Here is a 123,735-nt window from a genome sequence, read left to right as displayed (position 1 = left end):
AACTGCCATCTGAAGGATGGGCTTGAAAGCCTCCAGAAATCAAGATTTTAGTCACTGTGTATCTTAAAGGAGCTTTTACAAAGCTCAATTTTGGCTTGTGTATAAAACATTGGGGGGTGGTATAGAACTGTTTAACTGTGGATGAATTACTTGGGCTGCTATACAATGCTATTATCTCTAACTTATCTGCAATATAGTGTTAAGTCTGTTTGCCACTTAAAGTAGTGCTATATTTGTTAGTGAAGTTCTTTACATAAAGTGTATATACGCTACAAGTGACAAGCATGTGTGTAGTTATGCTTTGTCCAAACACTGACCCCTGCTGGAAACTCTTAATATGCATTTGAACAATTAGTTATTTCTAGACAATTTGTCAATTCTAAACATGTTTTGATTTAACAAATCACTGTTAATGTTTGGAAGTGACATGTATGACATTTAAAGAATCTTAATTTGTCTACGTTTTGTAAATAAGGTTAACTAGTCAGAGGAAACAATAGCTAATACTAATTTACTGCTTTTCTTAATAGTGCATCTAGCAATAGGCTGTGGGTCACAGATGTCCAATGGTGGGTCCCTTGGAATATACTTTAAAATGTCCTCATCTCTTGATTCTTTTCTAGAAAGTCTCATAGTTTTATGTGGTCTTTCAGTTTTAATTTACTTTGATGTTCTGTTGTGATCCCTGTGTTAATCACAATCGAGCAAAGTTGGTGCTTAGCCTGGGATTTGTGAATGCAGTCACATTAGTCAACATAATCAGAGTGTGAGGTGATGAGTTTTCATACCCATAGAGAGCATAACTGCTCCACCAAAACCAGAAACGTCAGACAGCCTGTCTGAGTGTTAGGAAGATAAAGAAACCATCATGCAGAAAGAGGAGAGTCAACAGAAAAGAAAGTGTGATGAATGCTATAGAGTTCTTAACTATATTGTAAGTGGTGTGAACAGTGAAGCCACCTCTGACTCCAATAAATGATTCAAGCTACTGGGAGTTCTGAGAAATATTCCCTTGTAAGATTATCAAAATAACTTAGCACCAAGGCCTCCTCTACATTCCCTGTACCTAACAATCATTTATGCCACAAAGTGCTAGATAGCTTCCCCTCTTCCTTAGGCAATATAATACCCCTTCTGTTATCAGTGTCAGCAAACTTCCTCTTGAATTCTCAGTTGATGTCCCAGGAAGCTGTCACAGACTAACTTTTTTTCTGCAGAAGGGCAACTGGTGAAGGTAAAGAAGAGCTTAACTGTTATCAACCCTTATACCTGCAGAAACCCCTCCTCATGTACAGCTTGGCATAGCCTCCTTGTAAAATTCTCCATGTTATTGAGCATTGCTAAATACGGCATTGTTAATCTTTGACTTCTGTCCCCTCATGGGAGGAAAAGGGCATGCTTAGCTGGGCATCAATGGCAAGACAGATCATGACTGAGTGGTGCTGCTAAGTCAAAGGCTGGCTCCATGTACTGATGGCCCAAGATGTGTGTGGCTGGAACCAGATTTCCTAGGTACAAGCCTATGGGTATTCTGAGTGTCCCCTGAGGAAAGAATGAGTTTAAGTGCAGATTTTTGCCTCCAAATGGCTCTGGGATAGACCGTTACCATGACAGAAAGCTTTCTTGGAAATAATGGGTTAGCTCTAGTTACTAAGGAAACTTACTCCCTTTTTACTAATGAATGAAAGGCTTACTTTTCAAATCATGAAATACGAACTTATTTGAACAGCCTTAAACACACAGGGCAAAAACTCCTTAATAAATAGCTAATGCTTTGGCCCTAACTTCTATATAATAAAAGTAAAATCAGACAGTTACAAATCAGTGGTAACTCAACACACGATATTGCAGAGTTTTCCTTCATCTTCCTACTATACCGCTGTCTCCAGACAGCCCTTTCCAGATTTCCTTCCTCCCCAGTTACTGATCCTAGAAGTTGTGCCAGGGTGGATTTGCTTTCCCAGCTGCTTAGAAAAAGGCTGCATACACAGTAACAGTTTGGCTACTTAAACAGTCTGGTCATGTAAATGTACAAGTCAGCTGTGAAATGTTATTTGGCAAGTAACAGCTCAACCACTGCCCACATTTAACTTTGCACTGTTAAGAAGCTGGCATGGCTTGCAATGTGCTCTGAAGCATTGCTGACAAGGGTAATAGTCTAAGCTGAATCAGAACTGTAAGTTCTTTAAATATAGTCAACATTCTATCATGATTTCCAACCAACCAGTCTTAGCAAGAGTCCCTGCCAGAGTAGTGGTAGTAACTTGAAGTTACAAATCCTTTAGAAGCAATTTGTGCTAGGAGCTAAACCTCACTCTGCTATACCAAGATCTAACAGAAGCCACGCCAGCCCCTAAATACACACAGGTGTACAGAGCTGCAGTGTGGGGACGTAGGCCACAGACACTGAGTTTGCATTAAGATATTTGGAGAATGAGTATTCCTGGTGGACCTAGTGTGTGGCTGGTCTTGGCTGTTGGGTTTAAGGCCAGTGGCAGTGACAAAATGGCTGAGACACCAAGCATGGGGGTCACTGAAGCAGTTGCGTGTGAGGCAGGAGTTGAGGGAAGTCAAGATGAACGTGCAGTACAAGCAGTTAGCTTTTTCCAATAATAGTTGGTGGTGCTGGCAAGAGCAGAGATAGTTACAGAGCGTGTCTGAGGCGTGACAAGGGATTTGGGGGAGAGGAGAAAAAAAAAGTGAGAAGAGGATAAAAGTGCAAAGCCTACCAATGGCTCAACAGATGCTCATGAGAACAAAGCGGGGGTGGGGGGAGAGACTGCCAATGGTAGAAAAGCGAGTCAGTGGTAGCGTGCGCTAAGCACACATGGAGGTTAGCAGCATAGGCCAAGTGAGAGCCAGCTCTGTGCATCTGCATCAGCGTGCTGCTAGAGCCCGTAATAAAATGGTGACACAGGATAGATGAGGCTCTGGTGGCAGGAGCCAGGGTGAAAACAGTCTCAAAGGCTGGCAGAACTGAACCAAGAAGTGTCGAGTGCCAAAGAGAAGCTGGGCAAATGACAGCACCAAGGGAGGGGGAGGTGGAGGGGTGAGTAGAGGAAAAGGGGTGCAAGGGCTATAAGAAAGGAGCTGGGTAGTACAGGGCACAACATGGGCCTCTTCTGAAGGCAAAGGGGGCTATGAAGGCATTTGTGAAGAAAAAGGCCAGATTGGAGAGGGCTGGATCTTAATGAGTCATAACAGAGCACAATGGGTAAGGCAGGCACATGCAAGATTGCTCCCCCACCCCCTAATCTCCTACCTACAGCCCTCTCCCAAACCCGGGAATTTAGGTAGGGCGAATGGAGAAGGAGATGCTGGCCAGATCCTGCACAGGAACAGTCCTCTTACCAAAAAGTCCCATGAACTCGTTACTCATCAGGAAGGGGTTAAGCTGTTAGTATTAATTTCGTTCAGTGGATCACACCTCTAGTCACATAAGCTGGAGTGTAATTCAGTGCTGGTGTCTTAAAGGAATTATTGCCCACGGCGGGGACCCCACCACTATGCTGGCCTGCATCTAGGTTTTCTGCCGACGACGCCCATTTCAGTACTGGCTGGGCATGAGGGTGCTTAGATTAGCCATTTGTAAGAGCTGGCAGATGCCAAAGCAAGCCTCACATTTTACTGCACTGGCTGTTTGTACTTTTCCATTCAGTTAGCACTGTTGGGAAGGGGATCTAGGGCTCTTCGCGTCTCGGTGACCACTTCAAATGAGTCATTACCCTCTGGTGGCAGTGGTAGGCCCCCAGAGGAGAGGCAGCTATGGCATTGCTATGGGCACGCCTGGCTGTAGCTGGCTCAGAAAAAACAAATGGGCAAGGAGGCTGACCCACCCTGTCTCACCCCTGGGCTCTGCTTGCTCTAGAGTGCAGCCCTCTGACCCGTCTGTCACGGCAGGGGCCAGCCCTCACTTCAGTCCCACGTTGTCTATGATTCACACACATTTGGTGCCCCCTCCACTGTACAGCTGAAAATCATTATAGAAAGTTATTTACAGTAATGGGGCAAATCCCACAGCATGTCACATTTCCTGCATCAATGACTATTTTGGATCCAACACATTGGGTCCCATATCTGGGCACTGGCAGGGGGAGAGGCTTGTGGCTAAGGTGAAATCCAAGCAAAATATATTTAGAAGGGGGTTGCTGGGGGTGGGGAAGGGAGGTGAGCCTTCTGCTTCATTTCCCCCATGCCCAGAGTGCTCAGGCAGATTATGTACAGGATGGGAACAGAGTGCTACTGCATGAAGCCCTGCCAACAGGCTCTTCCACAACCAACAATAAATTTCAACAACAGACGTTCAATCAGCTCTGGAACTAATTAGATTAAATATTTGCCAGACGCCAATTCCAAATGTCCCTGCACTGAAACCTAGGAAGCCAAAACCCATCATTTTATACTGACTGCTTAAAGCCCAAACGGAAACAGGGTGGCAGAAGCGAAGGAGCCTTGCAGCTCAACAGCCTTTGTGGCACTTTAAGGTGCTGCTGCACCTGTGTCTCCCTGATTGCATTGCTTTGTATTAAACTAGTGCCACCCTCCGGTGCAATGTGGTTTCTGTTTGTCTTCAGGCCCAGGTGGCTTTCCAAAGAGTCGCAGCCCGCAGCCGACTTCAATCTACACAGCATGAAACAATTACTCAGTGCAGTATGCAAGGGCGAGGCACCAACAAACATTTCAGACCAGGAGTGAGTGGCAAAAGTTGAATTCAGCACCATTGAATTCTCCACCCACAGGCAACATCTAACAGAAGAGTTCTAGTGCCTTAGCGCCTAAATTAATACCCCCTGCTGTGACAGGGAGGCCTGATGTGCCAGGAAACTTGGGGCAGAGATTTTGTTTCATTACCAGCTCCACTGATTAGAGCATGGGCTTAGAGTGCATGATGTACTGGCATGGGCCAGGTCTTTTCCTCCTCCAGCTCTTTTCCAATTTCACTTCATTTTAACAAGATCCTATTTCTGCCCGTGGGGAGGGAAAGGAGCCCACTGGGAGCCTGGTGACACTGGATCTGGAGGCGGGTGAGACTGGGCCTGGGACTTGGGAAGGGGAGAGTGGTACTGGCTCAGCAAGGAACTTGGACTTCGGGAGAGAGTGGGAGACCAGGACTGGGAGCCAGATGGTTGTGGGGGATGGGGGAGACGTGTTGGGAGGAAAACCAGTGAGATTGGATGAGGAGCTTTTGGGGGAGCGGGAGGAGGCTTTGCACTGGCTGGCCAAGGAGACTGGGACTAGGAAACAGTGGGGGAGAGGGGAGAACAGGGAGGGAGGAGAGAGCTGACAAAGAGATGGGGTATGACTGGGACTGGTCGTGCAAAGAGCCTGGGATGAGAAGTCAGGGAGCTGATGAGGCAGAGACTGAGCCTGGATGAGGAGCCTTGGGATGGAGGCGCAGGCTGGGTGCCAGCTTGAGGAAAGTGGGGACGATCTACAGATCGGATGAGGAACCAGGAGGAGGAGGAGCTGAGACTGGCACTGGCTGGGCAAGGAGACTGGGTGGGAGGGAAAACTGGCGGTGGCTGGACCAAGAGTTTGGGACTGGCTGAGGGGTTGGGGGAGAGCCTGAGCGTTGGGGGCGGAGAGGCCTAGAGGGGGAGACAAGGACTACATAAGAAAACTGGCTGCGAAGCATGGGATGGAGAACAGCCTGTGCTGGGACCAGGCTGCAGGAAATGGGCAGGAGAGTCTGTGTCCATGAGAGCACATTGCCCACCAAAGCCTGGGATGGAATCCAAGATTCCCACATCTCACCCTTCCTCTGCTGTCAGCGCACAGACTACGGCGATGCCACAGGTTGTATTAGTCACTGTTACGTGCTAGTCACTTTGTAGTACAATTCACACAAGGCCTGTGAATTGCATGCACAGATCTGAAGCTCGAGTGTTATTCCCCCCAACCCTTCCCCCACACCCCAGGAGTGGGACAGAGGCACTAGTTCAGTATGAGAGGAGAGAGGCCATATTCCTTTGAAAGCTCCATAAAAACCTCCCGCTAGAGATTGTGAAGAGGCACATGACTGGAATATGGTGCGTGACAGAGTTACCTGTTAGTTCTTCTCTTCCATAAATCACTGTGGCAGCTTGTGGCCCAGAGCAAAGAGGAATCCAGACCGTCCTTCTTTTTTAAAGGGTTTCCTCCCCCCCCATTTATTCTAGTTCATTTTGTTAGAGGAACTAGCACTAAGCTGCCTGGGAAAGGGGCCGGTCCAGTCGCTTTCCATTCACCAAGGGAGGTGAGCTGCAACCAGACACTTCCTGCAAACCACAGTCTTGAGCAGAGGCTGGAATTAATTGAGTCACAGGTGGACTGTTAGCAGCTATCAGGAAAGAAGTTGCCTGAGCAGTGACAAAGCTGGCTCAGGCTTTGGGAGTCCTGAAGGGAGAAGAGGCACAAGCTGTGGTATAAGCTAACCTAACAGTGCCTGGGGCTGTACATTCTTAGCTGCAGTCTGGAGAGATTTTGCTCTTTGTCATTTTATTTTAGTTCCCCTTCTTTTGAAGCTCTGTGTTGTGCATTTGCCTGGCTGAGCCCTGGTCATTAGCCGCACGTCATTGCTGGATGCTAAAAGAGATGCCAGCCAAAAGCCCCAGGAAGTGAAGTGCATGCTGTGGCCTTAGGCCAGGGTTACAGACGCAGGGCCCTTCAGCTTCTGTACAAAAAAATAGTGACCATTGGAGACAGGAGGAGGTAAATCTGGCCTAACGCACACAGAAACTGCACTGGGCTGTGTCCCCAGCAGCCGCCGGTTTGTCCCTTCTGCCTGGCTGGCTCCTGCATCTCTCTCGGCATTCTGGCCCTTTCCTCACTGAACCTTGTGCTGAGCCCTAACATTGCCCCCATCCCCCAGCGCATTTGCCCCAAGCCCCTCCCCAAAATGTAGCCTTTTCTTGTTGGTGACACATACAGAACCTAACAACAATAAAGGCAGAGGAAAAGCTAACCTCTCTGGGACCAGGCACACCCCTGTCTGAGCTAAAACAGGCTGTTCTTTTTGTAACCACATCCTTTCTCCTTCCCCACCCTTCAACCTGTTTGTGTCACCCATGTCTTGTCTTTTGGATTCTGCGATCTTTGGGGCAAGGTCATTTCCTATGTTTGTACAGCCCCTAGCACAATGAGGCACTAAATGATAGCAAGTTATTTCGGCTCATGTTTGGCTGAGCCTCCAGCTGTAAATGGTTCCTTCCACTTCCTTTGCAACCTTATGCTTGTAACTTTCACTAAGGTAGACATTCCAGACTACTAGGATTGCCACATGGATCCGTGCTAGGGGACCAAGAAGCAGAGAAAGGAAGGACTCATTTACTCCTGGTTAAACACAACATAGAACAAACAGAGTACAGGGAGCTCCACTGATGATGAGCACAGAACTGCCTGTATACAGCTCTGAAAAATTACTTGAACCCCATGTAGCAGGGTTGCCCCAGGGACACCCCCCCCTCCAGTATTTTCCTTCCCAAACAAAATCAACCTCAGTTCTGGGTAGGTGGGAGAATTCAAAACATGGTCTCTGGAAAACAAATCTTTAGTAGAGCTGGCTGGCTCGATGTTCTTGGGGACTGCTCCAATACCCCTTGTCAGCCACGGGACTTAGATCAGGACCAAACGTGCACCCTGAGAGAGGAAGAGCTTGGGTCTGGCCTCCCCTTGAACAGCCTCATACCTTCATGAGCCACACGACCAGAACATTACACAATGCTGCTTGCTGTTGGAACCACTAGCATTGATGCTGCACAGATATCAGCAAGTCCAGCAAAAATAGGTTTGGGATGTGGATGGCCAGATGTCACAGAGGCAGCTGAGGCCTTGCTTTTCCCAATGATTCTTTTCTGCATCTGCAATGCAGTTAATAACAATGTTGATTTGAACTTCAAATTGGCAGCCTCTGCTTAAGGCCCCCCCCCCCCCCCCGCAATGGAATATCAGGTATGTTTTAAGTCATGCCTGAGGTGTCCTGGTAAGGCAGAATGGGGAATCTTGGGCGCTCTCTGCATTGGGTGTGGCTTTCACTATTAATCCCCAACTTTTATAAACATTAAATACATTCCAAAATTCTTAAGCTACAAAGTGCTGGTGTGCTCGTGCATTTGAGAAGCCAAACGAAGGTAAAGTAGGGGGTGTTCTGAGAATAACCCCCCTGCTTTACAAATCCTAGGAGTAATCGTAGCAACAAACTGGGTACTTGCCTTTATTACCTGCAGTCTGGGAGCTGCAACCAATTCACATAAGGAGGAGCTGACTTCGGAGAGCTTTCATATGGTTTGTTGCTGTGAGAAACAGCTCCCTTGGTACCCAAGCATTCCACATGTCTCTTCCATGTAGTTTCTGACTTGCAAGGCAGTACGATCGCATTGTGGAGTGGCGGGGGTGGGGGGAGTGGGAATCACAAAAATACATATATACTGCAACAACAGTAAGGACATGAATTCATTTGTCAGCTGCAAATTCTGCCTCCTTACTTGGTCCATAGCCTCTCTACAATGGATGTGCATTGCAGCGCATAATGTAGAACAGATAAGATCATATTCTCTTCTCAGATGTGGCCAATATCAAATCACAACTGTGTGAATTAACACCTGGACTGCTATACAGTGTGACTAGCACATCTCAGGAGCATGATCTCTAATACAGTTACGCCCCAATGACTAGAACTATTAACACTGTTCCTCTGGTTTGTAGATATTGTTACATGTGATTGCTTTCCTTGGGTTGTCTTGGGGGCGGGGCAGCATCCCTTATATAATTACATGCAGGGAAAAGGCAGAAGACCTGTGGGGGGGGGGGAGAGAGAGAGAGAGAGAGAGAGAGAGAGTGAGAGTGTGTGTGTGTGTGTGTGTGTGTGTGTGTGTGTGTGTCTCTCTCTCTCTCTCTCAGAGAGAGAGAGGGCACAGAGAATGAGACTCTCCTTGGCTGATCCCAGACGATGAACACATCTGTCTGTCAGCGAGTAACTTAAAAACAAAGGATCCAGGTCATGAGAACAAAATAATTTGACCAAAATGCTTAAAATAAAACAAAAAATCCTTTGTGTAACAGGCCAGGTAATATAGGTCCAAATGCAAGAATGAGGAAGCTGTTTTCAAGTAACAGCAGCTTTCGGCGGTGACGGAGGGTTTACCATTATCATGAGCTCTCAAGCCAAATGAGTTGAGCTCTTGGTTTTTTAATTCAATTTCTGTGGCTCATGAAGATATACAAACAGCTTTTGTGGCCCAGCTAATTTTCTGAGGTGTTGGTGGGTGACGGGCAGATGGAGACCTGCGAGCTGATGCTGCCTGCCCTATTGCCTTAGCAGTTAGGCTGCAAGAAGCAGGGGTTAGTTAGTTTCAAGTAATATTGGAACTTGAGCTTGCTTTATGATGTGCTTTATGACTCCCACAGCCCGCTGCTCTTTAGTTTACACAACAGCCTCTGAGGGATCCTGATAATGGGCACTGAGGAAAAAGGAGGAAATAACCCCAAATGATTTTATTCTGCCCCCACGGGCTGTGATACCGTAACATTTAACGTGACCAAGCTCTGCGTGTTGTATGTAAGAATGGGCAGCCATTTTTAGTGCTGTACGCTGAAGAGAAGTTTACCGTAGTGGATATAGCCTTCTACTACCCCGAAGCTCGATTCGCTCATTAAATTATGATATTGAAAACTTAAACCTCATCTCTTTCAATTATACCCACATTAAATCAAGATCTGGTGAGAGGTCAGCTGGCTTGTTAGTATCACTTCTTTTCCCTCCATGCTTTCTCCCAGCCTTTTCCCTTTGTGGCAGGACAGAAAATGAGTACAGATTACTATTAGTATTGTCATTTCAACATATCACACTTACCTTGCAAGGTACACACTGACCTTCCTAAACTTATTTCATGCAGTGGCGGCCAGTGTTCCCTCTAATTTTTCCCATTTATGTATGGAATGAATTTTGTTATGTGCACCCACATGGAGGTGATGTGTGACAAATCACCTCCATATTGGTGCACATAACAAAATTAATGGGGGGGGGGCAAAGGGTTCTGAGTGTGGGAGGAGGCTCAGGGCTAGGGCAGAGGTTGGGATGCGGGTTGGGGTGAGGGCTCTGGCTGGGGGTGTGGGCTCTGGGGTGGGGCCAGGGATGAGGGGCTCAGAGGGCTGGGGGTGCGGTGGGTGAGGGCTCCGGGGTGGGCTGGGAATGAGGGGTTCAGGGGGTGGTAGGGGACTCAAGGGCTGGGGCACAGCATTGAGGTGGGGGGGGTGAGGGCTCCAGCTGTGGGGTGCAGGCAGGCTGCCCTGGGGCCAGAGAACTCCCCCCAGCCCTCTCCTTGCCGGCAGCATGGAGCTCCGGGGAAGGGGCCCCTCTCTCCCTGCTGACAGCAGCGAGCAAGCTCCTGGAGCCAGGGGAGAGGCCCCCGGCAGCCCTGCACACCCCAATTTGCTCCCTTCACCAGTCCCTGCCCACCCCCTACCTCTCTCCTCTCCAGGCCCCTGCTGCTGCGGCCCTTTATAGCCTGCTGTGCAACTGAGCAGCTTAGAGGGAATTTAGCACTGGCCACTTATCTATGAAAATGACAACTACCCACAGTGTGCATGGATTACAGAAGTATGTTTTATGCACATTTGATTGTGTTACCATATGTCGCAATTTGATAAAAACGAATTCTTCAGTCCTGATCCTGCAAACACTCATGTGCTTAATTTTACTGCTGTTAGTAACAAATCTCTAGTACTACTCTCAGTAGTAAAGTTAAGCTCATGCATAAGTGTTTGCCTTGGCTTTTTAAAAACTAGTTACACAGCTGTACAGTACCAAATGTCAGCCAGGAACGTTGCATGCCTGGAAGGAGTCTGACAACATCAGTGTTTGACTGGATACTTTTTAAAAGCTGGGTGTGCCATCAGAAGGCAAAATGCTCCCATGTAAAGCAAAAAATCCATTGCTGATCTGTGGAAAAAGAATGATCAATGCAAAATTCCCTTCAGTCCCCAGGGACTTCCAAGCTTCTCCCAAGCACAGAACTAATGATCCCCTTCAATCTATCAAATTCCACACAGTCATCCAATTTTTGTTTAAAGATATTAGTACTTGACTTTACCACTTCACTTGGAAGCTCATTCCACCCACTCACCACAAGACTCAGCAAAATGCAAATGAATAAGCAGTTTATGTCCAAATATACAAATGAGGCATTTGTAGATTGATCCAGAGTAGAGCAACGTTGAAGGGGAACCTTATGGAAACTCATGCCTCTTTTTTTAACATTCCCTAGGGAAGCAGGTACAAGTTTGGGGAATTAAATGGTGGAGAAATGTATCAATTTAGCAAATAGTTGGACAATATGTGGCTTTTCATTAAAACCAGACATCACATACTTCAATTACAAACACAAAAAATCGCAGCTGACTGCCTTGCAAGCAAAAGGAAAGCAGTTGTGCCTTTTCTGTGGGGAGCTTTTTGACTGACCCAATTTATGGCCATTTTCAGAGGTACTTATCACCCAGCAGCTCTCATTCAGGTGCCTACAGAGCAGCTGTGCTCTTTTGAAAACCTGGTCCCAATTGTGAATGATGAGCACTCCTGAAAAACTGGCCTTTACTGTCCACTTAGTCTTGTGAGCAGAAACAGCTGCATTTTGTGAATTTGTTTTATAGAAAGCCATCTAACAAAAGAATAAGGGGGCACTCACTGAACTTAGGATGCAGCAAATTAAAACTAGAACACGGATATCACTTATAATGCAACTCCATGATGCAAAATATTATGAATACAAAAGTAAGTTTCATAAAAATTTCTATGACTAATAACAGCAGCAGCAGTTTTGCTAGCTGGGGAACATAGGCGGATCACTAGCTGAGGTCAGAAAGGCTCCTTCCTCTTCGTGGTACAGTGATACACAATTAGGTGCACTGTGCAGGTTTTACTCCTTCCTTTGAATCACCCAGCACTGGCAACTGGTGGAAACAGGCTATTGGACTGATGTACCATTGGTCTGACCTGCTAATGGCAGGTCCTATGTTCTTATCCCAACCTACAGCTGAAATACTTGCAAGTGCTCTAGTCTAGCAAGTAAGATATTAACCAATTGTTTCCTTTGATAATGCTCAATTTTCACATATGAGCAAGTCTTCTAGGGCCTGACTGTCCCTGATAGTGCATGGGTAACTTCCACTGACACCCTAGGAGCTGCATATTTGTTTTTGCCAAGACAGGTGGGCCCCTGATACTTGTAAAGGTGGATTTGATCACTATACCTTCCCATACAACCGGCACAGTATCTAAAAGGGACAGAAAAGCACATGGATTTTCACTGGATCTGTTCTGTAAATTGTAAATAATTCAACTATAAATAAATAGAAATAAACTCAATGCCCCATACTTTGAGCTGTACTGTGGTTGCTTTGGGTCGCACCACTGGCACAAATAAGTCTTAAATTTGGCATGCAAATAATAATAAACAACAACAGCTGGCCATGGAAGGATGACTCCACTGCAGGGGGATCTGCTAGTGGCATACAACTGGTGTACTGGCCCTTATGCCATCCCTCTCCCTGTGGCCTTTAGGCAGTATGCAGCTGGGGAAAAGAGGTCTGGCCTCCATATTGGGCGCTTGAGGCTATTAGCAGGCAGCACAAGTTACAGCAAGCAGGCTTCTGGCTCTCCTAACTTATCCCTGGGCATGAGCTGAGCACGTAGCTGACCATCTACCTTGGCATAAACTCCTGCATTGTATTGAGCACTCCTCACCCACAGCTGAGGATCTGGGCCAAAGGCATTACACCTACTGCTAGGTACTACCAGGTTAGAGGAGAACCTTAGCGTTACCTTTCAAATTGTCTTAAGTAGCTGAACTGTCTTAAAAGTTCTTGTGATTATAAAAAAAGTTTGTGTCCACTTTCAATAGTCACTGTACATTCACGTGAGTTCAATGAACTACTTCATTAAACTCTGAGTCAAATGTAAATGAGATTAAAATATTTTCCAAAATGGAAGATTTAAAGCCACAGTAATAATCTCATGAATCTAGCCTACCTCTAAATCTATTAATAAAAACACTGAATGAACATCTATTTTCTTTGTTTTTTTTAATTAAAATTGAATTTGCAAAATGTCCATTTTTCACTCGTGTTGACTTGGAAGTGAAAACGATATTTTCTTTTCCAAAATATTGTCTTTAAAGAGCTCATGCTAAAATAAAAACAGATCACACTTTCCCCCTTTAATCTGTATCACCCAAAGTGCTCCTTGAAAAAAGATTTTGGGTAGAACAAAAATAACTGCAGAATTTGTACAAAGGGGTTTACAGCTGTCGTCATGTACAAAGGGACAGTAAGAAATCGTAGAAGGAGAAGTTTACATCTGCATGTACCATACCCTGCTGAAGCTTGACCTGATAGAAGGCTGTTCAGAGTTCCATAAAAATTGTTGTATTTTTAAAAAAACCTCACAAAACCAAGATTAAGAATATGTACATCTTTGAGGTCATTATTTTGAAATACAGAATGTTTTCTCTTCATCCAGGGCTTGGCCTGTGGACCTCTGAAGCTAGAAATGTCATGGATTCATGTTGGCTCTCAGAACTCATGCATTTTATGAATATTCAATTCATTCAAACCACGCAAGGAGCAAGATATCCAGCCAGCAATTGTTCTGAGGGTGCCATTAAAGCTCTAGAATGTCTCATCTTTTCCTACCACTGTGGAGAACTATGAATCTGGGACCCTATTCATCTTTTGCTCTTTGGATTCCAAAGATTTGTACTTTTCATTGATCACTGAGGCAGTTTGCTGAAGGTGAATAACTGGCTTAATCTGGAGCACATCAAAGCTCTCTTGGTTCTTCTTGTTGTAAATGTTCACTCTATGTTCTAGCTCAGGACTGGCTTTGGCGGACCCTGCTGGACTAGGCAATTTAAGGTTGACTGGATCTAAGCCTTTTTGTGTCAAGCAAGAATCCTCTGACAATGATGATAACAGTTCCTGAACTACTGCATTGCTGACCCTATGCCTTGCAGAATCAATTTGATCATGTTTTGCATTCCCAGCCCTGTTTAAAGGGCCGTATTCAGAGGGTTCCTCCCGGGTGGTACTGCAGTCTGTGGAAGAGCCAAAGGTTTGGCTGCTGTCACTCTGGGCTCTGGTTACAGAGCTGTCTGTAGATCTGGAGGCACTGCCTGATGTGACACTAGCAGAAGTTCCATTACTTCCTATCTTCATGGGCACTTCCACTGTGAACAGGTCAGAAGATATGTTGGGGTGGTGCACGTCAATGGCTGTTGTGGTAATGACACAAATACCAGCTTCAGGAACTCCGTTGTCTGTAAGTAAAATAATAGAAATGTCAATTGAAAATGGCCTGCCTCTGAAATGTGTGACGATAGTCTCGACAGCACATTTTCACGTAAAATTGTTTGGTAAGTGGAGAGAGATTTCATTCATAGAAATGTAATTATTTTATTTGGATTTTCTGTAGTTCCTAGGAGCCCTAGTAATAAAACAGGACCCCATTGTGCTGGGTGGTGTATGAACACAGAACAAAAAAAGACAGCCCCTGCCCCAAAGAGCTTGCAGTTTAAATTTGCGTATCCGAAAAATGCTATATTTGCAAATGTCCCATAATGGAATCCGTGGTCACAAGGACACAGGAAGGCGTATATGGGGCTGATATACTTCTGATTATTTTTAAACACATTTGGGAGTACATTTTTTCAAGTGGAACATAAAAATGCCACATAAGCGGTGGTATTTTTGTTAACCAAATTTGCAGAGAGTCAAGTGAACTGCTTTGACTATTTGCTTTATTGCATACCTTTTAAAATCCAAGCTACTGGGTATTCGTGTATGAAAGCCGTTCAGTGCAGTGCAAAATGATATCTTATGACCCTTTAGTGGCTACAATTCAACTCAAAGTAAAGAAATCCATTTGAAGTATGATGCAGTGCTACTGCTCACAAGTCAATGTTGTCTGGCATTGAGTTTTCTTATCCTTCATTCATTCAGTTTAACCTTTCTAAAAGGTTCCCAGCAAGGGGTTTGTCTAAGTTAACTTCCAATTGATTTTCTATTCATTTATTTCCTCCCTAGGTTTCTTTTCCATGGCCATTTGAACCACTCTATTGACTGGATAACTTACTCTAGGAAAAATGCACACCTGGATTTTGAAACCATTATGGTTGACTTCAGTGGGAGCAAGATCAGGTCCCTTATCCTTTAGAGACTATCACCGTGATATAAACTTTAATGGAAAACACGATAGGTTTAGAGATTGGTTTAATTTCCCAGGTTGATCTACTTAATTGCTCAGTCTTGCTTGTTCTATGTCATTCAGTGCAATACAGCAGTTACACATGTCTGATACTCTGAAATTCAGTTTAAATCTAAATCTTTAAAGAAAACTCACCACTGCTGGGCTCATTGTAATATTGACTGATGTAGTTGTTCATATCATCCTTGACCATGACCTCTGGAAGAGTAAGAGGGAATGCTATTAGAAAGCCATTTATTTATTTTTTCTAATCCATTGATTGAAATACCATACTATGCAATACTCTCCTGCATCATTTACCTTAGCCCCATTCATCGTGTCTTTGATGACACACATTGTGAGGTTATGAACTGCTTTTAGATATGCAATGGTGTATTTGGAAGTAGTCTCACAACAAGCCTGATCTTGCAGCCCTGACTCGGGCACTAAAGGTAAATGGGAGTTTGGCCTGGATAAGGATTTTGGGTCCAGTTCCTCACTGAGCACTTTTAAAGTTTCTTTATAGAATAGCAAATGGAAGACTTCTAAGAAGGGGTTCTAAAAAGACAAAACACAAGTTTCCTGATCCAAATTCTAAAACTGTTATTCACCTAATTCAAGCCTTCTGATATGAAGAATGGCAACCCCATCATTTAAATGAGATAGATTGGGAAATTTCTCTCAGCACAAAGTAGAATTAATGCCACTCTTTGCAATCAATGGTAATTGATTTAAAGTGACAATCATGTTCAGTCGGGAGCTTAACTCTCCAGGGATACTAAGTTGTTTGGATGTTTAACTCTATAGGGTACAGTCCCTATTGTCTGTGTGCTGCTAATCATCTCCTTACATCCAAAGCCACTGTAATTAATCTGAAAATGTAAGCTATAAAATTGTGGTTTGCATGACACCTCTACCCCAATATAACGCTGTCCTCGGGAGCCAAAAAATCTTACTGCGTTATAGGTGAAACTGCGTTATATTGGGTAGGGAAGGCTCCTTGTTCCCTGACTGCCCCCTGAGACCCTCTGTCCCTTACCCAACCCCTCGGCTGCTCAGAGCAGTGTGTCGGAGCCATCTTTAGAGGGGTGCAGGGCCCGGGACAAATCAACCTCCCCACTAGTCTTCTCACCATCAGCCCAGCGCTCCCGACCGCTCGGCTGCTGCTCGCCTCCTCACCCCACCTACCCGCCCGCCTGCCCGCCGCTCTGCTAGTCTCCTCGCCATCTGTCCAGCGCGCCTCCCTGCGTCCGCCCGCCCACTGCTCTCCTGCTTGCTGTCTTCCTGCCTTTCTGCCTCCTCACCCCCCTCCTGCCTGCTGCTCACCTCCTCATTCGCCTCCTCACCCCACTTGCCCACCCACCTCCTGCCCGCCTCCCATCGTTAACACGCCGCTCAGAGCAGCATGTTGGAGCCCTTCACACTGACACGCTGATCTGCCGGAGTGCGCAGCCCCGCCCCCCAGAGCGCTGCTTTACCGCATTATATCCGAATTCGTGTTACATCGGGTTGCGTTATATTGGGGTAGAGGTGTACTATAGATTTGCATTCAAGGATCTCAAAGTGCATTACAAACAGCAACAAGCACAGCAGCACAGCACCCCTGAGGAATAGCTGCATATTATTATCCCCCATTTATAGACTGGAGAAACCAAGACAAGTTTGCCCAAGGTCACACAGGCAGCAGCAGGGGTAGAACACATATCTCCTGGCTCTGAGTCCTGTGTTTTAGAGACAAAAAGTCACCCTTCCCCATAAGATTAAACAAAAAATAAAACCTGTAGGTATTCTCCCAAGTCAGATGAAATGAACGCCACTAACACAGATTTATTACGGATAAAAGGAATAAAATGCCGCTTGTGTAGGGAAAGCCCCTGGTGGGCTGGTTTGTTTACCTGCCCCGTACGCAGGTTCGGCCGATTGCGGCTCCCACTGGACACGGATCACTGCTCCAGGCCAATGGGAGCTGCTGGAAGCGGCGGCCAGTATGTCCTTCGGCCCGCGCTGCTTCCAGCAGCTCCCATTGGCCTGGAGCAGCGAACCGTGGCCAGTGGGAGCCACGATCAGCTGGACCTGCGGATGCGGCAGGTAAACAAACCAGCCTGGCCCACCAGGGGCTTTCCCTACACAAGCGGCGTTCCAAGTTTGGGAAACACTGTGCTAGGGAACAGTTACTCCTGTGCATTGATATATGGCTGAAAAAGGAGTCAGTTAACGCAGCAAAATAAATCCAAGGAATTATGTATTATTAAGGGTGTTTCCTTTTTCTACAGTTTTGTCACATTACTGTTCAAAATGTCTAGACTATAGAGGCCTCATTCCTCTAGGGAGCAGCTCTGCTTACGTCAGTGCGGTTATACCAGGGATGAACGATGTAGCTTTGGGGTCAACATGCTCAAATTTGATTGTCTAAAGTTAGGCACCTAAATTTTCATTTAGCCACCTAAATAAACAACCTCATTTTCACAGGGGCTAGTCACCTGCAGCTCCTGAAATGGTAAGCAAGCCATATACTTACTGTGACACTGAAATGTAGCCACTTTTGGGGTAGAGGGCTGCACTCAGCTGACAGAACAAAAACAGGGGAAGAGGGTAAATTTTAACCACGGCAACTCCTTACTCCTATAAAACATGCCAGGGGATTTTTAATGTCCACGCAGAGCGGATAAGACTTGACCCACACACTCATACGATTCGCTTTAAAAGGACAAAAGTTTGTGTCAATTCTGCTGGCTTCTGAGCCTTTTATACCAAGGAATATAAATATTCTAAATCTGATGTCTGAAGTTACACTACCGAGCAATCTCCTTCCACCTGATTATTCTTTATAAAGAGGATGATTCGCTATGGTTTTGGAACAGCAGTGGTACTCTTGTCTTGTGTTGCTTCTCTATTAATCATGACCTCCCACTTATGAATCCATGCTGACCATTTCTTACCAATCTGCAGCCGTTCCCTTAATCTGTGAGTGAAAATACCTCTAGAAGCTTCTCTAGCATTGGGGATTTGACTTGAAAGTCTTAGCTCTGGCTTAGGGGTATTATTATTTAATTCAACCCCTTTCTCAGTATTCTGGGATGCTAACCAGGGTGGTTCTGGGGTTCTCTTTCTTTCACTTGTAATTTTTTTTTTAAACCTGTTCTGCTGTCACACTCCATGTTGGTGATTTTTCATCTTTCTCTCTGGAAGCTTCAGTCTGTTTCTGGCCTCTTTTCCCTCACTCTTGATGTTCAGCTTGTTGGCTCTGATACAGAGTTAACTAATAAAAATGCTAACCTGTACCCAGTAAGTTCCTATAAACAGAACAGGGAATTTAGGTGGGGGAAAGAAACTACACTATGCCACACTGATTCACTTGATAATCAAAAGAACATGAGACTGTTCCAGAATTTATCAAACCAATGGAAGTTATACCTCAAAACAGCACAATGCTTGAAACGCTTGGGATATCAAACAACAATCCCAAATGGTAAGGGTCGTTGGGCTAGATCCTGAGCTGGTGTCAATTCACAGTGCTCCATTAAGCCAATGGAGTGATGCTGATTTACACTAGCTGAAGATCTGGCCCCTTATTTCTGCAATGATAATTATTTTCAGAAGGAATTAAGGGCCAATCATCAGGGGGTGTAAGTTCTCTATTGACTTCAACTGAACTCTGATGACTGATGCCAGCAGAGGATCTGGCCATCGTATGTAACAACACATATGAAAGCTGCATCTGATTTTAGACTGAAAAATATGTAATGAGAGCACTAACAGAAAAACACCAGCTGTACTGTGCATTTTATAGTCACATAAGAGGTTCTGTTTTCTGTACAGTAGCTGACTGTCTATTGATTTTTTTTCCCTCCAAGAATTAATTCTCTTATGGTAAAACAATGAGAATTTTACAGTAACTGCAAAATATACACATATTTTGTCACAATTTTGAGCAGAACTGAACGATTACCATTATGAACATAACGAGAGCATCCAGTAAGAACTTCAAGCTTAAAAGCAATCTGATCTATCCAATTTGCGGTGTATCACATCCTTTAAAAGCATCCTCTCCTTTTAAGTGTTCCTTTTGATACCATGTTTCAGAAAATCATGCTCATCCCTATGAGCCAGATTTCCCACATCCCCTTGGGTCTCTGTGGCTACAGTCCTGCCTTTTCACAGCACATTGTGGTTTGCAGGTGAAAGAAACAGATGTTTTCTGTGGAACACTTTCTCCACACAACAAGACCCAAACCACTAAGCACTCTGTACCTGAAATAGCTGCACTCATAAGATGGCAATCTAACTTGACACTGAAAGGGAACATGGTTGTTTTCCTGGTTTCACTGGATCTTAAAAGCTTTTTTGGCCCCTGTTGATCTTTAAATGCCTGCAGTCAGAGGTGTGCTTTGTGCTAATGTCTGAGTTTAAAAAGAGGCCGCAGAGTAGCTCAAGGCAATGCTACTGAATTAGGAGTACATTGCATTGCTTTTCAGCTATCAGCTCTTAAAATACACTTCATTTCAATCATTCATAATTTATACTATAAATGCCACAACCTTCACAGCTAGTATATGTACACTTTATAGATCTAGCATGCATTTTTCAGGTGTATACATAACTTTCTGGGGCGAGCATCAGGGGGTGCAGATATTAGAGCCTTGATCAATTTAAAGATCTCACTAGATTTTCTTATGTTACAGAAATCTCTTGTGATCCTTGAACAACATATGACTCTAATTCAGAGATGACTTAAGAAATATTCTGGAAAGAGAAATGGAAAAGGCAACATAACCCACCCTGAAATAAAGTTGCTTGTCTGCTTTTGGTTCCATATGTCAAAACTCATATTGGACATCAGAACTCCTTCCAGATTTCATGTATGTGTCAATCTAAGAATTTGTATATCAATCAACATAACATTTATGATGTGTGAATGGATAATTTTCAAATAAATCAACATAAAATTTGCCATATAAACTTGGATACCACTAGTCCAACTAATCCAGCATCTTGACCTGGGCAGCGGCCAATATCTGATGTGCCAAAGGAAGCCTCCTATAATGCACTTAGCTAACTGTGCAGTGCTATATGTGGAGGGAAACATTCTTTATCCAACACAGCAGATAGCCTATACTGTGGAGTTTGAGATTGGCTTTATTATCTCCATTTACATTGCTAAAAATATTGTTAGTGAGCATAAAATTACCCAGCCTTTTAGCTTGTGCAACCTTTGCAATAAAATACTATAGCAGAGCAACATGAGCATATGCATATCAGGCACGAAGCAAGCATTGGATGATTATATTGAAGCCAACTGGCAATTAACAAACTGGGTTTTAATCATATGGGAATCTCAAATGCTTTAGAAGCAATAGGTTACAATAAACTAAAGTTATCCCAAGTGTTGTTATTCATTGTTAACTTCCATACCGTTGTACTCAAGGATTTAAAAAAAAATATTAAAGTTGGAAACCTCTGAATGTTATGTGTGTATAAAAGAAGTTACCTTGTGGAGTAATAATGGTTCTTCAAGATGTGTCCCCCTATGGGTGCTCCACTGTAGGTGACTCCCGAGCAGTACCCGCCTTGGAGGACTGGGACTTTGGGGGTTGGTTAGTCACAGATGACAGAGCTAAAGATGGCATCTGAGGCAGAGTCCCTGCTGATTGCATAATGTTCTGCAAAGGTGTGGACTGATGCCCATGTCACTGCTCTGCAGATCTCAGAGATGGGGACATCCTTGAGGAAGGCGACAGAGCAGGGGATGGATATAGTGGAATGTGTACGGACCAACTCCGGAGGGATCATGTTATGAATTTGGCAGCACTGTCTGATGCAATTAGAGACCCACTTGGAAAGTCTTTGGGCTGATATTGCTGAGCCCTTAGATCTTCCCGCCATAGAAAGAAATAGTCTAGTGGACTTCCTGAAGGCCTTTGTCCTATTGAGGTAGAATGCACGGGCTCTCCTGACATCAAGGATATGCAGTATGGCTTCCCTATTGTCTCAGTGAGGCTTGAGGGAGGAGGCGGGAAGGTGAATAGACTGATTCATGTGAAACGAGGTCACTTTAGGCATGAACCTTGGATGTGGCCTAAGTGTAAGCTTGTCAGAGAAGAATACTGTGTATGGGTGATGCACCATCAGAGCTGCTATTTCCCCTATTCTAGCTGAGGTAATTGCAACCAGAAAGACCGCTTTCATCGATCAGTGTGCTAGTGAACAGGTGGCGTAGGTTCGAAGGGGGGCCTAGTCAGCCCTTTCAACACTAGGTTTAGATCCCATGAGGGGATAGGAAGTCGAGGTTGAGGGAAGAGGTTTGTTATTCTCAACAAACCTTTTAGTGGTTGGGTGCAAGAGTACTGAGTACCCTTCTATGGTTTGGTGAAATGCTGTAATAGCTACTAGGTGGACCCTGAGAGAGCTCAGGGATAACCTCGATTTTTTAAGGGTCAGGGTATATTCCAGAACATATGGAAGAGTTGCTGATACTGGAGAGATCTGGTGGGATGCGCACCAAATCTGAAACTTGGACCATTTCTGCAGGTAAACATTGTGAGCTGCATCAGGTAAGGGTACCAGGCCTGTCTTGGCCCCATGGGAGCAATCAGAATTATGTGAGCGCTGTCCCTCTTTATCTTCAGCAGGACTTTCAGCAGAAGAGGAAACAGAACGAAGGAGTAAAGAACATCTTTGTCCCATGGGAGGAGGAGGGCATCACCCAGAGAGTGCTGACCGACCCCTGCCCTGGAATAATATCGTGGACACTTCTTGTTCTGGTAAGTGGTGAACAGATCTGTGGATGATGTTCCCCACTGTATGAATAAGTCGTGAAGTACTGATGGGTGCATCTCCCACTTGTGGTTGTGCAGGAACGTGTGACTGCGTTTGTCCGCTATCATGTTTTGTGTGTCCAGGAGGTAAGCCACGGATAAGGTAACATTGTGAGAGATGCACCAGTTACACAATTTCATTGCCTCAGTGCAAAGAGAGGGCGATCTGGCTTCCCCCTGATGGCTGATATAATACATGCAGGCTATGTTATTTGTTAGGATCTTTATATGTGATCCTGTTATCAGCGGGAGGAAATGGGCATAGGTGTTCCTGACTGCTCTCAACTCAAGGAGACTGATATGCAAGGATATCTCTGCAGGTGGCCATTTGCTTTGAGCTGCGAAGCTGTTTAAATGCGGGCCCCATCCTATGAGGGATGTGTTGGTGGTAAGGAGTGACGAAGGTGGTGCCTGAAAAAAGGGGATCCCTTTGTATGCATTGGCCGGGTTCTTCCACCAGTCCAGGGAGTTCCTGATCCTGGTGGGCAGTGACAGGGGTTTGTCCAGATTGTCCCTGTTCAGTCTGTAAACTGAGCTGAACCACATGTGAAGTCTGGCAGGTGGAATTACCGCCATGCCAGCTGCCATATGCCTCAGGAACTGGAGGCAGATTCTGGCTGGCACTTGAGGGCTGCATTGAGCAGTGTTTAGACGCGATATCAGGGATAGAAACCTGTCCTGATGTAGGAAGACTTTGGCCTGTAGCGTATCTAGGTTGGCCCCTATGAATTCCAGGCATTGAACTGGTGTGAGGGTCGACCTCTGCAGGCCCATGAACAAGTGTATCATGTTGTTGGTGGCTCAAAGAGCCTCCTGAAGTGACCGGGCTCTGAGGAGACAATCGTCCAGGTAAGGGTAGATCATTATCCCTTGTGATAGTAGATGGGTGGCCATCACTGAGAGAACTTTGGAAAATACTCTTGGGGCCAATGAAAGTCTCAAGGGAAGGACTCTGTATTGGTAATAATTGTGCCCCAGGGTGAATCCAAGGAGACATCTGTGAGCCAGTAGTATTGAAATGTGAAAGTAGGCATCTTGTAGGTTGAGGGTCAAAAACCAGTCTCTCTGTTTCAGTGACGGAATGATCGTTGATAAGGTGACCATCTGGAACTTCTGAGCTTTGACGAACTTGTTGAGAGCTCTGAGGTCCAGGATGGGTCTCCAACCTCCCTTCCTTTTGAATATTAGGAAGTAGCGAGAATAGGCCTTTCCTGGTAGATGTTGAGGTACAGGTTCTAAGGCTCTTATCCTCAGGAGGCGATCTATCTCCCGCTGTAGTAGAAGGGTCCCTGAAGAGGGATGGGGAAGGGTGTTTGGAGGGGGTAGAGTGGTGAAGTGGATGGAATAGTTGGATCTGAAGATCTCTAGAACCTATCTGTCTGAGGTTATTTGCTCCCAGACACTGTAGAACACAGGTCGCCAAATGGGTGCATGGTCACAGATAATAGTGGGGCGTGGTCTCATGGTGCCTCAACCTGCCCATCAAAAGTGGTGTTTAGGGGCAGGCATTTGGGTCGAGGACTGGGAGCCCAAAGGCTTTCGCTTTGAGAACTTTTCCTTTTTCCTCTGGGGCTCATAGTTCCGTTGTGATGGGAATTGGAACGAATAAGGCCTTTGTTGGTACTGATAGCTAAAATGTCTCTTTTGCCCCAATGTGTAGATTCCCAGTGACCTGAGAGTGGCCCTGGAATCCTTTGAGTGGAGAGAGGTGTCAGTCTTCTCGGCGACGAGGTTCACACCCTCAAAGGGGAAGTCCTCCACCATAGTCTGCATCTCCTTCAGGAATCCCAAGAGGTGGAGCTACGACGCCCATCTTATTACAATAGCTGTGGAATGGTTCTGGCTATCTGGCTAGCCTCATGGCGCAGCATGAGGAGAAACAGCACAGGTGCAGGCCCAACGGACACTGCTACCGAAGTTCTCTGATCAGCAGTGCAGGGATGCAGACACACCTACAGTGGAGCACCCATAGGGACACTACTAGAAGAAGAAAAAAAGCATATTATTTATGCAATATAATATAGCACCATAAAGGCAGATCATGTTGATTTAAAAATCAGATTAAAATGTCCCTGTCCTTTAGCACATTCAATTGAACTAAAACAACAGCTGATTGTAGGAAGGATGTCAGTGTATACAAGGAGGAGAGAACAGCTTTTGGGAGAGGGCGGATTTGTTTGTATAATCTAAAATACTATATAGTTCTCTTCTCTCAAATTCTATATTGATTCTCTTAAGTATCAATTCACCTTTCAGATTCATCCTCTGTCTCCTCTTCACAGGTGGAATTTTCTTTTGATTTCATTCCATGGAGAACTTACAATTCCCAGGATCCAGGAGATCATTTCATTCATTCATGCCTGTCACCCCAACCGGGGTATGGGCCGCCAACAGCAGATCTCCATAGTCTTCTATCCTGGGCCATTCGCTCTAGCTGGTTCCAGGTATAGCCCATTTTTTTTGCTATCAACCTGAAGGTCGCGTCGCCAGGTATTTCTTGGGCGGCCTCTTTTCCGCTTGCCTTGGGGGTTCCACTGCAGTGCCTGTCTGGTGATGTTGGTTGGCTGCTTGCGTAGTGTATGTCCTATCCAGCCCCACCTTCTCCTTCTAATTTCTTCCTCTGCTGGGAGTTGATGGGTCCTCTCCAAGAGGTGGATGTTACTGATGGTGTCTGGCCAGCGGATCTGGAGAATCCTTCTGAGGCAGCTATTAATGAAGGTCTGGATCTTCCTGGTGGTTGTTTTGGTTGTCCTCCAGGTTTCAGCTCCATACAGTAGGACTGATTTCACGTTGGAGTTGAACAGTCGAATCTTTATTGCCAAAGACAGCTCTCTGGAGCTCCAGATGTTCTTGAGCTGTAAGAAGGCTGCTCTTGCCTTACCAATCCTTACTTTGATGTCTGCGTCTGTGCCACCCTGCTGGTCGATGATGCTACCTAGGTAGGTGAAGGACTGCACTTCTTCCAGGGGGCTTCCATTCAGTGTGACTGGGTCGTTGCTGATGGAATTGATCCTAAGGATCTTGGTCTTGTCCTTGTGGATGTTGAGGCCAACCTGTGATGACGTGGCTGCCACTACGTTGGTCTTCTCTTGCATCTGCTGTTTACTGTGCGAAAGGAGTGCAAGGTCGTCGGCAAAGTCCAGGTCATCAAGCTGGGTCCACAATGACCATTGGATTCCATTCCTACGCTTGTAAGTGGATGTCTTCATAATCCAATCGATGACGAGAAGAAAGAGAAGTGGTGACAACAAGCATCCTTGTCTGACTCCGGTTCGCACCTGGAAGCTGTTTGTGAGCTGCCCTCCATGGATCACTCTACAGTGTATGCCGTCGTATGAATTCTTGATCAGGTTGACCACCTTTGCTGGGATGCCATAGTGCCGAAGGAGCTTCCAGAGGGTCTCTCGATCCACGCTATCGAATGCTTTCTCATAGTCAACAAAGTTGATGTACAACGAGGAGTTCCACTCCATAGACTGCTCGACTATGATGCGGAGCATTGCTATCTGGGATCCAGGAGATATAAGACTATTTTCTCTTTTCTTACAGATAGCTTGGATCTTTATGAGATACAATTATGTGGCCTCCACAGTCTCTTCCATAAAGCCAATCTCATTCTACAGCCTAAGCTGATGGATCGGAGAAGCAAGAAAAAATATAATTTTCCTCTCACACATTGGAGATGGTGACCTTGGAAACATGGTTACAGACACTGGACTCTAATAGTTATGCTTAGAGTGCCACTTTGCTCTCCTTTCTTGTTTGATATGCCTAGAAGAATCAAAACATTTCTACACAGGGATGGAGCTTGTTAAATTTTTAGATTTGGACTGCAAGCAACAGCGCTGTTAATAAAAACCATGGAATCAGGATCTCTCTTACCCATAGGAACCCCAATTTATCTGCACATTCAGGAAGGGAAGATGATTTCACATTTCTCAGTGGATTGGAAACTGTGGTGCATAGCAAGGAGAAGGACAGGCCCTGGAAAGAAGAAGGTAGGATAGACTGCTGTCTATAGCAAGACACTGCTCAATGAATTGGGGTGTAAATTAATGCTGACCCTGACAAAAATAGATACAAGGAATCACTTCACCTGCCAGTGAAATGTGGCCACTAGATGGAATGAGGCAGATGTGTAACAATACACAGCAGAACTGCACAATTCAGGACAGGAAGTGAAGACTAGTATTGAATCCAACTAAGGCCTGGTCTACACTACAACTTTAGGTCGAATTTAGCAGCATTACCTCGATTTAAGCCTGGACCCGTCCACACGACGAAGCCCTTTTTTTCGACTTAAAGGGCTCTTTAAATGGATTTCTTTACTCCACCTCCGACAAGGGGATTAGTGCTGAAATCGGCTTTGCCGGGTCGAATTGAGGTAGTGTGGATGCAATTTGACGGTATTGGCCTCCGGGAGCTATCCCAGAGTGCTCCATTGTGACCGCTCTGGACAGCGGTCTCAACTCAGATGCATTGGCCAGGTAGGCAGGAAAAGGCCCGCAAACTTTTGAATCTCATTTCCTGTTTGGCCAGCGTGGCAAGGTGCAGGTGAGTGCAGATCTCATCAGCAGAGGAAACCAGGATGGAGTCCCAGGATCGCAAAAGAGCTCCAGCATGGACTGAACGGGAGGTATAGGATCTGCTTGCCATATGGGGAGACGAATCCATGCTAGCTGAACTCCGTTCCAGTAAATGAAATGCCAAAACATTAGAAAAAGTCTCAAAAGGCATGAAGGACAGAGGCCATAACAGGGACACACAGCAATGCCGCGTGAAAATTAAGGAGCTAAGACAAGCCTACCACAAAACCAGAGAGGCAAATGGAAGGTCCGGGGCAGAGCCACAGACATGCCGCTTCTACGCTGAGCTGCACGTCATGCTAAGTGTTGCAGCCACCACTACCCCAACCCTGTGCTTTGACTCCGTCAATGGAGAATCATGCAACAAGGAAGCGGGTTTTGGGGACGAGGAGGATGATGACGAGATTGAAGATAGCTCATAGCAAGGAAGCGGAGAAACTGGTTTCCCCAACAGCCAAGATATGTTTCTCACCCTGGACCTGGAGCCAGTACCCCCCAAACCCACCCAAGGCATGCTCACGGACCCTGTAGGCGGAGAAGGGACCTCTGGTGAGTGTACCTTTGTAAATATTACACATGGCTTAAAGGCAAGTGTGTTTAATGATTAATCTGCCCTGGCATTCACAGCCAGTACAGCTACTGCAAAAGTCTGTTTACATATGGGGATGGAACGGAAATACTGGTGTTTTCTGGCATTCATACAACATCCATTCCTTATCTCTCTCTGTGTTATCCTCAGGAGAGTAATATCATTCATGGTCACCTGGTTGAAACAGGGTGCTTTTATTAAGGGGACATTCAGAGGTGCCCATTCCTGCTGGGCTGTTTGCCCGTGGCTGAACAGAAATGTTCCCTGCTGTTAGCCAAGCAGTGGGGGGAGGAGTGAAGTGATCATCCCAGAGAATAGTGTGGCGGGGGGGGGGGTATTTGGGTTAGTGGTGCACGCTAACCCGCAAACCGCAGCCCCTCCTTTTAAATTACAAACCCATTTTAAATGGCCAACCCAATGGCTGCTTGGTATGGGAAATGAGGGCGCTGCTGTTTGAAACCATTCCCACATGTTATGAAAGTTAAAGAAGCCAAAAGACTGTGGCTTACCATGGCTGCCTGCAAGCCGAATTCTGTTGCCTGGCCCTGCGTGAGTGATCTCTCACACCACACCAGCAGGCCCTCAATATAAGAGGCAAAATGCTACCTTGTAACGAAAGCACATGTGCTGTGTAATGTGAACAGCAAGGTTTAATGGAAAGAGTGATCCTATTGTTCTCTAAAATGTGTCTTTTTCACCACCAATCTCCCTTTTCCCCCAGCAGCTGCAAATGTTTCGCCTTCAAAGCGGCTAGCGAAGATTAGAAGGCAAAAAAAACACACTTGGGATGAGATGTTCTCAGAGCTACTGCTGTCCTCCCACACTGACAGAGCACATCAGAATGCGTGGAGGCAGACGATGTCAGAGTGCAGGAAAGCACAACAGGAACGCGAGGAGAGTTGGCAGGCTGAAGAGGATAGGTGGCATCAGCTTGCTGACAGAAGGCAAGAGTTGATGCTCTGACTGCTAGAACATCAAACTGATATGCTCCTGCGTATGGCTGAGCTGCAGGAAAGGCAGCAGGAGCACAGACCATCAGCCCCTGTGTAACCAACCGCCCTCCTTCCCAAGTTCCATAGCCTCCTCACCCAGACGCCCAAGAACGCGGTGGGGGGGCCTCCGGCCACCCAGCCACTCCACCCCAGAGGATCGCCCAAGCAACAGAAGGCTGGCATTCAATACGTTTTAAAGTTTTTAAGTTTAAGTTTTAAAGTGCAGTGTGGCCTTGTCCTTCCCTCCTCCCCCACCCCACCCGGTGCTTCTCTCCACCCCCACCCCTCCCGGGCTACCTTGGCAGTTATCCCATTTGTGTGATGAATTAATAAAGAATGTGAAGCAACAATGACTTTATTGCCTCTGCAAGCGGTGATCGAAGGGGGGAGGGGAGGGTGTTTTAGCTTACAGGGAAGTAGAATGAACCAAGGGTGGGTGTGTTCATCACAGTGAAACAAACAGAACTTTCACACTGTAGCCTGGCCAGTCATGAAACTGGTTTTCAAGGCTTCTCTGATGCACAGCGCGTCCTGCTGTGCTCTTCTAACTGCCCTGGTGTCTGGCTGCGCGTAATCAGTGGCCAGGAGATTTGCCTCAACCTCCCACTCCGCCATAAACGTCTCCCCCTTACTCCCACAGATATTGTGGAGTGCACAGCAAGCAGTAATAACAATGGGAATATTGGTTTTGCTGAGGTCTATCCGAGTCAGTAAACTGCGCCAGCACGCTTTTAAACGTCCAAATGCACATTCTACCACCATTCTGCACTTGCTCAGCCTATAGTTGAACAGCTCCTGACTACTGTCCAGGCTGCCTGTGTATGGCTTCATGAGCCATGGCATTAAGGGGTAGGCTGGGTCCCCAAGGATAACTATAGGCATTTGGACATCCCCAGTGGTTATTTTCTGGTCTGGGAAGAAAGTCCCTTCCTGCAGCTTTTGAAACAGACCAGAGTTCCTGAAGACGCGAGCGTCATGTACCTTTCCCGGCCATCCCACGTTGATGTTGGTGAAATGTCCCTTGTGATCCACCAGTGCTTGCAGCAGCATTGAAAAGTACCCCTTTCAGTTTATGTACTCGCTGGCTTGGTGCGCCGGTGCCAAGATAGGGATATGGGTTCCGTCTATCACCCCACCACAGTTAGGGAATCCCATTGCAGCAAAGCCATTGACTACGATCTGCACATTTCCCAGAGTCACTACCCTTGATATCAGCAGATCTTTTATTGCGTGGGCTACTTGGATCACAGCAGCCCCCACAGTAGATTTGCCCACTCCAAATTGATGCCCGACTGACCAGTAGCTGTCTGGCGTTGCAAGCTTCCACAGGGCTATCACCACTCGCTTCTCAACTGTGAGGACTGCTCATCTTGGTATTCTGGTGCTTCAGGGCAGGGGAAAGCAAGTCACAAAATTCCCTGAAAATGCCCTTACGCATGCAAAAGTTTCGCAGCCACTGGGAATCGTCCCAGACCTGCAACACTATGCGGTCTCACCAGTCTGTGCTTCTTTCCCGGGCCCAGAATCGGCGTTCCACAGCATGAGCCTGCTCCATTAACACCATGATGTGCACATTGCCGGGGCCCATACTTTGCGAGAAGTCTATGTCCATGTCTATGTCCTCATCAGTCTTGTCAGCACGCTGCCGTTGCCTCCTCGCCTGGTTTTGCTTTGGCAGGTTCTGGTTCTGCATATACTCCAGGATACTGCGTGTGGTGTTTACAGGGCTCATAATTGCCGCGGTGATCTCAGCAGGCTCCATGATCCCAGTGCTATGGCGTCTGGGCTGAAAAAAGGCGCGAAATGATTGTCTGCTCTGATGGAGGGAGGGGCGACCGACAACATGGCTTACAGGGAATTACAGTCCACAAAGGAGGTGGCTTTGCATCAAAGAGAAACGCAAACAACTGTCACAGAGAATGGCCCCCTCAAGGATCGAATTCAAAATCCTGGGTTTAGCAGGCCGTTGATTTCACGGAGGGCGGGAGGAAGCAAATGAATACAAAACAAATTGGGTCTATTTCTTGTTTTGATCCACTCCATCTATCTTTTACATCTTTAGGGTGGCAGCAGACAGTGCAGTTTGACTGCTAGCCATTGTCAGCTCCTGGGTGCTCAGCAGAAGATGCTGCATTACGACTGATAGCCATTGTCGTCTCCTGGGTGCTCGGCAGAAGGAGTCTGCCCAGGCGCCCATGACTGACCTCACCAAGATCGGTTAAAAGAGCACCCAGGAATATGACGATGACGGCTACCAGTCATAACGCACTGTCTGCTGCCAAAAGGCAAGGAGCTGCTGCTGTGTAGCAATGCAGTCCCACGTCTGGCATTTGCCCAGGCATTCCTCACCGAGGTCAGTTAAAAGAGCACCCAGGAATATGACGACGACGGCTACCAGTCGTAACGCACCGTCGGCTGCCAAAAGACAATGAACTGCTGCTGTGTAGCAATGCTGTCCCACATCTGCCAGCACCCAGGAGAGTTATGGTGATGGTCAGCTGTGCGGGTTCCATGCTTGCCGTGGTATGGCGTCTGCACAGGTAACACAGGAAAAAAGGCGCAAAATGATTGTCTGCCGTTGCTTTCACAGAGAGAGGGAAGGAGGGGGGGCCTGATGACATTTACCCAGAACCAGCCGCGACACTGTTTTTGCCACATCAGGCATTAGGATCTGAACCCAGAATCCCAATGGGCAGCGGAGACTGCGGGAACTGAGGGATAGCTACTCACAGTGCAACTCTCCGGAAGTCGACACTAGCCTCGGTACTGTGGACGCAGTCCGCCGACTTAATGCACTTAGAGCATTTTTTGTGGGGACACACACAGTCGACTGTATAAAAAAACGATTTCTGAAAAACTGACTTCTATAAATTCGACCTAATTTTGTAGTGTAGACATATCCTAAGATTAGAGTGGGAATTTCAGTAGGAAGGTAATTATCCAAACTGTGGTTTAGCCAGGACACTGGCGTTAATAGCCTATCTCTTATGAAAACTGAAATAACCTTCTTCCCTGAATTTAAAGTCAACCATTTTCTGTGGGTCAGCTGCTTGAGCTGCTGTGTGCATTATAAAGCCAGGCCCATCCGTTCTCTTCACGGGGGATGGAGCTAGCACTTTAGCCTGCTATCCAAAATCTTGCCTTTGAAAAATGTGGGGCTCCTGGTCAGGAACCTTCACACAGCAACTGGAAAGTTTTTGATGAACAGTTCCAAATAGTCTGTCTTTTTTCCCCCTGTAAAAATAGAGAACATAAACTGAAAATTTCCTGGGAATAATAAACTACTTGGAGTAAAGTCCCTTCCAACCCATGAGATGACAATGTAATCTCTCTCTCTCTCCTGAACCTATAAAAATATCATAAATTTGGTGGAACATAAATGCCATTCTGTCCATCAAGGCAGATTCCTCTTCTAGTCCTCTAATCGCTCCATAGTGACTGTAACAATTGTTTTATCAATGATCCCAGTGTATGAATCTGCAAAACCTCTGCATGCAATAAATACCATTTGTACATCTTTGTGATTGAGTCTTTTTTCTAAAAAAAGTTTCTTCATGTTACTTGGAAATATTTTATTATTAAAGCATTTTATTTCATCTTTTTATTGCCAATTATTCTGCTGACTTCTGTCTATTGGAGTTGAATTTCCTAGACCGTGGAATTATTCTTTCTTCAGCAGCAGAATCTCTGTGAGGTCATGAGTCTTTAGGGTGGAGTGATACAACATTATTACCTCTCACTATACAGACACACTGACCACTAGGAAACAATCTTTATTCTGTGGTTTCTTAAGAATGAGATCTTGCAGCCCCTTGAGTACCAATAGCATTTAGAAACCTATGGAAAGGAAAACCACGATAAAGAGAGGAAAATGAATACACAAGTACAGCAACAAAGGCTGCTGAGCCATTGTTCAGTATGTTCCTTGTCAAATTAGGACGGGGACTTGTTAAATTTGAAACCTGACAACTAAAAATGATTTCAAAAGTAAATTCAAAGCGGTAACAAACATCCCTGCATATATTTGAACTGGAACTCCAAAAGCAGATTTCTGTGCTTTTCCAGTATAATTCTCCCTATTATTTTAACACAGGGTTGTCACTGGTACATCAGCTCTGATTACAGATGGCTTAACTTCATTATTGCCTCATGATTTTGGTTATCTTTTACTATCTGCATTAGCAGTCTCTCTGGATAATATAACCATATTCAAAATTCCAGGTTCCATTATAGCTAATTGTTTTAATATGAGACTAGACAGTGGCTCACTGATCCATGGTTGATGTTTGAAGGGCTGAGGCCCCAGCACTGAGCTGGCAGCAAAAGAACCGATGACAAACAAAGCCATTCCTCATCAAATGACAGTCTCAAAGACTTTGTGGGCAATAAGCAGTTCAAAATGGAAGGCTGTCTGGCAACTTGGACATTGTCTTGTTGGCTCAGTTCAGTGAATGGTTGCAGCTGATGGCTGATCTGGTTGGAGGAAAAGCAGCACAAATTTGTCTGGTTATTAATGTGGATAAAACTATTTCCATGGCCTTTACCATCAAGCAGATGCAACTCCAGATTACAACCCACTCAGTATTAACCTGATCAAACGGGACATTGAAAAGATGGCAACTGTCAAAAACTTGGGAAGCATCCCAGACAGTGGTGTAGGATGCTCGAAAGACGTAGGGCCTTCAGTGGCCTCTGTGGAGATGTTATGATGTCAAGATTGCTACGACACTGCGGATCTACCCAACCATAATTATACCAACTTTATTGTGTGCCAGCGAAAGGCAGGGGCTGAGGAAGGCTGAAGAGTGGTGGATTGATGTTTTTTATTTTCGTCGTCTTCACCAGCTCCTCCATATTAAGTGGCTGGATAAGATCACCAATGAAGATATTTGTAGCTGAAACCAGCAACTGCCTCCCCATCAGCACTGGTTCAGTTTTGGAAGCTTTCTTGGTACAGACATGTTATTAGAATGGAAGAACAGCAAATTACAAAGCATGTTTACCAAGGAATGCTACTACATAGCCAGCAATCATGTGAGTGCTGAAAGGTTCAGTGGGATAAGATTGCTAACGATGGACACAGACTGAACATCCAGCCAGACTGTCTTAAAGACCTAGCTGAAGATCGATCTGTGTGGTGTTCAATCTATGTCCCTTTGGGATTTGCCATGATGCTAATGGTAAGACAGCAGCTCAGGGCTAAAAGAATAAAGAAGGGGTAGGAGATACATATTAATGTTTCTGTCTTAGAAAAGGCTCCTTAAATAAGAATGCCCACATTCAGAGCCACACTGCTTGTCATGTGACAATTAATTCATGTGGATCACAGGGCTATATAACCAAGCCTCAGTTTTCACAGGGGCTTCCCTGCTCACCTGTGTATTTTTAAAGTTAAGGTCTGTGAGAAGCATTGTGCTACTCTGTCTTTGGTCAGCAGTGCTCCCAGCAATCCTCAACTTGAGTTCACATGCAAACAGAAAAGAGGGTTAGTATGATGCAGCCATATAGTAAGGAAGCAGACTGATATGTACCATAATGCATACATAATGTAAAATAAAGCTTTTGGTATAACATGGCTTTTTGAGATCACATTGACAACCCACAAAAGTGAGTTTCCCCAAAGACATTGCAGCTTCATATGCTTCATTCTCCCATGACACACTGGTGCTTCACACTTTAAAATTGTTGCCTCTCTAGTTTAAGGTCCTGGTCCTCACCTACAAACAGTATTTAGGTCCCACCTACCTCTCTTTGCCTCTCATTCTGTGACTCAGAAGAACAGCTGTGGTCAACAAGGACTTCAGTGGACAGAGCACAGACTATCCTTCATGAGTATCTGGGGGCAGAACTTTCTTTGTGGTAGGTTCTTGGCTATGAAACATCTTTCCACTGGGATGAATCAATTGTATAATCTGCAGGACATGGTGCGACACCCATCTTTTCATGCATGCGTTTTCTTTAGGGAAGAGTATGATCCCACTAGGAATGTGACCCTTCTGACAAGAAGCTGTTCAGAAGAGGGGCTTGCATTTAGGGGGCTTTACAGGTGGGATTTTTCAAAAGTGCTCAGTGTTGATCTAATTCTGTGCCCATTGAAGACAACAGGAGTTTTACCGCTGACTTCAGTGGGAGCAAATTTGGGCAACATTGAGCACTTCAGAAAATTCCACCTTCTATGCACTAAACAAACTTATGCAGAGTGCCTACAAACTATGCTGATGGCACTTTAGAAATGCAAGTAATCTGATATTGATCTACTTATTTACAATTCACCTTTGGCACTTCAGAACTGACCCCATTTCCAAACAAATGTTGCTGTCATCAATTTATTATGAAGTCACCTACAGCCAAACATCAATAGGGTCATGTCAATGCCCTCTCCTCTGTGCTGGACTGTTCATCCTAATGGGTTTAAACAAGATGACCTGAGTGGAATTTCACAGTCCCTACCTTGGTTCCTCCACCAAGTCCCTCTTTCACTCTAGTGACATGGATGGGACAAGGGTGGGTGGCTGACAATCTCCAGGGGAGACTTCCTTCTGTTTTCTATGCAACAGCAGATTCTCACATTAGTGACAGCTGTAATGTTCACAAGGCTTTTCCATTCACACGGATATCCAGTTCCTGCAGAGACTGGCTGTGCGTGTGAGAATTTGGAAGGATCTGCTGCATCCATCTTGACAGAAATGTCAACGTTAGTAGCCACAGGAGACAAGAGAATCAGTATGATTCACAATCAAAAATACACCTGAGACATAGAAGGGTTGTTGGTTTGGGAAATTCTGAGTCACACTGCCTCTTCCTTTATTAGCACATATTGCTGTAGCAGAAAAAGCTCTAAAAATGACAGCAGGTGACTTTAAGGGTGACTTTGGCTCCAGTTTTCGCTGATAAATCAACTATGTGTTGATTTAATCAATGTGTTATCGGAGTCTGCTCTAAATGAGGTCAAGATGCCCAATGACATCTGTGATAAGAATATTTTAAGAATTTAAAAATAAAAAATATACTTTGATTCAGAAAACCAGTGTTTGCTGTGTTATGCCAACACCACCAGTCACTGACCTAAGTTCTGAGTTTTTTGTTAGGACTGGGGTTTTCAAAAGTGCCCAAAAGTGTGTCTACACTTCAGACTCAAAAAACAGCAGTGTAGACATGGAGCCCAGGCTCTGAAACCTGGGGAGTGAAGAGGGTCTTCATTGGGAATGTTTTCACTGCTATTTTTAGCCTTTCAGCCCAAGTCCCATGAGCCCAAATCAATTGACCCAGGCTCTGAGACTCGGCACCCCAGGTTTCTCTTTGCATTGTAGACATACCCCATATGACTTAGGAGCACAAGTCCCACTGGATTTCAATTCTTAAAATGATTTTCAGTGGGACCTGTGCTTCTCAGTCACTTCTGAAAATCTCACCCTCTGTTCTTCTACACTGGACTCCAGGCTACTCTTTGTCTGAAGTTCCCTTTTATTTCAGTTGGCTTTGTGGGTGCTCATTAGCTCTGTAAATAAGACCCTATGACTACAGAATCTTTGTTTGAACTTAAATTCCCTCACAGTATAACTTTACCTGTCTACTACACACATGCAAAGCAGCCACAGACTTGAGGCAAGGAGGTTTAACTTTGTACAGATAGTTAAATGCTCCCTGGTTCTCAAAATGCAAAGTGTGTCTTCCTCTCTATATTGTTAATACACATTTCAATAGCTACACACTATATGCATGGAGGTTCTGTTTTAAGGATTGATTTGGATGACCCCATCCACTCTTGTGAGAGGTCACTGCATGTGGATCCATGAAACACTGTGTCTTCTAAATCAGACACATACAGAAAAGTCAAATTCCCAGTCTTGCATGGACAGACAAGGTCCAACAAGGCATTTTAGTGTGTCAGTGCAGTGCAATCAAGATATTATTAGGTCTAACAGTCAGCTCAAAAGGTGTATACGTCTTTCCTGGCTTTTAAAAAAAACATTTAAGTAATTGCAAAGAAAGCTCCCATCAAGTAGCATGCGTGGAGACAGACAAACAAACATACAAGCACCACAGAGAACTGGCTATTTGAAAACCAGATTTGAGTCATATAACTGAATTACCATTATCAGCAACAATTAGTAAAATCCATTTCCACTGTAATGCTTTAACTTTTCTGCCTGCTTGAGAATAATCTTAATGGAGCCCCTGGAAAGCACTGGAATTTTTCATATCCACTAAATGCCATTTTCTTTACTTGCTTTGATAAAGACATACATAAATGTGGATACGAATGGGTACAGCAAGCGTTCGTTTTCACTAAACATGCTCATAAATTGCAGCAGTATTACCTTTTCCCCAAAGGTAAAACTTCATTGCCAACCTCATAAAAATGGAAATTTGTCTCAGAATATCTAAAATAACCCTTCTGCAATGCAAAGTAACAGAGTTGGGCTTCTCTTCTCCTGGCCTAGGGCTGTGTATTAATTTAAAAACTATGTTAGTATTGTAGAATTTCAAAGACTGAAATGATATATGCAGAAAAATATGGAATTTCCACCAGGGACTGTAATTCACATATTATGGGACAGATTAAAGAATAATAAATTTTGGAAGGAAGTATTAATGACTATATGGGGCACTGTGAACTTGACATTCCCTGAAACATGGAACTTTGTATCTCAAGCTTTAAAAATGATTTGTGCTGGAGCAAATCTAAACAGAAAAGAAATAGATGTTATTCTGACCATGATCAGTTACATATTGTGTGAGTCAAGAACTTGACAAGAAAAACTTCCTTTGTAATCTAGAGATGAACAGTGAGAATAAGTTTTGCTATTGCATCACTGCTCTTTTTCTGGGAGGAAGAGAGGAGAGAGGGTAACATCTAGAAGATTTCTTTCACTATTATGCAAAGAATGTTCATGTGATTCCTAAAAATGACTTATCAGCACCACTTAGCATTTATATGTAGCAGTTTTCTTCCTCAGCTCTTTACAAACCAACTTGTTAATTCTCACAACATTCCTGTAAAATAGGTAAGTATTATTATCCGAATTTTGCATTATTCATAGAGACTGGTAATGTCAGAGCTGAACTCTGGAATTCCTAGCTCCTTACCCTGGTGCTCATATTATTAGTATCCACTCATCTGTTGATATTCACCCTCCATTGTCATTGATAAGGGAACCCTATTGATTGTGTGTTAAGGTCAATTTTTTAGCCTCCATAGTTGTCTGCTTTAGAGATCTAGTAAAAAATCTTTCCAGCACATAAAGTCTACACTCAGGACAAGTTTAAGAGGAAATGTTTCCTGCATCTCTTGGCCAAACTGGCCCAGAAAGATATTCAACATTAGTACATTCCACACAGCTATTCCTACCCACAGTAGAATTCTCAGAAGTGGCGTACCTTGCAGAGACTAAAACATGCCAATTAAACAATAGGCCTATTATTCACAGGTTTAGCATAAGAATTATTCTGCTATGGAGGCCGAACAAGGCTGTCACCTCACAGAGGTGACAAGCATGAGGCATGTTGACAGGGCCATTTTGGAACACTTTCATGGTATGGTATGGACAGAGCACTTCACTCTCCTCAATGCCACCAGTAATTACTTCACTTTAGAAACAAAGGAAGGCAAAAAACAGTTGTGCAATAACAAAACCAGTTTGAAAATGTACATTGAAAGCTACATGAGTTGCCAGTGCAGAAAGTATTCTCCTGGTGTATGTATGCACTGTATGTCTTTGAGGAAGTCTGTGTCTCTGAGGTGCTGTGTGTAACATGTGATGCAGGGTTACCTGACTTATTTTATTGAATGCTGCTGAAAATGGTTACACAAAATCCAGTGTAAATACCACAGTGCAAGCTAGAGCTGCCCCCGAGGAGCTTTAACTTATGCACTGTCCCATAAAACTCACATGCAGGGAAATGAGCAGAAGTCTGAATGCTTTTTTATTCTGTAACACCGCATGGTAAAGTAGTTGATACTGAATGTTTCCATTGTTCCTTATGAACAAGGGAAATAAGATTAGCTTTGGCAGGAACACCCCATTTTCCCATGCACTAAGTTCTTTAGCCAGCTAAAGCCCATTGGTTTGACACAATTCAGGGCCCTCCAAACCTGGAAAGATCTTGAGAGGTCCACAAAAATAGGTTTGTCAGAGTCGTGTATTATTCATGCCATTCCCTACCTTAGCTGCTATCGGCATTCCCATGTATTCTTCATAGTTCCTAGATGCCATGATATGAACCACCCAAATATATTAGTCTGATCAGAAGTGGTTTTGACAAGATAGAGAATTTAATGAAGAGGGGCATAGTTGGGAGAAGATGTAGATAAAATGATTCTTAAGACTGGTTGACTTGCAGGGCAGTTTGCAACATACAATCCTGGGGCCAAAGGAGCATAATCATGTATAGAAAAAAACTGTGGGCTTTCTGCCGGACAAAGTAAGGGCTGTGGAAAGCCCTGCATTCAGCAGAATCAGTGCAGTTTTGGGGGCCAAGAATGGAGAGTATGTGTTCATCACCTGCCCTAGTATGTAGGCAGGCTTCCTGGTATGTGTGGGAAAAACAAGGGATCTGGGACTAACTGGATTTCCCTGCCCCTGCTAGATAGATAGAATGTCCCAGCTGCAGTAGCACTTTGGACTATTGAAATGCCCTTTCTTTGTCCCAAGAAATTACATTGAAATTTTGCTGAGATCTATTCTATAGAAATTGCTATTGCACGGGTCAGGAAAATTTTGGCAGCATGCCAAAACAATAACTGACAAAGCAACAACAGTAGCAGCACAGATTATACTGGGAATGCCTGGGAGATATTGGAGCAGTCGTGAGGAAGGGGAGAAGGATTGGGCTGGGTTCTCTACAGACACACCTGGATGGGCACATGGTCCCAGTGGCCTACCCATCCTCTCTGGAATAACAGCTTTCTCCAGCTGCCAGCTAATACAGTAATTTGTGCAGCAACACTGAAGGTTCAGGATTCAAATCTTGTTGAGGATGCATGATTGGAGGAGAGTTGCTACATTTGTGCATAACAGGATTTGGTTTAACCTCTTTCTTTTAAAAAAATAATATAGAAAATTAAATCTATAAAAATGACATTAAAATAATGTTATTTAAGCTTGCAAAGTTTAGCACTTGAAAGGTAGTAAATGGCAGATTTACCGTTGTGCGTGCAACCTTAATTTGGCCCCCTTGTGTGTATGCTTATGACATAGTTTTTAATTACATAATCACACACTATTTTTCCATAGGACCCCTGCTTCATTCAGTGCACTGGGCAACCTCAAAAATGGTGTTTCCAACTTTAGGTTACAAAGTCAAATACTTGAAATGTTAATTTAACATAGTTTTTTGTACACAATATAGGATTCAAAATGAAAATCTTTCCTTTACATTTTCAGTTGATTCCCTTGACATCAGAGATTACTTGTAGATTTCCAGCAAGACCACTTAATTCTAACATAACAGTATGATATTCAGGAATAGAAAATGTAAAGTAGCAATCGTTTTTATTATTTGCTGAATGTATGTTTTCAAGGTTTCAGTAACAAGCATTAATATCTATAAGACATATTGCAATCTATTTGAAGTCACTATAATTTAAGCAATTGTATTTATCCTATGCACAACTTTCTTCAGTTCCAAATGTAACCCTCAAGGAACATATGCATAAATTATAAAGTATCCTCCTGGGGAAACCTCTGAAATCTGACAAAAAGGAGGAAATGCATTTATGGGGCAGCATACAAACAATCCACTTTCTGCTTTTTCTAAATACAATTTGAAAGCTCAAATAGTTATTGATGTAGACACAGCAGCAAAACGAGGACAGATCCAGGCATGGAATTAAGTGGCAGGCCACAACTTTTTATTAAACTTTAACATTAGAGAGGGGTGCTACCTGCCCATCACCCATATTCTCCTATATCAGGCATTTAATTAGTTCCAATGCAGGGGTTACAAGACTCATTACCATATAACCCATAATGTGGGGTAGGCTCTCCTCAGCCTACCCTCAAGGAATCAGCATTCTCTGACTCCAGCACCCTTCCTCTCATGAGGGGGACAGCAGGGTGGGAACCTCAGCCCGCGAGGGCTACAAGGCCTGAACCTATCACATGAGCCCAAGGCCCACCACCAAAATTCCAGCTCTCCTACGTCTGGGAACCCTTCATTTTATTCTCTTAACCGTACTGGAAAATGGCCGCATATAAACACCAACAGTTTGGCACTATGCACATTCATACTTAACCCACTGTGGCTCGAAGGTGTTGTGAGGAAGGCAAAAAACTCCATGGTCCTCCACAACTGGCCCATGGGAGAAAAAAAATCCTTCCTGACCTCCTAAACAGGCAATCAGCTAGACCCATAGTATCTGTCAGGCTGGGTTCCCATTCCTAGTTCTGGTGGATAGGGTGGGCTGCTGAAACGGAGCTGAAAGAGACTCCACATGGTCCCTGTGCTGAGTTAAATCCTGGGAGCTGCGGAATGCTGGCCAATCAGCACCCCTCTCCCTTCTGCTGGCCAATGGGTGCCAGAGACTCCCAGGGGAAGGAGCTACCTATTGTCCCCTGGCAAATGTTTCCCTCCCTTGCCACTGGGACTGTGCCCCTTTCACTGCTGTCCCGATCAATTTCTCCCACCCACTGATTTGGGTGGGTGACATATAGATAAATTGTGATCATAATTGCAAATTAGTAAAAAGAAAGAACAAAAACCAAAATACCAAAATATTTAACTTGTTTCATTGTTACTAATTTAATATTTAGCAAAGAACAGGGTATTATTTGACAAGTTTTGGGAGCTCTTTTGGGCCTTTAAGTTAAAACCCTATGCATACTGAATTCTGTGTATTTGACTGAAAGAAGAGTTCTAATTGAAATGGATTAATATTGCAATTCTCCATTCTAGAGGTAGTGACCATCCCACTAAAATTATCAGGCAAAATGCCAGAGGGGGTCTAAAAAGCACATGGAGAAAGAAAAAAAGAGATTGGAACTGGTATAAGCAATTGATGTCCATATATTCACAATAAAGTTAATAGATTTCAAGAATGCAGACTATAGCAAACTTGGGATCTAAGGGGAAAAACAATTCAAGAGAGTTGGCAGTTTTTCAAAGAAAAATTATTAAGGGAACAAGAGCAAACAGTCTCACTGTGTAAGAAAGATAGGAAGTATGGTAAGAGACCACCCTGGCTTAACCAGGAGATCTTCAATGATCTGAAACTCAAAAAAGAGTCCCACAAAAAAGTGGAAACTAGGTCAAATTACAAAGGATGACTATAAACAAACAACACAAGTATGTAGGTACAAAATTAGAAAGGCCAATGCACAAAATGAGATTAAACTAGCTAGAGATATAAAGGGTTTAAAGAAAACATTCTACAAATACATTAGAAGCAAGAGGAAGACCAAAGACAGGGTAGGCCCATTACTCAATGAGGGAGGAAAACAATAACAGAAAATGTGGAAATGGCAGAAATGCTAAATGACTTTTTTGTTTCAATTTTCACCAAAATGTTTAGTAGCGATTGGACTTCTAACTTAATGAATGCCAGTGAAAATGAGGTAGGATCAGAGGCTAAAATAGAGAAAGAACAAGTTAAAAATTACTTAGACAAGTTAGTTGACTTCAAGCCACCAGGGCCTGATGAAATACATCCCAGAATACTCAAGGAGCTGACAGATATCTGAGCCATTAACGATTATCTTCAAAAAGTCATGGAAGATGGGAGAGATTCCACAGAACTGGAAAAGGGCAAATATAGTGCCAATCTATGAAAAGGGGAATAAGGACAAGCTGGTGAATTACAGACCAGTCAGCTTAACTTCAGTACCCGGAAAGATAATGGAGCAAACAATTAAGAAATTAAACACACAGAAGATAATAAGGTGATAAGTAACAGTCAGCATGGATTTGTCAAGAACAAATCATGTCATATAAACCCAATAGCTTTATTTCATAGGGTAATAAACCTTGTGGATCGGGGGGAGGGGGAAGCAGTAGATGTAGTATATGTTAACCTTAGTAAGGCTTTTGATATTGTCTCGCATGACCTTGTAATAAATGAACTAGGAAAATGCAACCTAGATGGAGCTACTATAAGGGAGTGCATAACTGGTTGGAAACTATTCCCAGAGAGTAGTTATCAGTGGTTCACAGTCATGTTGGAAGGCATATCAAGTGAGGTCCCACAGGGATCAGTTTGGGGTCAGGTTCTGTTCAATATCTTCATCAATGATTTAGATAATGGCATAGAGAGTACATTTATAAAGTTTGCGGACGATACCAAGCTGGAAGGGGTTGCAAGTGCTTTGGATAGGATTAAAATTCAAAATGATCTGGATAAACTGGAGAAATGGTCTGAAGTAAATAGGATGAAATTCAGTAAGGACAAATGAAAAGTACTCCGCTTAGGAAGGAACAATCAGTTGCACACATACAAAATGGGAAATGACTACCTAGGAAGGAGTACTGCGGAAAGGGATCTGGGGGTCATACTGGATCACAAGCTAAATATGAGTCAACACTGTAACACTGTGGCAAAAAAAGCAAACATCGTTCTGGGATGTATTAGCATGAGTGTTATAAGTGAGACACGAGAAATAGTTCTTCTACTATACTCTGAACGGATTTACTTCAAACGGAGTATTGTGTTCAGTTCTGGATGCCACATTTCAGGAAAGATGTGGACGAATTGGAGAGAATCCAGAGAAGAGCAACAAAAATGATTAAAGGTCTAGAAAACATGACCTACAAAGGAAGATTGAAAAAACTGGGTTTGTTTAGTCTGGAGAAGAGAAGACTGAGAGGAGACATGATAACAGTTTTCAAATACATAAAAGGTTGTTACAAGGAGGTGAGAGAAAAATTGCCCTCTTTAACCTCTCAGGATAGGACAAGAAGCAATGGGCTTAAATTGCAGCAAGGGTGGTTTAGGTTGGACAGTAGGAAAAACTTTCTGTCAGGGTAGTTAAGCACTGGAATAAACTGGAATAAACCTACGGAGGTTGTTGTATCTCTGTCATTGGAGATTTTTAAGAGTAGGTTAGACAAACACCTGTCAGGGATTGTCTACATAATAGTTAGCCCTGCCTTGAGTGCAGGGGACTGGACTGGAAGACCTCTCGAGGTCCCTTCCAGTCCTACAATTTATGATTCTATTCTCCCAAATATTTTGAAATTTTGAAAAAAAAAAATCCAGTACAAAAGTTTGTTTTATCAGCTTTAACATCATTATGTGGGTTATGACCTCATGTGGTAGAAATGTTATGGAACAGATGCTTCTATTAGGTCCAGATGGAGAGTAAAACCCTGCCCTATATTGTATATTGCCCTATATCATCTCTTTATATTCATACGCTTGCTTCACAAAAACCAACACTCTTTAGCAATATACTGACTTCCAAAAATTGGTACAGATCTCTTTTTATAACCAGGGCCATACAACCGTTGTAACACACAATGGGATAAAAGAGCTAGAGGTACCTTTAACACCCGATGCAGGTCCAACAATCACAATGCCACATTCTATGCCTTTGAATGTATGGTGAGGGTGCCATGTGAACAAGATCCTGTTTCCATAACAAGAACTGTGCACTGTGAATTATACATTCACAGCTCATGTCATGAAAAGGCACCTACACTTTTGGTGAACATATTACTTATTCCATTTCAGCAAGCTGACACATGGCATTATGCTCCTTCATTAGTAATATACAGTGCACAGTTATGGGTCATACTAATGTGAAGGTCAGAGTGCTAGTCTCCCAGATTCATGCTCACACCAGGAAAAAGGTAACATCTACAGCCTGTACAACAACAAAGGCTAGATAGAGCTCCTGACTTAGTTTAGGTGTGTAGCCATTCGCCACTTCCCCACACTGAATACATCTTTGTTTTTACTGTTTGCTAATCCAGTGTTAATGTTCACAGAATATTATACAGCTCCCAGAATACTACAGACGATGCAGGGTCTCTATGGATGCCTATGTTTAAAATTAGGTACCAAAGCGAGGGTGCATAATTCCGCATCTGGGTACTAAAATCAGACACATTCATATTAGGGATGTGTGTATGTTTATATATGTCTGGTAATTTGGAGAAATAGGGTCTTCAACCTAGGTGACCATGTTTAAAAACTGGGCTCATTAGCACAATAGGTCAAATAAATCCCTGATGTAATGGTGCTGATGACATCAGGGACAAACCTGGCCCAACATATTTAATTTGTTATTATAAAAATCCATATAAAGAGTGTTTCACTGTAAATATTACTATTTGACTATTAATAAAAATACTTTGAGACCAGGTTCCTCCACAGACAGACAAGCAGATGTGAGATGTGACATCAATTCAAAACTGCCCTGTGCCTGCTTCAAATCACAGAAATGTGGGTGGCCCCAAGGCTGATAATGTTTTCCAATGTTCCTCCTGATTTCCATGCTTTTATCACTGAGCGAATAATTCTTTGCCAATTCTGACTTGGCTGCTGCACTTTAGTGCTTGTCGGATATAAGCATCAGAACCATGAAGGAGAGCATCATAGTCATTTTCTTCCAGGGTCAGTTTATTGGCTCTGGCTGGAATTTGTTCACAAATAGAACATCTGCCACTTTGAAGCAGACCTGGCTTCCTTGCAAATGGGGAAGTGCAGTCTCCAGGGAATGTAATCAATTCACTTGTAAAATGAGAATAATCAGTGAATTCAACAATTCCATGTAAGGTAACAGCAGAAGCAATTGGCACCATACATAGCACTCACCTCGTGGTGGTCGTAACTCGGTGATGTTCTCAGTGGCCTCATCATCTGAGTCTCCAGTTGCCACTACCTTATATCTATTGCTGCTCTGCTTGCTCAGCATGTGGGGTACTTGCAGCGCAGCCTCCCTCTCAGCAGCTAGGTCCAGATCTTGCTGAGCTAGGTGGGCTCTCAACTGCCTAATTTCAAACTATGGGAAAAACAACATAAAATGATGTGACACAAGTAAACCCTACCTGGAAATCATTATTCCCCAGAAATGTAGTGTTTAGATTAGCACACAAGCTATTGTTTGGTTGCCTGGATGTTGATTGTCTTCTAAGAAAGGTTGGGGGAAATTGTATTCATTCAGTTTGGAGATACACTTTGGGGCAGTTTCTTAAAAGAAAAAAATGTCTAATAAAAGTGTGATCTCCAATACAGGTTTCACTGTATAATCATTTCAACCATCATTCAGGGTGATTCCTGTTATTGACACACAGCTCTAATATCTGGACTTTGCACTGATGAATTCCATGGAGGGGATTCTCCCCACTACACCCAAGGACCTCCTCCCTCAAACAACTGAACCACAGCAGTTCTGCTGCAGGCAAGGCCCTCTAGAACTGCAGGGAAGGGGGCAGGATTTGACCCATTATTGCTATTATTTTTTAATAAGTTACATCCGATGCTGGGCGGCACTGTGTACAATAAAAGTGACAATGATCGAAAGGCAGAGAGCTAGAGAGTAGCAATCTCAATGACAGAACCAGTATATTTCCCTGTGTTTGACAGACACATGCCTCCTGTGATGCAAGAAAGAAATCTCCCTCCTGGCAGGGACAGGAGGGGTCCTCTGAATCCTCATTTGAGGGCTGAGGATTTCTTCACTCCTTCCTCTGCATTACAACCCCCACACCCAAGCCACCACAATTCTGAGGAAGGAATGCATTGGGTTGCAACTCTTTCAAAACATGGAGACGTACGGTGGTGACCAATATAATTCTAATTATATTAGAGGGAAAAGAAAATTAGTGAAGTGATAGGTTAATGCATTTCAATTTTCCAGCATTGTGCCTCTTAACTAAAAGATCTGAAAAGACTTTGCATGGCCGAAAGGATAGTCTTACGGTGTACACACTGCAATGCACTTGTCACTACACTTTTATAACTGAAGGGAAATTGGCAACTTAGCTCTTAAAAACTTGCGTGTAATGGCACGTTAGCTAATTGAATATGGCTCTGGCTTTCCTCTCCGAGATGCTGACTCAAATCCATCTTGCTGTCAGATTATACATGTGGTGGTCCTGGTTCATTCAATGTAAGGCAGGACTCAATTCATTCTATAGTGTACATTCCACTGAGTCCTCTGTTGAAAAGCCATGATTCAGCATGATTGTCAGGCTATCAGAGCAATGGTCTCCATTGATTTAGTATGAACACTGGATTAGTGGTCAGCTATAGAGAGAAGTGCTAGGGTGACCAGATGTCCCGATTTTATAGGGACAGTCCCGATTTTTGGGTCTTTTTCTTATATAGGTTCCTATTACCCCCTTACCCCCGTCCCAATTTTTCACACTTGCTGTCTGGTCACTCTAGGGTTCTTCCAGGCTGAGATTCATGTATTACTGGAGTGGGAAATGGACAACAGCTTCCATGTACTAAAAAAAGATACCAGACTGGCAGCCCTGGAGATTGAAGTCTTCTACTCACTGTACAGGGAGGGGCACTTGGCCTGTAAGACACACATGTAAGGAGTGAGAGAGTCATTTAGTCTCTATCCCCTGTCACTCCTTGAGCGCTCCACTGAAACTTCCAACAAGCATATTGACAGTAGTGGTTTTGTGGCTACCTATTAACTAAGGCCATGTCTACACTAGCACTTATGTCAGCAAAACTTTTGTTGCTCAGGGGTGTGAAAAAACACACCCTTGAGTGACATTAGTTTTGCTGGCATAAGCACTTGTGTGCACAGTGCAATACTGGCAGGAAATATTCTCCCACCAACATAGCTATCACTGCTCGTTGAGCTGGTTTTATGATGTCGATGGGAGAGCTCTCTCCCACTGGCATACAGCAGCCACACGAGCAATCTTACAGCGGCACAGCTGCTTCCATACAGCTGTGCCCCTGTAAGCTTGTAAGTATAGACATGGCCGAAGAAAGAACAGGACAGGGACCACCAACTCCTTTCACAATAGCTTCCTACTTCAAAAGCCAGATGGTGATAATGACTTTTCATAAATGCCAGTTTGGTCCAGATATGAACCAACAATTTACAGATAGATTTATAGAAAGATTTTACATTTCATTACCAATCCCCTGACCTCTGTTTTCCAGCTTAGATACTACAATGAGCAGGTAGATAACAGAGAATTTCAACTTTCAATACTGAATCTTTAGAAGAACATGAACTAAAATAATAAAATAAAATCTCGCAAAATTTCATCTTTAAAAAAAACACACAAATCAGAGGCGAGAAACAGATTATGGGGAACATTTACAATGGCATTGCTGTTCCCTTTCTTTTAATCTTGTTCATGACTGACTGGAAAACAAAAGCCAACTTTAATTTAAGCTCTTTCAGAAAGCAAACAGAGTAAACTATTTACAATAAGTAAACAACATGGGGAAACTGAGGCACAGAAACTGACCCAAGGTCACACAACAAATCTGTGGCAGAAATGTAAATAGAAACCAGATCTCCAGACTCCCACTTCTGTGCTTTAATCACTAGACAATTCCACTTCCTCAAAGCAAATCTTTATAACCTAAATTGGAAAAATTCATATCTTAGCTGAAGATAAATATTCTGACTGGTGAGTGAAACTGGAGTAACAAAGATAGTGAAGAACAGTAATTTGGGTGAACAGTGCAATATTGCTGATAAAGTAAAATAACAGAAGTGGCTTTACTGCCATCTTATGGCCAAAGGACAAAACCACACACCACATTGCCAGCCCTGCTAAAGTGTCCACCTATGTATTTCTGCAAAACATCTAGTTTTATCTACCTCAGAAATCTGTACTTGATATCTCGGGTAGTGTGGAAAGTTTCCCTCCCCTGTTTTTGAGGCACGAGAAGCATACACAGGCCTTACACACTTCCCCGACAATATGTGAATCCCTTTTTATTGCTCTTTGCAAATATGATCTGGTTGTTTGTCCTGTTTTCACTCTTACCTCTATGCTGGTTCAGCTGGGCTAAAGACCAACATGGAGGATCAGAGTGGCTGTTAAAGGAATGCACTTAGAGGACCAGATGCTTAGCAGGTGTAAATCAGCATAGTTCTATTTACTTCAATGGAATGCATGTGTGCTGAGCAACAGTACACAGAAATGTAGAAGTTAATAGCAGAAATACTGATGACTCCCACACATACAGAAACCCACCCAGCTATAAAGAGTTGAGGTAGGCTCACTCCCCTCCCCCCTGCATTTGGAACTGTCAGCATCTGACTTCCCATTCATCACTCCCATGAAACTTGTGCAGTCATTTACTTCAATGGAAAGTGGGCATAAAATGCTACCATTTGTCTGCTATAGCTTTTCTACCACCAAGGCAGAAGAGTGAGCGCGTTGTATTAATGGTCTTTATGACACTCCACTTTGTCCATTATTTATGTAAGGTAACCTATACAGTTTGGCCAACTGAGATGTAAACCCTTCAACTGATTACTGACAACAGTAAATAAGATATATGAAATTCAGTTAAAATGTTTACAAAACAAAAACAATCTATTAATTTAAATTAGCATGTTTGAAAAAAGGGAGGGGGGAAATCACCATTTAGGGATATTATAAACTAATACTACTATGAAAAACAAATGGATATTTATTAAAATATTTAGGGAAAAATAAAGGATGAGACATGACATCTTCTAATCATTTTAGCTCACAAATGGGATTTACCCAAAAGATCATTTTAAAATTAGTTACATCCAAATTATTCAGCTAGAGAGATTACATAACTTAATTTTTTGTTGTGCTTTATACTTAAGATAAGACATTTAAGATGCTGGAATACTGCTATAGGGTTTATTAAAATAGGTTTATCTAGTATAAACAAGCCAATAACAATAAAGGTCACTAGTAGTGAGATGGTTCCTATCTATCTTCCTTATTTTATTATCTTAATTTTGAGTTTAACTGACTATTAAAGGGGTTTCACCCTTCCTTTATTTTCAAAGAAAGTTCTCAAACTATCAGGCATGATGGCGGGTGATGACCGTCTTCCAGGACACTCCAGAAGTTTCCATCAGATTTGTAAGTAATTATCTTTTTTGCTTCTTCCCTCTAAACCTTTGCTTTGATGGGATAAGTATTCTAGTATCAGAATTTCTCATACTTTTTGATACCACTCAATAGATTTAGAGGACAGTCACTCCTATCCACCACTTTGCCGTAGTAATTTTAACAACAAAAGGAGTGATCAATTCTTTATGGCCTTTATAAGATACAGAGTTTTCAAGACAAGTTAATATAAATACTAAGGGTTATCTGACAGTTGACACCCTGTTATCTCCTTTATGGAGTCTCCAACAGCTTTCCAAAATGTCTTAATTTTTGGGCTTGCTTTAACTAGGTATGTTGTAAAACCAGCTTATTGTTTTAACTAGTTATATTGTGGTAGAATCCAAAGGCCGCAATCAAGAACAGGCTCCTATTGTCCTAAGTGGCTGGGGGGAAAAACAAACAAAAAAAAATCCCACACTGGAAAACATGGTTCCCACTCCAAACAGCTTACCATCTAAGAAAAACTTTTATCTAAAAGGAACCAGGTTTCCAGTAACTTCAGAAAATACAAGGTAGATCACAATTCATTCTAGACCTGGTAGAATCTATCTTGTTGTCCCACTGTCTGAGAGTCAAAACTTGCAGGACTTTTTTCAGCTGTACCTCTGGAACTTTCATAGGACTTGGGTCATATGCCTCTTTTGAAACAGTAAAAGGGACTCTGGCCAAACTTAAACTCACTCAGTGTGGATAATTTGTTATGTTTCCACTATTATTTAAAATATGATTTGTTATAGTAAGGATGGGTTTCATATTTATATGTGCTGAGGTGTGTAAAATCAATGTGTTTCAGAGATTCATAGACTTTAGGACTGGAAGGGACCTCAAGAGGTCATCGAGTCCAGTCCCCTGCCCTCATGGCAGGACCAAATACTGTCTAGATCATCCCTGATAGACATTTATCTAACCTACTCTTAAATATCTCCAGAGATGGAGATTCCACAACCTCCCAACCAATTTATTCCAATGTTTAACCACCCTGACAGTTAGGAACTTTTTCCTAATGTCCAACCTAAACCTCCCTTGCTGCAGTTTAAGCCCATTGCTTCTTTTTCTATCCTTAGAGGCTCAGGTGAACAAGTTTTCTTCCTCCTCCTGATGACACCCTTTTAGATACCTGAAAACTGCTATCATGTCCCCTCTCAGTCTTCTATTTTCCAAACTAAGCAAACCCAATTCTTTCAACCTTCCTTCATAGGTCATGTTCTCAAGACCTTTAATCATTCTTGTTGCTCTTCTCTGGACCCTCTCCAATTTCTCCACATCTTTCTTGAACTGCGGTGCCCAGAACTGGACACAATACTCCAGTTGAGGCCTAACCAGCGCAGAGTAGAGCGGAAGAATGACTTCTCATGTCTTGCTCACAACACACCTGTTAATGCATCCCAGAATCATGTTTGCTTTTTTTGCAACAGCATCACACTGTTGACTCATATTTAGCTTGTGGTCCACTATAACCCCTAGATCCCTTTCTGCCGTACTCCTTTCTAGATAGTCTCTTCCCATTTTGTATGCGTGAAACTGATTTTTCCATCCTAAGTGGAGCACTTTGCATTTGTCTTTATTAAACTTCATCCAGTTTACCTCAGACTTCTCCAATTTGTCCAGATCATTTTGAATTATGACCCTATCCTCCAAAGCAGTTGCAATCCCTCCCAGTTTGGTTTCATCTGCAAACGTAATAAGCGTACTTTCTATGCCAACATCTAAGTCGTTGATGAAGATATTGAACAGAGACAGTTCCAAAACAGACCCCTGCGGAACCCCACTTGTTATACCTTTCCAGCAGGATTGGGAACCATTAATAACTACTCTCTGAGTACGGTTATCCAGCCAGTTATGCACCCACCTTATAGTAGCCCCATCTAAGTTGTATTTGCCTAGTTTATTGATAAGAATATCGTGCGAGACCTTATCAAATGCCTTACTAAAGTCTAGGTAAACCACATCTACCGCTTCTCTCTTATCCACAAGACTCATTATCCTATCAAAGAAAACTATCAGATTGGTTTGACATGATTTGTTCTTTACAAATCCATGCTGGCTATTCCCTACCACCTTACCACCTTCCAAGTGTTTGCAGATGTTTTCCTTAATTACTTGCTCCATTATCTTCCCTGGCACAGAAGTTAAACTAACTGGTCTGTAGTTTCCTGGGTTCTTTTTATTTCCCTTTTTATAGATGGGCACTATATTTGCCCTTTTCCAGTCTTCTGGAATCTCTCCCGTCTCCCATGATTTTCCAAAGATAATAGCTAGAGGCTCAGATACCTCCTCTATTAGCTCCTTGAGTATTCTAGGATGCATTTCATCAGGCCTTGGTGACTTGCAGGCATCTAACTTTTCTAAGTGATTTTTAACTTGTTCTCTTTTTATTTTATCTTCTAAACCTACCCCCTTCCCATTAGCATTCATTATGTTAGGCATTCCTTCAGACTTCTCAGTGAAGACCAAAACAAAGAAGTCATTAAGCATCTCTGCTATTCCAAGTTTCCTGTTACTGTTTCTCCCTCCTCACTGAGCTGTGGGCCTACCCTGTCCTTGGTCTTCCTCTCGCTTCTAATGTATTGATAAAAAGTCATCTTGTTTCCCTTTATTACTGTGGCTAGTTTGAGCTCATTTTGTGCCTTTGCCTTTCTAAGCTTGCCCCTGCATTCCTGTGTTGTTTGCCTATATTCATCCTTTGTAATCTGTCCTAGTTTCCATTTTTTATATGACTCTTTTTTATTTTTTAGATCATGCAGGATCTCGTGGTTAAGCCAAGGTGGTCTTTTGCTACATTTTCTATCTTTCCTACCCAGCGGAATAGCTTGCTTTTGGGCCCTTAATAGTGTCCCTTTGAAAAACTGCCAACTATCCTCAGTTGTTTTTCCCCTCAGTCTTGATTCCCATGGGACCTTACCTATCAGCTCTCTGATGTGCATGACTGAAACATTACTGCTCTCGTTATTGAGGAAAAGGGGTTTAAAGCCATTTTCTGTGAGATTAGGCAACTCCTTTCTTCTGTTATGAACCCTTTTTCTGGTGTGATACTGGGCATAGTATTTCTTACCATTTCAGCCTATAGTAACTGTCATTGACTGAGCAAATTCTAAGCCAGAACATTAATTGTCTCAAGATTCTTAATATTTTTTAAGCCTGTGATTTTGTTGATAGTTACACTGATTTAAGAGAAATTGCCTTCAAATTCTGATTGGCTTTTGAAACTATCCAATCATTCTGAAGGATTTAACAAAGGGAGTAATAACTAGATTGCACATTTTGGAGGTAAAGCTCATTACTACATTGTTGGGAGAATTAAACTAACTTGCCCTTTGCAAAATTAGTTGTACATGCTGCTATAACACAATTAGTGATGCTTTGGCTGTAAACAGAAAAGTAAGAATTAGAGTGCATTACAATACATATCCCCACTTAATGCAATGCACTAGGTAATTATTTATAAACAGATAAAATGACAGAGACCAATATGGAACTCTAGGGAACATCTGCCATTATCTGACTGGATTTATAAAGAGTGCCATCCATCCTGTCTATTGTTGTATAACACTCATATAAGAATCAAGAAGGGACAGAATTAGCAGTGAATCATATGGTATTTCTCTTTAACAGTCCAGCAACGGAGTATGATTGACAGAGCCTTGGAGAGATCAATGAACACTTTAGCCAGAAGCTAGCTCGTGTCTAATGCACTAGCATTAATTTTGCTCAATTCTATTAGTGCTGTTTGTACAGAATGCCCTGCCCTAAAACTCATCTGCCACTGGGATACAATCCAATGTTTATTTCCATTAGTTTAGCCATTGTTGGTAACAATAAAAATCAGGAGACAGTTGCAAACTAATGATTTATGGTCAGAATGAAACACAGGATGACCTTGGCTGCCTGCCATTCACTAGGAAAATGACTGGTAGTTAGAAATAAATTAAAGTTATTGCAAAAGGATAACATAAGTTATTTCTCTGATAGGTAATTTTACCAGCTAAATAGCCATGCCATTAAACTAGCAGCTGTTTTACAAATTACTAAGTTAAAAAAAAGCCTTAGCTTCCATAGTTATGGTTTTAATAATGATGAAAAACCCAGTGCTACATGGTTTGACAGAAGAGCAGCTCTTGTGATATGACTGTATTTGCAGTCTTGGTTGGATCATAAGCTGAAGCATTCTTAAGCAGGAATTTACGCAAGAAAATTCATAAACTGATGACCTATGACCAGAACTGGTAGTGGGATGGAAATTTCCTCACAATTGACACCAAAGTTACAGCTACACCTTTCTTGATTGGAATTTACTCATTAATGAAAGCTTTGGATTCATTTTTTATTTTAAGGTAGTCTAATAAAACTGTTTCACCTGCAACTTAATGTGTTTGTTATAATATTTACTACAAAATTACAATGGGCATAGATTAACCCAGTCCATTTTATAAATACTTATTATTGTGAGTTCTAATGCAGTTATGTCATGTCAGTATTTTTAATACTTTCTACCTTGACTGCCCTCTCTTTTAATTGTAGCTTTTCTAACATGTGGGGACTGAATAAAATACCAGAAATTCAAACAATTTCAGCGGGACACTGACAAGGTCAAAATAGTAGTGTATGGTACTTTAATTCATAAAATATATTCTGACTTTCAAATGTATGACCAGCCAAAATTCAACATCTGGAAAGAGTTTTTTATGTTTGCAAATGTATGTCTCTTATGTCATTCCAGAATGGATATGTATTTTATAGATGTGATACCTGATCATCTGCCAATCTCCCTTTCCCCCTTTAAACTTCCCCCCATAAAAATAAATATAATTAAAAGAGCAAGTCAATATTCAGATGTATATTTTCTGTTTCTTAATTTTTTAAAAACAGACCTCACTGTTACATCTGCTCTGTGATCTATTCTATAACACATTTACAAAAGATAAATTTTACACACAACTTACTATGTTATGTGCAAAGTGGTAGAATGTGATCTGTCCATTTTACTCTCTTTAAAACAGAATGTGTCATATTTATAAAATCAGTCTCACTCTGCTTCCCCCACAGCCTTCCTCTCACTCCAGAGGTTTGCTGTCCCAGTCTCCTTTCTCCCTTGACTTTCAGTCTTGCAGTATGTCTACACTACAAAATTAAGTCGATTTTATAGAAGTCGATTTTTAGAAATCGATTTTATACAGTCGATTGCGTACGTCCACACTAAGCGCATAAAGTCAGTGGAGTGCGTCCTCACTACCGTGGCTAGCATTGATTTACGGAGCAGTGTACTATGGGTAGCTATCCCATAGTTCCTGCAGTCTCCGCTGCCCATTGGAATTCTGGGTTAAACTCCCAATGCCTGATGGGGCAAAAACATTGTTGCAGGTGGTTTTGGGTACATGTCGTCAGTCACCCCTCCCTCTGTGAAAGCAATGGCAGACAATTGTTTCATGCCTTTTTTCCTGGGTTATCCATGCAGACACCATATCATGGCAAGCATGGAGCCCGCTCAGCTCACCATCACCGCTGCTGTTGTGGGCAAGTCTACTGTGGGGGCTGCTGTGATCCAAGTAGCCAATGCAATCATTGACGTTCTGTTATCAAGGGTAGTGACTCTGGGAAATGTGTGGGCCTTTTTAGATTTTAGGTGCATCATATTCCTGTCCTTTGTCACTGGTGAAGAAGTCTTGCAGCCATGAATTCCAGTCTGGTTGGCGCTGTAACACCCCATAGCACTTCTGTGGTTGACATATGTAACATTTCCAGAGCTCTTGCTCTTTTGCCTTCGCTGAGGTACCTTGCCCTACCTGGACCTCCAAGAATTCGACACAGAAGCACCTGCAGCAGCTGGCATTGCTACACAGCATCAGCTCCTTGCCTTCGCAGCAGACAGTGCAGTAGGACTGCTAACCGTCCTCGTCTGACATGTAGTTTGGCCAGGGGTTCTGGGAACATCTTCCCTGCCCAGCTCCTAGCAACCTCCAGGGCATGGTGTACGGCTCCACCGCTTCCGCTGCAACTCTGCTCTCCTCCTCCCCAGTGACAAGCTCAGGGTATACATTCTGGTCCTCCTGGGTGCTGCTGGCAGCAGACGGTGCAGTAGGACTGCGAACCATCCTCATCCACCACTTCCGCTACAACTCTGCTCTCCTGCTCGGGGGATCTGTTCATGAAGCCTGGACAGTAGTAAGGAGCAGTTCAACTATAGGCTGAGCAAGTGCAGAATGGTGGTAGAATATGCATTTGGACGTTTAAAAGCTCGCTGGCGCTGTTGGTCAGACCTCAGCGAAATCAACATTCCCATTGTTATTGCTGCTTGCTGTGTGCTCCATAATATCTGTGAGAGTAAGGGGGAGACGTTTATGGCGGGGTGGGAGGTTGAGGCAAATCACCTGGCAGCCAATTTTGAGCAGCCAGACACCAGGGTGATTAGAAGAGCACAGCAAGGCACGCTGTGCATCAGAGAGGCTTTGAAAACCAGTTTTGTGACTGGCCAGGCTACGGTGTGACAGTTGTGTGTTTTTCTTCTTGATACAAACCCGCCCCCTTTGTTGATTTTAATTCCCTGTAAGTCAACCACGCTCCCCACTTTGAAATAAAGTAACTATTGTTTTGAAACCATGCATTCTTTCTTTATTAATTAAAAAAAAAAAGATAATGGACAAGGTAAGCCGGGTGGGGTGGGGGAGGAGGGAAGGACAAGGCCACATTGCTTATTGTAGCCACACTAAAAATCAAACTGTTTGAATGACAGCCTTCTGTTGCTTGGGCCATCCGCTGCAGTGGAGTAGCTGGGTGCCCGAAGCCTCCCTCCCCCGCGTTCTTGGGCATCTGGGTGAGAAGGCTATGGAACACGGAGAGGAGGGTAGGCGGTTATACAGTGGCTGCAGCAGGGATCTGTGCTCTTGTTGGCTTTCCTGCAGCTCCAACAGACGAGATGCTTCATCATGTTCGTTTGCTCCCCTAACAGATGCTTCATCATGTCTGTTTGCTCCCCCATTAGCCTCAGCATTGCATCCTGCCTCCGCTCTTTGCGCTCACTTAATTCTTTCCTGGCCTCTGCCACTGAATGCCTCCATGCATTAAGCTGTGCCCTATCAGTGTGGGAGGACTGCATGAGCTTGGAAAACATGTCATCGCGAGTGTGTTTTTTTCGCCTTCTACTCTGCGATAACCTCAGGGACGGAGATGATAGGGGGAGCGTAGAAACATTCTACGCTCTACGATTCTTGGGGGACTGCATGGTCACCTGTGCTGCTGAGTTTGCCACGCTGAACAAACAGGAAATGAAATTCAAAAGTTCCCGGGGCTTTTCCTGTGTACCTGGCTAGTGCATCGGAGTTCAAAGTGCTGTACAGAGCGGTCACAATGGAGCACTCTGGGATAGCTCCCAGAGGCCAATACTGTCAATTTGCACCTGCACTACCCCAAATTCGACCCAGCAAGGTCGATTTTAGTACTACTGCCCTCGTCAGGGAGGAGTACAGAAGTTGATTTTAAGAGCCCTTTAGGTTGACGGAACAGAGCTGGTTGTGTGGACACAGTCATTTTTAAATTGATCTAACGTGGATAAATTCGACCTAACCCTGTAGTGTAGACCAGGGCTAAGTCTCCTTGCTCAGTTGGTCCTAGTCTCCCCAGCTCAACTTCCTGCTACCTCCAGTCTTAGTCTCACCTCATCCCCAAGACCCTGGTCTCAATTTACCCCCCTTGCCCCTCTCCCCAGGTTTCTCTCCTGTCCCCTCAGCATTTGAATCAGGCAGCTTCCTCCTCCACATTGCCTGGACCTAGCACAGGGTGCACTGAGACCACAGGAGAGACAGTCTCTCTGCTCTCAGTTCTGGTGCCTGGACTCAGCCTGCAGCAGCCCAGAGTTACAATTCCAGGGCAAGTCCTGCTCAGACCTGGCCTGGAGTGTACTCAGCATGGATGGAATCTTCAGGGAATTTAGCTGCAAAGCCCCAGCAAGTCTTTTTGGATAATGTATAAACTGTGATTTTTCAAAGGCTTAAACCTTGGTCAAATTTGGGCAGATGTTCACAGTGATGGCAAAAAGCACATCCTTGACACACAGGCCACCATCCTGCCAAATGTGAAATTTTTGCTCCAAAGCCAAGGGACACTAGAGCAGGGGTGGGCAAACTTTTTGGCCCGAGGGCCACATTGGAGTTGCAAAACTGGATGGAGGGATGGGTAGGGAAGGTTGTGCCTTCCTGACTGCCCCCCTCAGAACCCCTGACCCATCCAACCCCCCAGCTCCTTGTCCTCTAACTGCCCCCTCCTGGGATTCCCCACCCCTAATTACCCCCTGGGACCCCACCCCCTATCCAACCCCCCTGCTCCCAGTCCCCTGACTGTCCCGACCCCATCCACACCTCCGCCTCCTGGGACCCCATGCCTACCCAACCCCCACTATTCCCCATCCCCTGACCGCCCCCCCCAGAACCTCCACCCCATTCAACTGCCCCCCTGCTCCCTGTCTGCCCCCTGGGGTCCCCCGCCCCTTATACAACCCCCCGGCCCCAGCCCCAGCCCACTTACCACGCCGAGCAGAGCATGCAGAGCAGTATGTCTGGCTGCCACGCTGGCCAGAGCCAGACATGCTGCCGCTCTGCTCAGCAGAAGTGCGCAGCTCCGCCACCCAGAGCGCTGCCCATGCGGCGGCGTGGCTCTGTGGGGGAGGGAGGACAGTGGGGGAGGGGCCAGGGGCTAGCCTCCCTGGCCAGGAGCTCAGGGGCCGGGCAGGATGGTTCCGTGGGATGGATGTAGCCCGTGGGCCGAAGTTTGCCCACCTCTGCACTAGAGGGACACTCAAGAAAAGGCTGACAATTTTTTTTTTTTTTAACATGAGCAAAATAACATATTTTCCCTAACCCTGTTTTGAGAAACAGGTGAACCATTTTGGGTGAAATTTTCCAGAAAAATTCAGCCTGAGGCAGACAGCAGAAATAAAAATTTTCAGTCCCTATGGTTAATGTCTGGCAAAATTATAAGAACTGAAAACAGGGTCTTACAATGGATAGTGTCAGGCAGCCTTAACTACAGGCAGTGCTACCAGACCCATCTATAATAATTTGTAAATCAATGCAACTCACTAACTTCTCACAAAATATAAACTTCAGGAAGAGTACTCAAGTTTTAGTCTGCCTGCTTCTCTCTTGTCCAGATTCTTTAGACTAAACCTGAGCTCCTAACTCATGCAAAACTCACTGAAAATTTTGCCTGAATAGGCAGCTCAGAACTGATCCTCACACACACACACACACACACACACCCCTACCGATGGGGCAAATCCTCAGCTGGTGTAAACTGTTGTAGCTCCATTGGACCTATGGGAATTTACTCTGGCTATGGATCTGCCCCATATTTTTTCTCTCTCACTATATATACGATGCTTTGAAACTTAAAAATAATGCTTTTTCCTCTTTGCATGTGTCTTTTCCAGATGTTACCATCGTAGGGGAACCTCTTTTTATTGGAACTTTTCTGTCCAAAATCTACATAGTTAGCTCAAAAATACGAACACAAACTTTCAAGACAGCAAACTCCAAGGAGAAGAGGTCAGCATTTCAAAAGCTACAAATGTTAATAATGGTGTAAAAGCAGGTGTTCGGAAGCCAGACAGAATTTTAGATGTTAAAGAACATTAAGATATGTTTTCTCAACCACACACTACATACAGTGTCAATGTGATATTATAATGCTGACAGCTTATTCTCCACTCGCTTATGAAGCTGTCAAGGGAGGATGCAGTTCTTGTGTCAATGTCTTATGTTGCGGCAAATTAGTGCATTTACCTCATAATATATAGCTGAGACATTTGTTTGGCACAAGATATGAAAACAAAGGAGATTAGTATGCTGTCATTTTTCTTTAGTATATATTTTTACAGTAGCTGATGTCACCTCGAAGCTAGGAAAGACCCTATTCTGTTTCCATGGATTTACTCCGTCGAGCAATGCAACATTTCTTTTTGTTGGATATACGGGTGTACTAACCATTATAGCACAGGCTAGGGATGCTAGGTTTTGACAGTATTTAACCATACATGAAAGAGAGCATTTGTAGGGCTTTGCTCTAGTTTTCTGATACTTTGCCATCCCTCTAGGCTGTATGTATTGCTTTGTCTTCTGCCCAGTGCTTGGGTGGTGCCGTTCCTGTCTCTTGCTTCAGCCTGGCTTGGGCTGAGTGCCAGAAATGAGCCTATCATCTCTCTTAACAACTGACCCTGTGTTTTCTGCACAACTAAAACTCATAGTGAATGGGAGATTTCCCTGAGTAAGGATGACAGGCTTCCTTCCGAAATTCTTCCTCCTGGGCACCATCAAGCCAAATATATCCCAGAATTTAGCTTTTGTGAAAATAAAACTTTCCCCAAACCTCAGATCAAAAGAAACATTTCCATGAACTAAAATTCCTTCTTCCCGTTCTAGTGAAGAGAGATTTTAACTGAAAAACAAAAAGGAAAATCAAATCATTCCCCTGAGGTGTCTCAAATTAAAGCCTTTAGCCTTGTGCTAGTGTATGAGAACCTAAAAGTGAAATGTATCAGAGGGGTAGCCGTGTTAGTCTGGATCTGTAAAAAGCGACTCTTTGTCGCTTTTTAAAAGTGAAATGTCACACACTCAAAGAAAAAGGGACTGGCTTATTCTTGTTGTCCAATGTTAGAAAAATGAAGGAAGGAAAACACACGCACAAACTGTGAAAGATTAGATATAATGGGACTAATTCTCATTTACTCGAAGACCCTTTTACATCACTCTGTCAAGGAAAAGGGGCCTCACCCAGGTTAAGACAGTGAGAGAGAATGAGGCTCAATACTTTAAGTTTTCATAGTTGAAGGAAACGGAAATGCACTTATTAAAAATGGATGATTTTAACCTGACATTGTCCATTTAGGGAAGAGTGGCAACCAAATAGCGTGGGCTAGAAAATTAGACACTGGAATGGGATTCAGGAAATTGTAGGTTCAAGTCCCCACTGTGTCACTGATCACTGCATGGTCTTGGTCAATTATCACTTCTCTCTCATTTCTGAAATGGTGATAATATTATTTACCTACTTAACTCACAAGGGCATTAGAAGGATAATTAGTTAATGGATGTGAAGATGTGCTAAGCATTGTTACTAACATCTGGAACAGTTAAGGCCCCAATCCTACAGACTTACACATGTACTTAAGAGTGTAAGTTTTGGGAAGTCTGGGGCCTAAGACTTGGAAACTCGTTAAGGCTGAAGTTACAAACCCTGTCCAAACAGAACTATGAACAACAGTCCATGAAAAGAGCAGGCACTGGAAATTTCTAAACTCAGACTATACACAACTCCCCTTAATGCAATGGGAGCTACATTTGTCAATCCGTGATCATAGAGCACTAGGAGACCAGGGGTATGGCTATTCTACAGCAGCTAGAGACATAGCTACGGCACTGCAGCTGTGCCACTGTAGTACTATAATGTAGATGCTTCCTACATTGATGGAAGGGGTTTTTCTGTCTATGTAGTTAAACCACTTCTCCGAGAGGCAGTAGCTTGGTCAAAGGAAGAATTCTTCCATCGACCTAGCTGCATCTACAGTGGGGGTTAGGTTCAGCTAACTACGTTGCACAAGGCACAACATTTTTCACAGGCCCGAGGAGTGTTCCCTCTAATTTTTCCCCATCCATGTGCGGAATGAATTTTGTTATGTGCACCAATATGGAGGTGACGTGTGAGGCGTTTGGTGTGCAGGCTGCCCCAGGGCTCTCTCCCCAGAGCAGCACCTGGGCTTGGGGGGGGAGAGGCGACTCTCCCAGCTGCAGCAGCTCCAGCAGGCCTGGGCTGGGCTGGGGGGAAGGACCCCCCTCCCTGGCAGTTCTGACAGGCCTGGGCCAGGCCAGGGGAGGGGCTCCTCTCCCTGGCCACGGCAGCTCCGGCGGGGCTGGGCCAGGGAAAGGGCTCCTCTCCCTGGCAGCTCCAGTGGGCCTGGTCTGGGGCTCCTATCCCCAGCTGCCGCGGCTCCAGCAGGGCTGGGCTGGACCGTGGGAGGGGCTCCTCTCCCCAACTGCAGCAGCTCTGGTGGGCCTGGGCCAGACTGGGGGAGGGGCTCCTCTCCCCAGCAGCTCCGGTGGGCCTGGGACAGACTCAGGGTGGGGCTCCTCCCCCCAGCAGCTCCGGAGGGGCTGGGCTGGGCTGGGCGACCTGCATGGCCCTAAACAGCCTTCTGCGTGGCTGCACAGCTTACAGGGAACCTAGGGTCTGAGTGATGTAGCTAGGTGAATTTAATTAATAGGTGGAGACCAGGCTCTGGAGTCTCAGTTATCTCATTGATGTGTTGTGTGATCTTGGGCAAGTCACTTCACCTTTCTTTCCCCTTCCACTTTCTATCTGACATGTGTACATTGATTGTAAGCTCTTTGGAGTAGGGACTGATTATCACTTTGTGTGTTTGTACAGCACCTAGCACAATGAGGCCCTGATCTCAGCTGGGGCCTCTATGTGCAATACAATTCAAATTAACTACTACTACAGCAATAAGTTTGATAGGATAGCAATTTTTTTTCTGGTTTAAAAAGCAATTAGATGCTTTACTTAGTTTGGGCCTACTGTATGTGACTGGTTTCTACTAAAATAACCAATTTAAAAGCAAGGAATTTGAAAGCCCATTTTCATGATATTAAACGTCATTCAAAATATTTAGTTCACTGACAAAACCAGTGTTTTCGAAGATAGTACTCCCTCTTAGTTTTTTATTGTAAATGTGTTCATTTGAAACAATTTCTTTTTTTAATGTTGACCTTGCTTTTATTTTAATACTGAATTACTAAAAAATTTTGGACCTGGAAAGATCCTAAAACCTTGAATTGCTCCCAGAAACTAGACAGAAGCTTCTTCTGCAGCATTTTTGAGTTGGTCAAAAGAGTCTCTAGCTGACATATCGATAGCTGATAAATTAGTTATTGAAGTTATTCTCTTCTATTAAAAAAACCCAGTTACTATCCCCTTAAAGATACAGATACAGAAGCAAGGGGAAAAGACCACCTTTCAAACAACAAATGTTCTAAAGTTGTGCCAGTTTCACATATGGGAGGTAAGAATAAGTACAACACAGGCTGCAATTTCCTGAAAGTAGCTAGAAACTTTAACATCCTAGAGAGTTCTAAAGTTGAAGTCTGTCATCTTTCAGTCTTTACAAAACCAGTCTCTTTGACAGACAACATGTAAATAAAAATATAATGGAATTTTTACCCCTTGTTCTTGGCAGATCTGGGTTAGCCTTTCCAGCTGCTCATCTTGAATGACCTTTGCCTTCTCATATTGGTGAATCACCATCTCCATCTCCACTTTCACTGGCAGCACATATGCTGGAAAAAAACAAACAAGTGCTTGAAGAAATTCAGCAGCAGTTTAGCTTATCAGAGGAAATGTCTGCATATATTTTAAAACCAGAAGGAATCATCACAATCATCCGATCTGACTTTCTGTGTAACACAGACCATAGGATTTCACTCAGTAATTGCTCCATGAAACCCAACAATTTGTGATTGAATGTAGCATTTCTTTTGGAGAAGGAATTCGATCACCTGCAACCACAAGGACCCCCGATGTGGGTCATCAGCAGGGTTTGAACCCTGGATGTTAGATCCCCAGCTGCGAACCATCACTTGAGTTACAGGCAAAACTAGAGCTGACATGCATTTGCACTAATGTAGATCTATTCCAGCACTTATCACAGATCCTCTAACTGGCTGGTTAAGAGCATTTTCTGCTTTGTATTCTGCAGCTTCTAGGAGAAGAGCTATTCCAGACCCTACGCATTTTAACATCGACTCCTAAATACAACTGCAGGAAATATCTATATGAGGGAAATAGCAGACTAAGGGTAAGAGTTTCAAAGGTTCAAAGGTACAAACAGCAGTTAGGCACCTAACTCCCTTTGACTTTTAATAGGAGATGGTCGCCTACCTGCCATTTATGCCTTTGAAAATCTTCACCAAGTCACAGTTAAGGCCAGCTCACTTTGTTCAGAATGACTATGCAAGTTTTACTGTTTTTCTTGATGTTCTTCACAACCTGAATCAGATCCTGAACTTTGGTTTCAGTACGTCACCATACAGGGCTGCATTCCCTCCCTTTGGAACTTGGGAGTCCTCAGTACAGTAACTCCTGTAAACGGTCGCACTCACCCCTGTGGCGCCTCCTGCTGGTAGCTCTCCGAATTTAGCTCAGTCCAGCCCTGGAGCACCCTCTGCAGGCCGGTGATCCCCCTGTTCGTAGGCCCCCGTGTCCCTCCCTGGACCTGGTGCCCCTTTTACTCTAACTGGGTCTCCCCCTCTCAGGGGAACCCCCGCCACCACGCTATCCCCACTTGCCTCAGAATGGCTACTGCTCAGTCACTATCGAGCCCCATATCCTGGGACAGACTGCAGTGTCAGCCTTCTCATCACCGGCAACGGGGTTCGGACCTGCTGCTTTGCCTATCCTTAGGTTGCCCCCTGCAAACCCCAGTACCTCTTAGCCCCGTACTAGGCCGCAGGCCTGGGGCTTTCCCAGGCTGGAGCTTTCCCCAGCACCTCAGCCTTTTCCCCATCCTGCTTTACCCTAGGTACTTCTCTTAATGTCTAAGCAGCCAGGCCCATCTCTCTCTAACCACAGAGAGAGACTCTGTCTTCCTGGCTGATCTGGCCTTTTATAAGGCCCTGCTCCTCAGTTTGGGGCGTGGCCCCCAACTGCAGCCACTTCCCCAATCAGCTCAGCTCTGTCAGGCCACATTTTAAACCCCTTAAAACCCCGGAGCAGGGTCCACCCTGCTACACTCCTCATTTAATGTCGTCCCGCTTAACTTTGTTTCAGTGTTATGTCCCTGCTCAGTTAGTGAACATGCTTGTTTAAGGTTGTGCAATGCTCCCTTATAACGTCGTTTGGCTGCCTGCTTGTAAGATTCTGTGGCAGCGCAGCGACTTTACAAGGGAGCATTGCACAAGTTCCTTCTCTGCCGCCTCCGCCTCCTCCTCCTCCCTCCCAGCGCTTCCCCCACAGCTGTTTAGTGGCGCCTAGGATTTTCTGGGAGGGAGAGGGAGGAGTGGAGATGCAAGGCTTCTCCACTCCTCCCCCTCCCTCCCAGCACTTCACGCTTAGGACTTGCTGGGAGGGAGGGGCAGGAGTGGGGAAGCGCTGCATCTTAGGACTTGGGGGGAGGGGGGGAAGGGATGTGGTGTGCTCCAGAGAGGAGGTGGAGGGGGGGTGGGAAGAGGTGAGCCCAGAGTGGGGACAGGAAGAGGTGGGCCTGGAGCATTCCCGGCAAAGTCCGAGTCTGTTCTTCTCCGGGGAAGCTGCCGCTGCTGCTGCAAAGGTGCTTCCTAATGTCCTAGCCTGCAGCGGGCTGTGCCTGTGTGGGGTAAGCCAGAGGCACTTCCCAACCACAGTACAGTACAGTCAGTGATGAGCTGCCAAAATATTAACAAGCGGTTCCCTCCTCCCCACCCGGGGGGGGGGGGGGATCGTGCCTGCCCCCCCCGGGGGGGTCGTTCCCCATCCAACCCCTCATGTTCCTTGACACACACACCCCGGGACCCCTGACCCATCCCTCCCTTCCCTGTCCCCTGACTGCCCCTTGCCGCCCCACCCAACCCCTCCTCTCATTCTCGATGGCCCCCCAGGACCCGTACCCCATCCAGGCTCTATCCAACACGCCCTCCCTGCTCCCCTTACCTTGCTGCCTGGAGATGGGGGCCCAGCTGGGCTGGGGCTGGGGCCCGGACGCCGGGGCAGGAGCCGAGCCCCTGCTGCGCCCCGCCCGGACCGCGGACCGGCAGGAGCCCCCGCCGCGCCCCGCTGCGCTGCCCGAACCAGCAGGAGCCCCCGCCGCGCCCCGCCGCCCGGACCGGCAGGAGCCCCGCCGCGCCCGCCGCCCGGACCCGGACCGGCAGGAGGCCCCGCTGCACCGCCCGGCCCGGCAGGAGGCCCTGCCCCGCCCGGCCCGGACCCCAGACCGGCAGGAGCCCCGGCCGCGCGCCGCCGCACCACCCGGACCCCGGACCGGCAGGAGGCCCCGCTGCGCCCGCGCGCCCGCCCGGACCGGCAGGAGGCCCCGCGGCGCCCCGCCGCGCCGCCCGGCCCCCGGACCGGCAGGAGGCCCCTCCGCGCTCCGCCCGGACGGGCAAGAGCCCCCGCCGCGTGCTGCCCGGACCCCAGGGCAGCAGGAGCCCCCGCCGCGGAGCCCGGGGCAGGAGAACCAGGCCGCGCCGCGGAGCCGCACTTCCCCTCCCCAGCTTACCTGCCTGCCTGCCTGCTGCTTGTTCAGACTTCCCGCGAACATCTGATTCGCGGGAAGCAGGGCAGGGGGAGGAGAAAGGGGGCGAAGCAGGAGAGCTTGGGCCGGAGCTTTTGTTAAATTTAGCAGCTCTTATAGAACTGGTTGTCCTGGAACAACCGGTTCTAAAATGGCTGCTACAATTTAACAACCAGATCGCGCGAACCGGTGCGAACCGGCTCAAGCTCACCACTGAGTACAGTACAGTACAGTATATAATGCCTTTTGCCTGCCCCCCAAAAATTTCTTTGGAACCTAACTCCCTGCATTTACATTAAATCTTATGGGAAAATTGGATTAGTTTAACATTGTTTCACATATAGTTGCATTTCTCAGGAACATAACTACAACGTTAAGTGAGGAGTTACTGTATCTGGAACACAAATGCCACTGTGACATGCTCTTTCTCTCACAGAAGCAAAGTGATCCTACCTTGGCCTCATTCATTTTGCATTCCTCTTCCCTGCATCTGGGAATCCCATACACTGACAGCAAAACAATTTACAGTTTGATAATAGATCTGACTGCCCTCCACCTATGCTAATAGCCCCTTCCTTGAATTCTTGTTTCCACTCTCAGATACTGCTCCTGTTCTCTGCAGTCTTAACTCTTCAAGCTGCTTGCCTCTCTCCAAGTGCTTCTCAATGGAGGCGTGTCCTGGAATCCTGGGCAAAACAGCCCTGGCACACAGATAATTATGCTCAAATTAATAGCAGAGACAGATTTTTGGAAAATGTTCAGTGAGGAACCTCCAAGATACAAAGAAAGTATGAGGAATCAGACACAAAGTTATACCAGAGGCAGGAACTGAAAGCAGAATGGATCAAGATAGAGGATGCTGGAAGAAGGATTCATAAAGGAGCCATGGAATTAATTCCTATTCTCACCCACCAGTGGGAGTCACAACACTAAATACCTGTTCATTGCTTTTAAAATTTAGAGGAAGGAGAACAATAAAGATATTCTCTAAAAGCAATTCCGAGGGCTACAATCCTTTTCTTAACCAACCAACCAATTCTCAAGACAGCAAGTTTAATCACCACTTACCATCAATAATTCTCTTAACTCTCCAAATTCTCAGAGTGATAATGAGACTGATGGCATCCCACGGACTGCTTGGGCCATTTGCCACGGTGGAGGCCACCATTGGAGCCAAGGATAAAATTATTACAGCACCATCAAATACCTAAAATGAGAAAGATTTTAAAATGAATAGCATTTCCAAACCCTTTCTAAGGGTCACATATCCTCCCACCCTCCTTAGTGATCTTGGAAGGCTCTTAATGAACAAAAGTGGTGCAGTTATGATAAACTGGGTGTGTTTCGAGGTGAGCAGGCCACAAAAAAGCTGCATCCTCTGCATGCTGTGAAGCAGAATTTCTTAGTGACTTCATCTGCACTTTTAGAGGTGAGGGGGAGTCATGGCCAGGGAGTTCTGCAACCACTCCATTGGCCAAAATCTCCATGTACAGGTGATGCCCTAAATGCTATTACAACCCAGGAGCTGTATTATTATTGCTGTTTATTACCAGCCACTAGGTGCGGTAGCGGTACAAACACAAAAAAGGACACAGTCCCTGCCTGAAAGAACTTGCATTTTAAAAAGATGCAGGGAGAAAGAGGTGGAGTAAAGGGGAACAACAAACAAGTAAAGTGACCAGGTGGCACTTGACCACATCCTAGTAATTCAATGCTGGGGTGTTCTGTGTTTGTCAGAGATATAAAGACTATCCCCAAGGACTCCATGACTGTCATTATTAGCTGGCCAGCTTCCTGTAGGTGTCCGGGCAAATGTGGATCTTCAGGAGAGATCTGAATAAAGAGAGGTTAGTGGCCACGGGGAATCAGCTCAGGAAGGGCAATTCCATGTGCGGGAGGCAATGTGGGAGAAGGCATGGAAAGGTTTGTGGGAGAAGTGGACAAATGGCATGTCAAGGCTGGGCTCATTAGCAAAGCAGAGAGAAAAGAATTAAGAGCAATGCTAATAATAATGCTTGGGCTGGCCCACCACATCCTGGAAAGGCATAAGGCAGAATTCTGTGCCCCCAGGCCCTGTGAAAGTCCCAGTGTAAGGCCCATTTACTCATGGTTTGCACAGGGAAACAAGACGTACCCCACTATAAGCAACACGCATCAAGAACTGAACATAAACACAATCCACTGGAAAGATGCAAATAACAAGTCGTAATCCTCACTGGCACCATCTGGAGGATGCTAGAACATAACACTTCCCTTTAAAAAGTGAAATGAAACTGTTGAAATTGATGTTTTGCTGGATAACATCAAGTATCACCTGGCTTCCAACCCATACTGTATGTCTCACTTGGAATATGCAAGCCAGATAAATGGTTTGAGGTTTAGTTATGGAAGATTTCCACACTTCTAAATGTGGCTTTATATGTAATGAAAACCAAATTTCCTGTCAGCATTTAATTTAGTAGCTCTACGTTCCATTTAATCCCCGTTTCTATCACAGCAATCCTACAATTACTGAAATTATAATGTACACTAACTACTGTTGTACTTTAGCTGTGTAAATTCTTAAGTAATTATCATTTTGTTAGTTACGTACATTAAGGGCTTATCTACTCTTGGTCAGAACCTTAATAGCTACAAACACGCCTGAACACAATTATTGCTAGCAGGTTCCAGCCATGGTCTCCTTGACAAGTATGGACAGGAGTTTGTTATCTGTTATAAAACTATGTGACAGATGTATGGTGGGGGATTAGTCTATGTCTTGTCTATACTACAGCCAGAATCAAGTCTGGGGAGTGGGTTAGCAACACAGTTAAAAAACTGTATCGCAGACGATACTTAATGTCCCCATAAATGGGCTATATGCTTGGACTTTCAGAGTTTTTACTAGACCCAGTTGGAAAACTGATTTTCTCCCCCATGGATATTTTGAGATTTTGATTTTTTCTTCCCACCCTGGATTGGAAGGAAAAGCCAAATAAATATTTTTTTTGAAACAACAACAACAACAAAAATCTAAAGTTTTAGTTCTGAACATATTAAAATGGGATGTTTCAACATTTTTGAAGTTTTTTCCATAAATGATTTTTTGTTGAAATCTATACGATTTAGTGAAAATGTTTGGTGTTGTTAAAGTAGCATTTTCCAACCAAAACTCTTTGTGATGAAAATTTTCCTACCAGCTCTAGTTTCAACTTGATTATGGAAACATGGTTAGGCCTCATCTACACTACAACTCTCAATCATATTGTTAACCAGATCCTCAGACTCTGTTATCATTATAATGTCGACAGGGATTATATAATCACAGTTTGACTTGCACGGGTCTCAAAAAGAAATTCTTGTCCACACCAGTCAGCAAAATCACACTAAAACTGTGATAGAAACAGATGTGTTTAAAACACTGTTCTAACCAGCATCAGTCTGATACTTCCTACTGTGGACAGTGTTTAAATTTGCATCTAATTTCACCTTTGTGTGCAGCAAGCAACATGCATAAATCTCTCAGAGTGTAAATGCATCAATTCCTATAGCTAAAGCACACACTGCAGAAATAGTTAATTATTCTTACTTTGCCATGCTGAAATACAAACAGTGTTGGTTGTGGTACTTTTACTTACCTCTATTTTGTTTTCAATATAATCCCATATACCGAGAACCACAATTCTCAAAATAGTCTAACAAGAAATATTAAGAAAAAGACAGCAATTTATTATAATTTGCATGACACTAATTCAGAAATCGCCTTGAATTAATAAGACAATTAACCCCTACATGCTCCTGGGCTGCTTTTCTCTCTCTTGCATCTGAAGAAGTGGGTATTCACCCACGAAAGCTCATGCTGCAGAACGTCTGTTAGTCTATAAGGTGCCACAGGATTCTTTGTTGCTTTCACAGCAAAGGAGCATTTTCTCATTTTAAAGTCCCAGAGAGTCAGAGTGCAGGGAGGAAAATGTCTGCACCCACTTTTGCTATTTAGCAAACAGCATAAGGTTAGAGTATTTTGTTAGAAAAGAGGAATAATAAGTGAACATACCATGAAACAGTGATAAATTCCTATAAAAATTCCAACAGCATCTTTCGCATTTTTTCTGGTGTTGGTGTTTTTAAAAGATCAAATTAAAATTAAAAATTACTGTAATTTCACTCACACAAAAGTTAGGGTGCCATTCTGCCTGTGGCAGTGCAGAACTCAGATTAAAATGCAAGAGGAAGATTAAAACGTAGATGTGTGGCTTGTAAAATACACCAAAATGTTATTCTGCCTATCTAAAAATATAATTAATCAGAGAGAGCTTGGTAGATATGTGAGAGAGCTGCCCAGGCCAGGAAAGGAGTCAGAATTTTGCAGGAAAAAAAGAATGAAAATGGCTGTGAATATACGTATCTTCTATTCATTCCAAATACGAATATATTAAAAAAAACCAAAAACTCTGAGTTTATGCTGCTACCAGACTCTGAACACAATAAGTGTAACGTAGACACAGAATAGCATTGGGTTCTTCCAAATAATACTGTTCATATGCAAGAGCCTGATTATCGATTGCCTTGCACTTTCTGTAGCTGTTTTCACCTGAAAAAAGTGATTGAAACTGTCCCAAATCAGATGGGTAGCCTTTTATACTCACTTTACATAGATATAAATGACTACACTGCCTGCAAGGCACTGCAGAATCAAGCCCAGAGTTTTTAAAAGAACAATACCAGTAGTTCAATGACTACGCAGGCAAATGGATCAGCTAATGTGCACTTAAAAATAGTTCACACACAGCATTGGACATCTAAGTCTGTTTTACTGAGAGGGGGTATGCCAGTCAGGATAATTAGTGTGATTACCCTTTTCCCCTTTGCGAAGTGTTATAGGACCTTGAACCTCCATCACGAACCAATGCTGCCGCTGATAAACTTACATATATAAAATACCTTTTCATCTGAAGGATCCCAAAATGATTAACAAATTTAGCAAACTGATAAAGCATTCACAGGGGTCACTACATTAACCTGTTACACAGCTGCCTCTGGGGCAAGACTGCAACTGTTCAATTGGCAGAAAGAACTTCATAACATTTTAAGGTTCCATCTAAGGAACAGCTCGTCTAACAATTCCATACTCACCGATATTGTGTGGGAGCATGAACACGGGAGTAAATTCAAATCCTGAGCTGAAGTCAACTGGAGTTGCAGGTGTTCAGCAAATCTCAAGATCAGGCCCTGAATAGTCCTGCACTTACAGCATTTTCATTACACAGCATTCCCACTGAAAACACACATTGGTTGACATTCCTATAAGTGTTAGAGTTCTCAGTCCTTGCTCCAAAAGAACAAGGATTTGAAAAACCAAAAAATCATATTCAAAAGCCCTGACCCTACCAGCTCCTTTCCAGAAACAGAATCAAATCCTGTAAGGCATGTCTATAATGGAAGATTTGTTTTCCTGTAAAAATCTGCTGAGCTTCTGATCAAGAATTTGCAAAGAAGCTTTCAGCAAGTAAGCTAAAAGCCAGGCAAAGTAAATTCTGCAGCAGGCTGTTAATAGGAAATTTAAAAGGAAACATTCCTTCATTTAAATCTTAGGACACATTCTTCCCTGTTGCCACTCCATTGACTTCAATGGAGCCCATTTTGTCCTATGCTTAGAAAGTACAGTATTTGTGAAATGCTAAGTCAATGAGCAATTGGAGGACTGCTATATGAGTTAGCATATACTCAGAAACTGCTTATGAAAAGCACTTATTTTTGCCATGGATAGAGAATGCACAAAGACATTTGATCTTTGGGATAATAAGGTATCCACTACAAAGAGAATAAACAGCACAACTCTTTGGCTCACAACCCTGAATATGGGTTGTCTGAAACTCTCTATTTAGGGGGCATAATATATTTTTTTCACATAATGCAGCTGCTTCTTTAAGTCCTCTCCGCAATGTTTTAATCAGGCTGCAATACTGTCATTTTAAGGGGTTTGGCTAGCTCATTTTACAGGGTAGCCAGTAACAAAGGCTTTTTACTTCTATTTTGCTGGTGTGAATCGGTGCAAGTCAGCAATGACTGAAAATAATTATCTGACGGCTGTGTCATGGTGTATGTGGAATGAACCAGTGGGTCTCGGTCCAGTTTCTAGATGACAGGTGTCCACCTCAGGGAAAACCACCCTCACAATCAACACTCTTGTTGATGGTCTCTGGACAGAGACCAAAGGAAGAGCAACCATGAAGTCTGCACCAGCCTCTCAACCTAGAGGCAGAGTCTCCAGAACAGAATACAGACACATGGGAGGGCTTCTGTAAACAAGCCTGACAGCTCCTTGTTCTGTGGACAGATGTCTTCAGTCTTCAGGGCTGCACCTTTCATCAACAGAACATTCATTAACATGTTAATTAAAAAAATTGTACAGAGGTCTTTTTAATCATGCATTAATTTTCTACTCTGTGGACATATAGGTAGGAGGGCATGGTTAATGTGTCTTAAACACTGTGTGTATCCCAACATACACCTGCAGTGATCTTCGTACACATCAGCCAATGCTTATGAATGTAATTCCAAGCTAATATCACCCTCTCTCACTAACCCCTGGCCTTTACAGAGAACACATGTTGGCAACACGCTTCCATGGTTGTTTTTGAGAACTCCTACACTCAAAAGAGCTTCATTAGACAAATTTCCATATATAGTATTTTGAACCTGTCAAGTTAAGGATAAATAGAAAAATACTGGAATAAAAAAATGTTGGTGTTACTTACAAATAACATTTTAATCCCCCCCAACAAAACAAAACAAAACAAAACAAAACAAACATATTTCTTGGGCAAACAAAAATATATTTAATGTGATAATGTGATATATTTGTACAGTGCATTTAAAAACAGAATCTGTGGCAGGATCTGAAAGACAAAGGAGAATAATGATTAGAACATCTTATTTACACAATCAAAATGTAAATGAATTAAAACTGAATTGTGATTATAATATTTACCAAAGTTTAAGCATGAACTCTAGCAATATGACACAATGCCACTTAAACTGGTCTCTGTAAGAAAAAGGCAAAGATGAGAAGCGGTGTTATTCTGTTATTTATATATAGACATTTTCTATCATTATAGTAAATGTGTACCTGTAGATGTTCTGTTTAACAATGCAGCTGTCATGGTACATTGCAATTTTGATGTGTAAACTTGAATACAAGCATCTAATACACTTTACCTTTTGGCTTAAAGGGACATTGTCAACTTGAATTATTTAAAATTGAAAAATGTATAAGATATTCAGTTTGTGATACAGCATCTTTTAAATAGAACACACTGAATTTATTATAAAAAAATCATTAAAAATCCCAAAACTTTACAAATGTTTTTACCTCTCATGTTTGTAAATGTCTTTTCATCAAGAAAGAAACTGAATAACGGATTACACAAAAAGTGTTATTAAATGCACAAAGAAAAACTGGAAAAATATTTTTAGTAAATTATTTTCATTACAGTAATCTTAGGTGTTACTAAAAAAAGGTACACAGTTTTCAGACAGAAATGTAGTAGTTGATAGTGTCCCCTTAACAATGTGACCTACTGTTGTCAAGTAAAGAGAATTAGCTCTCTGCAGTGGTACTACAGTTTTTCTATCTACTTTGGTAGGGAAACTTGGCCGAGGTCTTTGCTGAGCCGCCATGTGAATTCCCACAATTTGCATGAGTTAGCCTACTGTGAATGTACACTCAATAATTTTATTACATACTTTATTCCTTGCACGGTTAATATACAATTTATTATTCTGTGACTCACTGGGTCAAATTAATCCCTAGAGTAAAGAAACCAAAGGAGTGAGTAAAGGGATGTATTTGGCTCATTAGGTTTAGGTAAAGGAGAGTACTACATTTAGCTCAGCTGTACTGTTTGTCCTGAAAGGAGAAAATGGAAGACAGGGGAGTGTGGGGGAAAGGACAATCTTTCCAATCCCTCGTGTAGCTCTCCCCCGTCCCCTCCCCCCACCACAGCATTTATTGTTTGCTGGCATAATTACTCTGAAAAGCAAACTTTTGTTTTTCAATGCACTCAAAATACCTGGAGTAAACCTTCCCCAAGAAGAATACCTTGTACTCATCTATGAGAGTTTTATATCCTGCAACCCAGGTCATCCCACAAATTACTCATTTCAAACACTGTTTAGAAGTGTTTTAATTTACCTTTTTATGGGCTGACACTTCTTAGAAGTGCTTCCCCAATTATTAGTACCTACCCATTCCCATACCACTGGAGAATCAGGAACATGTTATCATCTTTAACCTGACACTCAGGGTTCTAACACATGGGTATCATCTCATTCAGCTTCTCCTCAGTCAAACTTCTACAAGGAAAAAGAAAGAAAAGCATAACAATTGACTACATCTCACACATTATTAAACCAGTACAAAATATTTTCCACATGCTCTGCATTACAATTGTTGTGGTCCTATTGTACAATATATCTACAATAATTAATAATACTTAACTGCAATAGCAGAGTGACACCAAGATTGCAGGCATAAACACCTAAATTCTCTAACACTAGTAGCCATCAATTTTTTTTCTATATTACATAGCATATACATTCTACGGGTGCATTCAGACAAACATTCTTGTAACATGCATTGTACCAAATTTGTCCTTAGAATATAGTCACTGAGAATCACAATGGATTCTAAACTCAGAATTCTAGATTCAGAAGTATTTTACGGACCTGGCTCAGTGACCTATTTGCTGCACAGCACGCTACCACGAGCCAAATATGAATTTGATACAAACTTAGTCTTTGGCTTTCCTATATCAGAAGTTCCTTCTGGTCACGTCTGGACCAGGGGTTTTATCTACATCCCTGGTGCATGGTGTAGAAGGTGCAGGGATTCATCAGCAGCTAGAAATGAACCCTGAAGAGAGTCCAGCCGAAGCACCAGTATAGCACACTGCATGGGTCAGAAATGTTCTTGAGAAAAAGGGGCTGAGATAAGAGGGATTACATTTTAGGAAGGCTTTGTGCTAAAGTCCCATCCCGCCACAAAATCCTATGCTCTCCTGAATCAACCTTGTTGTGTAGCTACAAAGTTGGATGGCTGAGCAGAGCTAGATTTACAAAGCATTAGAAGTTAAACTTCTGGACTCTATCAAAGACTTCACAGCCAAAGTTTAACTGATTTTTTTATATCAGTTTATAAAATCCATGTAATTTTTTCTAGGTTTTCCTCTGCACCACCTGTTCCCAAAACCAAATGCTGTCAATATCAATTCTTCTTAGCAACTCCCCAAATACACATACATGGCCAACAATCCAGCACACTTAAGGAACCCTACGATAATAAAACTAGTATGCATAGGGAATGGAGGAAAACATTCAGCAAGGTAAAGTTCCAGTTCATTATGGAAGAATCATATACTTTTCTATTAAATTCTAATCCTTCTATACTGGTAGGTTGCTTGAAACATACTACAGAATTTAATAGAGAATTATATTACTACTATAGGATTCTTTATGGAAAAAACATACAGAAAGGATATTATTTTCTATTAAATTCTATAGGTTTTTTCCCAGTAACGTCTACAGAACCATACTGGCTTAATTCTAATTAAATTCTGTAGGACTCTCCCTTAAGATGTTTTAATCTTCCTAGAGACTGTTATAAAGGAGGAGTACAAGTATGAGAGACTACAAGGAATATTTTTTGTTTATATGTAATTTGAGTGATATGTTTCATTTTGTCTTCTTTCTCTTCTTAATGTGACAAGTCAATTAATAAATTTTAACTCAAACTTAAAAAACCCAGACAATTAACACCTTAACTACTGGAACCCCAAACCCTGCTGAATGCCTTTCCCATTCTAAAACCTTTGGGGAAAAAAAGGCCCCGATTCAGTGTGTACTTAATTTTAAGCATGGGAACCGTCCGGTTGACCTCAATGGGACTACTCCTGTGACTAAAGTCAGTAGAGTGCTTACGTGCTGTGCTGAATTGGGCCTATATAAAGCAATGCAACAGCAGAGTACTATAGGCTAAAAAAGCCCATACCCGCAGGCCTCTCTCACATGAATAGTCCCATTATCTTCAACGGAACAACTGGAGTGAGTGAGGGCTGCAGAATCTGGCCCCTAATACCAATGTCATAAGATTATTGAAATATATTCAGACCCCACACCACTTACCAAAGTCGATGCCAAGTCCTCTGTCTGCCTTTTCTCATCCAAGTATAATCAGGGCTGGTTTTACCCTCTTGATACGGTGCAATCCTGAATTAGCCTTGACTTCTGCTTTTGTTTTTTGCCCTAATTTCCCTCTGACATTCTATCTCCTCTTCTGTCTTAACATCTGGGTATTGCTTGGTGTATGAGCTTGACATATGTAAACAGAGACTAATAGGCAAAGCAACACAACCAGTAAATCTAATCTGAGCATTTGCAAAAAGTTATATGCACGTTACTGAAAAAAGATATTGTGATATGCTGGAAAGTCTTCGGAGACTAACATGAGGAGAATATAAAATTAACACAATGCAGTAAATTCAGGTTAAGACTTGTGGCTATAGCACAAGTGTAAAGATAGAAGGAAAATGCTGGAGGAGTAGCAACTTAATATTGTTAGCAGCTGCAAGTACCTGCCACATTTATCCACTACATTTCAATCAAGCAGAAAGCCAGCTCTTATTTAACTGTAATGAGACATTAAAATGGGTGTTAATAGCACTACTATAGTTAAAGTTGCAAACATTATCCATTATAACCAAAGATTTCGATCAATCACAATTTTCCAAATTTTGAGCACAAGTGTCTTTGTGTGGTTTGGGGAAAATCGTATTATAAGTGATCACTCATATTCAACAGGCATCTGATAAGGTTTGATCAATCAAACGAAAAGCCCTACCCTCTTTGAAATCATTATACTACCCTTCTGCCCAGCCTGGTCTGAACAGTGAATGATTGTAAAAGTCTCACTGAAACACAGAGCAAAATTCTTTCCTACCCACCCCAAACAAAGACAAATATGTCACATCAGGAACAGGAAATAAATAAATGTAATGAAAATGCTGTAAGAGATCCTCTGCCTTTTTCAGGGCCTGCCATTTCTGGAGCATTGGACAATATTTTAGATGAGAAAAATAAGTTTCTCTATTCTATTTTGATGATAATCATCACAATGTAAACAGAATTGTTGCTGCCCTGTTAATCCAATGTTGTAGAAAACTATCTCCAGCAAAACAATAGCAGCAGCAAAGGTGAAAAATTCACTCTTCCCCTTCCCCAGTGGTTCTCAATTTATGGTTTGCAAAGTGCTTTCAGGTGTTCCGTGGAGCCGTGATGTTTGCAGCTATTATTAGCCCAATCTATGACTCTTAAAAGTTTCCAAAGGCTTGATTGATGAACCGAACTCCAAAAATCCTAGCTGCTTTGTGCTCCTCATATGGCTACTTTATATCTTTATTGGTGGGTTTTTTTAAATGTAAATTCAAACTATGATCAAACGGGTGAATGAAATTCATCAATTTGGAAAGACGAAAGCAAACTGCAAAGTGGGTAGAACAAGGGGTACTAAATGCAGTGAGGGGAGATTTACTCCCAATACCCGTATTGTCCTAAACACAGAGAGAAGAAAAAATACAATACGGACACAAAATGGGGATGGAGGGTAGCCAAACAACTTTGCCTATCATATTCAAAATAAGTTTATCTTAATATTTATTTATTTATGAACTATAATCAGTAGGAAAGGTTCAGACTCAGGATTTGGAGGTTGGGAGCAAAAGTGTACGGTTTAGGGTTGTGTGTATTCATTGCTTAAATTTGGTATGTTTTTTTAATCCATTAATAGAACGATAGAAATAAATGGCTGTGTAATATAACTAACTATTTGTCCAACAAGAGTGGTTTCCAGCAACAGCTGTAACTATCAAGGCTCCTGCTTCTTCTAAGGCAAATACTCATAACCTTAAGCTAAACTGAACTCTTAGGTGCAGCCTCTAACTTCTGTTTTATTTGGATGCAAATCCTTTCCCCTAGCAAAACTAGAAAAATATTCTTCAGGTATGTAGGTATTCCAGGGGGTCTTCTGGCATGGCATGGATATTGGTGTAATTTAAAAACACACAACCATGTAATAGGATTTTTGTAACAATATGCATAATATGTCCTGGAGGAATAATACAAATTGCTGTTTCGGAAGCACTTTAGATATATTGTTAATATTTCAACACAGATGACATTTTTTGGACTAAAGTTGCAAACTATAGTCAGTGATTTCAATTTAGTCATTTATTGTATTATCAATATGGGCTTTTCCAATGAATGAATTTATTCAATTATGGTACCAATACATATTTGCACAGAAATTCACCATTGTTCATTCTTACTTTGTATCTAATTTGCTGTATTTAATTACTTTCCTATACAGCAGTAATATAGATGTAAGGAAAATATTTAGAAAAAATAGAGAGAACTGCTTAAGTAAGTTATGAAAGGAGATGATTCATTCTTATTCAGAACCAAGCTTTGTATAAGATGAAGTCTTGGATATCTTATTCCAGCAAGATTCCCATTGAGGCCAATGAGAACTTTCCTGGAGTGAGAACTTCAGAACCAGGCCCGTTTCCCATCATTTAAAGGGACTGATTTGAGATGATACAGATATAATTATCTCTCCTCAAAATTTTGCTCTTATATATGTATGGTAACATTCTTCCATTTTTCCTGGTCCATTCTAATTATCTCTAATAAAGAGAATGACTGTCAGTACAAACAAGATCTGTTGGTTTCCCAAATATGAATGGCAAAAGCTGACTTATTTTCTTTTTAAAACACACCATGTGCCTGCTCCTGTTCCTAGTGTCAAAACTCCCATTGACATCAGTGGGAGCAGGACTGGGCCCTGCATCCAAATCAATTGTGTTTCACCATGCATTATACATACCTCTGAAAAGAACACAGACAGGATGACTAGGCTGATCCAGTGAATAATTCCTGCAAACTGTGATGCACTTGAAACTGTAATTAACACAATATAATGAAGCATAATTTTAGTACCAGGTAGCAATTTATATATAATGGTGACTAGTACCATCGCCACTTACATTTAGGAGAGGCATTTCATCTGAAACACTATAATGAAAACATAACAAAGATTCTAGATGCAATGGGACATGGAGCTTTACCCTCTTAAGTTGCTCATTCAAATCAATTCAGGTCAGTTGTGACCACAAAGTTGTTATGTGATGGCTGTTCAGTGCCTTATGTAAAATTAGTAGGTGATCTCACTCATTGTTCCCAGGTGACACAGTTTACAGTTGCCAACACCACTAAAACCTACTCTAACTGGAAGTCTCAGGAGAGAGGCTAAGGAATGAATGGGTTCATCCCAGTTTTCTGTTTTGAAAGTGGGTCACCTTTGTGGTAAGCCACCTGCAGATAGGAGGATGCAAGTTACTCCAGTAGTGAAACATGCAGTTGGAGCCTCTGAAAAACAAAGCTAGGAGTTGGAATAGGCAGTGTGGGACTAGGCTACTCCAAGACAATCTGAGAAAGGAAAAATACTCCATAGGAAGGGGCTTTTGTGCCACTCTCCTCTCAGCCAGTTCTTCTTGGTGATTGTGGAGACCCTCCATTCCCCTTTTCTAGTAGTGGCTTTGGAGGCAGTGGGTATCTTGAACCCTGGTCCATTGGGCTCTTAGGTGCTAATAAGTTCCAACCCACCAACCAGTGATCTGCTAGCTGCTGTAAGAATAGAAGCTGAACTCTGACAGAAGACTCCTATCCTGGGATCTAATTGGTGGAATGCTGGGGGTCCTGACTGGTCCTCAGTTTCTATTTAAACTAATCGCAGGAACAGGAAATTGTCCATGCAACTGGGTTTCCCTTGCTTAGGACTGCATCTTCTGCAATATCAGCTCCTACTGCCTGATCTCCTGGTAACCTGACCCTGCCTCCTGACTCCCAGTTTGCCCTCTGACCTCCTGGTATCTAACCCAGCCTGACTTCTGACGACTAGGTCAGACCACCCATGTCCTGGTTGGGGCAGTGGGCTGCTTGGGATGGAGCTGAATCACAATTCTATCAAAAGATGTCAGCCCAGTTTGAAGCTCTGTAGGAAAAAAGGAACACAGGAATGACAGTGCAGGTCAGATTCTGCATTTGTCCTATGTGTGGAGCTGCTACAGAATCAAATCTTTGGTGTGCAATACCCTGTATTGTCATTGTTCCAGGATCAGCCAGGGCAGGGGCAAGCCAAGGCAAGCTTGGCCCAAGCTAGGGGCGGGCTAGGGGGGGGGGGGCGTGGGCGGGCGGCCTGCTGCGCCTGTCATGCGGGAGGAGGCGCGGGGACCGGACCGCGACCTGAGGCGACGCTGCGGGGGCGGCGCTCGGCCCGCGCGGCGGCTCTGGACCGGCATGACTGCGCGAGGCAGCAAGCGCGCGAGCCCGACCGAACCCCCCGCGCCCGCCCCGCCCGCGCCCGTCCCCGCTGTTCGCGCTCGTGGCGCTCCGGTGGAGCTGCCTGCGCATGGCAGTGTCGTCCCCCCCTCCGGTGGACCGTGGACCTGCGGAGCTCAAGAGCCGGGAAGAGGGGGGACACCACGGCCCGAGGAAGGGCGGCGCAGCGCTCCGCGCTGCCTGGGGCAGCCTATTTTCTAGAGCCGCCCCTGTCCAGGATATAGGGGCACAAGTCCCATTGGCTTTACTAGGAGATGAGACTAAATTCTGTGCAACTGAAAACTTAATAGTAAAATTCTATAAACTAACAAAAATAATTACTCATTATTTCTTTAAATAATTTTTTTAAATATTTTAATTTATTCTGGAAGACCAATAATTGTTTGGACCAAGTTTTTCAAGAACAGATGCATAAACTTAGATTCCTTTATCCATATTAGGCACCTAAGTAAGTGGCCTGATTTTCAGAAGTGATCGCTTATTCAGTGTCTAGCTAGGGAACATATTGGCCACAGCTTTCACAGAAGAACAAGGCATCAAGACCCTGCCCCACTCACAGTTAGTGTGAGTCTACAAAACCAAAATGGACACCTGCATTGAGACCAGTATTAGAAATACCTTGAAGAACTAATGTACCTTTTAACAATATTTGATCCCTGCACATGAATCCAATTGAGGTGGATTAGAAAAATGTGAAATGTCATCTGACATCAAACCACCTAATAAAGATGAATTCCTAGCAGGAAAATACACATACTATGAACACATTTAACTCTAAACTGTATTAACAAATGTACAGACCCCCTTGATAAAATGCTGTAAGTGGAGGTTCAAAATAAAGACTAATGTATTACAGGAATCACACCATTTCAAACAATATGTTTCAGTAAGCATATAGCTGTCAAACTGCCAAGTTTGTCTTTGTGTTACCCCATTGAGGACCACTGTATTACCATGCCAGAAAGATTCAGGCCCGGGTTGTCTATAAAGGGTTAATGTACCTTTGAGACATGGAGGACTTTCTGGACAAGTTCAGCTGCAAGGCTATCTGCACATGGTGGGTGTCCAGGATGAGGAGAGCTTTGTTCACATAGCAAAGCAGAACACTGAAAGGACGTGTTCAGTACATGTATCCAAGTTCATATTCCTGCAGTCTCATAAAAAAAACGTGAAGGAGACAAGAAATTCTCCCCCGAAACCCTGTGTGCTGCCCAGGCCCTAGGAACTTGTCTACAAAGGATCAAAACTGCTTGAGAAGATAGGCTGAGTTACTGCACAACGGAAAAGTGTTTTGGACGTCTTTGTGTGCATGAAGATGCCACGTTGTAGCAGAACAATGGGAGGGGAGGGGGATTAGGATTCAAGGAATAACATCAATTTAATTGCCACTGATATTCCTTAAGATATAGTAACAGGGGGTCAGTAGAAATTGCCATGTATGGTATCACTGAATTTGAGCAGATACACAATTACTGATTAATAAAAAAGAAATAAGCAAACAATACTTTAGACAATTTCACCAACACGCTGCTTAAACAAGGCAAGGCTGGGAAATGGGGGTAAATCCATTTGTGGGGAGGCATTCTAATAGCAATCCATTGACATGCAGTCCTCCAACTGCCCCCTAGTGTGCAAGCAAGGTCTAACATATGGGAATTTGGGGTGGGGAGAAATGGATTTCTCATGCTGAAATATGTGCAGCAAAGACTGATGGATATACTGCAGGATAGTGACCCAATTGAAGTGCCTGAATGGTATCAACAGTAAACAGTTTCAAATAACCTTCCAGGCAAGAAGTTCCTGAACAAGAGCTGAATCAATATCCCATAAAACGAGTCGACATTTCACCACTCTCAATTGCCTTCTCTTCCTTAAAGACATCCAAATGAGCATACAGACTTCCTCACACTGAACTGTAGAAACATGACTGTTTCAGAAACAATATGAGAACACTACATTGTCCAGACTCTAGTGGGACAGAGTCACAGGCTACTATTTGTGTGAATCTGGCTTGTTGTAGAAGTGCAGCCTTACCTCTGAATTTCTTGGGTTTGTAAACTTTTTAAAAAAAATTAACATTCTTAAGGAAAAGAAGAAAAATCAAACAAACAAAAAAACTAGACAAAGGCTATGACTTGACTTTTTTTTTTTTTGGTAGGTTTTCAGTACCTGCAGCTCCCACTGAACTCAAATGGGGAGACGGGGTGCTGGAACAATTTTTATAGTGGTGGTGTTGACAGCCATTGAACTAAACTGTAAACCCTGTATATAATTGAAACCACTTCAAGCCAGGGGGTGCAGCCGCAGCCTAAGCACCCCTAGTTCCAATACTTATGAAGGAAGCTGTAGAAATTCAGCACCTCTAAAAATCATTAAAAATCATTTTCAAACATGCTGCAATTCTCTTCTGGGCTGTCATACTGTTGTTTTAACACTGTGAAATGACCAAATCCTTACAACAAATAAGGCCAAACAAATTCCCACTAAGGCATGGTTTCATCTTTATATTCATTTTCATTGTACGGCTATACAAGTACTTACATAGGCCCAGATCCAGTAAGCAGATACACACAGGTGGATTCTTGCACCTGTGTGGAGCCCCACTGATTTCAATAGGACTTCATGCAGGTATGCAAATGTGCCTATATGTATCCAATCGCAGGAAAAGGGCAGTAGTAAGTCACTCCCACCACTATAGGAAGTGGTTTGGCAAAGAGATGGAGGTGCATGGTCTAGAGATGACGAGAAGCCAAAAACTAAAGAATTCTAATCATGGCTCTGCTAATGAACCCCTTCTCTCAGACCCTGGACAAGTGACTTAATCTACCCTCATTTCTCCATCCATAAAATATGGATAACAATACTTCCGCATATTATTGGGGTAATAAGAGATTATTTAGTTAATGTACATAGAGTCTGTCATATAAAATATGCTTCATGCTAAATTCACTCAAGGTCTATTAATTTCTCATCTGCATAATCTGCACTTTTGCAGATACAATTTCCATTGATGACAACAAGGAGTTGTGCCCACTGAACAAGTGCAGAGTGCAACTGAAATCAGCACTAAGAATCTGAGAGGAGAATTTTGCCCTGGGATTTTAGCAATCATAGAAGCCTGATTTTTTGTACAATATTTTGCACATGTAATTCAAAACCATTAAAAACACTCATTAAAAAAAACAGATTTCCTTGGTGACTGCAGTCTATAATGTGGATTAATGGCTTTTATTAGAAACAAAATTGGCAGTGATGTACCATAGCATATCCTTAATACACTTGTATACGTTGCTTTCATATACTACAGGGAATCATTATATGCTACAATTACATTTTTTAAAAACATAATTGCACACTAATGGCTTTTGAAAGATTAAGTTAAAAGTACAGTCTTCATTTCACAGAATTTTAGTATTTATGTAAACTCCTCCCATATATTCCATAAATGGTTAAAGAACAAAACTGAAGGAATTTAATGTAACAAAAGCTACATGAAATAATGAGAAGCATGGTGTGTTGATGGTTTAGTGTCAATGCAATGCATTGCCATGCAGCAGTCTGTTACGCCCAGGGCCAGCAAGAGTGGAAAGTAGTGCAGAGACAAAATGGTCAGCCTAGTACCATCTGTTTGCCTGGCACAAACCTCTCTGGCTGATGTGTAGGGTAGAGGTTGGTGGGCTCTGAAGGATGTAATATGCAGCACTCCTCGAGAAGAGTATTGATGGGGAACAAATGGTAAAGAATGCAGGCGATCCCTCCAAAATAGTGTTAGAAGTCTAAGACAAACCCACAAAAGCAAATAAATCCAATGTTTAGGATTCAACCATTAGCTTTACTAGCAGTGGCAACTTTAGGCATATGCACCTCACCTGTCAACGTGTCATCACTGAATTTGTCTGTGATCCTCTCTTAGTTCAGCTCTAAAGACTGAATCCCATAACCGATAACCCCCAATACTTAGAAGACTGCATTTTGGTGCCGCCTCCTGACTTCCCTGTTCACAGAGGAGTTGGGTTAGCAAGGACAGCAGAGTCTCACAAATAGCTGATAGGGTTGTCTGAGGCTGGAAGGGGTGTTTTCATAGAAGTGTTTGAGGTGTGCATATAGAGAGGTATAAGGGGACCAGATCAAATACAAGTAGGGTGCAGGAGAAGGCCCAGTCAGCATTCCTTCTTACAGGGTTTATAAAATAAAATAACAACGCAGGCTGCTCTAGTGGCTCCCTTAATATTACCTTTACAGTAGGGGGTTCTCAACCTTTTTCTTTCTGAGGCCCCCCCCAAACATGTTATAAAAACTCCATGGCCCACCTGTGTCACAATAACTGGTTTCTGCCAGGACTGGCGTTAAAGGATAGCAAGCAGAGCAATTGCCCAGGGTCCCATGCAACAGAGGGCACCGTAAAGCTAAGTTGCTCAGGCTTCTGCATCAGCCCCAGGCGGCGGGGCTCAGGGCCCCATGCTTCAGCCCCATGCAGTGGGACTTTGGCTTTCTGCCCTGGGCCCCAGCAAGTCTAACACTGGTTCTGCTTGGCAGAGCCCCAGAAACCTGCTCCCGGCCCGCCAGGGGCTCTGGACCCCTGGTTGAAAATCACTGCTTTACAGCACTCCATTATACTGCATAAACTGGGATGAAATCCCGAGACCATTGAAGTCAAATAGCAAAGCTCAAGAATTTCACCCTAGAGTTCCTCTAGCAGTACATTTTTTGCCATTGTGGATGTGTTTAAACCCCTTATAGTTATTTCTATAAATTTCTACATAATTTCTTTTTTAAAGGGCACCTTTAATATTTAGCACAGGAAAACTTATTGCTGGTGCTTACATTCAGATGAGTTTTGTGTGACTGAGCGAAAAAGAATGGAGGGAGTGAACAGTGAAAGAACAGCTCAACCAGAAAGCAAAGCAATACAATTAAAAATTGCCTGTACCATGGAACCTGTGTAGAGTGAACCTGGATATAACAAAACTTCACTAGTGTTGTTGTTAATTGTCTTACAATACGTTAGTGAAGTAGAAGGAAAGCCTTAATTGTTTCACTGCATTGTCAGATGCAAACTGGAATTTCAGTTCCAACAAATCTCTGTTTATAGGGACAAATCACTAAAGGAGAGAGCACCAACTGCACCAACAAAATCCATGCACACCTATTTGCATACGTACATGTGAATGGACAACTGGGTAATTATCACAGAAGTGCCCTTTTGACTGCACTGTTTTCTGGTGTATGCAAATTGGAGATGGTTATCATAATGGGAGTGTGCAGTTTTTGCAGGTAAACAAGGTGTGGGCACATTTTTGCAGGTGAATTCTACCTGCATCCTCTGAAAATCTGTCCCATAACGAATTTGCTCTGTGGGGAAGGGGGATGGGGAGGACTTCACTATACCAGGGTTCCACTGTATTAAAAGTACAGTAAAGGTCATTATCTAATTTTTAAACTACTTACATGACCAAACCCCCTCCCCCAAGCAAGTTAAATCTAAACATCATTTATCTTCGATCAAATTTTTTAAAAAAGCCTGCTACTCACACTGGAGAAGCTTTATATCTATTAGGAGTTCCAGAGTCAGGAGAATCACCACCAACACTACACAGGCTACCAGGAAACTGTTGAGACTTGCACTGAGCAAAAATACCTGCCACACAGCTGCTCGTCTCCCACAGCACGGCTTTAGCCAGTTAGATCTAAGGAAATAAAACAAAGGGGGCAGGGAGGGCAGAAGAGAGAAAAAGAAAAAGGAAGAGAGGGTAAAGAGTAATGGACTCTAAATGAGAGAAGTTCTGCTAGAATAGATGTGATCATCAGTAAAGTTAAAAGATTTTACAAATCCTATTTACTTTTATTAATTTCTCTGTTAAATGCAGCCTCTTCTCTTATCTAATTTTCTGAATTAGTATAGAGTTGGATGCTAGTTAAGTATATCGACTGAAATGACCTGAATGTAATGGGCATCCTTAATTGCACCTGTACTATGGAGGAAGTTTTTCCTTGTCTAGAGGACTCAACAAGACCCTCTATTCTAGTCACATTTTTATACCAGGCCCATCACCATTATATCTGAGTGCTTTTCAACAATGCATTAAGCAATATGACTAACATCTATCATGTGTGGTCCCTTCCTCAATCCCCAAGAAGAAAAAAATTCTTGTATGTTTGTTTTGATGTGTGTGCTATGTGCTTTTATTTGTGAAGGCCAAGGCAAAGACCCACTCTTTGTAGTTAGATTGGAAAGTGATGAAGTTGGTGGTAGTTCCTCTGGAAGTGAGTATTACAGTCTTCGATCACTACACCACTTAATCTTTGTGATGACTTGGGAGGAAAAGTTGCCAAAGCAGGCATGCAGTCGTGCTTCAGCCTACCTTGTGCACCTGAGCCAGTGCCTATGATGTTACAAAAGGTGGCAGTGGGTGCTTGGAGAAGGGAAGGGTGGCAAGATCAGTGATCAAGTGGATGCAGTGGAGGCATAATTCATATGGGAGTCAAACACCTGAAAAAAAACCCCACCACATCAACATCACACAGCCTTCCCTGATGTATCCATACGCCACATCTTCAAAAATGAGACACGGGGATGTCTCAATGCTACGTAAGCATCACTCAGGGACTTAGAGCTCTCAGGAATCTCTTCAGAACAGAGTGTTTCAGTGAAATGTTCCTTCCCCCAGTGGATTGATTAATAACCCTAAAAGACCTCCTGTGCAGACACTTTAAACTTCAAAGATCTGGCAAGGTTTACAGTACATAGACCTATCCTTAGTTCAAATGCATCAAGACTCTGGAGTAAACGTCTGAAATCACCAGATACTGCTTCTCTGTCTCAAACAAGCTGACTGAAAAAATGTGAAACAAAACACTACTATATGAACTGTAAAAGACTGGGAGTTCTAGATTTTTAAACTATTATTAAAACAAAAAAACTAACACACCAAAAAGAGAGGGAAAAAAAAAAAGAAAAATTAAAGGCGCACAGGTGGTTGGGAAAAAGGGGTGCTGCTAACCTTCTGCCCAGTTTTAAGGTGAGACAGTGACAGGCTCCTAAAGGAGTTGCATTCAGTACTACTCTGCTGGTGGCTCAAACATAAGGCCTCTGGGAAGAAATAGGGTTTTGAGGTAAAACAAGGGGGAAAATCCTCCCAGTAGTCTGGGGCACACAGAAAAATTGCAATTTGGTCACCAGGGAAAAAAGTATCTCATAGATGGAAGCTGATGTACTCCCTTATCTTCTAGATCCCAGTCCAGTGCTCAAAACTGCTCCCAGACCTGAAGAAGAGCTCAAAAGCGTGTCTGTCTCACCAACAGAAGTTGGTCCAATAAAATATATTACCTCACCCATTCTGTCTCTCTAATATCCTCGGACCAATGTGGCTACAACAACACTGCAAACTTCCATGCTAGTTTGGTCTATAGAACTTGGCTTTGAAAGCACTCCCAATGCCACAAGCTATAAGGAACATCACTGAAAAGTGAAGCAAAAGTTGTTCTTTTTCAGAATTTTTGCTCTTTTTGTGGGAAAATTGAAAAAATAAAAATACTCTGACGTTCTTCTATCCAAGGATCTTATACTGCTTCACAAACATAAATAAGCTAAGCCTCACTCTCAAGATCCCTGGCAAGTCAGCTTAGTACATTTGTTCCCTTTTAACAGGCAGGAAAACAGAGGCACACAGAGAGCTGTGGCACAGCAGGGAACAGAACCTCTAACTCCTGCTTCCTGTTTACATATTTTAACCACTATTCTTCTTTTCAATACTTAAGTGCTAATCTTCCAAAGTGTCTGGGGACAGATCTTTATGTGGACTGAGACCTTTTGCCATTAGATTTATTGGTAGGGTTTTTTAAAAAATTAATTTCAGACCAGGTTAATTCTTCATTATGGCTGTTATTTTAGTTTTGAATAATTTTCTGATCACTCTCATGGTGGTTATATTTTTATTTACAATAATGAATAGCCTTATTAATTTTCTTAATGCTTCTCTCTTGTTCTTATACCTTTTTTCTCTTCTATTTCACCAATACGTAGCTCTTCCTTTTCCTAAGCGTAACTCTTCCCTTTTCCCTTTTTCCTATTCTCAGTGTGATCAGTAGAGGGCCTAGCTACATACTTTAAAAATCTCAATATTCTCAAGACTTCTAAGGACACTGAACATACATACGCTTAAATACATTGCATTACTTAGCATATACTACACACTGGCACTATAATGATTAATATTATTTAATTGTTTAAGTTAGTAACTACTTAAAGAACTGATAATGCATGAAAAATAAAGTTCGCCTCTCTAGCTCTGCACTGGCAGTCTATGCACGTAGCAATTTTTCATTCTGTACAAAAACTATGGAACAAAAGTATCGGATTATAGTTTGGAAAGCATTGTTCTTAAAGGTGAACTGCAAAGCATTAGAATGCTTAAGATTCTTTATAATTAACAGACTATGAATCTTTATCTCAAAATTACAAACACATTTTAAAATTAAAAACTGGAAAACTACCTGCTCTTTCACTTATTAACAAGGTGCACTCAAGTATAATCTGTCATCTGAGGATTTCAAGGAATTTTACACCATCAGTTGTCATTCTCACTTCACATATACAGAAAATTATGCAAAGAGGTTCAGCTATTTGCCCAAACTCACACAGCAAGTCATCTGCTCTGACCCCTAAACACAGGCATAGCAAGCCTGGGGTGAGGAGCCTGCGATTCCACCACAATAACTGAAGACATTGCAAACTCTGAAATCCAAAGCAAGGGGGAAATGGAACTTTGAACTCAGGACTGGGCATGAGAGAGATAATGGGACAGTTTTCCTAACATTTTATTTTAAATGTGAATTATTTTTAACACTTAGCCTCACAACACCCATATGAGGTAAAACAAATGAATGTTCGTAAAGCATATTGGAATCTTTTCATGGAAGTCAATATACAAGTGCACAGTTTTATTATGGGGCATTTGAAATCTATATGGTTAGAAATGACCAGGAATTTAAAAAAAGACACTTTCAACATGGCTTTTTACAAAGCCAATCTATTACTAGCATAGTTTAATGCACTAATACACAGGTTTTAAAAAAAGATGTTCAACACTGAACAAAATTGGGAACAAAATTACCACATTTCTTTGGTAATGAGCAACCATAATCACTTCATTCAAGCTACTAACATCTGTCACTGTTTCTGTTTACTTGCGTTGCAAAACAAACCAACCAACCAAACATTCATGGCATAGTAACCAGCCTTTTTGACTAATTAGTAAACATTCACCTTCCTCAAAATGATTTGCAGGCTAAAATTGGGCAACAGGTTATATTTAGGGATGGACACAAATGCAGATTAGCAATTAGCCAACAGAAGGCATGACGCGGACCAGGAAGTGATAGTTAGATTAGAAAGTGATTAAGCAAATATGGGTAGCAGCCTAGACCTGGCTGAGGGAAACCAGGCAGCACAGCCTGGCAGAAGCTTGCAAGTAGCACCTCGAAGACCTGAGGAACTCTGAGAGACACGTACAGCCTTGTACCCTCCAAATCGATTGCTCCTTAGAGGCTTAGCTAAGAATAACTTTATGAATTATTTCTTTAAATAAGTTTTAATACTGAGGGGATTTGCAACCTTTCTTTTCTGACAGCTCTGTTATAAAGTTTCCTCCTTTAGTATTACAGGTGTGCGAGTGTTCAAATGGGAACCTATCAAAAGGGTAAGGCATGTGAAGAACCAACTGCACTTGCTTCCGAGCTTGTACCAGACTGTGCACACTACCAAGTATTCAAGTTGCACTCACATTGGCCTTTTCCCTGAAATTCCCACCATTACTACCACTGCTGCAGCTCCACTAGTGTAATTACTAGCTACACACAGCAGGTCTACATTACATCTTGGTTAAGACATGGGCAGTCACTGCATTACCTGTATTAGTGCTTCCACTGGTTTAGCTATACCAGTGGGAGTACTGGTGGGAAATATTAGGAAGAAAGGCTAATGTAGATCAGGCTGAAAGGGTCCTGTGCACCATGACACAAACAGAAACAACCCACCAGAGGTAAGAGCGTTCACATGAAGATTTTGAATGATCTGTGTCAGAAAAGAATCAGAAAGACATTTCGAAATCATGGAACATGTTTGTAACATACTGACTGAGCAGTGCAACATTTTACATGTTCTGCAATAAAGAGCCAGTTATCACACAGAATTCAGAGTGCCAAATGCTCAAAGTGGAAAAGAGGGAGAACATTTTCTGCTGCAATGCAGGTCTTAGATTTGGACCAGAGCACACAGAGTAACAATGATGTAGTACTGCACAAGAGAACAAATCATCATTACAGTCTCCTTCAGTGCATTTTGCTGTTCAGCTTTTGTTCCATCTTTCTGGCCCCAGTTCATGTCTGGCAGTTATGCAGAAGTTTTAAAAAAAAAAAAAACCAAAAACCAACCAAACATCACTTTTGTAAATAGAGAGAGAGCTTGCTCACTGCATGATATAGTTCAGCCTTAAAAGCTCTCCACCTCATCTCCCTCCTTGGAGCTGAGGAATTCATCATGGATCAGTCTGATATCTTCATGGACCTCTATGAGTTGAGCAGAGTAATTAAGAGGAGTGATGTAGGATAGTAAAAGCCCTTACAGTATCAAGTGGCAAACCAAGGAAGAAAGGCAGAAACTTAAACCCATTTTCGTTAATGCCCCTCTAAGTCTTGCAGCAAACAGTTAAAAATACTAGACAGAAATCAAAATAATAATTCAAAGATTTGGAAAAAAACAGAAAAAATGAAGAAACTAGCACCATCTGATGCAAACATAGAAGCCAGACTAAACTGTCTGAAGAAGCAAAATTAGCACATTCTTGGTGTTTTACAAATAAAATAATAATAAGAAATGAGATCACAAAAACCAAAGTGACAATGAAGAGGCAATGTAAAATGCCAGAAAGAACAGAATTTTTAAAACTTTTACAAGACAACAGGAACAAGGATGAAAAATAAATCTAGAATAAGAATACTGACCATGTCAAGAAAACTAATAAAAAGCAACAGCAACACAAAGAATAATGAAAGAAAACACCCCACAACATTCCATGGTAGTAACAGAAGTAGTTTGGGTTGAAGCATTGTAGTGACATGCAGCACTGCACAGCTGCTGTGCAAAACCTTCCATGAAATGTCACTACTATAGCTCTGATCTTATAAAGACTTATGCACATGCTTAATATTTACATACCTTAACACATACATGTAAAGTTATGCATGTGCATAAATCCTTGTTGGATTAGGGTCCAGTTATTTTTTCAATTAACACAATACCTGTAATCTTGGGAGTAATGTGCTGCTTTCTGTATGTCACAAACTTAACCAAAAGCTTTATAGATTCTAAAAAGATATGAAGAATGCTATGCAGAGATAGTCAGTATGCAATTTTATATCTTGGAAAAAGAAAATATTCCTTTACCCCCAACATCACTTCTTTATTACAAAGCAGAAATAACTAACAGCTCTCAGAAATGTTCACAGTAACAGGAAGAGTTGGAGTTACCTTGCATGGCCCACCATAAGATAGAGAACAAGAAATTTGAAGAACTGTAGGAGAGGAATTCATTCAAGATAAGAGAAACACGAGGGACCTATTTTATACAACTACAGGTTATGCCACATTGTGTCAGGGTTATATCAGTTCATCATAATAGTACTAGTGAACAAAGTACTGGTGAAATCCTGGCCCCAAAGTGAAGTCAATGGTGAAGCTCCCAAACTTTACTGGAGCCAGTATTTCACCTCTTGACTTTATTACTCTAATTTTATCAAAGTGATTTTACTGTGGTTCATCTGCAAACAGTGGAATCAGGTCATTGTGGAATAAAACAAGCCATGCTGTAGAGTATATTATTACAGTGTAGACTATGAAAAGAACTTTGATGAATCAGAAAGAGAAGCAATTCTGAAAATATCCAAAGGCTGAGAGATTCAGGTGCAAGAATCCTGAATCACATCTACATAAATATGCACTGACATTTCATCTGAAGAAGGGGAGTGAACCAGCACAAAGATGTAATCCAGCCTTAATTCTACACTTCAAGTCTGGAGAAGACTGCCCAGAACATTGCACAAGAAGAAATCATTAAAATAAACACAGGAAAGTTTAAAAAAAAGTCTATCCAAAGAGCTTTGTTTACAGAAAAAATTAGAAGGGTTATTGTAAATATAAAGACTTGCTGTTTGGCCTTAGGCTAGTGACTATCTTAAGACACCAAGGGATTGATCCTGCACCATTAAAGTCGGTAGAAATTTTGCTATTGAGTTCACTGAGAGCTGCCGCTGCTCAGCATCTCTGAAATTCATACTTCAGTGCTGTGATTCTGCTCTCACTGAATAAAATGACTTAAACTCACTACCTAAAAATTACAGCACCAAAAATCAAATGTCACTTTTGAAAATTTGGCCTTTAAATTCTTTACCTCAGTTTCCCTGTTTGTAAAGTGTAATGATACTTCCACCCCTTTCTCACAGGAAGGTTGAATGCATTAATTACTGTTTGTAAAATGATTTGAAAATTAAAAGCATGAAGGTTTATTAGTCTCACATGTTTAACTTCCTAATATTGTTGACAAGTCTTTGACCATTTTTTCCATCCCCAGCTGTTCCAAACTCCAGCCCCCAACGTTCCTATTTCGCTGCTTTCTCTTCTCTGCTTCCTCCTCTTATTCTACTTCCCATAATTTTTTCTTTAAAAATTTTCTATAGTTTATTTTACTCTCTACATAAGCAAATGTAAGTAGATTTAAAATGTGGCTCAGCACAGAAGTAACAAACTAAGACAAATAATTTAAAAAAAAATTCATACAGGTATAACCACCAGATAAAACACATAACCAGCACAAGATATGGACCAGACTAATTTTTTTTTCATATTTGGGGACACTGTCCATTACTTAAATTAAACAACCTCCCCCCCACCAAAAACAAAACCCAAAACATTTTCACTTCTGGCTAAGTTTTTAAATCTATTATGAGATTAAAAATATTTTTCTAGCATTTTTTCAATGTGTTTGTTTATTTGTGCATTTAATATTTTCTGTCTATAGTCAGTTTCACTCTTTCCCATCAATTTCCCATTAGTTGTGCGGATCTTTTACATGGCAGTGGGGAGAGAAAATATTTTTATAAAATAGAAAATACCAACATAAAACCATAAAAATTAGGAGTGGCACCTGAAGCTACTTTTAACTCATTTTTAAACACTCACTAGATTTCTGGTTAACAATTTCCCTTACAAAAACACTTCTATTTTGGCGTCCACTCTCTCCAATATCATGAACAACTCCCAACAGCCTTAATGAGAACATCACAGGAACACTGAGGGTTGAATAGAACTTTTTGGTTATTTTGTTCTCACCCTCTGTACAAGTGCATTATCTGATCTGTGGCAGACACACATTTATCTATTCTTCATAGTGCTAAGGTCCATGGATCTGTTACAATAGGATTTTCAATGTGGTGTTCCTCCAGGGTCAGAACAGGCTTATCTTTTTAGGTACGAACATTCCAAATGAGGTATATTATACATCCACCATCTTCCCCTGCACTCTATGGTGTGGAGAAGCCTTCTGACAAAAAATGGCATTGGTTAAAGACCAGATAACCAATATGTTAAATTTTGGTGAATTTATGTATTGATGGTCATGTGACCACCTATCAAATCTTAATACAGGGGATATAACTTCTCTGGCCTAAGACTGTCAGTAGTCCTAAGGACTAGACTTTGATGCTTAACAGAAGAAATAATATTTTTTTACTTTACTCTAGGAATGAATACTAGGACAGCTTGAAGACTACTTGTCTGAATTAGAAGCACAGAACTGGCTCTGTCTCAACTGAGAAAGCTTCCAACTTCAATACTTGTCTGACTGGATATAGTAGCTATAGGCAGTGTATTTTAACAGATATGAAGTATTATGAGACTTTCAGGAGTTCAATCTATAAGGGTTGTTGCCCTAAGGAAGCACTTAATGTTGAGATTCACACAAAACTTCCTTTACTTGAGCATGCTGCTAACACTTTGACCTTCTTGCATGGACACTCTTTATACTCTTTCATTAAGGCCACCTGGAGACTCTCAAGGCTATGTTTCACTTGTTTAACACTGTAATTAAACTACAGACTTTGCACCAGCCTGCAGGGTAAGTTCCAGGGCAGCTACAGACCTGCTAAGCCGGGGGTTCTCAAAACTGGGGGTTGTAACCCTTCAGGGGGTTGCAAGGTTATTACATTGGAGGGGGTCGCAAGCTGTCAGCCTCCACCCCCAAACCCTGCTTCACCTCCTGCATTTATAATAGTGTTAAATATATAAGAATGTGTTATTAATTTACAAGGGGGGGGGTCACATTCAGAGGCTTGCTGGGCAAAAGGGGTCATCAATACAAAAGTTTGAGAAGCACTGTCCTAAGCATAGTTTCACAATACTCTGTACTCTGCCTAAAAGTCTATCCTCCCCTTCTTTTGGTTTGTTTGTTTGTTTGTTGTTAATATATTTTTATTATTTGATCCCCTAACTCTGATTCAGACAGCAGGCCTTCCCCCCAGAAAGGAAGAATTCCCTCTTGTGTGTATGTATGTGCAGGCATGCCCAGAGGAGTCTGCACAAGTCTCTGGCCCAGTTCTTTTTGCATGGATCTGCCATGTTGAACTCTGTGAAGGTGAGCAGGGAAAACACAACTAAGTTTAATTAATTACCCTTTGGGAATTTGTCTTCATAATCCTGCTTCAGATGGGGGAGAGAAACTGGGTTCAAAGACTGCTCCAAAAATATGTCCGGTGGCTAGCAATCTCCCTGTTTTCAAAGAGGCTGGGACATATCGTGTCCTCTACCCAACATGGGTCCCTTTTGGGTCTCTCGGGAAGGTACAGGCATGAGGTTCAAAGATGGGCTTTCACAGAAGCTGTACTCCTCTCTACCACATCAGAAGTAGATCGGCCATATGGTTGTGTGTTTTCCCTGGAGGTGGCAGCCTGGGAATCCCAGGACGCCTGTTATAGAGGTGAGGTGGCAGCTGGAAGAGGGAGATAGCCCCAAAGACATCTTGCTGCAGTCTGTGATATTGGCAGAGTCTGTGCTGTGTACATCTACAGCCTGCGGGGAGATAAAGGGGAGGAGGAGGTGACTGACCTTCACAGCTGGGAGCATGGTTGCTGGTGTGGATTATTGGGATTTACGTGTAATCTACCATCTGGCACACTGCCTCTCTGAAGTCACTCCCATCGTGGAGATAGGGGTGGAGGAGCTGCTTTCCCCTGGAGTTGGCTATTCCAATCCTGCCCAGCTTCTTTCCTGCCTGGGGAAGGGTGGACTGAGGTGACCCTGCCCAGTTTGGGCTGTGAGGAGGAAGCTGCGCTCTGCCCATAGAACAGCCAAGCTCCCGCAAAAAACAGTAGGTAAGAGGGTGAAGCAGACCACACAGACCTTTCCCTTTGCCTCTGACTTTTCTCAGCCTAACTCACTCCCTGAAGCTTGCAGGAGCACCAACCACTGCAAATGCCTCCAAGAGGAAGCACAGTTGAGGGGGCAATCTCCTCACAAGGCAAATCTACAGTTGCTCAGCCGCCGCGCCCGCGCGGAGCGCGCGCCGGGCAGCGCAGCGGACCTGGACCTGACTGCAGAGCAGAGCAGAGGTCCGGTGGTCTGGGCCGGCCCGGCTGGCGCGGGGGCGCGCCGCGGCCGGCTCGCGGCGCGGCGCTTGAGCTGCTGCTGATGCGCTGTGCCGGTCCGCGCAGAGCGCGCGCAGCGCGCCCTCCGCTCGCAGTCATGCCTGCAGGTCGTCCGGTCCGTCCGGCCCCGGTCCTCCCGCGCAGGCATGGGCGCCAGGTCGGTCCGTCCGGGGTCCGGGGCTCCCCGCCCAGGCATGGCCGCCGCCGCGCCGGCGCAGCCTGCCCCCCCTAGATTTGGCCGCCCTAGGCACCAGCTTGTTTTGCTGGTGCCTAGAGCCGCCCCTGATCTCCTCACAAGGCAAATTAAGTCCTGTGACACCACTGGGAATCAGACAGACACATTTTTCAACCAATCTGCTAGTCAGAAATTTGAAATAAAGTCTGGAATTTTCCACAGAAAAGCTTCATAGCAGGGAGGCCTGGCTGAGCCACTGGCCACTGAAGAGGCAGATAAATCTGGCGGGAATTTCAGAGAGAGGGGCATTCCCCTGCTGTCTGTGACTGACAGGTCTGTTTCTGCACCCAGGATGCAAGCAGGTTGAAGTACTCATTGTAACAAATCTTTGGTCCTTGAAGAATGGAGCTTCAGATGGTGAAATCTGCAGCTACTAGGGCTGAATACTTGCACTAAGCTTGTTTTATATTTATCCAATAGCAATATAGCCTCAGGCTTACACCTGCATACTCAAATTAATTATAAAGTGCCTCTTTAGACACACGTGGTATTGCATCATATTTATATAATCTAACTGAAATGTATTTCCCCTTGTTTGGAATTTCTGAAGACATCTCATGAAGTCTAATTTGGAAAAAAACTAGTGGCAAGAACTTTCTCTCATTCTGCTTCCTGACTGCAGCATGGAATACCTGCTGAGTGTAGATCAAGGATGTCACATCTTTGCTGATTTCTAAGAGTAGATTAAAACATATTTAATTGTCAACAATTTGAAGCTTATATAAACCTTTTTATGTCTTCATCTTGAAATCTCAGATTGATTTACTGTGAAGTGTTTTTAGATAGATCGTGCAGTAAAAGTAGCTATATACATTTGGTATGATATAAACTGAAATAGTAATGAATAGTAGCTAGATAATCCAATGTTGGGCAACTGGTCTCCTTATCAAAGGTGATGCTAGTTTTATATAGATTCGCACACTAAGGGAGACAGCTTTCCAAATGAGTCACTGTACAGTCAGTTATCAGAGGGGTAGCTGTATTAGTCTGTATCCATAAAAGCTTTCATGGGTAAAAAACCCACTTCTTCAGATGCATGGAGTGAAAATTACAGATACAGGCATAAATATAAACAACTCTTACTACTACCATGTGTAAAATGTGTTTACATGCTACTTGTTTTACCTGTAAATTACAGTGAAATTTTGACTTAACTGGCCTTTGTAAAAAGCTCAATTTGGCCTTCAGACCAACAGAAGTCCATATGTCTGAAGGCAGAACAGAGCCTTCTACACTCCCCCACTACTGGTATTCCCTGCCTTTTAGACAATCAAAGTGCTAGGTTTGTTAAATTTTTAAGATAGCTACTTACAAACCACTACTTATAAAAATAATGGATCTAGGTAAAATGCTTTGCCATTCTCATATATATTGTGATTCAGTATTAAACATTCTTTTACCTTTGATATACTCAGTTGAAGAGTATATTTAGTAAGTGTTTTAATTCTCTCATTTCCAAAGACATTTTCTAACAAATATAATGAACTCGATTTGAACTCCCTGTGTAAATGTAGCCAGAACTGGCACGTATGTTCTTTCAACAACATTACTGTGCATATATATCAAGGATCGGCAACCTTTGTCATGCGTCCCGTAAGGGAAAGTCCCTGGCAGGCCAGGCTGGTTTGTTTACCTGCTGTGTCTGCAGGTTCGGCTGATCGCAGCTCCCACTGGCCGCGGTTCGTGTCCAGGCCAATGGGGGCTGCAGGAAGAGCGGCCAGCACATCCCTTGGCCTGCGCCACTTCCCGTAGCCCCCATTGGCCTGGGACGGCAAACCGCAGCCAGTGGGAGCTGCGATCGGCCAAACCTGTGGATTCGGCAGGTAAACAAACGGGCCCGGCCCGCCAGGGGCTTTCCCTGATGGGCTGCATGACAAAGGTTGCCGATGCCTGATATATACGGTATTCTGAATAGCAACAGCCTCATTCACAGCCTACCAGAGCAAATTCTTCTTTTAGAAACAGAAATAATCTGCATGAGGCTTAGGAGGTTGTGTTGCATAATCATAATCACCAGGTCAGGAAATGTCCACTCAAACATGTGGGCCACCATCACCAACCCCTGCATCTCACCATGGAACACTCTCCTGAGGCATCTATCACAGAGGACCTATGGAATGGCTTTTCTGCATTTGTTTTGTTTTGTTTTTATGGGGAAGAGCCAAAAGTCAGGGCAAAAGACTCAACTTATGGCTTGTTTACACTTGAAATGCTACAGCATTTCTGTGCCATTGTAGCACTTCAGTGTAGACACTGACGGGAGAGGTTCTACCATTGCAACAGGTAATCCACCTCCCCAAGAGGCAGTAGCTAGATCGAAGGAAGAATTATTCAGTTGACCGAGCACTATTTATACCAGGGGTTAGGTCAGCTTAACTACATCGCTGAAGGGTGTGGATTTTTCACACCCCTGAGTGATGTAGCTGGGTTGACCTAACATTTTAGTATGGACCAAGCTTTAGTTTTCTCTCTGACAGCAGTTTCCTAATATGCACTGTGTTCACATGGGAGCCAGAAATTACTTTATTACAAGGAGTCTGAAAACAACTAAATAGCTACGTTAGAAAAAGGTGCTTTTAGAATGGATTCAAGTGAAATTAGCTGGCCTTCTCTCTCCCCATCTCATGGCTTTCCCTTCCGTAAACCATGAAAATCCTTTAGGCTATCCTTTGCACTTACCCTTCTCTTTGGTACTCCTCATCCAAATTTGACAAGAGCTGGGACCCTGCCACAGAAAGATCAAGCGCAGCAAGGGGTAAATCTCGATAAGTGAAGTTAACAAGCTGTACAGGAGCTAAGCTTTTGGTCTCCTCTTCTACTTGTTGTGAAATGATCTCAACTTCTGAAACTCCACCTTCTATTGTAGGCCTAAAAATGGTGAATAAGGAAATGGAAACAAATATAAGCAGTAAGAAATGGGAAACTTCCACAAGTAGCAGGACTAAAATTTCCCATAATGAAGGCAAAAGGCTTGATTACTGGTATTTGTGTGTCATTTTTGATAATACACGTGGAGAAATGTTATATCGTGCCAAAATCTATCCTCATCCGTGAAAGGTCGCTCCCACTGAGATTAATAGGATCCTCACATGCACACAAGGGCAAAATTGGATTCAGACTGCAGAGCTGAAGCCTTTTCATGCACATAAAATATAAACATAAATATTCAACAAACACACAAAGAAACAAACTATGAACTACGTAGCAAAGTATACTTGCAAACTAGAAAAGAGAGTCAATGAAATGAAGGCCTGTAGCTAAACCCCCTCCTTTTTGTAGTGAGATCAGTGAACAATGGTCAAGCATTTTACTGACCAGTGTACAAATCTCTCTAAGGCAGTAATTCTCAAACTGATTTGCCTGGGCTGCCCTTCTTGGTGTCTGTAGTTGTTTGTGCCCCCTTCCCGAGTACATATACCAGCACCCAGTTCTGAAGGCAGAGCAGAGAGCAGCGGCTGCTGGCCAGGCACCCAGCAGCAGCAGCACAGAAATAAAGGGGGTAATGAGAAAAGTAATATTCATCAATATCACTTTTCACAACAGACTTAGTGCCCCATTGCTACCCTTACTCCTGCGCTGCTGCTGCTCTTCTGGGGCTGACAGCCAGAGCCCCGCTGCATTGAGGTGAGGGACTGAGGCGTTGGTGGGGGAAGAGGGGAAGGAGAACCCAAGCCTGGGCTGCCTCCTGGTGAGGGATTGACGGGGTGGAGGGAGGAGAGAGGTGCTTCAGCTGTTAACCCTGGGGGACAGGGCTCTGGCTGTCCCATTTATCTCCGCCACCTTGGTGTGCATGGACTTTCTGCATGAGCCAGAGCCAGCCAGGGCTGACAGCCAGAGCTTTTTTATTTTATTTTTTTTAAAGAAGCACACAGTTTGCCCCTCCCTTGACACATTCCTGTGCTTCCATTGGGAAGCCTTCCCCATGGTTTGAGAACCAGTGCTCTAAGGTAATACATACATTCTATTGCCCTTCATTGACCTCTGGTCAATATTTAGAACAGTTCTGAATGCTGCCACATCTTGCCCTACTCAACCAGAGAAAAGGTTGCTAATGCTCTAGGATTTTCGAGGAGAGTTATTGAGTAAGAAGAGGAATAAAATTATAGGAGGATCCCAGATAAATTCTTCCCATCCATATATGTGTAGAACATAATTTTAAAACTGGTTATGCATTCTCTATCCTTCTTAATGTTAATGGGAACTCCATGCACACATACAAGGGTAAAACTACCATGTATGTGTGTCTATATGACTTACAATAAGATACCACTTAGTTAGAGAAAAAATAAGTTGTTGCCCAGTACTTAATATATAGTGTATGTGATGGACAACTTTGTTAGTGTAGAGGGTTTGCCTGTCAAGTCCCAGAAGGGATAGATTCTTTACGGATTCCAGGGAATGCCTCTCTTTCCATTTGACTCACACTGTGTTGTAACCATAAACCTCTTTAGCTTTAATCTGGGAGAGCTTGTTAAGTTCTGAAGAAATGCCAGGCTATCTCATTCAAGTTTTTGACAGATAGGTGTGATGGCTGGGAAGGTATTTTTCTTTCTTAGGGATACAGTTAAAAAGTGCCTTACATGCAACTTTCCTTTCTTATTTGACTGCAAAAGTTGCACTAATTTTTTTTAAAAAGAGCCTATTATAATCCTCCAGTTATTCAACCAACCTGAATAAGACTTCATCTTTCTCACAAAACCTGAATAATTTAGAAGAGCTCTTGCCTAAATTGTGTGTCTTGTAAGAGTTTGGAGGCAGGAACATAAGATGTGGATGAAGAAGGATAAAAGTCTAAGTTGAAGAGGTGGGAAAAGGCAGTATTGCTCAGAGTCTAAGCATTAGAATTACAATGGAGTAGTACCACTGCAGGGATTACCTGGGAAGGTCACTTTAACAATGTGAAGACACTATCATGACTGAAGTAAAAGGCTTGCAATGACCTATGATTGTTGCACACAATCATAGAAATTAGTGCAAAAGATCCTTTGGGTCATCTAGCCAGTGTCTCTTTATTTAGTTCTTTGTCCAATCTAATTTTACATGTCTCAAGGAATGAGACTTTTACCATTTCCACTGAAAATTATTTCACTGTCTAAAAAGATCTAATTAGTAGGAGATTTTTTTCTGGTATTTGGCCAGACTTTTCTCTTCTCTGCTTTAATGCTTTTGTACCATATACTAGCTGAAGATGCTGGCTTCTATTTTGGAAGTGGACCACAGTCTGACTACCGGTATTATAGAACAAACTGAAAAATGTTAGAGAAGCCCTTTCAGCTTCCAACTGTTTGTTGTTTTTTTTAAACCTTTTGGACTCTTAAGTAGATTAAATGAGAGCTAGATAATGAAGTGACAGTGAAAAAGCAAATGAAACAGTGCTGACAAATAGTCTTAACACAGGATTGTTGGCAGGAAAACAAAAATTTAGATAGACCTGAAAATAATTTTATATATTAGTTCTTGGTAATTCACTATTAACAATACTTCAGAAAAGTTTACAATATTCATTTTGTTGTTTTTGCACTAATTCTGGGTCCACAGACAACTGAGCAAATCCTGCATCTCTTATCCCAAACTTAAAATTCTCCTCCCAGCAATACTGATGTAACCTTCTTGGGATCAGGAGAATTTGGCACAGAGGATTTTACATGAATGGGATTTGACTCATTGAATGGAAAAGCATTTGTAACTTTCTCATACAGTACTTACTGGGGATTGGTCATGTTGAAAGATGCAAATAAATCAGCAGTTGTTCCAGTATTTAACTAACTTCAGCTCCTCTGCAGACAATTTTCAGCATTTCAAGGCAAGGTTTCTACAAGAGGTAAAATGTATTATCTAGAACTCAGTTGCAGTTAGTGTAACATTCATTTTCATATAATGTAGTTTGTACAGCAGTTTTATTTCCCACAAAAGCCACCCACCCACCCCTTTTTTTGGTGATGCTTCTATTCTGGGTTAAGACTGCCTCATCATAGAACTTTGAAAATATATTGTAGCTTTTCAGACCCTACGCACACACCCTTAGATTTAAATAACATTACAGGCTTGGCTTTAAACAATCAGAACATTTAGAGTGATGGGCAAGGTCTTAGGGGCAGATTTTCAAAAGAGGCGAAGAGGTTTAGGAGCATAAGTCCTCACAAAGTCCACTGAGCTTATTCTCTACATACTATCAGGGGCGGCTCTAGAAATCGGGCTGCCCCAAGCTGCGCCGCCCTTCCCCGGTCCCGCGGCGGGTCCCCTCTTCCCGCGGCTCCGGTTGAGCTCCTGCCGGCATGCCTGCGGGAGCTCCACCGGAGCCCGGGACGAGCGGACCTGCCGCAGGCATGCCTGCGGGAGCTCAACCGGAGCCGCGGGAAGACGGGACCCGCCGCAGTCATGCCTGCGGCAAGTCCGCTCGTCCTGGGCTCCGGTGGACCTGCCGCAGGCATGCCAGCGGGAGCTCCACCGGAGCCAAATGCCGCCCCCCCGGGAAACGGCCGCTTGGCGCGCTGGTGTCTAGAGCCGCCCCTGCATACTATACAGACCTGTACACATGAGAGTGTTAGTTAAGGTGAAAGGATTTAAGAGTACAAGTCCGAATGACTTCTGTGGGACTTATGCTGCTAAATCCCTTAGCATCTTTAGCTCTCCTTGGTCTTAACTCACACTCTCATGTATAATGATCTGTCTAGTATCTAGAGAATGTTTTTACCTATCAAGCTCATAAACCTGTTTGGCATAATGGGCAATCTTTGCCCAAGGCCAAACATATGCCTGTGCATTTGTGCTGTATCACAGGACTGAGGTGCAACACCAAAACTGTAATGGACAAGCTTGCTAGAATGAAGCCATTGGCAGCAGCTGACGTGCCTTGCTGTCACAAGCACTAATATTCAACCCTAAATTGTAAAAAACAATGTAAAAGTCCAAAATATAAATCTGAACAAAACAAGCCACTGCCCTTTTAAATTAAGTATTTGGGAAACTGTAGTGATAAAAAATAAAAATGAATCTGAGTGATATAATGAGAGACTTTTAAAAGCTGTTTCCAGGGTTATAGAGTGCATGTAATTAACCACAATGAAGTTAAGGAGACTGTTGGTGAAAGACAAAAATATACTCTTATTAATTAGGAGTACATTAAAATGAGTGACACACAAATGTATGAAGTTAGGGTATAGCTGACATTCACACTGAAAAATTGCCATTATTGTACTAAAATGTCTCCTGAGTTTTAAACATTACTTAAGTCAATTACAAATTGCATCATTCAAATCATTTAGGTATCCTATACTTCTTTTTCCAAAAATTCATAAAATAAGCCAAAAATGTATAGGATACGATAAAGATGTTTAATATATTGACAGTATGAACCTCAGCAATCCCTTAATATCAAATAATTAACCTAAAATTGCTAGTATAACTACTAGAAGTACTACTATAATTACTAGTATAGCAATTTCCAAAGCATTATTTCATATACTGTATGCCTGTAACACAATAAAAGCCAATTAATTTATTCTTAGATTGCCTATATGCTTGAGTATTCAAAAGGCTATGGTCTAAATCTTAACCACTTTACTCATGCAGGTAGACCAACTGAAATTAATGGAAATATTCATCTGAATAGAGCAAGCATGATCTGGCCTTAAAATAATAAATAATTGTATAGACTAACATATATACCATACTGATCTAAGAAACTTGCAATTAAAAATCTGATTAAAAACAGAATTTGCATTTGTATTTAGATAAACTCATTCTGATGCACTGCAGGCTGATCCAACACTCATTTGAAGTCAATGGGAGTCTTTTCATTGGCTTCAATAGATCTTGGCTTAGGCCTTAGCTATAAGTTTGTTAATTATGCTCCTAAAGCAGCAAAGAACTTACTTAAGTTCCATTGACTTTAATGAGATTTAAGCACACGCTTAAGTGATTTGCTGAACTAGGTGTGACGTTATTGATATAATCTGGGACCATATAGAACATGGTTGCAACCAAGGTCCTACAGTGGCACCAAATTTTATGTAAAGGGGGTCATATAAGATGTCTAAGACCAGGTTATAGGTTGCTGGTTATGATTATGCTGTCTATATGTATGTATCATTTTGTAGTTGAAGTTATGAGTATTAGCTCTATACTGTCTGTATTTCAACTTTGTGCTGTGATTCTGGGAGACATCCCAGACAAGTTGGTGTTAGCTCTGCCTAGCCTGCTTGATGGCCCATTAAGGACCATCAGCTACATAACTGACCCATTGAGTAGGAGGCAGATACGCCTTGTAATTCAGCAGGGTGTGCAGGAACTTGCCCATGTGACTGCAGATTCCATTTTGCTGTAATGTTCCACAATAAGAACAAAGAAGTGTTCTTACACCTGGAAGAGCCTATATAAGGCAAATGCCTCATCTCCATCTTGTCTTCAATACTGTTTCTTACCTCTGGAGGGACTTTGCTACAAACTGAAGCTCTGCACAAAGGACTGATGACCCATCCCAGCAGGGGATGTTCTCCAGAGACTTGATTTAAACCTGCAGTTTACTCCATCACTGCTACAAGCCTGATCTAAGAACTTTGCCATTGCTGTATGTAATTGATTCCATTTAACCAATTCTAGCTCTCATCTCTATCTTTTTCCTTTTATGAATAAACCTTTAGATTTTAGATTCTGAAGGATTGGCAACAGCGTGATTTGTGGGTAAGATCTGATGTGTATATTGACCTGGGTCTGGGGCTTGGTCCTTTGGGATTGAGAGAACCGGTTTTTTTTATTGAGGTGTTGGTTTTCATAACCATTCATCCCCAGGACGAGTGGCACTAGTGGTGATACTGGGAGACTGGAGTGTCTAAGGAAATTGCTTGTGTGACTTGTGGTTAGCCAGGGCAGTGAAACCGAAGTCCTCTTTGTCTGGCTGGTTTGGTTTGCCTTAGAGGTGGAAAAACCCCAGCCTTGGGCTGTAATTGCCCTGTTTAAGCAATTGGTCCTGAATTGGCACTCTCAGTTGGGTCCCGCCAGAACTGCATCATCACACTATAGCTAAAGGTAGAGACTATTGTAGATAAGGCTACAAAACACTTCCCAGGATGAGCTTTATATTGAGAAGCTCATTGCGCCCTAAAGTTTCTACCTTTCGGGTTGAAATTTTCTAATGTGGTATATTTTTAAAGGAAAGTTTGATCAAAGTCCCAACAACTGTTTTTGAGAGATGAGAGGATAAAAGAAAGGAGATTCAACTATAGACCACCAAATCAGGAAGAAGACGTGGATGAGGTATTTCTAAAACAAATATCCAAAACACAAAACCTGGTAGTAATGGGGAACTTTCACTACCCAGACATCTTTTTGAAAAATGATATAGCAAAACATAAAATTTCAAATAAGTTCCTGGAATATATTGTGGACAATGTTTTGTTCCAGAAAATGGAGGAAGTAACCAGGGGAACAGCCATTTTAGATTTGATTTTGACCTACAGGGAGGAATTGGTAGCAGATCTGAAAGTGGAAGGCAATTTGGGTAAAAGTGATCATGAAATGATAGATTTCATGATTCTAAGAAAAGGAAGGAGTGAGAGCAGAAGAATAAGGGTAATGGATTTAAAAAATAGACTAACAAACGCAGAGAACTGGTAGGTAAACTCCCATGGGAAGACAATCTAAGGGGAAAAGGAGTTCAGGAGAGCTGGCAGTCTCTGAAGGAGACAATATTAACGGCACAACTGCAAACTATCCCAAAGCAAAGTAAAGATAAGAAGAATCGTAAGAGGACAGTATGGCTCCATCATGAGCTCTCTGAAAATCAAAAAGGAATCCTACAAAAAGTAGAAACAAGGACAAACTGCTAAGGAGGAGTACAACAGAATAGCCGAAGCAGGGCCGGTGCAACCCATTAGGCTACCTAGAATTGCTGCCGAAGAATGAATGAAGCGGCGGCGGCAATTCGACAGCAGGTCCTTCCCTCCGAGACGGACTCAGGGACTCGCCGCCGAAGAAGTGGTGGTGGTAGAGCTGCCGCTGAAGCTCCACCGATCGCGGTAGAGCTGCGTCCCTCCGCTTTGCACGCCTGAGGCAAGTGCCTCACTCGCCTTGCCCTTGTTACGGCACTGGCTGCGGCTGCTGGGGAGAAACAGCCCTCCTTCCCAGCCTCAGCTCTGTGGCTGCTGTGGCGGGGGAGAGACCCCCTCCTCCTTCCCAGCCCCAGCTCAGGGGCTGCCGTGGCGGGGGAGAGACCCCCTCCTCCTTCCCAGCCCCAGCTCAGGGGCTACCGTGGCGGGGGAGAGACCCCCTCCTCCTTCCCAGCCCCAGCTCGGGGGCTGCTGTGGCGAGGGAGAGAGGGCACATCCATCACATTAGAAGGTAAGACTACTGATATTAAAATATGAGTTGTGTGCTTTTATTTGTAGAACAAAAAACGTTAATTAAGGTTTTTTTATATAGCGCTTTTATCCAAAGTGCTTTACAATAGTTAGCTAATGGTACAAACAACATTTGGAAAGATCATTAAGTGGTCTGCTGAGACCCTCGACAATTTTCAAGTGGTCCGTGAAAAAAAAAGTTTGAGAATCATTGATCCAGAGTACCAATTGATCTGGGGTAAGTGACTGGTCTCTTGGGACTGGAAGCAATCTAAATGTGATGTGATTTTTGGTGTAAGTAACCATTTTCCCAGAATCATAGGATGGGAAGGGACCTTGAGAGATCATCTAGTCGAGTCCCCTGCTCCCTAGTATTAACTCAATCATTCCTGACAGGTGTTTGTCTAACTTGCTCTTAAAAATCTCCAATGATCGAGATTCCACAACCTCCCAGGGCAATTTATTACAATTTATCACAAAGTCCAGATTGTCTGGGTGGCAAGATAAGACTGGAAAGTCTAAGTGGACTGTCTGTGACTCCACGTTAAGACTGGTATAGTTATCCAGGAGTTCACCTTTGTCACTGGCTTGGTGAAATCTAATTATAGAACATACCACAAGTTTGGGGTGCCTGCGCTGTTTTCTGACAGTCTGCCCTGAGGTAGACACTCACAGTTGTGAGCCACTCCAGATAGCGTGACAACAAGGAAAGGACATAAAAGTAATTAAGAAGAGGTTCTTTAAATACAAAAGGAGCAAGAGAATGACTAAGGAAAGTTTAGGTACTGTATTTAGTGGGGAAGGAGAGCTAATAATGGATGACATCAAGAAAGTTGAGGTGTTTAATGTCTATTTTGCTTCAGTATTCGCTAAAAAAGTTAATGGTGACCAGACACTCAACACAATTAGCATTAACAAGAGGGAGGGAAAACAAGCCAACATAGGGAAAGAGCAGGTAAAAGAATATTAGATAAGTTAGATGTATTCAGTCAGCAGGACCTGATAAAAGTAATCCTACAGTACTTAAAGAACTAGCTGAAGCAATCTCAGAACCATTAGGAATTACTTTTGAGAACTCTTGGAGGATGGGTGAGGTTCCAGAAGACTGGAGAGGGGCAAACATAGCACCTTTAAAATGGTGAAAAAAAGAGGATTCAGGGAATTATGAACAAATCAGCCTAATTTTGATACCTGGAAAGATACTGAAACAAATTATTAAATCATCACTTTATAGGCATCTAGATGATCTAGAGTATAATAGGGTTACAAGGAACAGCCAGTATGGATTTGTCAAGAACAAATCATGCCAAACCAACCTAATTTCCTTCTTTGACAGGGCTACTGGCTACTGAATAGGGGGGAAGCAGCAGATGTGATACATCTCGATTTTAGTAAGGCTTTTGACACAGTCCCACACAACATTCTCATAAGCAAACTAGGGAAATGTGATCTAGATGAAATTAGTATAAGGTGGGTACAAAACTGGTTCAAAGACTATACTCAGAGAGTGGTTATCAATGGTTTGCTGTCAAACTGGGAGGATGTATCTAGTGGGGTCCCATATTCATTAAGCTGGAATCATTAAAATACTAGCCTGCACCTACTGAAAAAAGGTCTGGAGCCAATACACAGGCTTCAATTTGATGTAAAGCATGGTTTTATCATCCAGCCTTCCCAATCTTATATATAGTTGGAGAAGTCAGATTTGTCATGTATAGACTCCCTGGCATCATAGGTTCAAATCTCAGCAGGGTTGACTTAGCCCTTCATTCTTCTGGGGCAGATGAATTAAATTCTATACAGTTCACTGTGTGTCCTTCTTAGAGAAGACCTTAAAGTTCCTGTCTGCTCTGCCTGGATATTATATATGCTACGATACTACAGTAGGGGTTTGCGCTGGTGCTGTTACCCAGAACTCTTCCCTGTTTGAGTTACTTTGTTAACCTTTATGGATTACTTTACATATTATTGGCCATACAGTGCACTAACTGACTGTTGCCTTCCAACCAAAAGGTGGTTGAATTTCAGTGGGACTATATGTATGCGCTACTTTTTGGAAAGCCTAGAGGAAAAGGGAAATGGATGGAGTCATCATAGGAGAGGAGGAGCGGTTAATCACCTAATAGTACTGCGCTGGGATCTTTTAAAAAAGAAAGAAATAGAGTGGCTCTACGTACCTCTGGGTATGAACCACAGATGTGTCAAAAAACTTCATGATCAACAGCATGGAAGGTAGATGAGAGCTTAAAAAAAAGGAAAAAGATAAGATCAGCATGGTCGTGACCTTCATTCACTGTCAGGAAAAGATCATTAACCAGCACTATTAGTGCAATTTATGTACCTTACTGAAACCTGAAACACTACTGCATGGAGTCAAGAAACCCTGAGAATTCTGGAGGCTGTCTGATTTACCCTGTTATAATCTTCCCTCAATCAGCCCAAATAAAGGTTCAAAACAGGTCCATAGCTGGAAACATTTTCCACATCAAGTGATGCCTAAAGAATGTTTTTTAGAGGCTGCTCTTCTGAAGGGAGGCACTAAGAATCTTCACCGACAGAGAACACAACACTTCCTTGCTGGAATTCCTCTGTCAGGAAAAACTTGGGTCTAGTTTATAAACTACAGCCTGCAGCTCTGTCACCACTTCAGTGAGCAACAATGACCTCAATTCAAGTGGAGTATACATAGAATTTATTCAAGACCCGGCTTTGCCACAACAGAGGCTCAGTAACAGATCCAAATGATTTCCTTCAGCAACATAAAATCCTCACAACTGAAAAAGATTCCACTTTACAACTGTGTGACAATAACCAGGATTTGGCAGGGCCACTGCCCCAAACAGTTCTGCAGTTTAAGACTTTGCAGATGCTGTGGTGGCGGAAAGAGTTTTCACCAACTCCTGTACAGATATCGCTTAAAATTTAAAATGAATATCTCCTCTTACAATTGGTTAGGCTTGACACATGACTCTCACCATCAGGGCTCTAGTAAATATATTTCTCATTCTAAATGAATGCTTTTTGAAAGTTTGAAGGAAACTATGCAGTTGGTTTTCAGTGTAAGAAGATGCTTTCTATACTTATTACATTTCAAAAAAAGCGGTGTATTCGGAGAAGTCAATTTTTAGAACCCCAAACATGGCATGTTGGTAGTCCAACAAGATGAACACTTGTTTTGAAAAACCAAAACAAAACTGCTGTTTAGAAAAAAATGTATTAACATTAAAATATCACATATTGGGCATCAACAGTAAATTAATTTTGGTATCACTTTGGAAACATGCTGGCGTACATCAAATGTTTACACTGCAGATTCCTAATCCTTCTGACAGTTATAATGTAAGGAATTCCAGAGGAGTCGGCAGGGGAACAAGAGGGATTTCAGAAGGTTTCATATTAAAAAGAAAGGGAAAGCAAGGGTGGATTTTGCAATCGTTAAGACTTTACTGGTCAACAAGTGTATATACAGTACTATATTACAAAGAAAAAAATATATTAAAAGATGTTTAGGTTGGAAAATCAAGCACTGAAACATTAGGAAATGCCAGATTTGCAGGCGCTCGAACAGCCTTAATTCTACCCCTTTGTGGATCATCCTGTGCCCTGAATGAACCAGAATGCTGTGGAAAAATAGTATGTGATCATGTAATTAAAGACTATCTCATAATCCATATACACAGGTTATTTGTATGTAAATTCCCAGTTTTTTAAAAATGTAAAAATTCTGTTATGTACAACTGTAACAATCCCTCCATTGTGCATCATTATTAAGGTTTGAACACAAAACTTTCAGCACTGCAGCACAGCTTGAGGTACAGGATCTAACATTAGCTAATAGCAGGAGAAGGTTATCATCTGCAGTAGGAAAATAGGATTCTGGTTCCATGTGCAGGGTTCAGAGGGAGCCCAGTCCAGCCCGTTCTCTTTCCCACTCCTTGGGAGCTGGAGTGCTTCTATCCCATGTTGTGTTTCCAGAGGGGAGGAATGGGCTAGGGCTATGTACACTTAGTCCAGGTCACTTATGGAGGGATCCCAGCCTGGGTCTTTTCCCACAAACCCAGGAATTGGGGGAGCACCTGCTCAATTTGGTGGCCCCTCAGAAAGGGAGGGATGGGGATAGGATTCTTGGGCAACGTGCCAGGTATAATGTTGTGGTGAGAGTTGGAGGGAGTTCGATATGGCTCCCCACTCCCCACTGCTGCTCCAGCAGCAACCCAGGATTCTCAATGCACTGTGTGCCACTGCACCTTCTGGGACCTTCATGGCACCATAAGTCCAGAATCTTTCTCAGTTATTATTTTGTCATGCTTCCAAAATTTTCCTGAAAAAAAACACACACACCAGAGCAGGGAAAAATCACGATTTTTAACAATCTGTAACTTAGCTACAGCTGAATAGAATTTCATGGGACAAAGAAAAGGCACTTCTATAGCCTGAGGGCTTTCTCTTTACTGAATTTTAAAGACCTGCTGCAAATAGTAGAGGTGTTAGAAAAAGTAAAGCCTTAAAATAATTTTTATAGTGGAAACTGTTAGGCAACCTAAATATCAAGGTCACTACTAGCTCTCTCAGTAGAAAGCTTATTAATCAGGGCAAGCGTTGGGATCTGTTGGAGCTGTTACTCAAGGATAGCATCCTCTTATTGTCACATCATCCCTCAAATTTCCAAACTGTCACCTGAGGTGTATTTTATTTTGCTTCAGTAAATAACAGTAAATTTGCAATGGCATGCTTAAAAAGTTGGTTTTACTCATCTTTCTAAAGGTTAGCAGGTTTGGGCTGGTTTTAATGGCAGCATGGGTGACCATCTGAGACTACCTAGTGTTCTGTGGTTGCTGTCCTGCCTAATGAACGTACTGATCAGTGTTAGGTGCTGTGTTGCCAACTCACACAATTTTATCATGAGCCTTCTGATATCTGATGCATTACTTAAAGCCCCAACTCCTCAACTTACATTTAAAACAAGTTTCAAGCCCTCGTGGCTGCAGAGAAAAAGCTTGAATATATGAACTGAGTGCATCCTGAAGGCTCCAAAACTAGAAGGCAAATACAAATAATCCAAAATGTATTCATTTCTTTTTTTAAATCTCATGATTTTTGGGGCCCAGATCATGATTTCTGAATGTCTGGGGTTGGCAATACTGTAGATGAAACACTTGGGTAAAATGCATTGCTGGTGTAAATGGGTGCAGTGCCAACTCAACCTCACTGGAGTTGCATTTGCTTGGGCCAACAGAGAATTCAGTCTCTGATTTTATTTCTAGTCCTTAGCTCATTCCTTGGTGATCCAGGGAATTCAAATTACTCAAAAAAGTTGCCAGCCTGCAACCATGTCTTGTGATCTTCTCAGCTCTCACAAGTTGATCAAGGTAAGCCTAGTCAGTGTTTGGAGGGGATACTATGGTAAAGAGGATTCCATAGAAAAGCCATGTCTTGTTATGCTAGACTGCTCCTATTTTTTCTCACACCGAAGTTTTACCTACAGTTCTGGGTTGCACTTCTGCTTAACTTTTTAAGTATTTTCAGACTTATTTTTTAGAAACAGTTAACTGTACATATGAGGTGAAAATCCTGGTCTCATTGAAGTCCATAGCAAAGATCTCATTGATTTCAATGGGGCCAGGATTTCATTCATGTTTTCTAAGGTTAATGCAATGTTAAGGTTGCCTTGTGTTCTTTTTATTCCAAGGGACTCTTCAGTCCTGTTGGAGCCTTGTGGACTCCCACTTCCACCAATTAAAATCCCTCACCCCTGTAAACCCAAGTCATATGCACCATCCTCCTGGACCAGAACTCCTCTGGAGACCATCAGTATTACTTGTTAATTTTCCAGGAGTAAATCTCAAACATAGAGCAATACTCTGTTCCCACATGGAAGGCTCAGAGCATTACCATTAGGATACAAAATAAATGCATAAAACCCCAAAATAAACACACACTACTTTGCACTTATATACACCTCTACCCCGATATAACGCGGTCATTGGGAGACAAAAATACACCACTTTATAGGTGAGACCGGGTTATATTGAACTTGCTTTGGCCCCCACTGTTCCTTGTTCCCAGACTGCCCCCTCCAGAGACCCCTGTCCCTAATCACCCCCAGGACCCCACCCCCTACACAACCCCTCTGCTCCCTGTCCCCTGACTGCTCCGATCCCTAGCCACTCACCTGCAGCGGGAAGCAGAGTGCCGTGGCCCCAGCCTGCTCCACTTTCCTTGCCCCGGCCCCGGGTTTTGTGTGTGTGTGTGTGTGTGTGTGTGTGTGTGTGTGTGTGTGTGTGTGTGTGTGTGTGTGTGTGTGTGTAAAAGGCCTTGCACTCACCTGCGGTGGAAAGTGGAGCGCCGCCACCTCCCAGCTGCGGCGCTCCGCTTTCCGCTGCCAGTGAGTGCAGGGAGGCTGGGGAAAGGACGCCCTCCGCACTCATTGGCAGTGGGAAACGGAGCGATGCAGCCCCAGCCCGCTCCGCTTTCCTTGCCCCAGCCCCAGCCCCGTCGCCTGGGGGTGGGGGAAGGTCCCTCACTCACCTGCAGCGGGAAGTGGAGCGCCGCGGCTGGGAGCTGGCGGAGTGGAGCGGGCTGGGGCCGGGCTGCTTCACTTCCACCGCTGCCGGTGAGTGCGGGGGGGATCCCTTCCCTCAAGCCCCCTCTCCCAGCGACACAACTGGGGCCGGGGCAAGGGAAGTGGAGCGGGCTGCTCCCGGCCTCCCGCTAATCCCCCGGGCAACTCTGGGACTGCGGGGCCCCCAAAATTGCCCCCTCACAGCTCCTGCCTCCTAGACCCTGGGGGGGGGGAGCCCCTGACTGCCCCCAAGACCCTCTGCCCCTTATCCAACTCCTCGGCCCCAGTCCGGCACCCTTAACATGCTGCTCAAAGCAGCGTGTCAGAGCTTTACCGCATTGTATGTGAACCCGTGTTATATCGGGTTGCGTTATATTGGGGTAGAGGTGTAGTTCCCTGCATCTGAATACTTTTTAACAAATCCCACCCATGAGAGGCAGTTAAATACAATATTCATATTACAGACAGGAAACTGAGACAGGGGCTGACTTTTGCTCGGTGTCATACACTGAGGATGGAGTACAGCTAGGAATATACCCAAATATCCGCATACCAAGTCCACTCTTCTAAATGTTGGACTACACTCTCTGCTCCCATGCAGAGCTGTATTGTTAAACATATTTGGAAATTTATAAAAAAACAAGTTAAAAAATTGCACTGGTAGACTGAATACTGAAGTGTGTTCCAACACAGTGTGCAGCACAATTTTTGAATTATGACTAGGCTTTCAAATTCTTCTCTTTATAAAAGGTACAGGGAAGTCAAATTCAATATCTAGAAGTGAAGATTTTACATTAAAAAACACTACACTACAACAGAAACTTGCTGCTATTGAAAAATAGCTGGGTTCCCTCATCTTTCATAAATGCTACGGGCATCTTTCTAGCAAGGATACATTTAATTTGTATGAATTAGTAGTTTTACTGTATATCTTAATGTCAGCTGCATAATGGCACATGGTCAGCCTATTAATATGAAATACACTGGTCTTCTCCCAAATCCAAAATAACACCCTGTAGTTTAGTTTTTAGTGACAAATAGCCTGGTGGCTTAGATTGTAAATTCACAAACAACTACTGCATTTCATCGTGGTGCACATATTACATATTGTTAATCAAAATCTTGTATCCTGCCTCAGAAGGTGAAGCAGCCCACACCATCTATATGGCCTAAAGTGCAATACTCTACATGGCAGTAAAATTCCTTCCTGACTCTTGCAGATCACTTTACATCTCTACTCTAACTGAGTTATGAAAGATTACATCAGAAGGGAAATGCACATACAAGCACATCTTTTAGGTCTAGTTTCCTTCCCTGCTCACTGTTAGTGAGTTGGGTGTCAATACCAAATGCTTGTACTTAGGAATGTGACAAAGGGGTCTTTTTGGGGGGAGGAATGGAGAAGGGAACTTTCCTTCCCCCACAGCAACTCCACAGGGGTTGCTATATAACTTTAGGGTACTACAGGAGAGAGGAGGAGCAGCAAGATACACAAACAGGCTAGATAAAAAGCCACTTGTGGTGGGAAGGGGCAATAGGGAACGCATTTGCATGAGCTCACCGCCCCACATAATGGCTCAGAACCTTGCTCCAAGGGCCAGGGAGAAGAACCGCCACCCACTTCACCAACCATAGTAAGGGTATTTTGGCCCGGTGCAAAGCTGAGCTATGCAGATGTAAAGGGCTAATATCCAGAGTTACCTTTAGTCTAAGCACAAGTAGGATCTGAGATATGGCTCTGTGAAGAATATTTCCTCTTACAATATGTCTGCTGCACAAAAATTTAAATTTTCTTCCATTTCTCTCTTATATCGGACAATTAAAGTAGATATTTTGAAGTTTAATTAGGTAATTACACTTTTTTTAAATCACTTTAGTTGCTAATCATTAAGTGTCTGTATTTTGGAGACAAGAGGCTCTAATTTGTCTGTGCAATGGAACTGAAATATTAAAACAATTATCGATTTTCTATGTAACTGGAACTTAAGGAGTACATTTCACTAATTGAGGTGTAATGGGGTTTTCAGAACTTATTTGACTAGAGTTAACTGATTCATTAGTTATTTTAGGTAGAATATAAAAGAGGATTACTGAAGCACCAGTAAGGAATAGCTTAAGAAAGCACAGAAAATAAAGGGTACTTTTTTCTTTTCTTTTTCCTGCAAGGTGGAGTAAAGCTTTTCAAAATGTATTATTTATATCTTAAGAGAGACAAAGTAAGAGAGGTAATATCTTTTTTTGGACAAATAAAAGATATTTCCTCCCCTACCTTTTCACTCTCAGATCCTGAGACCAACAAGGATACACCAACAGTGCAAATAACTATGGATAATTTATTTCTTCATATTTATGTTTAAAATACCTACCCATAGTTTTAGAAATTTTGTACAAAACTCCATACACACGAGGACATAAATCCTTAACTGAAAGAATAAAAAAAAAGTTCAATCCACCAACTTCATCCCATCAGATCACCTACGTAACTAAAACAACCATCCCTGTACAACTATTAGATCCTACAAGTCCCCCTCCCCCCCCCATCCTCCCACTCCAAACACCACAAAAATATATAGGCAAATTCAGAGCATGCTGGACAAGGGGAAGGATGTACCAGAAAATAATAATATCACCATATATTTCTTAAATAGTGCTTTTCATCAGTAGATCTCAGAATACATCACACTCTTTAATGTTTTTATCTTCACAACACTCCTGTGAGGTATTATTATCCCCATTTTACAGATGGGGAACTAAGCAAAGACAGACTAAGTGACCTACCCAAGGGCACACGGGAAGTTTGTGGCAGAAAAAAGAATTGAACCCAGGTCTCCTAAGTCCTAGGTTAGTACCATAACCACTGGATCATCCTTCCTTTCAGTAACCTACCATCAGCTGCCTTTCTTTTAAACAAGGGAATTAGCTTGGGCTCTTCCACTGGTTGCAATTGTGATAGTGTTGCATACAAGGAAATCTGATGTAAATAGATTCTATAGAGGATGTTGTATGATTGAAATATGACCATTTATATCATTAATATTCCCACTGTTTGACAATTGCAACAAAACTTGTACAAATATGTCACGTAAGTTGTCAATGGAAAAATTACGATTCACTAAAGATGATTATCCTGTTTAAATGCATGTATTATTTTTGTATCTGAAGTTATGAATATTGGCTATAGATTTGTATTCCTGGAGTAACTCCAACCAGGTAAAATCTACATTGAAGCCAGACAGCTTTGTGTTGATGGCCCACCCAAGGCAATTAACTCCCACAATGGGCCATAGAAGAAACTCATTCTGCCCAGATGGCTCTTCCTGAAGGTGCCTTAGCTTCCAAGTGGCCAATGGCTGCCCCTGTGAGTCAGCAAGCCATGCAGGGGCATGTGACATGCTCATCTGACCCTGGACTCCTTGTGTCAGTAGTAATTTTCCACAAACTGTAATGTGTGAGCTTTATTTTGGGACAGTAACGTTACAAGCACATGGCAGGGGATATAAAAGACCCTTGAATCATCTCCATGTTTCCTCTTTCCTGCTCTGATCAGGGCTGGCTCCAGGCACCAGCGCAGCAAGCTGGTGCTTGGGGCAACCCATGAAAGGGGGAGGCACGTCCGGGTCTTCGGCGGCAATTCCCTCAGTCCCTCTTGGAGAAAAGGACCTGCCACCGAATTGCCCTGAAGAAGGAAGCGGCGGCGGTAGAGCAACCACCAAAGTGCCGCCGATCATGGCTCCCCCTCCCCCCGTTCGCCGCTTGGGGCGGTAAAAAACCTGGAGCCGGGCCTGGCTCTGATTCTCTGGACTGTGGACTTACAACTAAAAGGAGCATATTTGAACTATGGGCTGAGGAGCTTCCAATCTTTTGGAAGTTGCCAGAGACTTTACAAGCCAGCAGTCTATACAGTCCCTGCTACAAATCTGGTATAAGAACATTGCCATTCTTGTATGTAATGATCTATTAACCATTTGTAATTCTCTTCTTTTCTCTTATAATAAACCTTTAGATTTTAGTTACTAAAGGATTAACAGCAGCAGCGTGATTATTGGGTAAGATCTGAGTTATATATTGACCTGGCTATGTGGCTGATCTCTTGAGATCAGAAGGTCCCTTTGATTAAATTGATTTTCAATAATCACTCATCATAAAATCTAGTGTCTGGGTGATGATGGCCTGTAAACTGCACCCATCTACTAATTCAATGGTTCTCAATTTTTTTTTTCGCGGACCACTTGAAAATTGCTGAGGGTCTTGGCGGATCTCTTAATGATCTTCCAAAATGTTGTTTGTACCATTAGCTAACTATTGTAAAGCGCTTTGGATAAAGTGCTATATAAAAAAACAATAATAATTAACTTTTTTTGCTCTACAAATAAAAGCACACAACTCATATTTTAATATAAGTAGTCTTACCTTTCTAATAGGATGGATGTGCCCTCTCTCCCCCACCATGGCAGCCCCCGAGCTGCGGCTGGGAAGGAGGGGGGGTCTCTCCCTCGCCACAGCAGCCACAGAGCTGGGGCTGGGAAGGATGGCAGTCTCTCCCCAGCAGCTGCAGCCCTGGAACTGGGGAAAGTTGCCTCTTTCTCTGGCCGCCACAGCCCTTCATATCCCAAATTCCCCGCACCCCCTCTTCTCATCCCACTGCCCTCTCCCACCTACCCCCTATTTCCCCCAAGGCCACCACTTCACCTTACATGTGCGTCTTCTCCAGGGTCCAGGCAACTAATTAGTGGAGCCACGCCTGTGCGGCTCCACTAATTAAGTGGGTGGCCCTTCATTCTCTTGTGTGTGGCCGCCCAGGTGTGCACCTTAGAGAGAACTATCCACAGACCACCTGAATGAAGCTCGCGGATCACTGGTGGTCCACAGACCAGAGTTTGAGAACCTCTGCACTAATTAGAATCTAGAAACAAAACCCAAAGCCATGCAACAAGTCAGTACCAGAGTTGGGATTAGAACTATTGTGTTCCTGGCTCCCTGCCCATGGTTCAATCTGCTACACCAGTGGTTTTCAATCTGTGGTCCACAGACCCCTAGGGGTTTGCAGACTATATCTAAAGGTTCTGTGAAAGAGTCTTGTTACTACAGAACAGTGGTTTTCAACTGGGGCTAAGCCTAAGATTCCCAAAGTGGTCCGCAACTCCATTCAAAAATTTTGGGGGGTACGTAAATGAAAAAAGGTTGAAAACCACTGTGCTGTACCATGCTGCTTCCTAAGAAAAAGTGAAACCTGCAGTGTCAGTATATTCCTTACTGGGAGTATATATGAAATCTGTTCACCAAAACAACTAAGTAATTTTGTTTTAAAGGCTTATTTTAATTAGAAAGATAAGGAACAGCAAATCAATAACATGTCTCCAGTAAAACAAGGATACATGCAAGGAATTAAAGTTATATTGGCCTGAGATCGGGGACTTGCTACAGTAGGTCCTGGCACAGTGCCAACAATGTACTATTAGATCAAAGGTTCACTGTCAGTTTTAAGGTTTGATATTTTGTGATCATTCATGTCTATTCTTTACAGTTCATGAGATACTAGTCCTTAAAAAAATCACATAATTCCAATTATTTGCACCAGCCCTCACTTTCAACATACATACATACTTAATTCAGACATGATTTTAGCATCTGAAGGCTCAGGAACTGTTGGAATTCATGTTTTATACCCTTTGAAAAATTTGGGATTCCAGGCTTTCATTTGTTTCCAGTAATAGCTGTCAGAGAACTCAGCTGCTAGAACCATGACAGGATTAAATAGAGGCAAGCGCAAGAGGAACAAGCAAAATTATATGATTTTTAAGATCCTGATAGCTAATCTGTCTGGGCTAGAAAAATTGGGGCACACTTTTATTATTTATACAGCACACAAAAATGTGCTAGGTACTTTACAGAGCAATTTCTTTTAAATGACATAGGCCCTGCTCCAAAGAGCTCACAATCTAATTTTAGACAAAGGTTTCAGCAATACGCTGACATAGTTACTCAAGTTTGGAATAGCTATACATCTTGATAGTTCCATTAAATTATTATATATTTATAAGATACCGCACCTTGTGTGAATGACACTGAAGATACGGTGAAGAATTTGAAGGAGGAGCAATTGATGGCATGGGAAATAAAGAACAGGTATGAGTTTCTTTTTACGACCAGTCAACTTTTCCAAGAATTGGACTTGGACCCATAATTGTACAGAAAAGATTTTTCTGGCAGGTATGCCTTTTTAAATAAACATGAACATTCTTTAATAATCCAGTGACATAGACACACCATCCCCTTATACACATAGAATGGGAACATTTCCAGTGAAAATGCTGTGGGGTTTTTGTCAGAGGAATGGATGGCAGCAGTACCCATCGGACTGGGAATGGGATTTGCCAAATTCAAGGAGGCCAAGGCCAGGGTTGCCAACTTTCTAATTACACAAAACTGAACACCCTTGTCCTGTTCCTTCCCTGAGGCCCCTCTCCCACTCACTCCAGCCACCCTCACTTACTTTCACTGGGCTGGGGCAGGCAGTTGGGGTATGGGGGGGGAGGGCTCCAGCTGGGGGTGCAGTGTTTGGGGTGGGGCTGGGGATGAGGGGTTTGGGGTACACCAGGGGCCTACAGACTGGGGCCAAGGGATTTGGAGTACGGGAGCAAGCTCAGGGCTGGGGCAGGGGGTTGGAGTGCGGGAGGGGGTGTGGGCTCCAGGAGGGAGTTTAGGTGCAGGAGGGGGCTCAGGGCTGGGGTAGGGGCTGCAGGTGCAGGATGAGGTGTAGGGTGTGGGCTCTGCGAGGGGGCTCAGGGCTGGGGTAGGGATGCAGATGCAGAAAGGGGTGTGGGGTGCAGGCTCTTGGATGGAGTTTGGGAGCGGGAGGGGATTCCGACTTGGGGAGGGGTTTGGTGTGCGCGGGTGGAGGTGCAAGGTTTGGGAGGGAGTTACAGTGCAAGAAGGGGTTCCAACCTGGGGCAGGAGGTTGGAGTGTGGGGTCTGGGAGGGAGTTAGGGTGCGGGAGGAGATTCTGACCTGGGGGAGGGGGTTGGGGTGCAGGAGGGGGTTCTGGCTGGATGGCACTTACCTCAGACAGCTCCTGGTTAGTGGCACAACGGGGCTAAGGCAGGCTCCCTGCCTGCCTTAGCTCCACGCTGCTCCCAGAAGCGGCTAGATGGAGGTGCAGTCAGGCGGCTCTGCACGGTGCGTGCTGCCCTCACCTGCAGACACCGCCCCTGCAGCTCTCATTGGCCGCACTTCCAAGTCAAAGGGAGCTGAGGAGCTGGCACTGGGGGCAGGGGCAGCATGCGGAGCTTCGCTGATCGCCCCTGCACCTAGGGGCCGGACATGCCATCTGCTTCCGGGGAGCTGCGCAGAGCCAGGGCAGGCAGGGAGCCTGCATTAGCTCCGCTGTGCTACTGACTGGACTTTTAATGGTCCGGTCAGCGGTGCTGACCAGAGCCGCCAGTGTCTCTTTTTGACCGGGCGTTCTGGTCAAAAACCGGATGCCTGGCAACCCTAGCCAAGGCCCATCAGGAAGAGACGACACAACTGGTCCTCTCTGAACAGTCACATGCTTTCAACCTCTGAAGGGATTCTGAGGCTACAGAACAGTTAGTTCAAACTCTAGCAGCATTCGCATACAGTGTATTTTGCCACTAATTCACATGCTGGTTTGCGGATAGCATATGGAGCATAACTCTGTGGTGCTGAGGCCAGCTCAAACCACCTTGAGACTTGACATGCCTCATTTCAAGAGCCCTGACGAACTCCTGTGCTATATGTGATTACGATGTATGTCACACTGGAAGCATGTCATGCAGGCTGTTCTCACCGACATAAGCTGTTGCCTGACTCATCTTGTAGCAAGTTACTACAAGTGCTTCCCTTCATTCTGCAGAAAGGAGGATACCGTATGGGCCATACAAATGTGAGAAGCTACACAGATCTGTTTTTCCTGTCTGTTTTAACTTGATTGTTGCTTTGCTAAAGGAAAAGAAATGGTCCAAAACACAATCAATCATATTGACTGTCAAAGTCTTTCCCTCTTAGGGTAAGAAAATGTGGCATTCTAAAATATATTCCTGACAAGGGGACAAACTTTCCTCTCTCTCACACCAGGAGACAGTGGAATTATTGAATTTACACCAGAGTACGTAAGGGCAGAATTCAGCCATAAGGCTAAAGCTTTAAGCCACTGTCATGCCCTTTCCAGAGCACTATCATCACTAGATGGTGCGTAAGACTTTTAAAGTAGAAACATAGCTGAACAAGTCAAATTACCTGTTTATTTAACTTTGGAGCTCAAGAGCTAACTTCTTCCAGACACTGAAAAATAGTGACTAAGACTGCATCCTTCAGCACATGGTAGGATTTACTCAAGTATCCAAAGATACACTCGGTGGCTGACAACCCAGAGAACTAACCAATGAAAGTTCAAGAGGTGGATTTTGTCATCCAGAAGTTTTCAAACTGGGGTCCATGGACTGTTGATAGGCCTCTGAGATCTGGTTGGTCACAAAATGCTGGCTTCTCTGATTCCGCCCCCACCCCCCTCAACGACTGACTAACCGACTATCTCTCTCTCTCTCTCACACACACATTTTTAATATTACTTCGCCACATAAGCATTTGCTGTAGTTACTACAAAGATGTTATACAATGGTAGAGAAGTGGTCCACAAGACAATGTTTTTAAAATAAGAACTTACACGGTAAATGAGTTTGAGTACCAGGCCCCCCCACCCGAGGATTCAGGGGGCCTGGAATCTTCGGCCTGCCGTCGAATTGCTGCCGAAGACCTGGCACTTCGGCAGCGGGTCCCGGGGCAGAAGGACCCCTCACCGTGGGTCTTCGGGCACTTTGGCAGCGGGTCCCCGGGCAGAAGGACCCCCCACCGCGGGTCTTCAGGGCACTTCGGCGGCGGGTCCCAGAGTGGAAGGATGCCCCCACTGCCGAATTGCCACCGAAGACCTGGAAGAAGCTCTGGGGGCCCGGGCCCTGCGAGAGTTTTCCGGGGCCCCCAGAGAGAGTGAAGGACCCCACTCCAGGGGCTCCGAAAAACTCTCGTGGGGGCCCCTGCGGGGCCCGGGGCAAATTGCCCCACTTGCACCCCCCCTGGGCGGCCCTGTTGAGTACCCCTGCCAGGGCTGACTTTGATGGATGTTTTGCAGGCTTGAATATTGCAGGATCAAGGCTCAGATCTGCTAGTTATGGGCTTTATCAAATACTTCCATATGAAAATTCCAAAATACTGCACACAAACATTTAAAATAAAACAAATATCCCTTTTCCCGTACTAGCTATAATAATGTAGCCATTTCAGATGTGTACATTTTCTAATGTTACCGTTGAGATTTATACTACGTAATCCAAATGGAACATAAGAATGACTATACCGGCTCACTCAGACCAATGGTTCATCTAGCCCAGTATCCTGCCGTCTGTCAGTGGCCACTAGTATCGGATGCTTCTGAGGGACTGAACACAACAGGGCAATTAACAAGTGATCTACCCCTCTCATCCAGTCCCAGCTTCTAGCACTCAAATAAAGTAAAAGGTTGTGAAGAAAACGTGTGCTACAAGTTTCTAGACAACCAGTTTGCACAGTATCACTATCTATTGCTAGATTTTTAGTTGTTAGGTGTTTATTTCTAAAGGGCCTCTGAGCATCAACCAAAATACAACTGAAAACAATAATTATCAAAAAGGCAACATGGGCCAGTGCATAAATCCTAGAACTGGTTTATATATACACACACACATACATACACACCAAAAACAAAAAACATAGACAAAATCTAAAAAGAGGGATAAAAAGATCAGTCTCTCTTAATATGCCACAGATCAACTCTTCCAGCCCCTCCTTTTATTTTGAGATTATATTATGGGATGATTGGCAGTTCAAACCCCACCAACCTAAATGCCATGACAGGAGACCAGGGCAGCAGGTGGCTTCATAGCATATATTTGATTAGCCCTTGCCATACATTTCCTCCCTTGTTTATGTCCCAAGCATCCCTGTGAGCAGATGGGTGGTTCCTTCAGTAATGAATGGGAGGGATCTCTTAGCAAGGTTATGATGAAACAGTAATATAAAATTAAGCCATCAGTCAAGTCTTGTTGCTCAAGATAGAGGGGAAGAAAAAATAGAGTATAAGGGTCATGTACTGAACCTGATTATCAGCATGAATCAGCTTATTTTTCGTGCTGGCTAATCCCTTCTTTCCCCTTCCTTTATTCAAGGCAAAACAAGGTTATCAAGCCCAACTCCCACAAAGTCAATCCAAGCCCTCTAAATATACAATACTTACTAGAAATAAAGCCCATCTGTCTTGACATTCCCATTGCTTGGAATGCACAAAGTGTCTGGAGGAGAGCAACTTTATTTCTGCCAAGGTCAGCAGAGGTGATCAGGCTTCTGTTGGTGATTTCTGCACACGGCAGTGAAAACCTGGAGTTTGGACTCTCAGAGTTTTCCCTTGGGAGATCATTTTGACACCTGGGTCTACTCTATTTTTTCCTACACCCTGCTAGAGGAAGCAAAGAAGAGATTTTGGACCTTGGTCTCCTGCACCTCATTTCTCTCTGCTAAAGGCAAAGGGCTGTCTGATTAGACCAGTACATGATTTTCTTTCCATTCTTTCCTCAGTTCCAGAAAAGACAGATGAAATACCCTCATATTTACCACATTAGTATGGATTTTTTTTTAAACTTTTCTTTTGGACCAACTGTATTGTACTGTTTTTTCTTGTTTCTTCCCTACAGCCTAGGAGAGTCACATCCATAATTAGGGTGACCAGGGATTGGAGTACATCCTTCAGAAAGATATTCTTCCTGCACCAACAGACCACCACTGGGACAAGTCCGATATTCTCCTGGCAGTAATATTTTTTAATCCAGCTCACAGTATTTTGTCTGTGGATTCTCAATGTTTTGAGTGAGCATGAATGTGCTCTGGTCCACAGGACTAGGTCTAGTCAGGATGCTCAACAGCCTCATGCTCTGACATACTAGAATGGTCTCTTTCAGATGGAATTC

The 123,735-nt window shown here is 43.2% G+C and overlaps 1 protein-coding gene and 1 long non-coding RNA gene across 4 annotated transcripts; both read right to left on the bottom strand.

Moving 5' to 3' along the window:
* Positions 1 to 13,087: 13,087 nt before the first annotated feature.
* Positions 13,088 to 101,547, bottom strand: TMEM266 (transmembrane protein 266). Of its 2 annotated transcripts, XM_039490454.1 has the most exons (10): positions 101,531 to 101,547; positions 98,504 to 98,692; positions 85,429 to 85,583; positions 78,383 to 78,456; positions 69,084 to 69,140; positions 66,532 to 66,670; positions 62,421 to 62,536; positions 44,950 to 45,136; positions 15,371 to 15,433; positions 13,088 to 14,288 (listed from the first exon to the last, which is right to left on the bottom strand). In XM_039490454.1, the coding sequence occupies exons 1-10, from the start codon at positions 101,542 to 101,544 to the stop codon at positions 13,678 to 13,680; spliced, it is 1,605 nt and encodes a 534-aa protein (XP_039346388.1). In that variant the 5' UTR covers positions 101,545 to 101,547; the 3' UTR covers positions 13,088 to 13,677. The 2 variants fall into 2 exon arrangements, with proteins under 2 accessions (XP_039346388.1, XP_039346387.1); XM_039490453.1 differs by lacking the exons at positions 85,429 to 85,583; positions 101,531 to 101,547 and having other exon boundaries at positions 98,504 to 98,672.
* LOC120372916 lies at positions 72,261 to 77,423 on the bottom strand. 2 transcript variants are annotated; one of them, XR_005585254.1, is made up of 4 exons: positions 75,628 to 77,423; positions 73,693 to 73,800; positions 72,437 to 72,490; positions 72,261 to 72,344 (listed from the first exon to the last, which is right to left on the bottom strand). It is a non-coding gene; the product is annotated as an uncharacterized LOC120372916 (long non-coding RNA). The 2 variants fall into 2 exon arrangements; XR_005585255.1 differs by lacking the exon at positions 75,628 to 77,423 and adding an exon at positions 73,946 to 74,902.
* Positions 101,548 to 123,735: the final 22,188 nt, after the last annotated feature.

This window comes from Mauremys reevesii, linkage group 10 (genome assembly GCF_016161935.1).
Source record: "Mauremys reevesii isolate NIE-2019 linkage group 10, ASM1616193v1, whole genome shotgun sequence".
NCBI lineage: Eukaryota > Metazoa > Chordata > Testudines > Geoemydidae > Mauremys > Mauremys reevesii.
Note: the sequence above shows the minus strand (reverse complement) of the source record. Positions and strands in the feature narration are given on the sequence as shown.

What these genes read in the sequence shown, in the direction of transcription:
- TMEM266 (XM_039490454.1), bottom strand. An exon ending in ATATTGAAAACAAAATAGAG is followed by an intron (nt 66,671 to 69,083) that starts GTAAGTAAAAGT and finishes TTCTCATTTTAG; the next exon opens with GTATTTGATGGTGCTGTAAT. An exon ending in AGATCTGCCAAGAACAAGGG is followed by an intron (nt 45,137 to 62,420) that starts GTAAAAATTCCA and finishes TTTTTCCCATAG; the next exon opens with TTTGAAATTAGGCAGTTGAG.